At 35.8% G+C, this 144,179-nt stretch overlaps 6 protein-coding genes and 1 long non-coding RNA gene across 7 annotated transcripts in view; all 7 read right to left on the bottom strand.

The window, feature by feature from the left end:
* LOC136821527 (uncharacterized) overlaps positions 1–2,679 on the bottom strand; it is a 10,296-nt gene extending 7,617 nt beyond the window's left edge. The window contains exons 1-2 of the long non-coding RNA XR_010848759.1: positions 2,584–2,679; positions 164–215 (exon numbers count right to left, since the gene is read on the bottom strand). This is a non-coding gene — a long non-coding RNA (uncharacterized lncRNA). The remainder of the gene's footprint in view (positions 1–163; positions 216–2,583) is intronic.
* A 2,729-nt stretch (positions 2,680–5,408) lies between these two features.
* Positions 5,409–43,772, bottom strand: LOC136821583 (origin recognition complex subunit 1-like). The gene is made up of 16 exons (XM_067077808.1): positions 43,628–43,772; positions 42,434–42,639; positions 41,058–41,138; positions 40,208–40,280; positions 38,872–38,945; positions 38,344–38,562; positions 37,536–38,005; positions 36,094–36,297; positions 14,498–14,715; positions 13,542–13,643; positions 11,886–12,057; positions 10,495–10,602; positions 9,040–9,309; positions 8,340–8,681; positions 7,863–7,899; positions 5,409–5,666 (listed from the first exon to the last, which is right to left on the bottom strand). The coding sequence occupies exons 1-16, from the start codon at positions 43,732–43,734 to the stop codon at positions 5,494–5,496; spliced, it is 2,856 nt and encodes a 951-aa protein (XP_066933909.1). The 5' UTR covers positions 43,735–43,772; the 3' UTR covers positions 5,409–5,493.
* LOC136821536 (putative protein tag-278) lies at positions 15,979–17,507 on the bottom strand. Its single transcript, XM_067077758.1, has one exon. It carries the CDS (start codon positions 17,422–17,424, stop codon positions 16,222–16,224), a length of 1,203 nt encoding a protein of 400 aa, XP_066933859.1. The 5' UTR covers positions 17,425–17,507; the 3' UTR covers positions 15,979–16,221.
* LOC136821547 (putative protein tag-278) lies at positions 20,408–21,956 on the bottom strand. The gene has a single exon (XM_067077771.1). It carries the CDS (start codon positions 21,813–21,815, stop codon positions 20,646–20,648), a length of 1,170 nt encoding a protein of 389 aa, XP_066933872.1. The 5' UTR covers positions 21,816–21,956; the 3' UTR covers positions 20,408–20,645.
* A 19,825-nt stretch (positions 43,773–63,597) lies between the features above and the next one.
* Positions 63,598–96,460, bottom strand: LOC136821548 (receptor-type tyrosine-protein phosphatase F-like). Its single transcript, XM_067077773.1, has 27 exons — positions 96,239–96,460; positions 85,518–85,692; positions 84,548–84,690; positions 83,921–84,168; positions 83,416–83,518; positions 82,985–83,157; positions 82,574–82,667; positions 82,028–82,360; positions 81,633–81,735; positions 81,097–81,311; positions 80,398–80,700; positions 79,585–79,763; positions 79,138–79,252; positions 78,599–78,801; positions 77,354–78,082; positions 73,260–73,587; positions 72,061–72,163; positions 71,248–71,560; positions 70,667–70,727; positions 70,268–70,406; positions 69,771–69,928; positions 69,019–69,258; positions 68,311–68,408; positions 66,970–67,842; positions 66,306–66,431; positions 65,473–65,627; positions 63,598–64,743 (listed from the first exon to the last, which is right to left on the bottom strand). The coding sequence occupies exons 1-27, from the start codon at positions 96,306–96,308 to the stop codon at positions 64,542–64,544; spliced, it is 5,982 nt and encodes a 1,993-aa protein (XP_066933874.1). The 5' UTR covers positions 96,309–96,460; the 3' UTR covers positions 63,598–64,541.
* Positions 96,461–102,875: 6,415 nt separating this feature from the next.
* LOC136821557 (cell death-inducing p53-target protein 1 homolog) lies at positions 102,876–106,419 on the bottom strand. Its single transcript, XM_067077783.1, has 4 exons — positions 106,372–106,419; positions 104,688–104,932; positions 103,714–103,890; positions 102,876–103,049 (listed from the first exon to the last, which is right to left on the bottom strand). The coding sequence occupies exons 1-4, from the start codon at positions 106,382–106,384 to the stop codon at positions 102,876–102,878; spliced, it is 609 nt and encodes a 202-aa protein (XP_066933884.1). The 5' UTR covers positions 106,385–106,419.
* An 8,323-nt stretch (positions 106,420–114,742) lies between these two features.
* Positions 114,743–133,228, bottom strand: LOC136821556 (uncharacterized). Its single transcript, XM_067077782.1, has 8 exons — positions 133,071–133,228; positions 130,255–131,063; positions 128,516–129,202; positions 122,647–127,988; positions 120,944–121,579; positions 119,623–119,752; positions 116,655–117,002; positions 114,743–115,522 (listed from the first exon to the last, which is right to left on the bottom strand). The coding sequence occupies exons 2-8, from the start codon at positions 131,036–131,038 to the stop codon at positions 115,518–115,520; spliced, it is 7,932 nt and encodes a 2,643-aa protein (XP_066933883.1). The 5' UTR covers positions 131,039–131,063; positions 133,071–133,228; the 3' UTR covers positions 114,743–115,517.
* Between the last annotated feature and the right edge of the window lie 10,951 nt (positions 133,229–144,179).

Raw genomic sequence — 144,179 nt, 5'->3', positions numbered from 1 at the left:
GTAAATGTCGTGAATTTCGCGATTTTTCGACCTCGCGAAAGTTTCTGTTCGCGAAAGTTTCTACGCCTAAAGTAATGCGAGCCTGATGTAGGGGCAGACATATGCTTATAAAAAGAAAAACATGTATTTAGTCCATGATTGTAAACTAATTTTCTAAACTAACCTTCATCATCGTAGAAAGTCAAAGGTTTGACTCCATGGTAATTCACCGGTACCTGAAAATAAAACAAGACCCTGAAATTTGCCGACCGGTCTACCGTTGAAAGGAGATATGAGTTTTAAAATTGTGTTCAATAATTCCTTAGTAACATACCTTAAGGGAACTTGGCCTGCGTCCGAGATTCAGAAAAGACCTTAAAACAGGTTTTGGTAGCGCTCCACTTAGATTATGGCAAATATTTGATATTATGCCCCTAATAGGATGTAGAAATGACAAAAAAAATTTGCCCTTTGGATTTCCTGTAGTTTTCGATTGAATCGATTTTTACTGAATCGATAGAACTTATCGCTTCACTAACGGTTTCTTCGAGGTCTGAAAATCAAATATCTGATGCTACCAACGGATTCAGCGTGAAAAATAGATAAAGAAAATGGGGTTATTTGTTAAGTTTCGACCACCTGATGCCAAGAAATGGCTTTTTTAAGGCAAAAAAATCGACGTTTTGGGCGTTTTCCGATGACGTCAGAATTTTAATGGGAGAATTTTCAGAAAAACATGTGCCGCGCTTAAGGGTGGGGTTTTTCAGCATCCCAAAATGCACTGTAAGGGTCGAAGGTGTTTCTGTGAGATTGCACTGCAAGGGTCGAATTTTAAAACAAATTCAAAATAATTGATAAAACGAAAGGTTTTTACTTCTCGTTTGTTTGAAAAAGTTCCTATTGTCTGATAATTACAGCTGACAAGAATAATTTTCTCAGTTTTTCTTTGAAACAGAAAATTTCCCAAGCTTCTCTTTTCACGCAGATTTACAGCTGAAAAATATAGTGCACTACTTTAATGGGATAAACTTTCGCGGGGATTAAATTTCGCGGGGACTTAATTTCGCGGGTGGCACTATTGGGTGGCAATATTTTCACGATTTTGTGACTTTTACTGTCAAATCAGTTGGTTGTTGAAATACACATTATTTGCGCCTCTTTGATGCAAGTAAACATTCAAATAGTATTTATTTGACATATTTTGAGTTTTGTTTAGAAATATTTCGCGGATCAGGCCCTTCCAAATTTCCATTGGGACTTAATTTCGCGGATTTTCGCGGATGACACCCAAATCCACGAAATTTAATCCCCGCGAAATTCTATCCCATTAAAGTATAAGGGTTGGGTAAATCATGAGAAGATGCACTGAAAGGGTACCTTTTCATCCATATTGAACTGCACTGTCAGGGTACGATTTTGAAAAGCAGATTTTGCGCGGCACATACCGTCGTTTCGAAATCGAGTGCCCCCCCCCCGGGAATACACTACGATTGGGTTAAATCTTTTTAAACATTGTTAGACGAAAATCAAGTGGTTTAAACCCAAAGGAGAATAGAATTCAAAAAGTTTACAATAGTTCCAAGAGGAAGGAATGTGACAAAAGGTTTTGACATCTTCTACAGGGGAAATATGGGTTTCCTGAGGGGTTGAAAAATTCAAAAACGGGTGAATAATTTTCTGGGAGGCTGAACGTTTTCTTCAGGGGGATATGGGTTATCTAGGGAGGTTGGAGATCTTCAACAGCCATTGAAATGTGTAAGTGTGCTTCATTTTGGTACAGTCTATTGACAATTGACCAGCAAAGATAAAAATATACGAGGATTGAAGCGCTTACTTCTTTTAAAATGATTTGAGATTGCTAATTACACCCCTGTGTCAAAGACCCACTGGGACCCCATACCCACTGGAAAATTTGGCAAAAATTTGGTCCCCGGTGGGAAAATACCCTGGAATTTCAGCCCCACTGGGAAATTGACTTTGATTTCATCCCCACTCGAAAATCAATGTCTAAAGATTGCACTCCAAAACCATCCCCACTGGATTTTTTAACCTTGGAACAATTAAATTTCTATCCCCACTGGGAATTTCGATAGAGATTTTTATCCCCACTGAAGAAAAAAGTTCCACCGGGGCTGTGAGACTGGTGTCTAATTGTATTGGAAATGGTTTCTTTTTCTACAGCAATGGCGATAAGTGTTCAGACCACAGGGCTAGATTTGGGCTAGATTTGCGGCCTTTATCGAAAAGTGAAGCAAGTTTTGGTAGGATTTCCTACCAAAGAAATCACGTGACAACAAGCAATTTCACTGGTTTGAGAGATGCGAAATAGCGTTTGCCGCCTAATTTTTTTTGATCTCGCGCTCTGAAAACAATTAAAATGCTAGATCCTATCCATCGGCACGAAATTAAAAAAGTCAAATTTTTGCTTCACTTTTTTTTGCTGGAGAAAGCTTAAAGTTGCCTATCTAGCCCTTACAGATATCTGTGGTTCAGACCTGTTCTCAAATAAGGAGCCCCCTCCCCCCAGTGGTAGAGAAAAGCTATTGTCGATTTTCTCATTCCCTCAGAATATTTTGTCAATTGAAAAAAAGTACACAAATTTACCGTATGTTTACAATTTTTACAATGGCCACCAGAAAATAATGAAATTAAAGTGACGAGTAGAAAAACAATTTTCAGATCCATTTCTCTCTTACAAGCGTATCTAAGATTGTAAAACTTTTCGATTACCTTAAAGGAAGAAATTTTGGCGGGAATTTAATTTGGCGGTTGCCCGAAAAAGTTTTTTAGATGGAATTTAATTTGGCGGATGGACGAAAAAACTAAATTTGGCGGGAATTTAATTTGGCGTTTGCTGAAAATTTTATCCTTAAAATGGCGTAAAAACAGCAAAAAAAATGCAAAAACACCTTAAAAGAGATCATATTTTCAAAAAGTTTAATTTGGCGGGAATTTAATTTGGCGGATGGCGGAAAAAAGAAATTTTGGCGGGAACTTAATTTGGCGGATTCTAGCCAAGTCCGCCAAATCCGCCAAATTTTCTTTCCGCCAAAATTTCTTCCTTTAAGTTACTCAAAGAAAACGTTAGGATAATTCCGAAACTTATGAAAACAATCCACACAAAATATATATCTCTATGGAATCTTGATTAAGATGAACCTATGAACCTAAACCGTTCAAAGGCAAATTTCTTCTTTTGCTAATGAACCTTAGCAAAAGATTTTCTCGTATATAATAAGAATTGAAAGAAATTGTCACCCTATAGTGGGAGGTCCTCCACCTTTGGAAATAACTGTTTTGACACCCCTGTAGTTTTGATTTAGTTTCGTTACATTTAAAATCAAATCATTAATGACCTTTTTTTGAAAAGGCAGAGAAAGACTAATTTCAAGCGTGAAGAAGCATCTGTTTCACCCTCTCACTGAGGGAAAACATTTTTTAAGATAACATTTGGCTGTTCCATTAAAAAACCATATGTACAGGGGGTGGACAAACCTTTTCAAGTCAAAGAAAAATTGTTGAAAATGTGTCGATACCCCCTGGAAAATGGCGAAGTTTACAAAATTACCCTTGGAATGATTCTTTTCCTACCTTAAAGTGAAGGTGGACAAACTAAAATCAGTCTTTTATCCCGTGGAAATTTTAGAATAACTTTTTACCCCCTTGGAAAAATGAAAAAAGACCCCCTGGAATTCTTTTTCGGATTACCCTCTGGAAATGTTCGTCCACCCCCATTTATGGAAATAAAATAGAATGGCCCATTTCATCAAAATTAAAGTATAGTAATGACTAAAATATATTATTTTCAATTATATCTAAAGGCCCCCCTCGCCCCTCTAAAGAAAGCGCGCCTCGCAGAGCAGAATAAACAAATTTTTTTTTCAAAACATATATATTAGAGTAGAGTTTTTCTTTAACTCAAACCTCTATAACTCGAATATTTCCTTAACTGAAAAAGCCCTCCATAACTCGAAATTTTCTTAATTCCATCAAATTTGTGTTTCCCGTGCAGGTTTGAGTTATGGAGACTTCAATGTACTTCCAATCCAGCATCTGTTTGAGAATCACGTGGTTCGCGCAACTTAGGTGGGGAATAAATGGCTACAAAATCTTACTTGGGCTAGATCTTGTCGCGCACGACCAGTGAAGGTTGATTTTCTTGCAAATCCAACACACGGGCATTTCGTATTTTCGTCTTTTATGTTTGTAGATTGTTGTTTAAATTTTGCTTCTTCTTTTTCTTTGAATGGGACAAAGAGTTACATCAAAGTGCTCTGCCTTGGGTTTCTGTTTGACAACATTACCTTTTCTCATATCCAACTACAGGTACCAACTTTAGAATTGTTCAAAAATCTTTAGTTTCATTTAATTTATATCTAGTCTATGAGAGAAAAAAACAAAGGTTAAATTATTAAATTAAATATAACTTTTTTCGAAATATTCTTCAGGACACTTTTTATTTTTTGTTGCAAAAAGCCAGCCATCGTTACATATTGACGGGTCGAAATTGGAACAAATCAGACTATATCAAGGAAATGAAATGGTTTCCTTCACTTGCTCGAAAATTGATCTTGTAATCGATTCGATGTTTAAAGCACTAATTTCGGTTAATGTTGCAGTTGAGAATCTGATTTTCAAAATGTGTTTCAAAATATTTTAAAATTTCCCTATCCAGAATCTTTATTTACAAGTCTAGGAATATGTATAATATATTCTACATTTATAAAATTGATAAAATTTTTGCTATTTTAAATAATTAAATTTCTAAATATGTATAAAAACTGAAATATTACTGGAAATTTAAAGCAGTTCGCTCCTTATGGTAAAAAGTATACCAATACCTTATCGGCCAAAACTTAGTCGGCCTTAATTTTAGTCGGCCTTAATTTTAGTCGGTCTTAATTATTAGTCGGCCCTAATTTTAGTCAACTCGTCAAAGTTTAGTATTTAGTCACTTAGGGCCGACTAAGCGGTTCTATTTACAGTTAATTTGGCCCAAATTTTTAGTCGGCCCTTAATCCCTTAATCACCAAGCCAAAATTTCGTCATTTAGGGCCGACTAAGTTTTGGCCGATAAGGTACATTAAAATCCAATTTGTAGCTACAAGTGAGGCCTTACAACGCAAATGGTTGGCTTCTAATTAATGCAGCTTAAGAAGCTACAAGCTGATCTCATAATGCGATAACTAAGCACCAGAGACAGCAGAAAAAGAAATCACGAAATTTAATCTCGTGAAAGTTAATTCGATTAAATTATCTATCCATAAGGCCTCAATCTTTGAAGAATATCTTTGAGGATAAGTATTAAGGAGATCTGTGACAAGGTAGGTTCGAAACTCCTTTATGACTCACTCATACCATTCATGCTACGTTGTACACGATTTAGCTTTAAAAGAAAACATGACGTCACCAATTGACATATTCAGCCTCGGTCTCTAAAAACATCCTTTTGAAGATAAGTATTGCTAATTGGCATCTGTAGCACTCAAAGGTAGGATCGAAGCTCTTTTATGTTTACGTTATGCTCGATTTAGCTTTGAAAGCAAACATGACGTCATCAATTGACACATTGAGTCTCACTCTTTGAAGAATATCTTTGATTCCGTTTTCGATAAGGAGAAGACGGAACGAGCCCAAATAATTACAAATGGTGAATGCTTCTGATGTGTTGGGTGGTTCAAAACCTCCTGAAAAAAGATATATTTTAGGTTGTACAGTACACGCTTTTTTATAAGATATACACTTTATAAGAATGTCCATGATTGAAATGGCCAAAAAATTAAGAATATAAATGCTAAGAACATCACCATCATGGAATTTTGCTACTCAAGCTAAGAATGCCATTTTTAGAGCATTTTCAATCGTAAATTGTCAATTACCCCCAAGTAAGACTCACTCCTTTCACAAAAATGCCATTTTATGCTTGAGACGTATGCACCAATGTTAAATCTAAAGTCTAACTTTTGAAGGAATTCCTCAATCTTTATAAATTTGGTATTGTTGGAAAGATATTAGTGAGTGGAACAATTTGAAATAAAAAAGTCTTTAAAAAAATTCTAAAAACGAAGATGAAAATAAAGAAGAAAACAATGAAGATCTTGTAGAAAATTGCTATAACTTTCATATTCACTTGAGAAATTCTTTGATCTTAGGAGGTCATCACTGTGAAAAAATTTCACTAAAATATTTATTCAATATAAAATTATGATACAAAGTTAATAAGTGATTGACCCCAAAAAACAGCAGAAGACAGCAGAAAACAGCGTTTTCAGACATCAGCTTATAACTTTGTTTGATATCTTTTGACTGAATGATTATTTTTGAGAAATTTTTTCACAGTGATGACGTTCGATAATGAAGGATTCACTTCAGTAAAAATGATAGTTATAGCACTTTTCTACAAGATCTTCATTTTTTTCTTCTTTATTTTCATCTTCATTTTTAGAATTTTTTTATAGATTTTTTTATTCCAAATTGTTCCAATCGCTAACATCTTTCCAACAACACCAAATTTATGAAGATTATAAAAGAAACCCTTCAAAAGTTATAGCTAAAAGAAAAAAGAGTGCACACTTATCGTGAATAGACTTTAGGATCCTAACCTAAGAATGATGTAAGAATATTTTAGGATGATTTTCCCCAAAAGGTTAAAAATATTCATGATAAAATGGATTTACACCATTCTTATAAAAAAATACCCCTCTATATAACTTGAATGTCTTCCGAACTCGAACAAGTTTTATGGTCCCTTCATTCAACAATGGGCTCTTCCAGAACAAATTTTTACATGGGGGATGGAGGATATTTTGTCCGGGGGGTAGCAAAAAATCATCAAAATTTGCCTTGTCCGGGGGTAAATTTGCTCTGTCCGGGGGTAATTTGGGGTGTCCGGGGTGGTCAGCAGATGCTTGTCCGGGGGGTAAAACCTATTGTCCGGGGGTAAAACCTATTGTCCGGGGGGGGGCCGAAAGTCACCCTGTTCTCCACCCCCCCCATGTACAATTTTTTTCTGGAAGAGCCCAATGCCTGATAAACATAACTAGCCCCATAACTCGAAATTCTCTTAAAGCTCAAACAAATCTGCGTTCCCCATGCATGCTCAATTTATGAAGACTTCGCCGTAGTAGATCCGGACAACTTTCTGGCGCAGCGGCAGATCTATTCATGACCAACATTATCATAGTTCAGAAAACGTTCTTTAGGGGCTTCTGTAATTTAGGTTTGATCGCAAACACGATTTTAGATTTCAGAATATTGGAACTTGCTTTGGACGTCATATGGACGTCACTACAACATCGCGTGAACACTGTAGTCTAGAAACCACAATTAATTTAGTCTTCACTTTCGAAATCAACCTTAACTGCTGTTCAGTTTTAATATAGGTTTTTTTACGATTAAGGGTAAAAGTCTATTTTTGTTTGTTATCTGTTTATCTTATCACTCTAATATGGCTTGACGGATGGATGTTAAAAACGTGGTAAAGAGCCATAACCACACAACTTTTCTTCTCACTAAAATATAAACCTAATCTAAGTTGACCTATTAACTTCAGCCACTTAAAGGGTTTTTTTTTGCATAAGTGTTCCCGTTTCATACCAGACACATATTTCATATCAAGACAGTGTTATTTCATATCATGACAGTCTTCCTATTGTTATATTATGCTGATATAAGCAAAAAAAATGTTTTTCTTTTCCTCTTTCTGACCAATCTTGCTCCACATCCGTGTCAATCGAATGTGAAAAAGCTTATGAATTAAAATTGATGAGCAAGCAAACGATATCACTCTTATTAAAAAACAAAACCTTTAAAACATACAAATCACATCATGGTAAGGAATATGAGAATGTGATTGGAGGATGTAAAGAAAAGAAAAATGTTACCTTCTGCGCGACAATGACTTTGAAATTGATCGTAAATCTGAAAGAGAAAGTAAACACATGGCCTCACTATTATTTTTGAGCATAATCATTAAGTGATCAGTGAGTTAAGAGGCTTTCCACGTGTATCTTAACAAAAAGCGGGGCATTTCTTTACAATGGACTGGTCCAGTCTGGTCCGTAACTTGAAGAAGTTAGGTACACAGAACATTCAAACTAAAAGATTCAACATTTAATTTCTTTAAATCTCGACACAAGAACAAGGTTACAAAAGAACAAGGTTACAAAAGAACAAGGTTACACAAGAACAAGGTTACAAAAGAACAAGGTTACACAAGAACAAGGTTACAAAAGAACAAGGTTACAAAAGAACAAGGTTACACAAGAACAAGGTTCTTACCGCAATAGAATCGAAAAGAAGAACTGTATTCCCTGTAAACCCCTAAAAAAGTCCCAAACCAAAAACTGAAAATAACTTACATCAGTAAATTGCGCTTCTTCGAGCCCAGACCTCCTGAATTCACTGATGATGGCTTTCATGAACATTTCTTCCATCAGTGACAAACTCTGAAGCGCAAGGATCTTCGGTGACGAAAACATCTCTTTTAATGCTACTTCGACATGTCGCATACCAACAAGTCCGTCGTCGTCTTTTGTTCCTTTCTTTGTTGGACTTTTATTACCATTGACTGCTGATTTCCGTCGTTTATCGGTATTCTTTGTCGTTGTTTTTTGCTGTTGTTGCTGCTGCTCTTCAGCGATTTCAACAGCACGGCGACAAATATCGAGACAGCGACGAGCGTCACCAGAGAGAGCTGCAACCTGATAAAGTATTGAAAATATTCAATGATTCAGTATGTCTTTTGTTCGTGTAAACAAGATTAACGAAAAACAAAAACTAGTGCGCAAAATTCATATTTCAGACACATCTCTTAAACAAAAGATTTGCTCAAAATTTTTGCTCGTGCAGCGTGGGTGGCGTGGAAAGTTGTATTTCTTTTGTTTAAAAATGTCATTCGAGCAAATGGTAGCTTAAACGTTACACCTTCAATGATTGGCCAACTTCATTTGATTTTCAAATTAGTGACTTGCGTCAAGATTTCTAACAGGAATACAGGTGACCACGCCTAAGGTTTTTTAAGAATGGACGCTCCATTAATTCCTAGTGTTTAGAACGTACCTTACGGGCCACTAATTCAAGAGCGTCCTCTTCAAAAGCATTCATTCCTCTTAGCCTCGATACGACAATCTCTTGTAACTGTCGAAAGGTGTATGGTTGGAAAGTTAATCGAGTCAAACCGAGACGTGACGAAACACGATTCATCATGATGCGTTCAGGAAGGTCCATGGTATTGGCGATGGCAAGCACGATGAGTCGCGAATGGCGCCTGGTGGGCCAGTCGAAGAGATTGTACATGACATTTTGTTTGCGTGTCCATAATAAATCCAACTAAAGCAAAATATGGATTACAAGTATAAAAAGGATGGATCAACAGCGGGTCTTCACAAAAATCTAGAATCGTAAGCGTGGTCAACCAATTCTTGATATTCATGATGCAATCTTTACTACGCGTAAACAAAAGATGTGACGTAAAACTTGCCGGCCATTATTGATGGCAGAAGATCAGACAAGGTAACAGATTTTTTTTTAAACCAATGGTGTACAAAAAAGAAAGCACAATTAATAACTTAAGGCGTGATACAGTTAAGTCTCCCTAACTCGAACACGGACGGGGAACACAAATTTGTTCGAGTGATTTTTTCGGGGGTCCGAGCTTGACAAACATTACAGTGCGCAAATATCATCTATAATGGCGGCCTAATGTTTTGAATCGATGTGATAATCAATAATAGAAAAAAAAATTTCAACTAGTGCTCAAGAACGTCAAAAATTTAACTTTTTGGTGGTGCGTACGTTATGAATAATGGCGGTACAGTTACAGCCAGTAAATTCAGGGTTCTGACAGAAATCGAGACATACAACTGAAAAAACTTTTGAGCAAAATGTTCGGCAGTAAATGCAACATAAAAGTCTTGTCAAAAACTGGGCGACCCACGAAATAGTTGGGTTTGTTCGCTTACTGTGTCTGTAATAATGCAAATTTTCACAATACTATTTTTATTGTGAAATTGAAAAGCTTAAAGTTGACACTGTTTAACTCAATCGCATTTCCATCGAAAGTATCAAATAGTATCGGATTAGAGGGCGTCAAATGTTTATATCAAATTTTAAGTTTGATAGTTTGAGTTGGTTTTGTAAAAATTCGCACTATTACGAACCCTAACGAGCAACCAAACCCTTTGCATGGGTCACGCAGTACAACGTCAAGTAAGAGGAAGTTCCTGTGGGTTAAAGGGACATAAAAGTGGTAAAATGTCATTAAAGAGAACAATTAAAATCGCGTGTCCAAAACAAACTTGTAAAACAATTGAAACAATCAAAATCAGCCATATTTGTTTTGATTTTGTATCCCGCTGCATACGGTTTGCTTACTAATTTTGTCACTACTTTTATGTCCCTCCCTTTAAACAGTTTCCCAGCTGGCACACAACGTTGTTTTAACGTTCATCTAACGTTATGTGGACGTTGTGAACGTTGAATAAACGTTGAAACAATGTTGTGTGCCAGCATTACCTCATCAACTAAGAGAACAGTATTTTCTTTCCTGGGCGCAGGTTGGCTAAACCTTCTCTCCAAGATGCTAGCAGCGTGATCTGGTGTGGCTTTCTGACCTGTCAAATCCTGAAGAAGGAAACATTGGTTTGAATTTGTTAAGGCGTTCAACATGACAATCGAAATTCATGATATGCACCACTGCAATGACTTCACGAAATTATGCAACTTTTCTGTTTTTGTTCCACCCAATACATACGTCACTTTTTCTATATTGTTTAATTGACGTTTTGGGAGGAAAATTTTTCAGAAGACTTTCCAGTGGTGCATATCGTGAATAGCATTAGACTCATCATTATCATTTAACTTCGTATACACCTTTCCAGATATCGATTGCGCAATACTCAAACACGGGAAACTCAACATGAAAGCGAGACTGGGTTGGTTAGAATGTAAACATTACAGGTCAGAGCAGTGGTAGATGAGTGGAAATGCTCCAATATTCAGCTTTTTTTAAAGAAAATCAATAGGAAATGGAATTGAAGAAATTTACCAAATTGCTCAGGTTTTCACTTGATTTACTGTTTTTGACCATGTTCAGACGTTACGGTTCCGTTCCGAAACGGTTCTAAAACAAGTGTGAACGTCAAAATTCGAAACGTCAAAAAAGAAGACGTTACAAAGCAAAACAGATGGAAACGGTTTCGCTCCACTTTTTTCATCGGAGCGGAACTGCTCCGTTTTCTTGCTCCGAAACGTTCCGAAACTAATATGAACACACTCGAGCCGTAACGAAAATCATACCGGAACGAAACGGAACAGTAACGTGTGAACATGGTCTAAATTTCGTGGAATCATCTTCGAATTTGCTTCCAATGATCATTAAAAAAACAATAGGTTGAAACTTTAAAATCCACAGGATAGCTTACATAATGAGTTTTCCGTTATGATGTGTCATCGTACCTCAAATTCACCTTTCTAAGTCTCAGTGGAAAGTCAAAAGAAACATTTTATACATTTGAAGTATTTCTCTAGGGTATTTATTTTGAAGCTGTAATCAGTGCTAGTATTATAATGCTGATTAGATCAATCCCCCTGTTCTAAATATCGTGTAAAGTTTGAAAGCCAAGCCTTTTAGCTACCTTGTGTTTCATTTCTTCCCATAAAAACTAACAAGAATCTCATAAATCTCACTAAACTTTCCGGATTTTAGCATTAAGCAATCGATATCGGGAAATGTGTATTAGCTTTGAAAAGTTGGCCAATCTTTTCCTCTCTCTGATTTCGCCGTTGACAAATCAAAAGGCCCAATCTCAAAATTCAACTCCAGATACATAATCTCGCTATTAAAACGACTCTTCATGTTGTTTAAAAATCAATCAAACAAAGCAAAACAAAATCTTTAAACCCACCTTAAGTATTTTGCAGAACGTTTGATTAGGGTCTGTCAGCCGCATACCGTTCACCTCGATAAATTTAAATTGCGGAACGATGGATTCGTCTGAGAAATTCTGTAATGTCCGGATGATTTCGTGGACGGTGGCAGTTTTTCCGGTTCCCGGAACTCCGGAAATATACATACAACTGAAAAGGTGAACATTAAAAACACAGTTGTGTATGCGACGTTTCGACGGTTGTCTTTAATCAAGTTGAATATAAGCGTAGAAAAATGGATGTAATACACGTTTTTTTTAAGAAACACTTTTAAGAAACATGAGGCTCAGAATGAGAAAATAACATTTTTAATTCGTTTTTTTTAAGTACCTTCCAATAAAAACATATGTTTATTTCTTTGCATAAAAAATAGGCTGATTATGTCAAAAAGTTTAGAAACATTTAAGGCTCTTAAGAAACATTGAGGCTGCTTGGTAAAACTAGTTTCTTAAAAAAAACGTGTATGTAACAACTGAAAAATATATTAATCTTTTACTGAAAACTTGTTCATCGTAATCTTCCTGGTAACAAAAATACAAGGAAATCCTTTGCGACGACGGTATCGAAAACACATTTTTAGGAGAGGATTGTCAAATATGAAAGATTCCCTTGCATTGAAGTGATAAAGTAAGGTCGATATCCTTATTGGGCTATTCGAATACTTAAAAAAATTGCACTACACCGAAGAGGCTCAGGGAGACATCTCTCATATGAAGTTATGGCGGGAATTCGCTTGGTTTGTTTTAGAGGCAGTCTCTAGAGCATATTTCCTTGTAAACTCGTTATCAGTCCCCTAAAAATCCAGTACATTGTTTTTGGTAATTAATTGGTAATTAAAACGTAATTAACGAAGAAAACTTGGAAACGTAATTAAACTAAAATGCGAGACTCGCCGTGGGGTAAACAGGGACAGGGGATAAGAGTTAAAGATCAATCAATGAGTATCATTGAGTATCAACCATAGATTTATAAAGCCCGAAGGGCTAGATGTCGTGCTTTGGCTGAAAAGTGTACTGAGGTTAGGTCACATGGCATTACAATATAATTTCAGCGCTTAACCAATAAGAAGCCTCGCAGGTTTTCGAAAACAATAGCAGGAATATTTTTTGCGATAGTCACTTTTTTGTTTCGAAGAGCTTAAAGCACGACATCTAGCCCTTCGGGCTTTACAGAAATCTGTGGTATCAACGTCTAACAAATTACGAATTACGAATGCAATATTAAAAGTTGAGAGAGCCGATTCACGTATGCACAAGATAAATCATTTTTTGAAATCTAGTAAAGAATTTCTCTTTGTACATACGCTGCATAATGAAATATCAAGTACTCTTAAGAGTGGTGTAGAGCATCGTACTTTAATCGGTTAATCTAAATAAGCTTGCGTTTATCGACCCAGTGATATTCATATTGGAATATTTATCGTGGCTTGGATCGCGAGATTAACGTTTGGCTACGTTTCGAGAGATTCTTCTCCCATCATCGGGCAATGTGGTACTTTAATTGGATCAAATTTTGCGAGCGAAAAAAATTTAATTGGATTTAATTCTGCGAGTCAGGGAAAACGCGAAATTTAATCTTGCGAAAGTTAATCCGATTAAAATAATTTTACATCTAAAGGAACTCGCCCAACTTACCCTCCAGTGCCTTCTTGCAGACACTCTTGGACGAAAGTATAAATCTCGTCGTATTCGTCTTCGCGGCATGGAAGCGCATCGGGAACGGCCGAAACGTGCAACCTTTAAGGAAAACAGGTAAAGGAAAACAGGTAAAGGAAACAGGTGAGTCTATCATTCGAATGTCTCCTAAACTTGAACAAGTTTTCTGGTCCCTTCGGTTAACAATGTCTTTTGCATAATGCATGTTGCTCAATGAAATTCCATAATTCGAACAGATTTGTGATCCCCTCGCGATTTCGAATTATGGCGACTCCACTGTAATAGCAAAACCCAGGAATCCCAGGTATTTCTCCACAGATTACTTATTACCAAACTACTCTTTGCTAAGGGAATGAGGTGAAGTACGTTATCAAACAAAATAATTACCCGTGGATGGGCTGATACAGGCTACTGGCGTATAGCATCTTCCAGAAGGAATTATTCATCAGCGGTATACATAGTGATCTAGTAGTTTTTTTGTCAGTAGAGAAATATTTCATCAAACAAAATATTTTCATTAGGTAAAAATAAAAAAATGTAGTGTTTCCGGAAACCGGCCGTGTGAAAAAAACGCTGACCCGGCCGCAGACTATGGGTTCATCTATATGGTTCATCATAAAGAAAATTAAGTTGGACGTTCAAGCTATCAAACGTCGTTTGGTTAGATATTTCCGCTTGTAAATTAAGTTTTGTTCGTTAATAGTTGATACGCTAGTATTCAGGGCTTACTTCATACTGTTTGTAGTACAAAAAAGTTATCTTTCTATTTCAATGATCTATCAAAAGTTATCAAAAATAGCAGAAACATTTTTTTCCCGGCCGGCCGCATGAGAGCTTTTTTCCTTCACCCGCATTCCAATGGTAAGGGGAGAAGGCCAACAACCTCTAAGGTTAGAATGTTTGAGGAGTTTTTACATTCACAAACCTCAACATACCTTTTCCTAGCAAACTCAAGTGGACTTGTTGCTTCAGCGCGCGGTAACGTACGATCGTGTAATCCAGGAGTCATTGTTTTTGATGCTCTAGATGAAGATGTTTTGGCTTTCGTTTTAGTTTTGGTGGAAGCAGCTGAGCGTGGCATACAAATACGTTTCCGTTTGGTTTTTGATTTCTTCCGAGTTGATTTGGATTTCGTATAAGAAACATCATTATCCTAAGGAAATAAAAATATTTTGTTTCCTGAGGGTAAACAGCATATCTTATTTATTGATTGGTAACCAGTTGGTAACTGTCGATTTTTGGCGGTTACTAAGATTACAAAAGTCCGACCTCCTAAGTCTAAGGGTCAGGCTTAGAGAGACAAATTGAATGAAAGAGTGACTCTTAGAGATATAATTAAAAAATCGAAATTAGAGAGACTTATTTGGATGTTTTTGTTTCTGTAGACTGAGAGATGAATGCAGATAATTTAAAGCATTTTTCCCGTTCGGGTCTTAAAGCTTTTAATTTCAAGTGTTCCCGCTTATATGAGACAGATGTTTCAAATCAGGACAGTGTCTCCCTATTGTCCTATTGCGCTGAATGAACAAAATATTGTTTTTGCTTCCCTCTTTCTGACCAATCTTGCTTCATATCCGTGTCAATCCATGTGAAAAAAGCTCGCGAATTAAAATTGACGAGTAAGCAAACGATGTCACTCTTACTTAAAAACAAAACACTCAAAGATGTTTAGTCAAACTTTTTTTCTTAGAAACATACGGGAAAATTGAGCCTACGCTCAGCATGCTTAGCAAAATCTGATTTTCAGCCTTAATTTATGCTTATTTATATGCTTAGACTTCATTTTGTTGATTTTCTTTGGGTTCATTGAAATTTCGAATTTTCAAGTCGGAACATTATTGATTCGGCTCAACATAATAACAATTTTTTTGTAACTTGACGCCGCATGCGAAAATCTTGCTAAAACAGCTTTAAAAGTAACCCTAAAAAGGTCAGCATTTTAGAAAAGCTGCACAAGTTTTTTTGCAATTCAGCTTGGAAGTATGCTTAGCATTATGCTTATTTTTTTACCGAGTTTGAGCCTAAGTATGCTTACAAAAAAAAGAGTGTAATGCGATAAAATTTCCAAATTTTTGTTATCTTCACAGCTTTTCGGCATTTGGAATGTTTTCCTGGTAGAACCTGATTTGGTATTTTTTCTTTTTCGACAAACAAACATTTTACGAATCAACTCGTCCTCTGTACGAGAGGAAATAAGGAAAGATAGAAAAACACAATTCTCTTTACGGTATTTCATGCCTTATAAAGGAGGGTAGGAAAACTTTCAAATTGTGTCTTCTTAATTACCAGGAGTTTAAAAATATCATGCTAAAATATCTTTTGTCAATGTTAACATATTACGAGTTTTGATCTGAATAATAGCGAGATAAAATGAATAATAGCGAGATAAAATGAATAATAGCAAGATAAAATGAATAATAGCGAGATAAAATGAATAATAGCGAGATAAAATGAATAATAGCGAGATAAAATGAATAATAGCGAGATAAAATGAATAATAGCGAGATAAAATGAAAAATTAATATAACATTCTTAAAGATACAAAAATTGATGGTAGTTTTCTGGATAAAACTTCATAATATTTTACTCTCTGTTATTCGACATTGTCATCAAAATTTCAAATTGTCCGTTTGCTTATATACCATACAAGGCCAAAACTTTATTTGGTCATTTCAAACTTAAGTAACATTATGATTGATCGTTTCTCTCCGAAGTAGTAGGCATTGGTAACGTTTTTAAATTCCCACACCTCGTAATTATCACGAGTGTACATTTTACCATGCTCAATACACATTCCCCGATCAGCTGGATGTAATAAAAACACTTTTGCATTCTTCAATTGTTGTTTATTCGGAACAACAAGATCTAGAATATGTGCATCTTCCCCACGACTCTCGTTCTTTCTCTTAGTTGCGAGAAACAAAAGATTATGCATTCGAGACATCTCTTTCTTAACGAAATAATAACTCGATGATCCATGTAAAACGAGTTCTGGTCTTTTGTTGACCAGAGACCTTGCAATATCTTCAAACCAATTTTTGTAAGAAGTAAAAGGATGAGGCTGACCAGAAAAAAAGTTAACAATACCGTCGACAAGGCTTTGCATTTTCGGTTCCAGATGATTTTGTTGCGCATTTCTCGTAATCGCTTGTCCCTTCTTTTCTTCAGTTGCGTTCTCATTTGTGGATTTCTTTTTCGATTTCATTATTTCATTTTCGTGACGCAGCGCTTGAATCTCTAACTCCTTTTCTTTCTCCAAATCCTTGACTTTAAGTTTGAACTCATTTTCTTTAGCAGCAATTTGGTTCCTCATTTCAGCAACCTTTGTTTGGTACTCGTGCTCTTTTGCCAGAGTTGCTTTCTCCTTTTCATTGATTTTCGTTTTGCACTCGTTTTCCTTGGCAGCAATCTCCTTGTCTTTTGCGACCAGCTCCTTGTCTTTATCGGCCAGTTTGTTTTGAAATTCGTTTTCCCTGGCAGCCATCTTTTTGTCTTTCTCAGCCAGTTTATTCTGAAACTCTTTCTGCTGTTTCAGCATTTCTTTCTCCATTTCGCGATCAACCACACCGCCCTTAGCCTCCATCTCATGGGCGGTCTTCAACTTGACCAGCTCCAGTTCATGTGTTAACGATTGATTGTCCTTTTCAAGCTGCAAAATCTTCATCTTCTGCTCTTTGTCCTGTTTGGTCATTTCATTCTCCAGCTCCAGGGTTTTGATACGATTTTCAAATGTCAATTTTTGAATCTGTTTTTCATAATCTTCTTTGAGTTTTGCAATTTCTACACTGTCAGCTTTGTTGGTGACATTTCTACCAGCAGCACTGTGTGCCAAGTTGCGTTCATCGCGATGTGCAGAATCCATTTTAAGTTTTTGATAAAAAGACGCACAAATGAGATACTCTAATAAGATTAACAGTAGAAAAAAGTACTTCTTTTAGAATGTGTATTTACTTCAACCTCGAAAATTTGTTTTGCTTTCGTATCAAATTCGCTCAAAGTATGTTTGTTTAAATGGTGTAAATATGAAGTTGCATGAAATGACTTTTCGTGTATCAATCAAAAGCAAAAATCAACAAAAAGTATCCAATTACTCTTCTAGTCTACTCTTCTATGGTTTTTTTATTAAAACGTCGTGATTTGGGCTTAGCCTGGATATTTTGATAAATTTGAACCTTCAATGGGGTTTTTTGAAATTAATTCATTTAAATGTATAAAAATTGGTGCACAAGTCAACTTTTCTGCTCTAATTTAAAGTTGGGAAGTAAAAAGGTTACTGCCAGATAGATTTAAGAGAATTAATAGAAAGGAAACTATTTTAAAAAGTTCAAATAAGGGTGGTCTTCTTCTTACTAATGTTCTTATTTTCCCGAATTTCAGTCTGAAGTTCTTACATAAATAGTCCGGTGGCAAAATGACTATTTTTGCTTCAACCTTTAGAATTTGTGTACCGTATTACGATCAAAAACCCCTTCGAGCAAAAGGGCGTTTATTTCAAACAGGTAGCTGTAAAGAAGTATAGTATGAGGAGGAAAACTTAGAAACACGATTTGTGTCCTTTTAGTATTCAAAATGATTTTGACCCGCTTCTACAGCTCTAAATTGATATATTTGTACTCAAATAATAATGAGAAGACAAAATAAGGTTCCGATCAAACTTTTAAAGTGACCTCGGTTATAGATTATATAATTACTCTTAGGTTCCAAATAAACAGGGGGCCTAACTGCAGGGGGGATGGAAATTGTAATTACGAAATCCCAAAAATAAGATAAATATAGGCTAAAATCAGGCTATTTAGAGCAGAATAAGGGACCTTGTCTTTGAAAGTTGAAAAAAATTAAAAAAATAATAAACGGGGGGGGGGTCCTAATAAGGTCCGGGGGGGGGGGGGTTGTAAAATTTTCGAAAAATTAACAAGCAGGGAAGGGGCGTTTATTTGGAACCTAAGAGTATTGCATATGGGCTTGCACCTCATTAGATAAATAGATAAAAAGAAAAAGAATCCCGAGAACTACGAGTAGTCACTCTTTCTCTTTGCGCTTCGTAGTTTTTAGAAAATGTTTTTTAAGACACAACATAAGTGTGTCTGAAAACATTTTGTTGAACGAGTTATATATGGCTGCTTGACAAAAAGGTATAATCAAAAAAATGGGATGGAATAGAAAAAGTGCTTCTCTGATTACCCGAAGTGTTCTGATCATGTCTATTGAAAACTCCTTTGCTTTAGCTTTAATTTGGTCGTTACAAAAAGCTCAGAAACGGCTCACCATGCGAAGAGGGCTGGTTTGTATATGCTGTGTTTATAAAAGTGGTTTTAGGTTTTTCGTTTTTGATCCATTACTTTTTAAACTTTCAGTATCCAGTAACAAATTTTACACTAACTTGTAGTCTGAAAAATTCTCATCACAATGATACCAAGTTATTTCTAAAAAATTTGATCGAAATTCATCAAAGACAGATTTGATTTGTTATTTTCGTACACTTTAGCTTTTAATCTAATTATGCGGTCATGATGCCGTTATATCATTAGAATCGATGAAAATTTTGCAGCTTGAAAAAGACAATCAATTGTTGAGTCATGAACTTGAGCTGGTGAAGTTCAAGACCGCTCATGAGGCTGACAAAGATATGGGTAACGGAGCGAAAAAAGACTTGCTGAAACAACAAAACGAGTTTCAAAACAAACTGGTTTGAGAAAGACAAATAATGGCTGAAAAAGGACAAGAAACTGGCTGAGAAAGAAAAAGAGATGACTGCTAAGGAAAACGAGTCATATCTTAAAATGAAAGAATTGGAGATTGCAAAAGACAAGAAAATTGCTGCCAAGGAAAATGAACGCAAAACAAAAATTATTGAAATGGAGAAAGCAACTCTGGCCAAAGGGCATAAGCACCAAACTAAGCTCCTTGATATGACAAGCCAAATATTGCTGCCAAAGAAAGGGAATTCAAGCATAAAGTTAAGGACACGTTTTTTTTTTTTATAAGGAACACGTTTATAAGGAACTCGAGGCTGAAAATGGTTCAAAAAATAAGGAATTGTTAAGGAACTGCTCAGGCTGAGAATAAGTGGATTTGAAAATAATGTACCTTATCGGGACTAATTTGACCAAATTTTGATCTTTCAAGGGGCAAAAAGTTCAAAATTTCCTATGTAGTAAGGAACTCGATAAGGAACTTTGAGACTGAAATTCTCTGTAAAAATAAGGAACTCCAAGCTCAGAGCAAAGTTAAGGTTCCTTATAAAAAAAAACGTGTACTTGGAATATAACAATAAAAAATATACCTAAGACTTTTCAAGGTGTTCAAGAAAATGTGTAGCACTTTTAAGCAAAATTAAATTTCCTCTTTTTCGTTTAATTTAATTTTCTTTATTTTTTCATATCACAAATTCTAACCTACCCGGGATATACCCTAAAAGCTCTACTGCTTCTTAACTTTTCTGGGAAAACACTTGAACTGAAAATGCTAAGATTTTCCAGTCCTCTTTTAAGCATCGTTGACAATTTAAAGTGTCTTTTTAACAAGCTAAAATCTATCAAATTATGACTCTAGAACAAAACTTAACTTGAAAAAATGAAAACAATAATGCCATTTTGATGTTTTAAAAGTTGTAAGATATGAAGATGAAAGCGCGATGTACTTTCGTTTTTCATTCCATACACGGAAATTTTGTTACCAAAATCTGTGAACAATGAAAGATTGAAAGTAAGTTAGCGAAATAGTCATAAAGCCATCTTCAATGAAAATATAAATGTATAATTTTTACAGGGGATAGGAAATTGAATTTCAAACTTCATTAAAAATTACGTATGTTTTTGTTTGATAGAAAAATGAACGACAAAAATTGAAAAATAGGGGCGTTTTTTAAAACACACCCGGTATCTTTTGTCAATGTTAAAATATTACGAATTTTGATCTGAATAATAAAATAAAATTAAAAAATTAATATGAAATTCTTAAAGATACAAAAATTGATGAAAGTTTTCTGGTTAAAACTTCATAATGTTTTACTCTCTGTTTATTCGACATTTTCATCAAAATTTCAAATTGTCAGTTTGCTTTATACCATACAAGGCAAAAACTTTATTTGGTCATTTCAAACTTAAGCAACATTATAATTGATAGTTTCTCTCCGAAGTAGGTATTGTTAACATTTAGAAATTCCCACATCTCGTGGTTATCATTAGTGTACATTTTACCATGCTCAATACACATTTTCCGGTTAACTGGATGTAATAAAAACACTTTTGCATTCTTCAATTGTTGTTTATTCGGAACAACAAGATCTAGAACATTTACACCTTCCCCACGACTCTCGTTCTTTCTCTTAGTTGCGAGATACAAACAATTATGTATTTGACACATCTCTTTCTTAACGAAATAACAACTCGATGATCCATGTAAAACGAATTCTGGTTTTTTATTGACCAAAGACCTTGAAATATCTTCATACCAATTTTTGTAAGAAGCAGAAGGAAGAGGCTGACCAGAAAAAAAGTTAACAATACCGTCGACAAGGCTTTGCATTTTCGGTTCCAGATGATTTTGTTGCGCATTTCTCGTAATCACTTGTCCCTTCTTTTCTTCAGTTGCGTTCTCATTTGTGGATTTCTTTTTCGATTTCATTATTTCATTTTCGTGACGCAGCGCTTGAATCTCTAACTCCTTTTCTTTCTCCAAATCCTTGACTTTCAAATTGAATTCGTTTTCTTTGGCAGCAAGTTTGGTTTGGTACTCGTGCTCTTTTGCCAGAGTTACTTTTTCCATTTCATTGATTTTTGTTTTGCGTTCGTTTTCCTTGGCAGCAATCTCCTTGTCTTTTGAAATCTCTAAGTCCTTCATTTTAAGATTGAACTCGTTTTCCTTGGCAGCAATCTCCTTGTCTTTCTCAGCCAGTTTGTTCTGAAACTCTTTCTGCTGTTCCAGCATTTCTTTCTCCATTTCGCGATCAACCACACCGCCCTTAGCCTCCATCTCATGGGCGGTCTTCAACTTGACAAGCTCAAGTTCATGTATTAACGATTGATTGTCCTTTTCAAGCTGCAAAATCTTCATCTTCTGCTCATTATCCTGTTTGGTCATTTCTTTCTCCAGCTCCAGGGTTTTGATACGATTTTCAAATGTCAATTTTCGAATCTGCTTCTCATAATCTTCTTTAAGTTTTGAGATTTCTACACTGTCAGCTTTGTTGGTGATATTTCTACCAGTAGCACTATGTGTCAAGTTGCGTTCATCGCGATGTGCAAAATCCATTTTAAGTTTCTGATAGAAAGACGCACAAATGAGAAACTCGTGTAAAATAACAAATACTTCTATTGGAATCTGTAATCGCTTAAACTTAAAAACCTTGTTTTGTTTTGATATCAATGATGTTTATGTAGTTGTATGAAATGACTTTTTCGCATCAATAAAAAGCAATCAGTCAATATAATAATAAGTCTCTATGCAAACGTAACATCTCTTAATAGCAATATGTAAAAATCCTTAGCAACGGGTTTTAATAACGGTTGTTATAAGAAACAACATGTATTTAATCATGAAAGGTAAAAAGGAGCTACTGATTGCTAGTCTACACAATAGACAGATCCAGGCTTTTATAGGCACTGCTATAGGCGGCCACTAGTGACCCCCACCGGGAATTGCTTATTAATAGGTTTAAACATAATAGACAACATTCACAAAAGATGTTTATCAATAGAAATTTTAAATAAAAGAATGTTTAAACACAGCTGATTGGCTTAGGTTTCGAAACTCTCTATTGTTTCATTAAAACCTCAGTGCGCATGCGATTTATCTGGAGAATTTCAATATTCAAAACAAGAGCAGTGCTCATAGCCCGAAGAGTAGGAGTTTTACGCTCGAAACGAAGGAAGATTAGTCTGATTCGCAGACCTATACTTCCTATAGGTCTGCTTAATAGTGTATGGATTGGTTTCCCGCTACGGTGGCTCTTATGGTGGCCGACTCGTGCTATTTGGCGAGTTGCTAAGTTTTATGGAAACTCGAATGCGAGTTAAAAGATAAACAAAAGAAATCAAAGTGAAGACATTCCAGTGTCAGACGGATTCCATTTTGCCACAGGCACGCCTTTTCGAATGTTTCTTTTATTTTCGAATGATTTTTTTCTATTTTCGAATGTTTTTTTATTTTCGAATGTTTTGATATTAGAGCTTTGAGTCAACGAATTTGAATTTCTCAAAAACTTTGAAAGAAAATTTCACTATAACTATTTGTTTATAAAGAACCTCTTCAGGTTAGTTAAATGAGACATATTGGGTTTCATCAATAAAACTGATTCCAACATTCTTCCCGTCCCTGTCAAAGTTTAACAAAACAAAGAATAACAGAATCTGCTGCTACACTATTTCAAACAACTTTAAGTAGACACAAAGTAAAGGGCCAGTAAAAGGGAAGAAGGCTCTCTGGAAAGAGATTAAGCCACAAAATGATATTACTATTGGATACTTACAACAACAATCTTTCCCTATCATAAGCTTCTAAAATAACCACATACCTGTCAAGACCTGTTACTGTATCTTTTCTACATTCGTTCAAAACGAATAAAATGTCCACCAAAACAAATCAAAATTCCACATTATAAGCTTGATAACAAATGTTCTAGACCATAATTTTTTTCTTGGTACACATATTATATACTCTAAAACTTGTAATTGTATTAACAAAACTTCTTTTGCCTTAAACAAACTACCCAAATCAAAAACAAGTACTCGAGCTTGACGAAAACCACTTCCCGCTTCGACGGCCATCTTGAATTTGAACAGTGAAAGCTATGCTACTTCGTAACAGGTAGAGTACCTTTGCAAATTAATCATCATAAGCACTCGCCAGCAAAAATAGCCTTCTCGCCGAATTTCGGCGAGAAGCGGCATTTTGTGGGAAAGAAGATTTACCGAGTATTAAGCAGCCTCTATAAGAAACTTTTTTCGCTAGAGGATGAGCAGAAGCCTAAAGGAAGATATGACGTAGCCTACTGATTGCCTTTGCTTTTAATATCCAACTTCAAATGGTGTTTCGATACAGACTTTGAACAAAATAATAACATAAGTCAAGATTACGTATCACTTGTTGAGGGTTGATATACATTCGTAGGAGAATTGTAGATAAGTTTAGATGAATGGAAAGAAATTCTTTCTTACAAGAAAATTCATCAAAAGAATTCCAAGAATTACGAGTGGTTGCGGTCTTCTCTTTTTTGCATTCAGACATACTGTTCAATCTTTCTACATTACATATTAAAAGCTTAGTTATTATTTTGATGTTTTTTGTGTTGTGTGTTGAAAGAATTGCTGCTTGATAAAAAAGTTTAGTATACGTGTACAAAGTTTGAAATTTTCCTGAACATTTTGTATAAAGCAAAGAAGAGGGTATTACTTGAGAAGATATGGATTGACAAGGGGTCTTTTTAGCCAGGTCAAGATTGGGTACCATTCCACTTTGTCATCGTATCTTCCTAATCTGATTGTCATGGGAATTTAAACATGTTATATTGAATACAAGGAACTTAAAACTTGAAATGCACCATGGGGGATGGACATTTTTAAAGGAAATAAAATCAGACCCAAGGCGTGATGGCTTTAAATTATGGTTAGGTGAAAGAATTTTCTTGCTTGACAAAAAGGTATAATCTGTGTAAAAGGTGTGGAAATTTCCTGAGCATTTTGTATAAAGCAAAGAAGAGAGCATTGCTTGAGAAGATGTGGATTGACAAGGGGTTTTATTTTCTGGAGTCTGATTGTCTACTATTCTGTTTTGTAATCCAATTTTCATACGAGGTGTGCCAGAAATTGGTTACCCTCTTTAATGTAAAAGTTCTATCAATTTTTAAAGAATCTTTAACCTTTTTCAAAACACCCCTGTGTCACAGAACCGCTAGGACCCCAGCCCCATTCGGCAAAATTTTTTCCCTGGTGAGAAAATACCCTGGAAATGCAGCCACACTAGGAGATTAACTTTAACCTCATCCCCATTCGAAATTCAAAGTTTAAAAATTGCACTCCAAAACGATCCCACTGAATTTTTTAATCTTGGAACAACAGAATTTCAATCCCCATTGGTATTTCAATAGGTATTTTTATCCTCACTGAAGAAAAATGTTCCACCGGGGCTGTGAGACAGGTAACTTTTCGAAAGGTTAACTTACTCTAGAGATTAAGTTAGGTCTCGTATGCGCATCGGCGTATAGTCATTTTTTCTTTTGATCATGAAAGTATAGTCCTTGAAGAGTCAGAAAACGTGTGTGGCGTTATTTGGATCAGGCACAAATTTCCATAATGGCGGATTTTAGATTTTCAACCCTTTTTAGCCTTAGTTATCAAGAGATACGAAGTACTTACGTTTTCTAAGTTTTGAAAACGAAAGTACTTCATAGCTCGAGATATCAAAATTTTCAGACCATGGTTCTGACCTTTTTCTTAATCAGCATAAAATTTCTGATCGATTGGTATATAGTATGCAGGCTTTTAAGCTCAAAAAAATAATTTTCTTAGGCTAGCGGAGCCTAAGAGCCCATGTGACGAAAGAAAGTTTTGAATCCGCCATTATGGATATCGAAATTCATGTAGAAAAATAAATTTTCCTGAATTTTATTATTTGAACGGTAGGCAAGACCCTCCGAAAATTTCAAGTAAATCAAGTAAGCCAATCAAATGTTACAGCCACGCAAATTTGGAACCAAAAGTAGTCATTTCAAAAAATCAAAATCGAAAGTGCTTCATATCTCCAGATAACGAAATTTTCAGACCATGGTTCTGACATTTTTCTTAATCAGCATAAAATTTGTGATCGATTGGTATATAATATGTCTATGTATAAAGTTTAAAAAAATTTTTTTTCAAGCAAGAGGGCTAAAAAGGGTTGAAAATCTAAAATCCCCCATTATGGAAATTTGTGCCTGATCCAAATAACGCCACACACGTTTTCTGACTCTTCAAGGACTATACTTTCATGATCAAAAGAAAAAATGACTATACGCCGATGTGTATACGAGAACTAACTCAGCCCCTAGAGTAACTTAAAAGTTTGATAGGTCATTTTTCGAATTTCATTCATTGAATCAAAGGATTTTGAACTGAAAAAAAAAATCAATTTCTAAACTGATCAAGAATGTGAAAAACTTAGGTGAAAGCATCTTCTTTTCATTTCTTTTCCGTAATAAGGTCAAAACAAAAATAAAATGGATTCTGCACATGGCGATGAACGCAACTTGGCACACAGTGCTGCTGGAAGAAATGTCGCCAGGAATACTGATAGTATCGAGATTGAAAAACTTAAAGAGGAACACGAGAAGCAGATTCAAAAATTGACATTTGAAAATCGTATCAAAACCCTGGAGCTGGAGAAAGAAATGTCCAAACAGGATAAAGAGCAGAAGATGAAGATTTTGCAGCTTGAAAAAGACAATCAATCGTTAAGTCATGAACTTGAGCTGGTCAAGTTGAAGACCGCCCATGAGATGGAGGCTAAGGGCGGTGTGGTTGATCGCGAAATGGAGAAAGAAATGCTGAAAAAGCACAAAGAGTTTCAAAACAAACTGGCTGAGAAAGACAAAAAGATGGCTGCCAGGGAAAACGAGTTCAACCTTAAAATGAAGGACTTAGAGATTTTAAAAGACAAGGACATTACTGCCAAGGATAAAACGAATGCAAAACCAAAATCAATGAAATGGAGAAAGTAACTCTGGCAAAAGAGCACGAGTACCAGACCAAACTTGCTGCCAAAGAAAACGAATTCAAGCTGAAAGCCAAGGATTTGGAGAATACCAATAAGATCAAACTCGAACAGATGGAACGAGAGAAAGAACTGGCGATCCAAGCACTTCGTCACGAAATTGAAATTTTGAAAAGCAATAACGCAACGCAATCTCAAAATGATTTCAAACCAGAAAATACGGCAGGGGCGATGAAACAGACAGAAAAATCAATTGTTGCTACAAAGGAAGATAAAATGATTTGGGGTGTCAATGAATTTTTCTTTGCCAAAAAATATGTTTCAAATCTTGACACATCTTATCAGAAGTGGCATGAAGCTATCTATGATTTGTTAGAAAATAATGTACAAGAAAACATGAATTCAGAAGGAAAGAAATTAATTTTCATAAAGAAGGAAATGCCTGCGACAAATTACGCCACTCTTGTTCTTCTTACCAAAAGGAGAAACGTTGATTGTGGCGACGGACCTCAAACTCTCATTGTGAATCATGATAATAAAGGAGAATTGAAAAATGCAAAATCGTTTTTGTTACACCCGAAACAAAAAGAAATGTGTATTGAGAATAATGGTAACTATACTGAAGAATACGAAATGTTCGAACTATGGGGTTATCCTGGTGTTGCCAAAAATCATTATTTTGGTGAAAAAAGATCGATCATCATGTTTCTTATTTTCAAGAATGAATAATAAGATTTTTGTATAGTTTATTAATTGGGGCCATGAAACAGGACACGTGACAGAAAGAATTAAATGAAATATACACCAGTTGGAGTTTTGAAAAGCTATCGGTGGAAATTTTAATTTAATTAAGTGGAATATAATTAACTCATTTTTTGATTTTCTTTTGCACATACAAGCAAGTTTAGGTTATTTGTGTTTGTCGTTTAACTTGAAGTTTTGATAATTTATGTACTTTTTATTTCATACTTTCAACACTATTTAAGCTAGATCTCATAATCTTTTGTTAAACCATAAGCATATGATTGAACGATCCCCGGCCGGCATTATTGATGCATCGATAAATATTATAAAATTTTCATATAAAAAGTGATTTGTCTGAATAGATTACTCAATAATTTTGAATTATTTTCAAAAACGAAATTTTCTATTTTTTTTTTTTTTTTGCTGCTTTTCATATTTTAAGAAAAAAGTAAGGGAGTTTCTAAACGTCGACCAGAAATGACGACCACGACCGGCCACCACGACCAACGATCAGATAAATTTAGGTTATCGAGTTTTTTCCCTTTCTCCGACGTAGAGTGTCTCTCCTAATCATAATATAATATATATCATATTGAAGAGTAAGCTCAACCCTGTCTCATTTATTTAAAGCCACGTGCAAAATACGTAAAACAACCATTTCGACGCTCTTGGATCTTGATTATGCTCTTGGAGCTTGATTATGATGTCAATTTCTATCCTTTTTATTCTTTCTATCAGCATCACAATAATTAGTGGCACAAAATCTTTTGAAAATGGTTTGAGAAGCTTTGTATTTCATCATCAGATTGTTATTTCTGTCGAAATTAGATTCATATCTCTAAAGCTGACCTTCCCAATTTATTTCTACTGACAAGTCTTATATATTCATACTAAAGGCATCTCATTCAGCATAATTAAAATATTTGGTGCAAGAAAGCTTACAAACATCATACTTAATGAGTATAATGACCCTGTCTGACTCAGCATGGAGGTGCCACCCTTTCTGTCGCTTCTACCCCAAAAATTATCTTTAAGAATATTCATAATGAAATGGAAAAACATCATTCTTATAAAAAAAAGCGTGTAGTCTCAAAAAGCAATGACAAGAAAAGTTCTAAACAGTATAAAAATAATTTGAGAGAGACATAGTCCTTCCAAATGGAATGGAACAAGCCCTATTTTTAGCTATTTTCTTTCTTTTTGACCGAAAACTGATAATTCTAATGTGTTAAAAACTCAAAATGGCGCCGAAATTAGTAATCAGAGACCCTTTTTTCTTCTCTTGCATTTCGGCGCCCTTCCCCCAAAAAAAGTCGGCCGCCGGAGAGGGGGACGCAATTGGCAGTTATATAGGTAGTAGAGTAATCTCCGCAAAATTGGAAAAGGGGGAGCGACTCTTTTTCTTGTAAGAATACACTTTATAAGAATACACTTTATAAGAATATTTGTGATAAAATTGGCCAAAAAAGAATATCACCATCATGGAATTGGCAATTGAAGCTAAGAATGCCATTTTTAGAGCATTATCATGCAATTATAAATTGCCAATTGCCCTCAAGTAAGGCTCACTACCTTCCCAAAGATGCCATTTTATGTTTGAGACCTATGTACTAAATATGTTAAATCTAGTCTGAATTAGGATCTTAACCTAAGAATGCTGTAAAAATATTTTCCCCAAAAAATAAAAAAAATATCCATCATGAAATAAAAAATACCATTCTTATACAAAAGCGTGTATGTATACTAAGCTGGCAGTTAAAATATAATTGTTCCTTTGCTTTTTAATTTTTTCGTTCCACTTTTTAATGATTTCTCAATATAATGTTTTTATTTTCACTTTTTGACAATATTTTTGTCCAATCCCATAGTGGGCAGAGGGGTATCAAGTCCCCCCCCCCCTCTTTTAGCTCAACCCTAAGAAATTAGGTATTTTAGAGTCCGACAAGAAACATTTTGGCCATTGAAGCCTTATTTTTTTCGAATCATAGTGTCGACACAAATTCATTGGTGCGTCTTCTCAGAGAAAAAAACAACTTGAAAACAATCAAATAAATCAAAGCTCCATTTCAAAAATCATGCAGCAAGTGAGTTATCATTGGTGTAAATGTTTGAGAAACATTGTTAAAGTTTTGAGGACAACCAATGGTGAAAAGGAGAGGACCCTTGTGATGAGGTCGCCCATCTTCGTCTAGTGAAAATGTTGATAATGTCACTGGCGAAAGAGGGGTAAAACTTATATGATGTTGTTTGTTTCACCAGTGGTGGATATAATGGGGGAATACAATGGTGGGGAAATATAATGTGGGGGATATAATGTGGGGAATACAATGTGGGGAATATAATGGGGGATGGGGGAACTACATGTGGGGAATATACTGGGGGATAATGTGGGGATACAATGTGGGGAATATAATGTGGGAATACCTGTGGGGAATATAATGTGGGGGATATAGTGGGGAATACAATGGGGGATGTGGGGCTCTAATGTGGGGAATAATGTGGGGACTCATATGTGGGGAATACATGGGAGGCATGTCCTGTGGGGGAATTAAGGGAATATAATGTGGGGAATATAATGTGGGGAATATAATGTGGGGAATATAATGTGGGGAATATAATGTGGGGAATATAATGTGGGGAATATAATGTGGGGAATATGGGGATACCCTGTGGGGCTGTGGGGACTATGGGGAATATGTGGGGATACAATGTGGGGATATAATGTGGGGAATATGTGGGAAATCTATGTGGGGAATATAATGTGGGGAATATAATGTGGGGAATATAATGTGGGGAATATAATGTGGGGTTCAAAATTCATAGCTGAGTGTTACTTTTAGAAATACTCCTTACACGCCATTTTTCTATAAGAATATACTTTTAAAAGAATGTTCATGACAGAATGGGCCTTAAAATTAAGAATATGCTAAGAATATCACAATCATGGAATTTGGCAACTAAAGCTAAAGAATGCCATTTTTAGAGCATTTTTCAATTTTAAATTGCCAGTTACCCTCAAGTAAGGCTCACTACTTCCACAAAAATGAAGACAAATGGTAAAGCTAATTTGAATTAGGGTCCTAACCTAAGAGTGCTGTGAGAATACTTTAGGACGATTTTCCCTAAAAAGTTAAGAATATTTATCATGAAATGAAAAAACACCATTCTTATAAAAAAAAACGTGTATAAGGGATTAAGACTCTCCGTGTAATAAATTTTAAGCCCCCTTGGATCCACGACTTTATACATAAGGTCAAGCACCTGTTGCGGATCCTAAGGTTAGTTCAAAATGAATGGACGGATAGGGTTTTGTACTCCTTATAACTTCTTCAGATCCACAACTGCTCGCTGTTTTTCACGTCCATGGCCCCCTTTTACTTTAAAAAATCTTACATATACCGTTAAGAGGAGTGAAATAAGGGTGAAAAGTCCAAAATTTTCTTCGTCATATTTTTTGGCCCCCCTCAATTCGATTCAAACGACGGGGGCCATGCCGTCCGGAATCGTAACAGTCTAATAGTCTATTTCATACAGGTTAAAAAATAAACTAGATTATGGCTTCGATCACTCCAACCAGATTCAGTGGAAGACTTAAGCTGAAGAAAAAAGAGATTGCAGATCGTGAAATACGGAAACAGACGGAAACATTAATTTTCGGGAATCTTGTCAATTCAATCAATTTGGAACGAGAAACATCTAAAGGTGATAATGATGTATCTGAAGTGAAGGAATTACATCTTGAAAATGATTGTGAGGAATTGGTAAAGAAACTTGAACAGATTAAATTGGAGAGGAGATCTGATCGCGTGAAGAAAAAGAATGAGGTGGATAAATACAAGATGCAAATAAAGCGATGCAAAGAAATGAATGCAAAATACAAAAGACAGTATCTCGACGTAACGCCTGAAAAATATTTCCAGATGATGTTTAATGCTAAAATAACATGGATAGGCGATGACACATGGTTTCGAATTGACGATAAGACTTTCAATATTAGTATTAAACCGAAAGAAGAAGAAGAAAATGAAGAAGTGGAGCCAGAAATCGCACTGATGAGAGACATAGAACGAAAACATGCCAGCAAAGATGATAACCTTGTATGGGGTATTGAGAGATTCGCATACAAAACAGAATCTCATCTATTCCACTCTTACCAAGAATGGTATCGAAACATCTCTGGTTATTTACCAAATAAGACGTTTCGAAAGGTCATCCGCAAACCGAATGATTATTACTTCTTAAGAGTAGAGCTTCATGAAAAATACGATCACCTGCACTTGATCACTAAACGAAAAACGACTCCAACCCCAGCGATGGTCATGCCCAATCATTTGCTAATGGAGATTGGTGGAGATGTTTTTGAACAAATGTACTCGTTCCTTTTACATCCAACAAAAATAGAGGGGATCCGAATGTCTCGTGTTAAAAGCGCTGATTGGTTTGAAAAACGTTTATATCGCGAGCTGGAAGATAGTCATTATTTTGGCGAAAATAATTCAGTCATTATACTGTTCCATGAACTCACTGTTTTTAAGAAAAACTAGAGGACACATTAGGATTTTTGGATAAGCAGAATAAACTTTAGAGTTTAAGTTTTAGACAAAGTGTATTTTACAGAACGATATACGTGAACGCACGAACGAGCTTTACTGACTAGTTTTATACAAAGTGTATTTTACAGAACGATATACGTGAACGCACGAACGAGCTTTACTGACTGGTTTTAGACAAGTGTATTTTACAGAATGATATACGTGAACGCACGAACGAGCTTTACTGACTAGTTTTAGACAAAGTGTATTTTACAGAACGATATACGTGAACGCACGAAAGAGCTTTACTGACTGGTTTTATACAAAGTGTATTTTACAGAATGATATACGTGAACGCACGAACGAGCTTTACTGACTGGTTTTATACAAAGTGTATTTTACAGAATGATATACGTGAACGCACGAATGAGCTTTACTGACTGGTTTTATACAAAGTGTATTTTACAGAATGATATACGTGAACGCACGATTTTTGACAACTGTAAGGTGCACATAAATGATCGTAATAAGCATATAGACTGTTGTTAACTTTAATTCTCCACCCAAGTCAAACTCTTTGGTCTCGCGAGGTATTTTGTTAGACCTGGATGCAAGGTTATGATTAAACCTATGTGACGAGATCTTCTAGATGTGACTAGTCATGCCCTGGTCTAAGCTCAGCCATTTTTTGAAATTTTTAGTTCCCCTTATCCTCCAAGGATTATCCAACACCGTTTCCGTAAATTTAAGATTGAGTTTCTAATGTAATTATGCCCGAAGGTATCTGATAAACAAAGATGTATCGATTGATTAAACTGAGGGTGCTTTAAGTCCCCAAGTGGAGATCCAGAAGGCAAAGCTCCCGAAAAATTTGGATACGTAGTTAATATTAATTACTTTTGCTTGTAAACAACAAAAAAAAAATTATTTGCCTTGTCTTATATTAAATTCGTTACCATATTTTGTCAAAGTCAAGTATTTAGATACTTAATTAGCTTTTTTTTCTGACATCGCCTGATCACACCTCTCACATATAGTAGCTCCCATAATAATAATAATAATTTATTTACAACCACCCATTACTGGGTAAGGTTGGACATAGAGTCATGACTCTCGCCCATGAGGCCTATTCACTTCAGAGAGTTACGACTCTATGTCGAGCTATCAAAAAAGAAAAAAAACTTCAAAATTATTTTTTCTTGCTTAAGGCAAGAGTAAAATATTGGTTTAATGAAACATTTTTAAACTCCATAGCTTGGTCAAGTAACGATTTCGTTGGCCGACCTCTTTTAGTGTAGTGATCGTTATTGAAAGTTAGTAATTTGACAGTTCGTGTTACTGGCATACGAATGATATGACTAACGTAATGATGTTGCTGAGATTTTATAAAGAAGCTAACATCAGATGTTCCACATATATTATGAAGTTGATTGTTGTTAATTGCATATCGATAGTCATTAGCATCCGGATTCACAAAATCTGAATCCACCACGAATCATTCGACGGAGGAGTTTTCGATACACAACATCCAAACGGTCAAATTTGTTTTTGGTCAGATTCCAGTTCTGACAGGCGTATACTAGCCTACTTCGCACAAAGCTGTTCAGGAAAAGTATGCGAGTTTTCAGATTAATTCGAAAATTCTGAATTAAATTTGACATTTGTTGAAATTTAGTGTTAGCAAGCTGGATGCGGTGGTTTATCTCCTTTTCACCAGTGTTCGGCTAGTTACAATCGAGATAGGCTCCCAGGTATTTGAATTCAGAAACATTGGCTATATGGCATTCGTTTAATTCGACAATTGAGTTTGGATATGGAGAATCTACTGGATAATTGAGAATCATCGTCTCTGTCTTTTGAGCATTGACAGATAGACCGAACTTGACGAAAACATTATCAAGAAGAATTGTTGCAATTTGTAAACTCTCGTGATCTTTCAAGAATAAGACTAAATCGTCGGCGTAACCGCTCCAGGGTAATATTGATAAGTTTGAGAGATTAATGTTCTTTTTTTTACGAGTCGATAATCTCTCTGCTCGCGAAAGAGAGCTAGTGCTGATTTGGTATTTGTGATCAAAGAACTTGATATCATCATTTAAGTGTGATTTCTCGAGTATCAGACGCATGACGAAATCGAGATATAAGTTGAACAAAAACGGGCTTTCTGGCCCACCCTGACGGACTCCAGAAGATGTTTGGAATAATTCTCCTTCATAGGTTAGAGAGGTGTGTTGATAAAGTTTTTCCAATATCTTGATCATAATCGGTGACTTTTTGTCGGTGAAACGAAGACAAATTGTATCAAACAGCCATTTACGGGGTATATGATCGAAGGCGGCTGAGAGATCGACAAATAATAGATACAACGGCTGTTGTTTTCGATGACTGATTTGGTGTATTCTCTTTACTGTGTAAATCCCATCAGTAGTGCCACGGTTTGGACGGAACCCGTTCTGTTCGTCGGTTAGTTGACATTCGTACCAGTCGCGGAGTCGGAATAAGATGATATTGACAACGAGCTTACAGATAGTAGATCCGATACTAAGACCCCGATACTTTGATGCGTCCTTTTTTGAGCCTTTTCCTTTCCAGAGTGTTCTCAGATGGGAGTTACCCCAAGCGTTCGGTAAATCTAGATTTTCCCACAAGTTGTTGGTGATTCTTTGGATTACTTGAATCATTATCGGATGTGAACATTTCTTCAGTAGCTCTGCTTCAACGTCATTGCTTGCTTTATTATTTTTGAGGAGACGGATGTGTTTTTCTATTTCATCGGCTGTAGGTGGGAGGTCGTTGATGACAGTACTGTCAGAAATTTTTCGAAGTTCCTTAACAAATATTGGAAGTGTCTGATTTATTTCCTCAGGTGACGTATCAATTGATGGGTCAGTAGGGTTGAAATGTTTCTTAAAGTGTTCTAAGAGTTTATCGGTTGGGCAAGCATTGTTTGTTGGTTTGAGGGTAGTTTCCTGTCTTTTGGCACGATGGAATAGCTTTTCGATCTGCTTGTTAATAACAAAAGTGTTCATTTTCTCAGCTTCAAGCCTGAAGTGTTCGTTTTTGAGATGACGAGCTCGTAGTCGAATCTTTTTACGGATTCGCTTGATATCCTCAGGATTAACATTTTTAGATGAAAGCTCAGATTTTGTTTGGAAAAGTTCTTGGAGTTTGGCATCTGTTTTCCATGGAGGTGGTTGAGATTCAGATGTCATTGTAGGAAAGTAGATATTGGCAGATTCTTTGATCGTGTTTACAAGTTTTTCGTTTAGAAAATCGTTCGACTCTGAGTTAAGAACGTCATTAGAGTTAAGCTTTCGTGAGACATCATCTTTGAAAAGTCCAGTCATTGCTGGGGTGACTGCTTCGAAATCGATTCTCTTTTGACGTTTGGTATGGGTTCGGTTGATGTATCTTGCTTTCTTTGATGTTGGTGTACAAAGGTGTGCAACAACAAGACGGTGGTCGCTATCAAAGTCGAAAGAGTTAAACACGCGACAGTTTGTAACATATTTACGTAACCAACTTGCACAGAGGATAAAATCGTATACCTTTTTCGTCTTTCCATCTGGGGAGTGCCACGTAATTCGTCTGCAATTTTTATGCGTAAACCAAGTATTCAATACAGACAATTTATTCAGTTCAAAGAATTCGTGGAATCGTTCTCCATTGTCATTAACAATCAAATCGTTAATTATACTTCCTTCTCGTAACGAAGTGTTCGACCAAGCGGCAGATGTAGAAGCGTTGAAATGTCCAATGCAAATCAGTTTTTGGTTCTTTTTCAATGATTTAATTTGTTTATTCAATGTTCTATAAAACAAATTCTTTGACGACTCGGTGCTTTCCTCTGTAGGAGCGTAACAGTTTATTATTTTCAATGAGCAGCTACGGACGATTGCATCAACAACAATAATTCGAGCATCTACTGGTATTACTTCAACAATTTCTATCGACGAGTCTACTTTAATAACAATACCAACACCATGGGTTCGTTTGTTACTATGTCCCGACCAATGTACCTCGTATTTTTTGCCAGAGTTCGATTTAATCAGAGCTGTTCCTTTGTTTAGACGTCGAACTTCCTGTAACCCACATATCGAGAGATCGGCTTTATCAATTTCGTCAACTACACGTTCGAGCTTTTCATCATCTTTCCCTGTTCTAATGTTTATTGTTCCAATTTTCCAGTTGTGAAAGATCATTTCGTAAGTTTTGATAGTTTTGATAGTTTTTCAACCACATTTAAGGGTGTGCGTGGTTAGTTCATCACCCCGAGACAAACAAAAATCATCATATCATCATCAGTGACTGTTGTTGTTGATGTTTAGGTGTGGTGGCTCACCCCCATTTAATTGAGGAGGATTTTCTTTCCACCACCACACCTTTCTTTTTTTTTATTGATCTTTGACTCAAATTTGGAGTTATGGTGTTTCTTTTTATTTGTTTTCAAATAAAATCGCTTGTAGCTGAACGCGGACAACCAGATCACACTTACTCAATTAAGTCTAATGAGTGCATTTAGCATAATTAAGACAATAGGAAAATATTTTAAAATTTTAATCCCTTACCTCAAAATCAGAATTACTGATGTCTCCGTCACTTTCACTTTCGATTTCAGCTTCTTCACCTGACGACTCACCACTTTCATTTACAAAATCATCATCTTCCTTGTTATGACTTCGTGTAGACAATTCTCGTTTTGAGACATTCGAGTTCGTGGTCTTCGCTTTCCGACCAGATCGTGTGACAAAGGATATCGGCGCCTTGTCCTCCTAAAAAAAAGCCATTTCGCGTTAAAGTATTTGGTCACAGGATAAAATTCGGCTAAGGTTAATCTTTGAGATTGGGGGACAGAAAAATATGACAGCCTGTGACCGTCACAGGGTTGAAATAAATATGACGGTTTTTTCTTTCCGAGGTCTTTAAGGGATTTTCTCAAAATTATAACCAAATTTCGGCTCAATCCTTTCATTCGAAACGCTTCGGCAAAAAAAAGTTTAACGAATTCGGTTAAAAAATTTTTGATTTTGGCTAACAAGTTTTTTCGGTAATTCCGTACAAAATCTTTTTTTCATATATTATTGGCATAAAGTTTCTCTACTGTCCAAAACCCATAACTACTCATACCGTTAGCTCTTCAACAGGAAAACATGATGTTTCAAAGCTATATTATCAAACGTTCAAAAGGTGAAATATACCCTAAGTACATCAAAAAAACAGTGCAATCCTCTTCAGGCACGTGTCGCACCGGGCAAGGTTATTGGGACCGCTATCCCGAGTTTCAGCTAAACAGCATAAAATTTGTAGCATCATTGGTAAGATTTATTAATTTTCCTCGTTTGTAAGACCAGATCTAAAACCTTCCCTCGTCTCCTACTCAGAAAATGACAGAAGGTTTGGTATAAGTAAGTAAGTCTGCAACCGCAGTCGAGGGCGACCCGAAGGCTGTCTACCCGAAGGTAGGGGAGGGCGCCACTCCTTTCCCTGGATTTTTTCACATACCCTCGGTCCGTCTCTTTAATTGCTGAGCATCAAGCAGAGAGGCATCAAGTACCATTATAGGAATCTTTGGTATGACCCGGCTGGGGATAGAACCCACAATCTTGCAAACCGTAGCTGGATGCTAACTTTCCTCGTTATTTTAAGACCAGCTCTAAAACCTTCCCTCGTCTCTGCTCTTTTACTTTTCTCCTACTCAGAAAATGACAGAAGGTTTGGTATAATTAAGTATGTCTGAAACCACAGTCGAGGGCGACCCGAAGGCTCCCTTTTATCTAGCTGTCTACCCGAAGGTAGGGGAGGGCGCATCTACTTTCCCTGGATTTCTCCACTTACCCTTAGTCCGTCTCTTTAATTGATGAGTATCAAGCAGAGAGGCATCAAGAACCGTTTTAAGAATCTTTGGTATGACCCGGCTGGGGATCGAACCCACAACCTTGCACACCGTAGCTGGATGCTCTACCTTCATGCTACGGCCGATGTAGGTTTGTTATTAAAAAGTTTGACTGACCTGTTCATCATTATCAAAATCGAAGACATCTGAATTCAATCGTGATTTTTCATCCACCAGATTCATTTGTTCAATTTTCACCATCACTTCATGACTTGTTAAATTCTTGTTACGTTTCTTAGTCTGTTTTGAAGTAGACTTCGGCGTAGGCTGCAGTTTAATAGCTGAACGTGTCACTCTAGCCACTGCAGGTGGTTGTTTTGCTTCAAAGGCTGGCATACAGCTTTTTCGTCTAGTGGCAATGGTTGAATTTTCTGTTCTGATGTTTTCTTCTTTATTTTTGATCTTGGTTGTTGTAACGGATTGAGTTTTCTTCGAACGTTTTGAGCTTTTCGAAGATGCGTTGGAACGACCGCTTGCGTTTGATTTGACACTAGACTGTGTACTGATTGAAGATTTTGAGCTGTCAGACAGGCTACCTAGATCCTCGTCGTCTGAGTCTAAAAGTTTGTTGACTGCTTGTTGAGTACCTGGGAAGGAAAAAGAGGGTAACAACGTAAAAAAAGGGACACAAAAAGAGTTACTAGATTAGTTTGAAAACAACTTAAAACTTGAGAACTTTTTTCAATTGAGGATAAGTTTTGATCTAATGAACCAAATTTAATAAAATGACCCCTTCAAAATTTAAGTTAATCTTTCATCTTTTCAATAAAAAAAGAATTTGTTCTTTCAAAATGTTTAGATCTCGAGAAAATTCACTTGAAAGCCTTTTATGTGGCGCACCAGGTATAAATAACACTAGAATCTTATTATAGCCTCTTGTAAAATTTATCTTCTGAACCATAAAATAATTAGTCAACAAACTTACTGAAACGTCGATGCATCGCTTGACTTGATGGTGTCGATACAGAAGATTTGTTACGTTTCTTCACTTTATCGGGAGGTGCTGAACATTCTTTATATACACTATCGCTTCCTTTACGCTTCGGTGAACCATTCAGAGGATTGTTCTCCAATGCTTCCAATGGTTTACGGTTTGGCATTAGGGACCTTCTGGCTTTGGGTGGCTCACTTTTACTCGATTTGGCTAAAATATATATTAAAGGTGAAACCGGTGAACAGAAATTTATTCATTTTCAAGATTCGGTTTTTGAGAAAGTGAAAAAGGGACATTACAGGGAGTTCCGCTCTCAGTAAGAAGAAAAGATGCTTCAACTTTTTTTAACTCACAGCAAAAAAAATTTTCAATCGTCAGAGTTCCTTAAAAATAAAATGAGACATAATTTGAATGCTTCTCTTTCAAATGTTATTCAGGAGGAAAGAAATGTTTAAAATTTACTGTTAATCCCTTTTAGGCAAAACTTTAGGAAGAACATTAAAAGAAGGTGAGCCTTACAAATCTTTGTTGGTGCCTTTGGTGTCCTTTCTTCTTTGAAACATTTGATGCCAAGACCTGCTCCAAAACAATATCTGAAAACCAAATAAAATTTTTATTATAATTGCAACAAGTATTGAAAACCCACAGTCCTCTTTCATCATACTTTAAAGTCTCTATTTTACATAAGTGTTCCCGTTTCATATCAGACACATAGTTCATATCAGACACATGTTTCATATCAGGACAGTGTCTGCCTATTGTTATAATTGTGCTGATATATGCAAAAAAAAATTTTTCTTTTCCTCTTTCTGACCAAGCTTGCCCCACATCCGTGTCAATTCAATGTGAAAAGCTTGTAAATTAAAATTAATGAATAAGCAAAATATATCACTCTTATTTAAAAACAAAACCTTTAAAAGGGCATGAAAGCGTTAAAAAGTAAACAAAAAAACTATAAAACCGTTTGCCATATAATAAAACAACTAGAAATGACGTGCCAAATCAACCTTATTAATTAATTACCCTGAATTACTCATACTTATTTTGGTTTGCACCTTGCCAAGGTCCTTGGAATATGTGATATCTATTTTGATTTTGTATCCCACTGTTTCAATCAGCGCCGAAATATACTCGCAAATTTGGGTATTTTAGCGTTTTTCGGAATTTAAAGCTTGGGCGCGGATTACTATTTCTGCATTTTGCTCCGTTGGATTTTTTCGATTTGGGAGGGCTTAAGTGGATTCCAGGCTGTATTCTCAGCCATATTAGAATATATTTTAGCCTCAGATCCTGAGATCCTAAGGTCTCAAGTCTGAAGTCTAATGTTAAAGCTCAGAGTTAAGACTTTACTTTCCAACCGTACTTTAAAGCACTTAAAAATCGCTTGCGGTTTTAAAGTTTGGTTGGAATTTCCCTTTTGTGTCAAATGTTATAGTGGTGTTTGTCGCAATTTACTTAATCGCAAGTACTTAATTAAAACGCCCACTTTAAGTTCCTATGTTTCTAGGCTAGTCACTCATGCAGCAAGCTCTGTATATTATCGCTGTCATCAAGGCAAAAGGTCCAATCTCAAAATTAGTATCTGAGGAAACTAAGAATTTTTCCATTTTGCTAACTTTAAATCTTGAGATTGACCCTTTTTCATGAAGATGGGACCCCCCTCACTATGAAAAAGGGCCAAGCGGAAAATGTCTTAAGATGCCCAAATACATTATACCCTCTACTGGCATGTTTTTTTTTACACTTTTCGAAAAGCGAGTGGGTCAGATTTGAAAATTTATACCTCAAACTTTAGGTTAGGTTGTCTAATTTTCACAACAAAATATATAACAACAAAAATGATGGAAGTTTTTACCTTGTGAAAAAGTCACTTTCGCCAATGCATTTGGGGAGCTTTTTATCAAAACATTTGTGAACGTTACAATTGCCTGTGGAAACAAAAAGAAAGTAATGGGGAAAATTTATTTCGGGTACTGATAGTTTTTTTATACAAACATTAATTTAGGCGGAAATCTAAAACCTAAAAATTATATCCTAAATTGTCAAGTAAAAGTGTGATTTATTGTCAATTCGAAAGATTTTACGAAGATCATATCGTAATAATAAGAGTGCCTTATGTCCATTTTTGACATTTTGAGGAAATAGCATTTTAAGAATTCTCATGTTTGTAGTATTGGACATAAGGCACTCTTATTTTACAGCGACGTCATCGCTGTAAAATAAGAGTGCCTTATGTTCAATACTACAAACATGAGAATTCTTAAAATGCTATTTCCTCAAAATGTCAAAAATGGACATAAGGCACTCTTATTTTACAGCGACGATATGCTATGCCTCCTCTTTTTGATGGGGGAGTCCATTCAAAAACGTAAGAATACTTCAGATGGTGATAAAGGAATGAAATCTGGTGCAGATTATACTTAGAGGGTCCAAAACCAAGTTTCGAGTAGTAGTAAAGGGTGTTGGGTGGGTGGTAAAAAAAATTTTTATGGGAAAATAGTTTTAAATCTGATGGTATAAAAAGATGACTTGAAAAAGTTCCTATCAAAAGATATTTCATGACATCATCAAACTTTAAATCAAAATTGAATTAAATGCATTAAATCTAGCAAATTTTGTTGTTTAGACCAAACCATCAGAAAAAACGTTAAAAGCTGAAATAGTGTGGAAAGGAAACGTTAAAAACATGTTTAAGTTTAACATACCAATGATGGTTTCAGCGTCAATATCTTCAACACCACCATGTGAATCATCCAAAGACGTGTACACTTCCTGTTCTTCCGGTTCTGAAAGAGAAAAGGAAAAGGACAGTAGCGTGGTGACAGGGGTGGCAGGGGTGCAGTTCCCCCAGCGGTTAATTATTTGGGGGGCGTCGAAATGCAAAAGGCGCAAAAAGACACCTCTGATTACTAATTTTAACGCCTCTTGTTCTATTTACTCCTCAGAAATAGCAGCTTTTGGTAAAAAATATACTCACAAATTACTAATTTTTACAAAGATTACTTTTGATAAGGATACCAAAATCAAATTTTTCCACAATTGCCTACCCAATTTGCCTGAAATTTTGTCGACCCACCACGCAACTGGAGAAGAAAAATACTTAACTGAACCACTGACATTTTCTTACTAAGAAATGGAAAATTCAATCAAAATGTACATACAGTACTGTAAATTTAAAAAAAAATCATATTTTTTTAATATTAATCAGACACAAGCCATTATGTGATGCTACACTTAATTCAATCACTTAATCCTAGGCTGGAAGAAACAGCAACAACATCTTGGATATCCTCAACGTGGGGGGTACGGATTTTAACTGGAAAAGCCCAATCCTAGGCTGGAAGAAACAGCAACAAAACTTTGCTTAAATCAGCTAGCTCACTTTTTCATACACTTGTTAATGAGCTCTAGTTAAGACGGACTACTTTTCGCCCTGTCTATTCTAATAGTATATTAAAGAGGTAAAAAAATGGCTGCCTGAAGTCAATACATTATTATTTCAAAAAAAGATTTTTAAGTGTCAACTTTCTACCCACTTTTTTGCCTACTCTAACAATAAGACTGCAGAGAGCAGTGAAGAAAGTCAGCCTTCTTAACTAGAGCTTACTTACTGTCTGAAGTCATTACCTTATTCTTTCAAGAAAATATTTTTAAGTGTCAACTTTTTGCCCACTTACCTTATTGGAACTAATTTTCGCGGGTTTTAATTTTAGCGTTTTTCGCGGTTTTTCGTCAAAATCGCGAAAATTTGATCCCGCAAAAAATTTTGAGAGTTGAAAACCGCGAAAATTAATTCCCGCGAAATACAATTTTTTCTAATTTTATCAAAACATCTGAAAAATCCCTAGCAAAATGAAAGAATTTGTCCAAAAAAGGGCAAAACCGCGAAAATTAAAACCCGCGAAAATTCCAGAATGGAAAAAACCGCGAAAATTAACACCCGCGAAATGCAATTTTCCGGATATTTTTTTTAGACCGCGAAAATTACTTCCCGCGAAAATTAGTTCCAATAAGGTATATGTGCCTAGACTCCAACAATAAGAGTGCAGAAAGTCGCCCTTCTAAACTAGAGCTTACTTACTGACAAGTGATCTGAAGGATTTTGGCATCTCATGGTGATAGAAATACCATCGAACTTTGGCTCTGTTTGGATCATTGCCAATGCTTTCATACAGCTCCAAGAGTTGACCAAGAGCAGGTTGTTTATCTTCATCATCATCGTCATCCCCTTGTTTAATGAGAACATTGTCGTTCAGTGTGACCACTATACCATTCACTCTGCATGATCTAGATGAAAAAGAAGGTCAAAAACATGAAGGAATCTTTTAAGGTTTACTATAGGACTGCCTGGTTTGATGAGAACATTGTCGTTCAGTGTGACCACTACACCATTCACTCTGAATGATCTAGATGAAAAATGATACAAAGAAGATGAACGAATCTATCCTTATCTGTCCTTATTGTTTTTTGTATGTTTAGGTTTACTTGCAAAGAACAATATAATTTTGTGGGACCAGTCAGTTCACTAAACCATTCACTGTGTATGATCTACAAAAGAATTTTCTGATAGATAATTCTAATCCATTCTAAGAGATCGATTGACAAGAATTAAAGCCATAAGATCAGTTAAGACATGAAAGTCACTTTAACTTTCACAAAATTACAGATCAAACTCGATTAAGTTAACTGGGTCGCTTCAGCCAATTTCAGCTCTAGAACCTGAGTTTTTCTTAATCAAAATTGTGAAATAAGCTAGGAAATGTGAATTCAGTAAAAACTGGACAGAGAAGCTGTATGTAGCCTCATAGCTATTACTCAAATTTTTTCAGAAATTTTGCTAGGTCATTTCAGCCATTTCTCTAGCTATGTCTCTCGGCTTCATATTATCTCTAAATAAAGGGCGTCCGGAAAGATAAGCAGTCATTGAATGAAGGTCAAGTAATAATAATTGAGCTCAGTAATAATATGATCCTGATTTTACTAGGGCGGAGAGGTCAAAAGGCAAGGGTGTTTGTAAGTCACTCAGGCAGGGCGATATAAGTTGGGCAGTATTAGATAGGTTCTCGGATTATCAAAGTAAAAGGTAAAGTAAAACTGCGGAGATAAAGTTTAATCTAAGTTTTAACTGCCATACGCATAAAATTTAAGTGGATACAAGACAGTTTTTCATATTTTTCATATTTTTTAATTTCTAGGAACTTTCTCGATCTCCAGATAGGAGACGGTTGGGCAGAAACAATTTTTTGTACACAAAATAATAAATAATGTGCCTTACCGATATTGCCACATACGTTTCACTTTACATCCTTCACCAATCCACTGGAAATCAGAATCTCCATTCTTCTTTTCATCTTCTAAATTTTTTCTTGTGTTTCGAACCATGTTAAAAATATTTCTTTATTATTCTAAGAAACTAAAATCATACTTTTCACTAAATAAAGCAGGGTTCAATCCATTCAACATGCCTCATGCCTTTATAAAAAGAATTTGATAAAGAAAGCGATACTAAAAGTAAAAAATTGCAAACGCAAATAATAATCCTAATCTTTGAAATAGGAAAACAATCTGAGCTTCAGTTCAATTAAGTTATTAATTTTTAACCCTAGAAATTCCTAAGCTTGAAAATTTAGAAAAAATAAAAAGTTAAAATGTGTTAATGTTCTTAAAATTAGTGTAAACAGTTCCATAATAAGGACAGGTAAAGATCTAATATTCAGTAACACTAAAAATTATCGAAATTTCCATCAAAACAACTAGCTGTGCTAATATGGATCCATTATGTAGAGTTAACCCTGAACTCCAAAAAAATGGGTGTGCCCTATCTAGTCTCAGTTTTAGAGTTTGGTGCTAGGTCAGTTTGCCTGTGACTATCTTCTTAAAGAAATTCAAAGATATATAAAATGTATTTCACTTAAGAAAAGTAAAATTATCGAAGAATCTTAGATGATCTCGGGTGAAAATTTCATTATATTTTCAATCATTACTTTTGAGAAATTCAATTTTAAGTTTTACAGCATCCTCAATTGTGATCTCAAAAACAAGTTTTTTATTTCTCCAAAAAGAAAAAAAAATGATTTTATTGACGCTCCTTTGTTGTATAAATAATAATGCAAGGCCCCAGTTTTAGCACTAAAGCATTTATAGCATTCTTGAACATGTCATGAGTTACACGAGTTCAAAAAGGGTGGTCATTGTTAAACAAGTCCAGAGTCACAGGGAGCTTGTAAGTATGATTTGTTGTTTTCTAAACAAATATCCCATCAATTCCCTTTGTTTATTTTATTTTGATGGGCGATTTCAATGTCAATTATGAAAATGATAATGACTCTCGCTCACACCTATTTTAAAAACATTATGTCTTTGCATGGTTTCAAACAAATTATCTCAACACCAACCCGTATCACAAAAGACACAGCAACTTTAATCGAACATGACCGTGTATCCCCAAAAAAATTGTGGAAAACAATTAAATCAATTTTTCCAGCAAAGTCCAAACACTCTACTTCATCTGGCACCATTCAACCCACTGACCGTGCTAAAAACTTTTCAAACTACTTTTCTAATGAAGTCAATTAGCTTTCCACTCCGAAACTGTACGTGGAGCTACTGCCGGAAACATCCCTTGCGAACTAAAAGTATCTTCAAGTTCTTGTTCATTACTCCTGGCTATATCTTAAAACATTTAAACAAATTAAAACGTATCAAAGCAACTGAGGTGGTGTCGTCCCAAGTTAGAGCAGTTTTGACGGTATTCCACTTTGCGAGACTTTATCGAAAGTTTGGAGCCCAGGTTTTTGGACTTTGAACATTATATTTTTCTAATGTCATTTTAAACTTTCAAAACTACTGTAGAAGCAAAAAAAAATCGAATTTGCGTCAATACTTGAAAAGAAGAAAAGGCTTCTCTGTTCTGAACTTGGGGTCTCATCATATGACATGTCATGCACCTGTGGTATAGTGGTAGTCGACCTTGGCTTCTGTGCAGGAGGCCAGGGTTTGATTCCCACTCACGGCCAGACGTTACTAATAAAATCGATTATCGATCAAAATCGATAGCTAAATAATCGGCGCCTAAAAAATTGTGAGTATCGATTATATCAATCAGATATAAGATATCCATTATATCAATTAGAGATAATCGATTAAAAATCGATAGGGTCGAGGTATCGATTATATCAATCACAAGTGTTTCAACCGGTATTCCAACGAAGCCATATTTTGGTTTGTACAGAAATTTCGCCCGCTCAAATCAAAACAACAAATTGGTCAATCTCAATAAAGCAAAACATTGCCGCCACGGCATTTCCCTGGATAAAAATTCTGGTCACGTGACCATCCGTGATTTTAGACCAATGAGAATGCTTCATTTCCCCGGATTAAAGTTGTGTCTACACTATACTAACACGCTGAAAATAGCTAGAAAAATAGAGAAAAAACCGGGGGTCAAATTAAATTTCTCTCCCTTCTTGCGGCAAACATAAAAGACTTTAAAGAGGCCATTTATTTAAGAAAGGGGTGTTATATCATAAATAAATTATGTAAGTAAGTGATATTTTATTCACTCTGCATGATCTAGATGAAAAAGAAGGTCAAAAACATGAAGGAATCTTTTAAGGTTTACTATAGGACTGCCTGGTTTGATGAGAACATTGTCGTTCAGTGTGACCACTACACCATTCACTCTGAATGATCTAGATGAAAAATGATACAAAGAAGATGAACGAATCTATCCTTATCTGTCCTTATTGTTTTTTGTATGTTTAGGTTTACTTGCAAAGAACAATATAATTTTGTGGGACCAGTCAGTTCACTAAACCATTCACTGTGTATGATCTACAAAAGAATTTTCTGATAGATAATTCTAATCCATTCTAAGAGATCGATTGACAAGAATTAAAGCCATAAGATCAGTTAAGACATGAAAGTCACTTTAACTTTCACAAAATTACAGATCAAACTCGATTAAGTTAACTGGGTCGCTTCAGCCAATTTCAGCTCTAGAACCTGAGTTTTTCTTAATCAAAATTGTGAAATAAGCTAGGAAATGTGAATTCAGTAAAAACTGGACAGAGAAGCTGTATGTAGCCTCATAGCTATTACTCAAATTTTTTCAGAAATTTTGCTAGGTCATTTCAGCCATTTCTCTAGCTATGTCTCTCGGCTTCATATTATCTCTAAATAAAGGGCGTCCGGAAAGATAAGCAGTCATTGAATGAAGGTCAAGTAATAATAATTGAGCTCAGTAATAATATGATCCTGATTTTACTAGGGCGGAGAGGTCAAAAGGCAAGGGTGTTTGTAAGTCACTCAGGCAGGGCGATATAAGTTGGGCAGTATTAGATAGGTTCTCGGATTATCAAAGTAAAAGGTAAAGTAAAACTGCGGAGATAAAGTTTTAAAACGCATAAAATTTTGGATACACAGTTTTTCATATTTTTTAATTTCTAGGAACTTTCTCGATCTCCAGATAGGAGACGGTTGGGCAGAAACAATTTTTTGTACACAAAATAATAAATAATGTGCCTTACCGATATTGCCACATACGTTTCACTTTACATCCTTCACCAATCCACTGGAAATCAGAATCTCCATTCTTCTTTTCATCTTCTAAATTTTTTCTTGTGTTTCGAACCATGTTAAAAATATTTCTTTATTATTCTAAGAAACTAAAATCATACTTTTCACTAAATAAAGCAGGGTTCAATCCATTCAACATGCCTTTATAAAAACAATTTGATAAAGAAAGCGATACTAAAAAATGGCAAACGCAAATAATAATCCTAATCTTTGAAATAGGAAAACAATCTGAGCTTCAGTTCAATTAAGTTATTAATTTTTAACCCTAGAAATTCCTAAGCTTGAAAATTTAGAAAAAATAAAAAGTTAAAATGTGTTAATGTTCTTAAAATTAGTGTAAACAGTTCCATAATAAGGACAGGTAAAGATCTAATATTCAGTAACACTAAAAATTATCGAAATTTCCATCAAAACAACTAGCTGTGCTAATATGGATCCATTATGTAGAGTTAACCCTGAACTCCAAAAAAATGGGTGTGCCCTATCTAGTCTCAGTTTTAGAGTTTGGTGCTAGGTCAGTTTGCCTGTGACTATCTTCTTAAAGAAATTCAAAGATATATAAAATATTATGTATTTCACTTAAGAAAAGTAATATTGAATTTCGGGTGAAAATTTTATATATATTTTATTATATTTTCAATCATTACTTTTTGAGAAATTCAATTTAAAGTTTTACAGCATCCTCAATAATAAGTTTTTTATTTCTCCAAAAAGAAAAAAAAATTGATTTTATCGACGCTTCTTTGTTGTATAAATGACAATGCCTAAGGCCCCAGTTTTAGCACTAAAGCATTTATAGCATTCTTGAACATGTCATGAGTTACACGAGTTCAAAAAGGGTTGTCATTGTTAAACAAGTCCAGAGTCACAGGGAGCTTGTAAGTATGATTTGTTGTTTTCTAAACAAATATCCCATCAATTCCCTGTTTATTTTATTTTGATGGGCGATTTCAATGTCAATTATGAAAATGATAATGAGTCTCGTTCACACTTTGATTTTAAAAACATTATGTCCTTGCATGGTTTCAAACAAATTATCTCAACACCGACCTGTATCACAAAAGACACAGCAACTTTTAATCGATCATTATGTTAACCATCGTCTCACAATGTTAACATCTTCAGTGATCAATTTTGACTATTAACAGTTACCGCACATCAAATGCAGAGACTACAGAGCATAATAATCCAGTTAATCTATGCAATGGCGTTCAATCAATCGACTGGTTGCCAATCTTCAGTAACATCTCTGATCCGAACAAAGCTGCTGAATATTTATCATCTGAATTGAAAAGTACTTTAAACTGACATGCACCTCTCGTCAAAAAACGTATCAAAGGGAAACCATGTGAATGGTTAAATGATAATATAAAATTGGAGATGAACATTCGTGACAAACGTGAGCGTAAAGCAAGAGGCTATAAATCAGCTCACTGGGCAGAATACAAACGTCAAAAGAATCGCTGCATCAATCTTATTCGTCGAGCAAAGTCAGCCCATTATCGAAATAAATTGAACGAACATGACCGTGTATCCCCAAAAAAGTTGTGGAAAACAATTAAATCAATTTTTCCAGCAAAGTCCAAACACTCTACTTCATCTGGCACCATTCAATCCACTGACCGTTCTAAAAACTTTTCTAACTACTTTTCTAATAATGAAGTCAATTAGCTTTCCACTCAGAAACTGTACGTGGAGCTACTGCCGGAAACATTCCTTGCGAACTAAAAGTATCTTCAAGTTCTTGTTCATTACTCCTGGCTATATCTTAAAACGTAACAAAGCAACTGAGGTGGTGTCGTCCCAAGTTAGAGCAGTTTTGACGGTATTCCACTTTGCGAACTTTATCGAAAGTTTGGAGCCCAGGTTTTTGGACTTTGAACATTATATTTTTCTAATGTCATTTTAAACTTTCAAAACTACTGTAGAAGCAAAAAAAAATTAAATTTGCGTCAATACTTGAAAAGAAGAAAAGGCTTCTCTGTTCTGAACTTTGGGTCTCATCATATGACATGTCATGCACCCGTGGTATAGTGGTAGTTGACCTTGGCTTCTGTGCAGGAGGTCAGGGTTCAATTCCCACTCACGGCCAGATGTTACTAATCGATAAAATCGATTATCGACCAAAATCGATTATCGACCAAAATCGATAGCTAATCGATAATTAATCGATTGACTAAATATCGATTAAAAACGATAATCGATAAATAATCGGCGCCTAAAAAATGGTGAGTATCGATTATATTGATCAGATAATATAAGATATCGATTATATTGATCACAAGTGTTTCAACCGGTATTCCAACGAAGCCATATTTTGGTTTGTACAGAAATTTCACCCGCTCAAATCAAAACAGCAAATAGGTCAATCTCGCTAAAGCAAAACATTGCCGCCACGGCATTGCCCTGGATAAAAATTCTCATGACCATCCGTAATTTTAGACCAATGAGAACGCTTCATTTGTGTCTACACTAACACGCGGGAAATAGCTAGAAAAAGAGAGAAAAACCGGGGGTCAAATTAAATTTTTCTCCCTTCTTGCGGCAAACATAAAAGACTTTAAGAGGCCATTTATTTAAGAAAGGGGTGTTATATCATAAATAAATTATGTAAGTAAGTGATATTTTAAGTAACAAGTTCATTAACAATTTTATTTTGAAGTTTGTTTTTAAAAACAAAACCCCCGTGCTAGATGATAATTTCATTTTCTTAACTAATGGACCCATTTGGAAGTATTTCTAATACAGATCATTTGGCAGTGTAGTTGCAGCCTATACAAGAATTGGAATCTAAAGTCTGAAGTCGTAAGTCCTTGCCAGTGACCCCGCAGAGAAATTTTTAGTTGGCAGACACTGACTTTAGGTTGGTTTGGAAACCATTTTATTTTGAAATATAATCTTCACTTTAGATGAATACCTTTATTTATTTGGATTCATGAAAGGTTCAAAGTTTGTTTACTTTTTATTTCAAATTATTTCATTGATTTATTGAGCTGCAATATGAAAAACAAAGAATTTTGATAGTTATCATCAGCGTGGGCTTGGCCGCCATTTTGAATTTCGATTTTTTTTCTCCTGTACTCTGCAATTTAGAGGTTATTCGTAATACGTGATTTGGCTTACGCATAACACTTGTGCGATGTTAATCGATATTATCAATTATTAACACTGTAATCGATATTATCGATTAAAAATCTATGGTGATATTACCGTCAACTGCTCTAACTTGGGTCCATCTGACACAACATGGGACGGCAATTCGGCCACCATTTCACTGAACCTCCAAAGTCATTTGATTTGACTTAAAATGAACGGCGTATTAAAAACTACACGAAAACAAATTTGTTGTCAAAGAGATTTTTAACAGTATGTAAGTGAAAATACAGACCAGATATCAACCAGTCCCATTTTTCGACCAATCGTCCCAAAGTTAGAGCAGTTGACGGTAGCTATCGATTATCGTTTTTTATCGATATTTAATCAATCGATTAATTATTTTAATTGATAATCAGTTTTATCCATTAGTAACACGTCTGGCAGTCTGAACTTAAACTCCTATATCAGGATTAGAAACTAGGCTAGTCTTGTCGATATTGTTACTAACATATTTTATCTTTTGTTCTTATAGAGTAGATTAAGAGAGAGGGCTTGGTCCCCAAAATATATATTATACGAAAGCTAAAAGTATATGTGTCAACTTCATCAATGGTAGCAGAATGGCTATGAAGATTAAGACACCAGAGTACAAAAGTGGTTACTATGAGAGATATCGGATTGAACTCGAAGCGTGGCGAGAAATTACCGACCTAGAAGCAGAGAAACAGGGCATAGCTATAGCCCTCACACTCCCAGAAGATGATGAAAGTGGAATTTGAGAGAAAGTTTTTGATGAGCTGTCTATAACTGACTTTAAAAGGACAAGATGGTTTGGACAAATTACTGAGATTTATGGATAAAAAGTTAACGAAAGAAGACGATCTTGCTGACAGCTGGGAGAAATTCAGCACTTTTGAAGAATACGAGAAAAAGGAACAGTCTATTACTGAATACATCTCCAAATTCGATCAGAACTATAACAAAATGTCGAAAAAAGGAATGACCCTCCCTTCAGAAATACTTGCATTCAAGCTGTTGAAACAAGCCAATTTGGGCAATGAAGAGAGACTTCTAGTGTTAACTGGAATGGATTACAAAAACAAGAAAGAACTTTATGAACAAGCGAAACTTTCTTTGAAAAAGTTTAAAGGGGACCAAGTCTCTGAAATTTCCAATGGTGTGAAAGCAGCAAATCTTAAACTGTTTGCTTAACGGAAGATGAAGTCTTGTATACAAATCACCGACAACAAAACAACACCGGAAGACGTGGCCGTGGCAGTTATCGTGGAGGTACTCATCGTGGAGGTGCTAATCGAGGTGCTTATCGAGGAGGTGCTCGTTCCAGACCACAACAAAATTGGCAGCAGCAAGAATCTGATTCTACACGTCCTTCCAGAAAGATTAATCCAAAGAACTCTGAAGGGAAACTATTGACATGTGCAAGCTGTGGTTCATATAGACACTTACTTCCTGAATGTCCAGACAGCTGGGAAAATCTTGTTAAAACCAACAAAAACAATTCGCAAGAATTCTGTCTCTATACTGGAGCAGATACATCCAAACCAGATAATGCACTTCTTCGCTCAGAAGCTGCATTTTGTGCCGTGCTTGACTGTGCTTGTTCGAACATCCTGGTTTCAGAACTATACTCAAATGCTCAATGAAGAGGAGAAGAAGAAAATCAAGCAGTTCACTGGAGGCAGACTGTTCAAGTTTGGCGGTGGTGAAGTTCTTTCCTCGATTGCCTGTTACGAAATCCCTGCGTATCTTGCTGGGAAAGAGATAACAATCGTTACTGACGTTGTCGATTCTGACATCCCTCTTCTGCTGTCCATCAAAGCAATGAAGAAAGCAGGTATCATCCTCGATCTGGTCAACAACTCAGCTGAGATCTTTGGCAAAGTTGTATCCTTAAATCATACATCATCAGGACACTACTGCGTCTCAATTGCCAAAGAATTTGATGTTTCTCAAGTGTTTGCAGTCAAAATTGCAGAACTGGAAGATAGTGACAGATACAAAGTTTTACTGAAGCTGCACAGACAATTTGCGCATCCATCGATGGTGAAGCTGATATCCCTTCTCAAAGATTCCAACAGTTGGTCAGACGAATTTAAACCCCTGCTTCTGGAAATCCACCAAAGATGTGAGCTGTGCAAGATGTATCCTACAACCCCTCCACGACCAGCCGTTGCATTGCCATTAGCAGCCCAATTCAATGACAAAGTTGCCCTCGACTTAAAGAAGTGGGGAGATAAATGGATTCTCCACATAATAGACATGTGGTCTCGTCTCACAGTGTCAAAGTTTATCTCTCGTAAGAAGCCAACAGAAGTCATCGACAACATCATGCTGCACTGGTGTGGTGCAGGATATGGCATTATGTCAAGTATCGTTACAGACAATGGAGGTGAATTCAATGCTGATGAAATCAGAGAAGTGTCTAGCATCTTGAACATCCAAACAATTACAACAGCTGCAGAGAGTCCATTTCAAAATGGTTTGTGTAAAAGGAATCATGCAATTACTGACATCATGCTTCTCAAGTTGAAAGAAAAATGTCCACAAACACCAATTTACGTTCTTCTAGCATGGGCAAACACATCACGAAACAGTTTGCAAATGTGGCATGATGGATTCAGCAGTTACCAGCTTGTCTTTGGCAAGAATCCCAACGTACCAAATGTTATGACAGACAACATTGCGGCTTTGCAAGGCACAACATCTGAAACCCTTGCTACTCACCTAAATGCTTTACATGCATCAAGAAAAGCATTTATTGAATCTGAATCCAGTGAGCGTATTCGACGTGCTCTCTACAGCAAGATCCGAGTATCTGAGCAGATCTTCAACAATGGCGATTGAGTGTTCTACATGCGTGAAGGTTCAAAGAAATGGCTTGGCCCAGCCAAAGTGGTGTTTCAAGATAGCAAAGTGATATTTATTCGTCACGGAGGAATAACGGTTCGTGTTTCTCCAAATCGTCTCATAAAAGCACCAGAGGATCCAACACTTACACCAATGGAAAACAATGCCAAATCGCGTGGAGAAGAATTTGAGCAGCCAATACAGACACCAATCAATCATAAACCCTTGGTTGGAGTTTTGTCAAAACATGATGGATCCAGATCAAAAACATTCACTGAGGGAAATGTTAGTATCAATAAAAGAACCGCCAGAGGTGATAACGATCCACCAAATCCAGACAAATCAAAAAGACCAGCAACACCAACAACAAGACAGGGACAGTCATTATCTGTGTCTCCAACAGTTAATGATGCAATCTCAGTTCAATCATCATTCCAGAAAGAAGCCACATCATCTCCACAAACGCCTATCATCTCTTCCAAAGCTTCACCTAAAGATTCTACATCCAAACGTTCATCGAGAAATTCATCAATAACAGCTCCATCACCAAAAGATTCAACACGTCAAACTGTGAAATTTAAAGACTCATCCTTAGAAACATCCACATCAAGAACAAAACAGACAGCAAAGAACCAGACGTTTCCAAAGAAGGGTGAAACCATCTCAATCAAGCAATCCTCAGAGTGGCAGTCTGCAAAGGTAATAAGTCGTGCTGGTAAAGCTAATGGGAAGTTCAAAAGCTGGTTCAACCTGGAAAGCTCAGAAGACCAATCTCCGATGGCTATTGATTTAGAAAAATGTGAGTGGAAGCAAATTCCTGATGCTCCTGAAGAAGTCAATATTGTTATAATACCAAAGAATCAACAACAAACACCTGACTGTGAACGAGCAAAGCTGGAGGAGATTGAGAAGCTCAAACAATTCAATACCTTTTCAGTAGTTAAAGACAAAGGTCAATTTCGTATATCAACAACATGGGTGTTATGGGAGAAGAATGGTGGTGTCCGAGCACGTCTTGTTGCAAGAGGCTATGAGGAATCATTCAAAGAAAGGACAGACTCACCCACAGTTTCAAAGAATGTCCTGCGAACATTTCTGGCAATTGCGCCAAACACGTATTGGGATGTCAAGACAACTGATATCAAATCTGCATTTTTGCAAGGAAAAACAATCTCAAGGGAAATACATGTGTCTCCTCCAAAAGAAACTAAGTTGAAAGGAAAACTTTGGAAACTACAGAAGTGTCTCTATGGGTTAAACGACGCAGCCCGACAATTCTACGCAAGTGTTGCAGATGAGTTAACAAAGCAAGGATGTGTACAATCAATTTTGGATCCAGCAGTCTTCTACTGCAAGTTAAACGATTCTCTCCAAGGATTCATTGTGTGCCATGTTGATGATTTTCTCCATGCTGGAAACAATCGATTTGAGACAGACATTATCAAACCACTTCACCAAAGATTTCATGCTGGAAGATGTGAAGAAGAAACATTCAACTATGTTGGTTTTCACCTGACTCAAACATCAGATGGCATCACTATCTCCCAAAATGATTATGTTCAAAGTTTACCAGATGTTGAAATATCACCAGAACGAATGTCTCAAAAATGTGAAAAGTTAACTCCTGAAGAAACAACAACATTCAGAGCTTTGGTTGGCAAACTTAATTGGGCTGTTCAAGGATCAAGACCAGACTTCGCCTTCCACGTTGTCTATTTCAGTACAAAATTTAATGATGCAACAGTCAACGATCTAATACAACTAAAGAAATGTATCAGAAAACTGAAAGAGATTTCCTGTGAAGTGATGTTTCCAACCCTTGGTCACCCAGGATCCTGGGGTATCACAGTGTTTTCAGATGCTGTACATGCTAACCTCAATGGTGTGAACAGTACGTCTGGTCATATTATTGTCTTTCTCACTGGAGAAAACCGACGTTGTGCATCGCTCTCGTGGAGTTGCAACAAGATCAAACGTGTGGTACGTTCTTCCTTGGCAGCAGAAGCATTGAGCTTACAAGAAGGACTCGAGGATGGTTTATATCACCAATCTATGATACAGGAGCTATTTGGCAAAAATTGTGTAACCAACATCAAGGCTTACACCGACAGTAAAAGCCTCATTGAAGCCATAAACTCCACAAAGCTAGTTGATGACAAGAGATTACGTATTGATATTGGTGCCATCAAGGAATCTATTCAAAAGCATGAAGCCGACGTTCGCTGGTGTCCAGGATCAAAACAGCTGGCAAACTGCTTGACGAAAAAAGGTGCCCAATCGAATGACCTTCTCCATGTTATCCAAACAGGTCGCCTGGATTGAATGATGAGACTTTATACACAAAATGTTGTTATTCTTATTGGTGATGATTTTTTAGTGACAGCGAATGTTCGAATTCTCACTATTTTCTATTAACATTGTGACATTTTCTTTACAACGAATGTTGAAATTCTCGTTGTCCATTAACATTGTTGATCTTGTTGATCGTGATACAATAAAAGACCTTAACTCATGTTGATTAAACATGTCTCACGTAACAGTTGTTACATCACCATAGACATTGATCATTTTATTACATGGTCATGATTCATTTTGAACATTAAAAAAAAAAAAGGAAGATCCTTCAATGGTTGGGATCATGCCTTTACTTTTATAGTTTTTGTTAGTTTTTATTTTTCACATTTTTATCCTACTGTTTACATTTCTTTTTATTTTCTAGTTTTTAGAGTTAGTATTTTTTATATCAAACATTCAAGAAACTAGTATGAATGTCGATATTGTTACAAACATATTTTATCTTTTGTTCTTATAGAGTAGATTAAGAGAGAGGGCTTGGTCCCCAAAATATATATTATACGAAAGCTAAAAGTATATGTGTCAACTTCATCAAGTCTTACCTCTTTTATCTTTTCCTTTACAACAATACAATGCTGACAAGTTGACACAACACATGTGTACAACACAACACATGTGTACATGTACATTGACAAGTAATCCCTGAGAGAAGTTTATATCGAAATCTACGACAAAAACGAAAGTGGTCTCTTCTACTGATTGCTTCCCAGCGCTCCTTCACAGCTGTTTATCAAATTTCCACCAATGAGGTTGCCGATGGCATTCAAAAATTGCGTGAGGTTTTCAAAAACACCAAAAAAAAAGAAATTTGAATATCCTTTTTAAAAATTACTCTTTTCAAACGAAACTTCACAATATTGGTTCTAAAGGTGATATAAGTAGGTTGAAAAAAAAATTTGTAAAATGGGCCAAAACTGCGGCACAAATCAAGAAAAACACTATGTTGATAAAACAGCAGCCACAAATTTGTTCAATGAGTAAAAATAATTTTTTTCAGATGAAACTCGTAGCAAAAGGGTTTATCCACAAAATATAAAAAATGGAACCAAAATCATTGGGTCATTGGGCTAGAATTGCGGCTCAAAGTTGACGATTTTTTCATATATGCTTTGATTGAAGCCACATTTTAAGCCCATTGAAAACCCTGCAGCCACAAATTAAACCCATAAGTATCTTTATAAGACATTAAACTACCAAATTCAAGAAAAATGGTCAAAAAATATTGAAGTCTTAAAGCAGGACAGCACATAAGCCAACCCTAAAAATGCCAACTAATACTTATATGTAACAGCTCAGAAGGTTTTATGTACAAAAAATGGTATTTGCAGCCATAAAATGTACACTTTTTCTTAAAATAACACTGTATTGTGTCAGATTGTGTTTGTTTTGCGTCAGGCTTTGCAAATATTCATATTTCGAAAACAAAACCCAACCTGGAATTTGTAAATTGATAAATTAGTGATTGAAGCCACATTTTAAGCTGTTTTAAGCCCATTAAAAACCCTGCAGCCACAAATTAAACCCATAAGTATCTTTATCAGACCTCAAACTACCAATTCCAAGAAAAACGGTTAAAAAATATTGAAGTCTTAAAGCAGGACAGCACATATAAGCCAACCCGTTGAGTGAGCCACATGACATACAGCCACAAAACCTGCCCTCACTTTGCCATCTTATATTTCAAGACTGAATCACTCAACTTCAAAGGGAGCCACATTTTTGGAAAGCTCATCAATTTCCTTATTTTATAGAATTTTGTACTACACAGCAGCCACAAGAATTTCAACGCTGTGGGCTAAAAAGTGGCTGTGATTGAAAACCTCACTTTTTGGGGTTCTATTTTTGAATGCAATCTGCCGCATTTCAAACAGCCCTTCTTTTTGGCACCCATGGCCTCTCAGTGCCCTGCATGACGGGCGGCTGTAAAATAGACCTTTTTTCAAAGAGGCCACCCTGTTGAATAATTATGTAGTCCAGCAGAAAAACAATGATACACCCATGCATAATTATTACAATATGCATGAAACAGTAATTTATGCTTTGCTGTATCATTGTTTGTATGGCTGGACTACATAATTATTCAACAGGGTTGCCTCTTTGAAAAAAGGTCTATCCCACCCTTCATATATTTGTTTCAATCCGTGATCCGTAGCTTAGGGGCCACTCACAAATCGATTTTAGGTTAGAAGAACGTCAATTGACGTATATGGGTGGGTGGGTTAAAGGTTGTTGATGACGTTTTTCAGAAACATCGATTTTTCATTCTATGCTCAAATAAATATTACTTCTCGCCATGTTTCTGTTTGATCGCTTGGTTTGTTTTGAAAACCAAAACAAACGGCCCGATGTATATGTCTTTTCTTTGTTTGACGGCCCGAACGGCCCTTAAATTTTTGCAGGTGGCCGTTCTTTCTGTCGCTACATACTACAGAGATAATTGATTACGGGAATTTTGTAAACAAGTTTAGAAATTATCTCTGTTTCTTTTTTTTTTTCAAATATAAACCATGCAAGCCGTAGTGAAAATCAAGATGGCTGACGAAACAGCGATGAAGGCAGTTTTTATCGATTTTCGGGAATATCAAGGTGTTTGACGTTTTTGGGAATAGGTGGGTGGGTCAGCTTTTAAAACGTCAATTAACGTTCTTCTAACCTAAAATTGATTTGTGAGTGACCCCTTAGGTTTTGTCTCATCTTCAATTAACTGAAGAAAGCGAATGTTTACAAATCAGAAAGCAATGCAATGTCTTCATGAAAAGTTGAAAATTAAAAGAATAACAAAACCTAAATACATCGAAAAAACATACCAAACTAACTCAGAAATTCAGTTTTAAAAAAGTGTTGCGGAAAGGACATTAGTGTTGCGGAAAGGACATCACGTTTGAACCTTGATTACTTGTGGACAACACAACATTCAGAAACCAAACTTATAAAAATAATTTCTTTGTAAGAATGCTAGCAAACTGAATAAAGAGTTCAAGCCCCGACACCCCATGGAAAAAAATTGTGTACAAATGTTTAGCGTTGCGGAAAGGACATATTTTGGGACCATGGCTTATTGACTTCCAAAGATGTATGAATTCTAGATCAAGTACAGCATCCTTTTAAAATTAAAAAAGATTCTGTTAATGCTAGATAGAAGAGCTTTAAAAAAAACCTGTTTTGGGTTGAATAGCAACAGTAGAAACAATTTTCTGACTCAAACAACAAAAGTGTTGCGGAAAGGACAAAATTTGGAGCCATAAATGAAACCTGAAGTAAATACCGTATGATTTTATAACAAGCAAAGAAAGAAAAAAATCATATAAAAATTTACCTTCCCCATATACCTTTAGAGTATGAAATAAACAGTGCGTCACAAACAGCCATATAAACAAAACTCAACATTCTCACAAAAGTTGTCTTTTTGATTTCCCAAACATTCGTCTCAAGCGTTCCCTTCCACTATAATTTATGTAATTGCAATTGCGGTCAGTCCACAGTCGGCTTCAACATATACACTTGTTTTTATTTACGTGACCGAAGTGCCTACTAAAACAATCCGGGGGTAAATAGCGAAGCAACACAGTAGATTATTCGTAAGTATCTTTTGGCATTGACAATCAAATACAATATATTATACTATATTTTCTTAATTCAAAAATCAAAAATTCATTTTTCATTCGCGAAAAATAAAAATAAAAGAATAATGAATTAATATTACATACTAAGACGCCCCCGTCTTTTACTCTCATTTAATTTCCAATCTCGGCACGTGCAAAACGCCCGTCCGCCCAATATCCACCCAATCAGCTTAAATTCACTTTAATTGTCCTTTGACATTCAAAAAAATAGTATTTAAAAATTATGAATTTATAATAATTACAAAAAACAAAAAGTTTGATACTTCATTAGTGAAATATTCAATAAATTCCTGGTTTCAATTTTCAGTGGGCGTTCTTCTAGGGCTTCGTTTATCGCGCAATTTTTGCGTCACACAAACTTTCTCGGCCGCTCGTAATAATTATACATTGCCAAATTTGGTTCTCCATTGTCGAGTCAGGATCGATGGTGACGTCACCTAAGCATAAAAAAGAAAGGATTTCGTCAGTTTTATGCATATATTAATTTGCGAGATATTCTATTCGCCGCGCGAGCGCACTTTTTTCGACTAGTCGGAGTCGGAGTACTTTCTTTTACTCGCGGGATTGATGGTAACTTTTCATCTTCGTTATTTTAAAAATGAAGCACAACCGAAAAAAAACGAAACTTCAGAAAGTTGCGTATTTCCAGTGAGTAAACGACTCTGACAATTAACAAAATTGATGATGATGATTTTTTTTCGGTCAGGCCAATGTCTCGTATTGGGGGTTCTAGTCTTGAGCCCAAAGCCTACGCAGGATTGCAGCGTTTGGGTAAACGAGACAAAACTCTAAAAAAGCTGGTGTTTTGACGCGCTTCCGTGCTCTCGAAATATCGCGGTTTGAGACGCACTGATAAAGTCACTGTAATGATAGAACCCTTTATAAATGGTACTTTTCAGTCTCAGTTCAAAGGGCACTTTTTTGAAAAAATGCCAAAATTTGGCTTTTTTCAACTTTGGACTCAAATTTTTGAAAATGACGGTCCAGGTGCCAACTTAAACTGAATTTCCCATGGGGGCACATGTAAAGTAGAAGCTTTAAGCCAATAAAACCCCTGCCAGATCGTCTCCTTGAATAGCTATATCAAAAACTGTTGCGGAAAAGACAATGTACAACTTTGAGTAGAATCGCCCTGGCGTGATTAAAAAAAACCCGGGAATGTTTTTGACCGCCCGTCCGCCCGCATGCATTTTTAACACCCGTTGCGACGCGAACAGAGCATTTTTTCGATGACCGCCTAATTGGTCATTTAAAGTGATAGAGATGACGCGTTCTTTAGAAAAAGTAATAAGATTCTTTTATTACATCTTAACGACCAACCAAATCAAATAAGAGCTTGTAAAAACTCCAGCTTGTCCCGTAACAATGGGCGAGCACCCCGTTGCTAAGATGTTGGCTTGAAATCGAAAATGAAACCACTCAAAACGAAAGTAAAATCGGCCCGTACTCGAAAATCCCGTGATCTTGATATACGAGTTTAAGTCTTGGTCATGGCAGTTCACTTTTGGCAAGTGAACATTCCTTCGCACAGGTCAACCCATGCCATGTGAGGAGAATTGGGTAGCGTACGTTGGTCTAATCTTGACATACGTCTTTCAATCTCGACGCTGGATCTGTAAAATAATCCAGCCTCCATCCTGCAATAACTCAACCAAAATAGAAATAGAAACCCACATACAAACAAGAGACACAAGGTATAAACAGACCATAGTTGATCAACACTAAGGTTTCGGATCGGGAAGAGGAACAGCCCATGGCATTTTCATAACAAAGGTATTCAGCAAAAGCTCATTGAACTGTTGAAAAAAAAACCTTTTCCTGGAGCTCCAAAAACCCTTTCGTTGTTTGTCAGGAAAATGATGCACGCTTCTTAGGCTACAATCTTGAATTGATTTTCGCGCGTTATTTTTCAATATTTTTATACGGCATCCGAAATCAATATTTTAGGTCGCTTTGTTGGGGGGGGGGTTGGTGGTGGATGAGGGTTTTAAATTGAAAAATTCGAAATTTGGCTGCTTCTTTATTCGTTATTCTACATTATTTTCCAGCACCAAAGATTTCGCTTGAATAGAAAATACTTTCAGTGAAAAGATAAGACAATATGATAGAGGATTACTCTGAGCGTAGTAACGGCAATGAATTTTGAAATTAGCCGTAGATATCGGGTTTACAGCGCGCGATTCTGTATAAAGGTGATATAGCGTTTTTCGGTGCTTTAATGATTTTTTTATATCCGTGAAATTTAAGTTAGCGCTTAACTTGTGGCGTATGTTAGTCTAGCAAGCTAGACGACTAATTTATACATAGTAGAAATAAAGCAAAAAGTAATGAATGGAACAATTTTAGTCGTCTAGAAACCTTTGTGCACTAACTCCAAACAAAAGAAAAGTGTCAATATTGCAATTATAACTTTTTCCTGCTCAAAATAATTCTTGAGAAAAAAATATGTGTGGATTTGTGTATTGAAAGTTTTTCATTTGAGTTGATTTCGTTTTGAGAGTTTGTTGTTGCTTGATAAATTGTTTTCTCGCTACGCAAGTTTCTGTGTAGCTAGCCGGGGTATATATAAGGCTGGAACACCGGATTCTTCCAGTCGTTTATACAAACTAAATCCCGTATTATTATTATTAGTATTGGTATTATTAGTATTACACGCATTATAAACGACTCTAGGCGTATGTGTGAAATCAACAAAGATCACGAGTTTTGGATGGGAAATAAGTGGTTTCTTTCCCCATTCAAGAGTTTCGAGGCTTTGAGAAACCAAAGACTGACACGAATAAACAATTTCATGTTTTTGAGCGAATTCAACAAGCAACAAAAAGTGGAATAAGAAGATGATTTCGAGTTTGAAATTCAAGGATATTTTGGAAAATTCATTTCTAAACTGGGTTGATAAATTGATTGATTGCATCGATTAGTGGCAGTCGATAAAATACTTTATACTTCTCTCCTCTACATAGGGCTGACAATGCAAAAAAGAAAGGATTAAAACAAACTGGTAAAGTTTAGCACATTATAGACTAGAGTCTACTTTTAGCTGAACTTTGCTTTTTGATAATTTCTTATGACGCTGAGTCCAGTGAAGTAGACTAGGACGCTGAGTAGTCCAGTGAAGTAGACTAGGAGCATTCGGCAAAGTCGCCATTTTGAAAAAAAATATTAAAAATCCAAATAACAATAAAACTACTTGGTGTTGAAAGATATAATCAAAAATGAGAAACAAACACGATTAACAGATTTGCAATCCCTTATTCTCAAATAAAAATATTGCTTCATACTGTTTTTACCTTCCAAAAACAACTAAAATCTGGCGGACTGTTTTACAGTCCGCCTAAGCAAAAGCATATTACCATATACTACCGGGCCACTTAATCGCGCCATCCAGTCTATAAAAAAAGCTTTAAGTGGACCCCGGGCTAAGCACATTATTACTTTTTTTTGGGGGGAGAAGGGAGCAAAACAACAAGCTAGAACAACAAATTTCATTTCTTTCGCGCCTTCGGCATTCTTTTGTTTATGAACAAGTCTCTTTAGTTACAAAAATAAAATAAAAACAGACAAACAAACAAGTAGAAACAATAAAACAAACAATGGTAATTAACATAATGTAATTATTTTACAAATCACTTTAAACTTTAAGCAACAGAATACACCTTTTCATAAATTACGTCACGAACATCACTTGCCTCGTATTCAAACAATTACCATGGTGATGATGTCCCTTGAGATATTAAATGATTTTTTTATAAATAGAAAGTAGTTTTAATAAAATCCGCTGGGAGTCAATCACCTTGGCAATAATTTCAAAACAAGGCAAGTGATGTTCGTGAAGTTATTTATGAAAAGATGTATACAGTCCAAAAAGTTTAGATGAAGGCACCGCGTACTAAATAATCTAAACTTTCGCTTGGTTTTGACTGGTTTTTCTTACCGTGGCGATTTGTAAAATATTTACAGGAAACAAAGTAAACAAGTAATTAAAAAAATCAAACATATATCGTTTTGAGAAGTTTGAAAAAAATATTGAAAATGGGTAAAAAAATAAAAATTTTGGCATGATGAATTCACAATAAAGCTAATTCGTTAAAGGAATCAACGGTTTTATGTTAGATTTAACTTTTTTTGAAAAATCCGACGCGAGATTTAACACTGACGTAAAAAAATCGAACTTCATCGATTATAAATTAAACGCGATGGGGTCTAGAAGAAAAAAATGTTATAAATTTCTAGACGTTAATGTTAAAATGTCATCAATTCCAGCATTATAAAACAATGCATTTTTGAGAAATGTCAAGTCCTACACCTACTTTTAAAAAAAACTATGCACATATTATATACCTTTAAAGAATGATAAAATTGTTCAAAGTAGTAGTCATCATTGAGTCTAAAGCCCAAAGGGCTAGAGTGGAAAAGTGCCGCTTTTAGGTTGACAGGTCGAATCGAATTACTTTCTTTGTTTTCACGCAGCATCAATTTTAAACGATAAACATTATTTTCAATCCAGCGTTTGTGTGAAAACACGCGGGTAACGTGTTTTAGATTTGATGGAAATAAGTGGCTTGATTTCCAATCCAAAAGTTTTAAACCTGACACCTTCAGGGCTTTAAACTCAATTCAATCGTCATATCCCAGGATGAAGTTTTGGTCACAACGTGAAATAACACATCCGACCAGAAGATATAGAGAAGAAGGAACAAGAACTGAAAATACGGAAAAATTCCTCACAAGAAAATACCTGGATTTTTACTAAATCATTGATCTAAATTTTCCTAAATTTGAAAGAAAGATTTATGAGGAAATAAGTTATAAAACAGAATATTTAAAACAATAAAACTTTTAACGACAACAAAGTCAAAATAATTTTTAAAAATATTGAATATTAAAAAAAAAAAGAAAAATTTTACGCAAATTCAAAATAATACGTTTTAAAAATATTAAAAGAAAACTTTTAAGTGAAAATTTGTGTGAAAATGCGTAAGAAAAATAATAAAATCTAAAATTTCTGACAATTAGGGATAAAATCCTCTAAGTTGTCTAGAAAATGTGAAGCAGGTCTATACACTAAGTTAATTATTAAAAGTATCACTTTTTAAAAAAATATTCTGGAGAATTTAAGTCTGATGTTAAAAAAGTCATTTCTTTGAGAAGTTTCTTTGAAACTTCATTTTATTCCAATAAGGGAATCTGTTAATTTAACGTCTTTTTCATGTAGACGACTTAGTAAAATGGCGCTCTACAAATTACTTTTGGTATCATTAAAACATTCCAACCATAACCGTCACGCAGCTTCCCTGAACTCTCTACAATCCAGCATAATGAAGATGTATTAAAACTTAAAAACGAATTGTAAACGAATAATTGTCTTTTCAACGGAACTTGAACTTTCAAACAAAAACATTATCAGGAACTGGACAACGTGCGTTTTTAAAGGTTGATTTCAACGACTTCCCTATAGGAAAAGTACAGGCAACTATTTGGAAACATATCCCCATTAACGTGAAGAATGAACTCCATCGACTGCAACGGATGATTTTCGCCGTGTGGTACTCACCGAGACGAGGGAATCTCCTTAAATCCAACCGAGTCAGCGAGGGAATCTATCCGTAGACCACCATGGAGGAACCTCCAAACTTATTGAATTCGAATCTGCCGACCTTAAGATTTCCTTCAAACAACGAAGTCGAAATTCTTTAAGAAATCACACGCGACACGGTAGCAATATTCGTACTGTTCTAAGGTCTGCACCATGTATGGTCGTTCGTGACGTAATGTTTTCACGATTTGATATATGTCAACAATTCGTTCAGACCGTAGACTTTCTAATGCGATACTGAGGGCGATGTAGACTCCTGTACGACCAGCTCCAGTGCTACAAAAAGAAATTGAGATTCAAAATCAGAAAATAACGATGACAAGAATCGTAATGAATAGATCTTAAATCGGAGTTTTTGATTTTTCTAAAAAAGCGATGCATTGTGGGATTGTTTCGGGGTATTACAATAGAAATCTCTTAGGAATTCCTCGAGGGAATTCTATTGTAATACCCCCGAAACAATCCCACAATGCATCACTGTTTTAGAAAAATCAAAAACTCCGATAAGGTCTATTTTTTAATTTCTAACAAATAGCTCCATGTTAAAAGGCTAAAAGGTTTAAAGTCCTGTACGACCAGCTCCAGTGCTAAAAACGGAGAAAAAGCGCTTCAGATGTACACTACGCCCAAGACGACTTGGTATAGTAAAGGCTTAAAACTTATGGTAACTTTTTGATCGGGTATACTTCTTTTGACATTACAAGTAGCAAGCATTGCAACATAAGGGTCCAGTGTCACTATCCCAAGTAATATTTCAGATGATAATAAGACCTTTTCATAAATTACGTCACAAACATCACTTGCCTCGTATTCAAACAATTACGATGGTGATTATGTCCCTTGAGACATTAAACAGTTCAAATAGTTTTAATAGAATCCGCTGGGAGTTTATCACCTTGGCAATAATTTCAAAACGAGGCAAGTGATGTTCGTGACGTAATTTATGAGAAGGTCTATTGAAAACAAAACATGCACATCAACTAAAAATTCCTAATTAATATATACCTTCCGTGTACAACAACAGGTCCATGTGTATCACTTTTAGATTGTGCTTTCTGGACTTGGCCGATCAGTTCCAAGAGACCTTCACAGGATGTGGGAGATGTGCTCGGATTCCAATTGTGGTAATGGTAGAGTCGGATCACTCGGAATGATGAATCCTTAAATGATAAAAACAAGGAAACATGAAAAATGAGTTCAATAAATATATCAATAATCAACAGTAAAGAGCAATGCCTGTAGAATTTTTACTTCCATAAGCCTGAACTTTCAGAAGAATAACTAGACTCGTTTTTTAAGCACGATATGAATCTTGGCAATTTTCACCTTCGAAAACTACTCTTTGCAATAGATTGAGTTGATTTTCCTTCAAGTTCTTGTACCGTCATTCTTCTACTTTTCATCATTTACCCTTCACATTTTTTTCTTCAAAACATTGAGTTTGAAAACTCCAGGGCTGTTTAAAACTTGTAACGTTATATGAACGTTGAAAGGCCGAAGATAGATATGTGCTACCCACTGACCTTTATAAACCTTTGACAAAGAAAGCTATATCCGCCATCTTTGATCGTAGTTTTTTGAAAGTGGTACCCGCAAAGAAGCCATCGCAGTGTTAAACTTTGCCTAACATTCAATGGTGCTTTATCACAAGTAAATCTAGCGCTCTCGATGCATTAGACCACAATGGAGTAGTGCTAACATTAGGGTAACGCCTAATAGATAGCCAATAGATAAGCTACTCAAGAGGCTACTCAATAGACAACAGAGAAATGACAATGACTAAATAAAGTTCAACTTGTCGGGTTACAGTATGCTAAAAGGTTTAAATAGATGCTTACCCTAGCGTCAGTGATCTTGAATTCGCGCACAACAAAGTTAGCGAATCGCTTTTCTTGTACAGGATCAATGACGTAATAATAATGACGTGATGTTTTGGTGCTTGGCCAATATTGTACTGAATGTTCCTGTGTGGAAAAGAAAAGGTATTGGATTAAAACTTAATTTAAAATTTATTTTTTAATGAAAGGAACTATAACTGCTCAATGTTCACATATTTCTGAAAATATGTCCAGTTAGACTAGTTGGCCATGTTCTTATCTATCTTATGTTATGCTAAATTTTCGAACGTTTTAATTTCAAAGTAAACAATGAAAACAATGACGGACAAGTCGAATGAACATCCTTCCGTAATAATGGATCCATGCATTTAGTTAGAAATTAGTGGTCGGGACAGGTATTAAAGGGATATTTCTATGAACTTTTAATAAAAAGTTAATAAATGGGTGTGCAAAAAGCTTTTCATAAATTGTCATTCTGTTCGGTTGAAAGGGATAAAAGTTCAAGAAGATGGGCCTGTATTACAGGGTAATATTACCTTCCATAAATCCATCAAAACTTTACAGTATGCTCGGCAAAGCTGTTTAAAGTTACGAGAGAGAAACTTTTTAAAACGCTTTTAAACAATAAATTGATAGTACAAGCCAAAAGATTTCCGAAAGTTACCTTTGTCTTTTCATCGGCGTTTGCTAACATCACAATGATGCTCGAATTCTGTTCCATGATCATCCGCCAAAAGTCAGCTGTGGTATTTTCCATCGGACATTGAGTTGCTATGAACGAATTCTTCTGATAGAATCCGTCAATATAAGAAGCGTTTATATAATCGGAATTCTCTTGCCTATAAATCGGCTGTAATAAAACCCGATTGTGATCGAACGGGACAATCGTACGGCACCGGTTTTTGGAATCGTTGACCGGCAAATGAGCATTTGAAAATACAGTCTGATCGTAATAATTCAACGCACTGTTCAAACTATTAAATTGGATTTCCATAAGTGGTTCCCGACCGTTGGGCCGGAGTTCCGTTAATGTTTTGTATACGGCCGCAAGGTCGGAAGAGGCTATTTCCGTATCACCGTGTTGTATGGCTTCAACTAAAACGTCGTAAATGAAAATATATTGTTCGTCTGTTTGCACCATGAAATTACGTTGCGTTCGCATCATGGTGACGTATCCATAAATGTCAATCATCGAATCGTGTTTCAAGCGTTCCAACATGGCGTCAATAGCTATGAAGCAGGCGCTACGCCCAACGCCCGCGCTACAATGAACAACTGTCGGTCCACAGCCAGGCGGGTCGAACGCACGTACGCGACGTATGAAGGCTAACACAGGGCCGTAATGTAATGGAACGCCAGGATCAGGCCATTGTAGATATTGAAAGTGTTTAACTATACGTGTATCGTTTGTAAGGTTTGAACAGACTTCAAAAGCACGAATGCAATAATGGCAATACATTTTCTCTTCTTTGATGGTAACTTTAATGGTACCATAAACTTCGGAACCTCCTGACGGCCAATATTGTTCACATTTGCTCTGCAGACAAAAAAATACAAGATGGAAAACTCAATGATATTTCATTACAAGATCAGAAAAGATAGCAAAAGCTAATTCAGTCTCCTCAGAAGAAAGCAAGTTGACGAATCAAAACCTGATTAAAATTTATGTAAGAAATATTTCCTTAAGGTAAATAGACCACAAATTGATCTCTTAACATTTCCATCTCCAACCCGTACAAGCGAAAGGTCTATTGCAGAAAATGCAATTTTCACGGTATTGGTTATAACTTACAGATGGGATGGAGTTTTTATAACATACTTCAATAACTGGTCATTTGAAGTAATTAAAATGATGCGTTCTTTAGAAAAATTAACAAAATTGTTTTATTACTGGTTAACGACCAATAACCAAATCAAATAAGAGCTTATAAAATCTCCATCTCGTCCCATAACTTAAAAATTGATTTTAGGAAAAACTACATTTGAATTGAAAAATTAATCTTACCCGTCCACGTTCTTCCAGTCTAGTCATCATGACAATGGTTTGAACATTATTTTCCCAACATAATCTCCAGAAATCTTCTACTGTTGCTTTCAACGGTCCTGTATGAAAAGGTGGAGGCCTTCAGCTTAGCATAGGGGATTTCAACATATTGAATTAATAGTGAGTTTAAGTATACCGGGATAATCACGACGACGGACGAAAAATGTAATAGGCTAGTGGAAATACGAAATTTGATTGGTTGAAACTCACTAGCCTGTTAAATTTTCGTTCCTCGTCGTGATTTTACCGATTTACTTAACCTCACTATTATTAAGATACAAGTACAAGTTCATTGGTAACGAGGCTAGTTTTCTGCAACTTTGGAAGCGGCGGGGTGCACTACGAGTAATAGTATATGAGATTATACCCACACAAAGATTTTTTCTTAGGTTATGTTCATGTCAGTAAATTATGTAAATATATACAGTAACTAGTCGAAAGGGCTGTTCGCATGAGTCCGGCTGGCCCTGCTAGGTGAGGTTGGATAGAATTTCGAACGTCACGTGATCCATTTCAAGCCATTTGATTTGTCAAAAACTGCAAAGTAACGTTCGAAAATCCATATCCACCTCACCTAGCTGGACTACCCCGCCTACATATAAACAGCCTCTAATCACTTATAGATTGACAAAAAATTGACAAGATCTCGATAGACAAACAATCACCAACCTTGTGTGCTGATGTAGGCTTTTTCTTTACAGTAACCATCAATGAAATTTCCATTAATATAATCAGAACATAAAACGCCAGTATGATCCAGTTTCACTCGTGTGGTGTCGTACGCCAAGACGTTCGGATAGCGGTTCTTCATCTTGTTTTGAGGTAGCAAGGAAGCCTCACTTAATTCTCTCTCTGGATTGATGGAATCGAACTCCTTCAGTAGCTTAGCACCGTTGTTCGTACGCAAGCCTATTGTGAAAGAAAGCAAAATATAAGTCAGCATTATGGCTTTCAAACAACTATCTTAGGCAGAATGGTAAAAGGTAATAGCGCTTCGTCATGCAAACGTCATGATAATTACTTCATTCATTTGACCGAAATTCAATCCCACAATCCTTTTCGTCTTTATTCAAAAGTCGTGAAAGTTATTACTTGTTCTTTGTAATTGAGTGTTGTTTGCATGCAAGCGTAATAAACGCAAAGGGTTATGGGATTGAATTTCAGCCAAACATAAAAATCAATGTCTATTATTAGGTTCACGACGGTATGCTATTCAATTCTTTAATTTCACAGCCTTACGATTCTAATGAAAAGAATTCTTACAAAAAAATGTAATTTTCCCAAATCCAATGCTTTGTGTCAAAACTTTGATAAAGATGGGCTTTAAGGGTTAAAAAATTAAGGAAAAATTGCGTTGCAGTTGTTTTAGGAAATCACAACCAAAGAAATGAATAGATATGACTATCAAAGTAACGGCATACCTTCAACGTATTGCGCGAGGAAATCGATGGGTATCGGGGGATGTTGAGCCATTTCCGGTGCATTCGAGTGTAATCGATGTAAATCGGTTGGATCGCACGATCCTTTGCGTTTCTTCGATAACAATCGGTCCGTTTCGGAGCCATATCTCTTACGTTTTCTGAAGGAGGAAAAAGGGAAGAGTATTTTAAGCGCATGGCGTAAAAACATCTTTAGGTTCGGGTGTAGAATCTGGGAATAGGTGTTAACTGGGATTTTAGCTTTAGCATTATAAAAAGACCCCACCAGACATGAGTGCTAAACTTTTGCAACTTTTCGTACGTTTTTTCATATGTTAAACTTTCAAGAAAACGCTTATTTGTACGTATTTGTTTTTTGAGCCAGTTGACAGACGCACAGACGCACGCCTATAACGTTAGGTGAATGTTGCAACGACGTGGCAGCTGCAAATGTAAACAAGATACCTTAAAAAGAGATTGATTAGTGAAATGAAATGTACCTGACAAAGACAAGTATAACAACCACCACGATCACCACAAGAAGACCGGCAACAGCAGCAATTATAATCGTCATCATACCACCGGCTCCACCGGCGTCCGGCCCCGTCGTCGCTTCTGGTCCACTGATACTTGAAGCCGCTAAAGAATTGCAAATGGTAATTATTTTGATAGAACGTTTCATAAATGACTTTTACTCTTTGGTTTGGAAATTTGAAAATCTTGTCGGGGAGAAACTGCCGGGATATATCTCAGAAATTTAAGTCACATCCCTGTAATGTTTTAATATCCTCTCAAATTAACAGTGGACGTTTTAGTCGGGTGAAATTGTAGCAACTAACCTCAAAATACCAAATCTCGAAAAAGAGCTGTGGAACGTAATACAAACATTATCAACTTACTGAATAAAATTGGTTTCGAGAAATTGGAATCAGCTGATATGTAATGACTTTGATCTTCACTCTGAAAGGGATTAAATTTTAAGAAAACACGTTTTAATCAACGAGGTAAAAAAGCTGCTCCATTTTGGGGTTCCAACGAGAATTAGTTTTTCTTCGCACCTTGTTTTGTCTTCTTGGAAAGCAAGAGCGCGTTGATGTTTGGCAATGCCAATTTTCACTCGGACGAAAATAAAACATTGAAGAAAAGCTTTCCCCAGCGTTCTTTCAACGTTTATCTAACGTTCACAACGTCCATATAACGTTAAATGAACGTTGAAACAACGTTGTGTGCCAGCTGGGTCATTGGTTTATGTTAATCATAAGCGGAGTGTTCAGGTCGGTTGCACTTTCTCCACTTGGAAGTATCAAATACCAGCTCTACTGACGGACGAGCAAAATGCTCAATCTTTTGAGACAGTTCAGGAAAGTTTACAGAATAAAACGAACGATGGTATTTAGTTCAAATGTTATAGCATGGGAGCCTACAGTTAGTTAGATTGTCATTTTCAATAGGTATCAAAAGTCCTAATAAGGATACATACCGGCCTGACGAAAGCACGAACGAAAGTAGTGTAATATTTCCCATCCTTCAACGGCTGATTCACAATGTTTCCATGCTGACTTCCATTACCGAGTTGAAAAACGGTTGGTAGTTCCGTATTCTTGAAGAAACCGGCTATGTAAGAATCTGGTAATTGTGAGTTCGGATCTGACGGCGCGACAACGTCGTCGTTTGAGTCAATTTCACGACGCCGGCGTTTGCTGACGGCAGCTTGGTTGTGTAAGAAGCGAGCGGTGTCGAGATTGTCGGGGATTTGTGGGGAATCAAGCACGATAACGAATAAGTAGCAATGGCTGTAAAAATAAAAGGGTGAATCATTGAAAAATTGTTTCTGATTCAATATACACGTTTCTTATAAGAAGAAACTATAAAATTACATATAAGGCTTTGATCGCCAAAATAGCAGCGAGTTATTAGTTAATAGTATTTGCTCTTTTGAGGACGATAGAGTGGCTGAAGCGATGAGGAATAACCCGCACTTCTGACCCGTAAAATTGAGGACGGAAAAAGTGCTGATTTACCATCGTCCTCAGCTGGTCAAGATCTAGTCAAATTAGAACCTTACCGCCTCCGTCACAGAAAATCACACATACACAAACTCGGTAACAAATGAGCTGTTCAGTCATCATTGCAGTTGGTGATATCTTGAGTTATTTGAGATTTGTAGAGAAATGAGTATAAATTGTCGAATATCATTCAGGAAGGCTGGAGTTAAAATCTTAACTTTCCAGAACACTGTCGCTGTTGTATTAAAAGAAGAAAAAAAAATACAAGGGAGAAACGTCGAACTTACTTTACAGCACCAAATTCTTCGGAGACAGCTGGAATACTTATTGGGATGTGTTTTCCCTTGTCTTTAGCTTCTACGATCGAAGGTGTGACAACGGCTTTCGGTTCTATGGATAATCAATGAAAATAAATTTAGCTGTAAGTCACTGTCTAATTGTCCGTTCGAAGGCGAGTTAACAGTATAGTCGAAAAACGCCACCAATATAAATTCGTAGGAGTAAATGCTTACAACAGCTTATTGGGTCAAGGGAGTTAGGTATTTCTTATTTTTTCATATTTCTAAACAAACTTTAGACTGGAGGCGAGTTTATAATGCGTGTAATACAGGCGTTATATGATAATACAATTATTGTTACGGGATTTAGTTTGTATAAACTAAAAATTGTTCCCTCCATTACTTTTTGCTTTATTTCTACTGTCCGAATTTGTCGTCTAGCTTGCTAAAGTCTATTCACGATAAGTGTGCACTCTTTTTTCTTTTACTTATAACTTTTGAAGGAATTCTTCAATCTTTATAAATTTGGTATCATTGGAAAGATATCAGTGAGTGGAACAATTTGAAATAAAAATATCTTTGAAAAAATTCTAAAAATGAAGATGAAAATGAAGAAGAAAAAAATGAAGATCTTGTAGAAAGGTGCTATAACTATCATTTTCACTGAAGTGAATTCTTGATTATCGAACGTCATCACTGTGAAAAAAATTCTCAAAAATAATCATTCAGTCAAAAGATATCAAACAAAGTTATAACGTGATTGACGTCTAAAAACGCTGTTTTCTGCAGTTTTTTGCTGTTTTTTGGGGTCAATCACTTATTAACTTTGTATCATAACTTTATAGTGAATAAATATTTTAATAAAGTTTCTTCACAGTGATGATCTCCAAAGATCAAGGAATCTCTCCAGTGAAAATGAAAGTTATAGCACTTTTCTACAAGATCTTCCTTTTTTTCTTCTTCATTTTCATCTTCATTTTTAGAATCTTTTTAAAGATTTTTTTATTTCAAATTATTCCACTCACTAATATCTTTCCAATGATACCAAATTTATAAAGATTGGAGAATTCCTTCAAAAGTTATAGGCAAAAGAAAAAAGAGTGCACACTTATCGTGAATAGACTTTAGACTAAACAAATTTCAACACTTCCGTTTAGTATCAACAATGAAATTTGGCTCGAAATTGAAGAAAAAATCGGGAAACTTACTTTCCGATTTTGTTGTGAAGGTAAACCAAACGGGATCACCGATTCCGGCGTCTTGCAAATCGACTTTAACGTTGACTTTGTATGTAGTGCCGGGGGTTAGGTCATCTAAATAGTATTCGGTAGTCAGGTGAGTTGGGAAGGTTCTATTAGACGTTTTGTAATCTACTTGACCCCCGGTTGAGCGGAACGATTGATTGGTTGCGATACTGATGATGTATTTGAGAGTGAATTCTCGGAAATTGCCAGCATTTCTGGGTTTGTCCCAACGTAGGAGAGTGTTGTACGCTTCGATCTCCTCCACACGTAGACGATGGACAGTAGGTAGTACCTGTTGATAAAAAAAACACTTTTTAAGTTAACAAGAAATTCTTAAAAACTCAATGTTCTTACTAACCAGAGGGAAGTTGAAAATCAATAGAGAGTGAAGTCTCCATAACACAAGGGGAACACAAATTTTAAGTTAAGGAAAGGAGCTAGTTAGGAAATTTCGGAGTTGTGGGGTAAGGTTTATAAGGCATTATTAATTGAAGGGACCATAAAACCTGTTCGAGTTAAGGAGACATTCGAGCTATGAGAGGTTCGAGTTAAAGCGATTCCAATATATAATATTCGGTGATTTCATAATCTGATGCTCATCGTGACATGTTTGGCGTAGGAGAAACTTAAAAAACCACGAAGCTCAACTTCGGCCAAAACCCAAGAGCCAACTAAGACCGAATCCAGCCTCAGATTTCAGTAATCATAAAAAATGTTTATTTCAAAACCCACTTTTAAGAGCCAGTTTTTTTAAGAATGGGGCAGTTTGGGGCAGTTCCAATAGTTTGAAACTTAGATTTTTTTCATTTTTGGATACGTTGTTAAGTACAATGAACTGAGTAAAATCCCAAAATATTTTGGTCTGAAAATCCATAATGGCGGATTTATGCCAATTTGAAGTTTTTGACATTTTTGGGCATTGCACTTAAAAAGTTTTTTGATATAGAACCATGCTTTCTCAAATCAAAATGAGGAATTGATTTTGGGTGATTCTGAAACTATGGCCAGTAAACTATACAATTTTCCAAAAAAATCAAAATTTTCAAAATGGTAGCTGGAGTTATGACGTCACAAAAACACTACAAATTTGATTTTAGGGGTATTTTAGAGCCATCTGACCTGTCCCAGGGGAGTTTCTTACTGCTCAAAATAATATTTTCTGGTAGTTTAGTCCCTGGTCTATCCATTTGAAGTGATTGCAATAAAAAATTCCGGCCCTACTGGCCCCTAGAGGCCCGAAAAGCCAATAAGGTCCCAAAAAAGTACCAACTTTAGCCCAATTTTCCTAGAAATCCCAACATTGCCTGACCTCCAACTCTTCTGTTCCTGAAAGACAACCGCCTGGTCTCTTAGGATCAAAAGAGAAACCTATGTGACCTCCTACCATTAATTTTTTATCTTGATTTAAAATTTTTCTTAACATCGCTCGAAAAATGACTAAAATTCGGGATATTTTGGCCCATTGGCAAATTTCAAAGGGGTCTAGGTCACTGAATTTGTTATAATATAAGGGCTATGATTAATCTTTTATATAAAAACAATGAAACTAGGTGAAAAAAGTTGTCAAATGTGCTTTTTTGGGCCAAAAAGGCTTATTTTTCAACTTTTTGACTAGAGCTGAGGTCATTCTATTGCAGCCAGTAATTGGCAGTTATAAAGTAAATTTTATCTGAAAATCATGATTCATCATCACATTCCAGAAAGGTTTCTAGGAAAATCAAATATGGTACTTTTCGAAAGCTTATAGAGGCTGAATTTACACTCAAAGGCGGCTTCTAACTCCCCTGACCCCCTTAATTTTGTAAAATTGACTTAAAAGTACATTTTTGGCTGAAATTTTTGCCCAAAATGAGTACCCATTGCAACTTGATTCTTGATTTTGTGAAAGCATCCTATAGATAGTTCAAGAATTTATCAGAAGTTGGAACCTTTTCTTTTCTTTTAAAGATTAGGGCTAGCTCAAAGTCAGTTTTAACTCTAAAATCCCAAAATCTTGACAATGTTGCTCAAAACAACAATTTTTGTTCAAGATTGAACAGAAAATGAGCCCACTCAGATAATAAAATCTTGGTTTTTGGAAAGTTTCATGGGGATAGTACTAACATTCATCAAGATCTTTACCTCCTGATCTACCATTTAAGGATCAAGTCTGTCAAAATGTGCATCCAAACTCTCAATTCTTCAAAGGTGAACTTTACCAACCCCATAAAACAATTTTGCCATCGACCTTTCTGCCCTTAAATACTTAGAGATCAGTCCAAAAGTACAAAATATTCCTAGACTTTTCCTTCTCTTTGGATAATTTGAACTTTGGGCTCATTAACTGCATTTAATAGCAAACAGGCTGATAGCAAAATTGTGTTATGGGGTTGGTAAAGTCCACCTCTAAAGATTTGAGAGTTCAGAAGCATATTTTGACAGACTTGATCCTTAAATGGTAGATCAGGAGGTAAAGATCTTGATGAATGTTTGTACTATCCCCATGAAACTTTCCAAAAACCAAGATTTTATTATCTGAGTGGGCTCATTTTCTGTTCAATCTTGAACAAAAATTGTTGTTTTGAGCAACATTGTCAAGATTTTGAGGATTTTAGAGTTAAAACTGACTTTGAGCTAGCCCTAATCTTTAAAAGAAAAGAAAAGGTTCCAACTTCTGATAAATTCTTGAACTATCTATAGGATGCTTTCACAAAATCAAGAATCAAGTTGCAATGGGTACTCATTTTGGGCAAAAATTTCAGCCAAAAATGTACTTTTAAGTCAATTTTACAAAATTAAGGGGGTCAGGGGAGTTAGAAGCCGCCTTTGAGTGAAAATTCAGCCTCTATAAGCTTTCGAAAAGTACCATATTTGATTTTCCTAGAAACCTTTCTGGAATGTGATGAGGAATCATGATTTTCAGATAAAATTTACTTTATAACTGCCAATTACTGGCTGCAATAGAATGACCTCAGCTCTAGTCAAAAAGTTGAAAAATAAGCCTTTTTGGCCCAAAAAAGCACATTTGACAACTTTTTTCACCTAGTTTCATTGTTTTTTATATAAAGATTAATCATAGCCCTTATATTTATAACAAATTCAGTGACCTAGACCGCTTTGAAATTTGCCAATGGGCCAAAAATATCCCGAATTTTAGTCATTTTTCGAGCGAGCGATGTTAAGAAAATTTTAAATCAAGATAAAAAATTAATGGTAGGAGGTCACATAGGTTTCTCTTTTGATCCTAAGAGACCAGGCGGTTGTCTTTCAGGAACAGAAGAGTTGGAGGTCAGGCAATGTTGGGATTTCTAGGAAAATTGGGCTAAAGTTGGTACTTTTTTGAGACCTTATTGGCTTTTCGGGCCTCTAGGGGCCAGTAGGGCCGGATTTTTTTATTGCAATCACTTCAGATGGATAGACCAGGGACTAAACTACCAGAAAATATTATTTTGAGCAGTAAGAAACTCCCCTGGGACAGGTCAGATGGCTCTAAAATACCCCTAAAATCAAATTTGTAGTGTTTTAGTGACGTCATAACTCCAGCTACCATTTTGAAAATTTTGATTTTTTTGGAAAATTGTATAGTTTACTGGCCATAGTTTCAGAATCACCCAAAGTCAATTCCTCATTTTGATTTGAGAAAGCATGGTTCTATATCAAAAAACTTTTTAAGTGCAATGCCCAAAAATGTCAAAAACTTCAAATTGGCATAAATCCGCCATTATGGATTTTCAGACCAAAATATTTTGGGATTTTACTCAGTTCATTGTACTTAACAACATATCCAAAAATGAAAAAAATCTAAGTTTCAAACTATTGGACCTGCCCCGCTCTTAAAAAAACTGGCTCTTAAACTGGTATTCAATAAAGCAACCATAAAAAAAAACACTTCAAGAATATTTGTAAGTCTAAAGCAAAATCAAGAAAAAAAGAGCAAACAAGCCCGACTAAAATTCAACGGTTCCTAAATGGAAGTGCGTTTCTTGTCATTTTTCAAAAAAAAGCTAATCAATTTTCAAAAAAAGCAAACGACTTTCAGTTTCATGGAAGTATGAAAGTGGAAAAAGACAAAAAATTACCTCGCGATTTGTGCGTGCAATCAATATTTTAGTTCCAGTTCCCGAGCCAACGATGGTTCTAGCTTTGATTTGAATTTGATAATCCGTATTCGATTTCAAATCTTGTAGTAAATACACAATGATGTCTTCTTCGCCTCGTAATCCGTATCTTTTACGAGACCAATCAATGTCCTTTTTATCACGTTTGTAGCGAATCTCGTAACCGACAATTTCTCCGTTACGTAGCCACGCATCCGGCTGCTCCCATTTGAGTTTGATCGACGATGATGATTCGGTCGTCACCGTAAAGTAAAGTGGAGGTCCGCGAGGTAGCCCATCCGATGTTTTTAACCAGTGGGTATTAGGCGCCGTCAGGCCACCGTTGTCGGCTAAGATACCGTATAAACGGAACGAGTAGTAGACGCCGGCGTCAAGGTCGTCGAAAACCGACAATCGAACTTGCGCATCGACTTTCTTTGTTTTGACGTTAATAAGAGAATCGAATTTGTTCAAAGTTTTTCCGTATGTGATTTGGTAGCCAACGATTTTTCCGGGCGGCTGCCACCATTTCAAAGTGACGATATTGTCTGTTTGGTCTGTACTGACAGTCATTCGAGGAGCGGTTGGGCGTTTGACAGGTGTTTTGATACAGAGGGAAAGTGATTCAACGCCCGTGCCAACACTAGTAAGGGCGGCAACTCGGACTTTGTAGTTTGTATTGGGGAAGATTTCTTTTTGGATAACGGCATCCTGAAGATTTAAAAAGAAAAAAAATCTAATAATGTTCATTATTTATCGTTGCGGAGATTTTAAATTATTACTCAAATTAAGTAATTGGAATTACTTAGTGGATGGTAGCTAAAGTGAAGTTTACGATAGACGTGACATTTTAACGAAACTCTTTGTCGTGGGATTTTGGCTTATTTCTGATATCTTTTACTTCCTTACTTAAGGCCGGTCTCCACTTGCGCGCGCTTCGATCGCATTTTATCGAGAAAAGCTTCCACGCTATTGATCAAAAGAAAAATGAAACTCCATTGGCACGATCTGATGTAACCGTTGAAAAAAGTTGAAATGTGTTCAACTATTTTTTCGAGCGCGCACTACATTTTTATGACGCCCAGCAAAAAGGATTGAAGCCAAAAGGTGCGATCGCAGCGCGCGCAAGTAGAGACCGGCCTTTACTATCTCTCGAACCTGAACAGGGATTGAACCCACAACCTTGCGTATCCAAATGCTCTACCTCTGCACTACGGTTCGACTTACCCTGGCACCAGATCCACGAATGGTGAAATCGAACTTGATCTCGTAGCTATCGTCCCCTTCGCAATTCTCCCATTCTGAATAAATAACTTTGTAACCGATTATCCGACCGTTTTGTAGAACGTTCTTGGGCGGTAACCAGGTCACGCCAATGGTGGATTCGTTCAACGCTTGACCTTGAACTGAACGTGGTGCACCTTCCGGTACTAAAAAAACAATGAGAATTTAAAAACATTAATTATTGTAAAAAGCATTTACAACAACAAGTTTATCTCTGAACGCAAATTCCATCTGCCATAGACTATAGAGAAATAAATAAACTTAAAGTGAAGAAAATGAAGTTTAAATGCCCGGTTTGACAGTAGTATAATGGTTCAAGCTTAAATGTGAAAGCCAATTGAAATGCAGAGAGATTCGAATCACAAAAATACATTCTGACGGTTTCTACTCAAATAATTACGAATCATATAAAGAATCGAGTTGAATTAGTGATTGTAAAATTGTGTAAACTCAGAAAAACTTAAGATCATCAGTTGTCATACCATCTTCCTTAGTGACAATCTCGTATTCAGGACTAGGAGGACTCTTTCCCAATTTGTTGTGCGCTACCATCCAGATCTTATACTTCTTGAATTTACCTAACCCTTGGAGTTGTACCTAAAAAACGGTAAAAACAATAAATAATGACATTCTCAAGTCAAACTCGGCTGGGAATATAACAAAATTTGAGTCTCTCAAACCAAAAAGACTCCAAAATTTGGCCCTCTGAGACCAAAAATATTCAGTCAAGCTAAGTTACTTTTATGGATAGTAGAGTTTTAGTAGAGTTTTATAAATAAAAGTAATTGATAAATCTTATAAGGAAGATAAAGCAACATAGCTTTTGAGACCTTTTCAAATTTGGTCTCTTAGGGTAGTCTCAAGTTAAAAGAAAAAAGCTTTTTTGAAGTTAGAAATCCCTTTTCAAACAAGAACACGAAGAAAATTACCTGTCGATCGTTCTTGCCGATCTCTTTTGTTGAAGGATCACGGTCGTGGAAGCTGTAATACAACGTGTATCCGGTGATGGGTGAGTTTTGATGGTCCACAGGTGGAGGGTCCCATGAGATGACGAGTGTTTGTGAATGTTTAGCTGTTCCACGCACGTTCTGAGGTGGTGCACTGGGAGCTGAACGTCAAACAAAATCATATGTTACTTTTTGTACTACTGTCTTTTCGCTTTTAGTTTCCCACCCTCCTGGTGGAGTCATCTAGCTATTTTTCTAACACAGAGAAGTTCTTTATTACATGACTAAAGGTTCAATCAATCTCAAAATGAGTGTCTTGGAAAATTGGAATCTTACAATTCTGTTCTGCCTTTGAGATTGGCCTTTTTGTCATATGAAAACATTGACTATTCCTCTACATGAAAAAAAGGCAATCTCAAAGATGACCATCACAGTAAAACTTTAAATTTCGTAAGGTACTAAATTGGAGATTTAATCTTTAGTCATGTGAGTGACGTTATGTTCTACCAACATTCATGAGTAAAAAAGAAATCATTGTTTCAGTATGAGCTAGCAAAACGAAGGCTCTCGTAGATCATACCTGAAAGTAACTTACGTATAACAGAGCAGTAAATTTTGGAATTTCCGTATATGTCAAGGAGAAACATGGTGAATGAAAATCGAAAACCCGTTTCGAAATGGAAATCTCAAATCTGCACAAAACAAAGATACGTTTTGGTAAAAGCAGGAATCTGAAGTTTCCAATTAGAAATAAAGTATTCGTTAAAGTGGATAGAATGAAAACAACCCTTATACCATCTTCGATTGTTTTAGTCTTGACGATCTCTGAAGGCACACCCTGCGATTCTTTCGTCCGCGCGTAAATCTTGAATTCGTACGGACGGTTTGGTAACAGATTAGAAACAACCACTTTATTTTCTTTGGGGTCTTTTAGCGTGTGTATGTTCCAAAGACGTTCGATCTTCGGTATATCGGCCCGGTTGAATAAGATGTCGTGTCCAGTGATTCCGCTACCTTTGTTTTCGGCAGGCGTCCAGCTAACTTCGATGGTGCGAGAAGTTAACACCTTCAATTTGACATTGGTGACAAATCCAGGAGCTAAAGAAGTAATGGGACGTGTCAGTTTTGTTTTGTAAAGACACTACTATTTGAAGGTGAATCTTGTGATTTAAGCGGGTTTTAAGATTCATCCACATTTCTAATTGAAGAGATTCTTTCGCGATATTTTTTATATGTATAACAGTCAACTTTCTCTATATCTCTCTTATTCGAAATATTCATAATGAAAAGTATCCCCCCTTGCATTTCAACAGTCACCAGTACAGTTCAGGTATCTTAGGGAATTTTTCCGGTTTAAAACACAAAAAAATATTACAATTCGCTGCACTGGGATTGCTAGGAATTCGCCGGCTTAGAATCTAGAATTCACTGGGGTTAATTTTCCTATCAAAAACAAAGCAAAACCCCTGAGTTGTTGAGTTCATCAGTGTTTACCTCCTGGGAGACATTTGAATGCTTTCGTTTCAGAGAAAGGTCCTTCATTCACGAAACCCACCAATCGCACTTTCCAGTATAAGACAGGGGCGACTTCCGTATACCGTGGGTTGTCCGTCCAGTTTACCGCATAATGTTGGTCTGTAGGGTCTACACCGTGCATGATCCAATTTTTGATGTCGGCGTTGGGTCGTGTTGTGTAGTAGAATTCGTATCTGGAAAAGCACAAAATATTTACCCCGTGTTTCAAAAAAATTATTACAATCTCAATTTTCTTGAAACTTTTAGTATGAAAAGAGAAGAGACGAATGTAAAATTTGAGCTAATGTACAGCTACTGTAGATTTGCTTCATCCGTTCACCCCGGTGAAAAGGTACACAGAAATTCAAGAGGAAGAAGACGGGCAATCATACTTTTTGAATTTAAAACTTCATCGTGCTGTTACTTAAAGAAATTACGTGAAACCGTTGTGAAAATTTCCTTTGTGGAAATTGTTAGCAGAATACTTTATAATAACATGGGAAAAAAATAAATACCTGGTCAAGGGTCCATTGGTTTTTGGGGGATCCTCCCATTGTACTCTGAATGATTTTGGAGACAGTGGTGTCGCCTTCAAATTACGAACAGGCTCTGTGATAGCTGGATAAGAAGATAATAATTTGTCAGTAAATAGATTTTAAAGAAAATTTGTAAAATTGGTTGGTAGAACTAGAAACAGTGTATAGTGAGTAAAAAGCAGGATGAGAATAAAAAAGATATGGAAAAAGTCACAGCGTAAAGTCTTATAAAATGAAAAGGGGCATTGAGAACATAGATAATTATTCAAAGAATCCATATTTAAAGAAACGTGAAGATATCGCCGCAAAAAAGTTAAATGACAAAGTGTTAAGATGTTATTGAATCTCAAGGGGTAAGAAAAAGGGATCTTTACCTCCCCAATCGGTTTGTCCATGATACCATTCTGACACATTTGAAACGCCATATTTATTAACCAACTTCACTCGGAAATCGATATAAATCCATGGTTCCAAACCGTCAAAAGTATATCTCCAAGGGGCAGGTTTTCCGCCCGTTTTGAATTTGGTAACATTGAAGGCGGTTTCAACAGGCTGGTTAAAAACATACGGCCGGTGTTGAATAATGATCTCGTTAACGGGGATGTCCGGATGCCATTCCGCTTCCCGGTAATTGGGTGTGATTTCGATAGTGATGTGTTTGACACTGGTTCCGGCGATCTTGATAGGGTTTGGTCTGTATGGTAAAGCTTCAATGGAGAAAAACAAAAAGAATTTGGAAACTACGTCGATGTTCAAAATGGGTAATAACTTCATTAAATTATGGAACCTAAAAGAGAGCACAAAGGAAACTAAAAATGTAAACAAGTCAAAAGGAAAATATATTACTAAGCTTAGGTTATTTCAATAGGCCAATGATATGGTATCTTGCAAAAATGTCACAAGGAGACCGGTCTACTTACGAGTAACAGTGAGGTAAGCAGTAGCGTTGGTTGAACCATATTTGTTCCAAGGGTGACACATAATACTTCCTGAACGCATGGCTACAACCGATACCTAAAATCAAAGAGAATTATATTTTATGGGAAAATCTGTTGAGTGTCATCAACCTTTCTCTTCCCTGCTCTTCCATGTAACTTTATTGTTGTTTAAAGATGATAGGTGTAGAAGACAGCTAAATGACGCATCGTTTTACCGAAGAATCAAAGAACATTAGGTCACGAAAAGGAGTCAAATAATACGAGCGATCAAGATTATGTCATTTCTATCCAATAGGATTGCTCCATTTGGTTTCGGAACAGAATGGAACCGTGATGGACTGGAAAACTGGGTTCCAACCTCACAAACGTCAAAGGAAGAAAGTAAATCAGTACCTTTCCAGTTTCGGCACCAGCTTGCACCACCAGACCATCATGGTACCACCAATATAATGGTGTTGGGTGGCCGACAGCCGCGCAATCAAACTCAACCCATTGTTCTGGTCCACCTACAGACACGTTTTGGGGTCGGACCGTCAGGCGAGGAACCATTGGTGGGATGGCAGGAGCTGGAAGAAAGGAGAAACGAACCAGGTAAACCAAGAAGTATTCTGAGAAGTTGATAGTAGTCATTATACACAAATACTTTAACATTGAGGCTTTTTATTATGTCACATCAGAGGGAAAATGATCCTCCTTAGCATAAATGGCCAAGAAAAAACTCAGCTTGCCATAAAAATACTGAATAGATTGACAAAAAGCAACAACAGCTAGAAAAGCACTATCTGTAAGCTGAAAGTAGGTACTAAATGCTTTATGAAACGTACTTGGTTTGGGCATTGTGGCAACACTGAACATCAGAGCATTCAATAAACCAACGTTGTTGGAGACCATACATTGAAAGTTAATCGCTTCTTGTTGAGGTGTTTCCTGTTAAAGATGGTAAATAAAAAAATATATCATCGGGTATTATCCGATCCCCTAACTGTTAGACCATGTTCACACGTGACGGTCCCGTTTCGCTCCGAAACGGAATGAAGCCATTCTATTTGTTAGAAGTGACGTAACACTTGAATGTAACCAATAGAATGGCTTCATTTCATTTCGGAGCGAAACGGAACCGTCACGTGCGAACATGGGCTTAGACTGTTAGACCGAGGGTATTTCTTAAACCGAGAAGTAAGTCTAAAAGGCTTTGCTTGTGATAGCTTGTGTCAGTACAGGTCTTCCTTTCTAAAAAAAACATTTAGCAAACTCAGCAAAAAATTGAAGATTATTGGTAAGGTTTTGAAACAACCCTGTGGACGAATAAAGTTAAAATCAATGCATTACCTGAATATTAAAGATGTTCAAGATTCGACGATCGGCGCTCAATTTGTAATCCAAGCGGACCGCTCGACTTCGTTTGGCATCAATCTTGCCTAACGGAAGGCGATTGTAAAACCATTGGTAATCGAGATTCGTCCCTCCCTTCGCATCGCAATAGAAGGTGAGGTTTGAGCCGTAGAAAACTTTCTCAGGATATTTCTCTTGCTTTGCATTGTCTACTTTCTTGGGATAATCTGCTGGCAATTTATGAGCTGAAAAGAAAAAAACAAGAAATATAAAATTTCAAATGGAGAAGTCCGGTAACTTGTATTGTAAATACATTTTAGGGAGCGGATCTTTCGCCCAAGATGAAGAAATAATTAGAAATACGTAATCACATAAAATTCAAAAGTACAGCAAGAACCACCAAAACCTAACAAGATTTATATTTCATATTCATTTAATGATAATGGACTTGAGTACCAAATATAAAGGTTTTTTGTGTTGCTCTGCAAGAAAAGCAGGAAAAGCTGGAGGACCTCTTTTTCAGAGATATCAGGAAAGGGGCTAAGGAGTGACATTGACTACGGAAGATGAGCGTAGTGTGCTGCAAAGACGCTCTTCGAAAAGTATCAAAGAGTAATTGCTTACCATCTAAGGGAGTAAATTTGACTTTCTTGCTGACGGGCGGATCAACGCCATTGGTCGCCCTGCATTCAAAGACTGCTGGATCTTTCAAGAAATCTTTGTGGTACGGCCATTGCCATAGCGTGCCTCCTGAACCATCTTTGAATCTGATTAGAATGAAAAGCAATCGAAATTGAAGATTTTCAGTTGACATTGTACATATAATGAGTTTTTTCTTGTGTAAGAAAGTTTGACTGTTGGGCAATAAATAAGCATAAACAAAGAGATTTGAGTAAAGGTCCATTTTCAAAATAGTCTATCCTAAAGACCTGACAAAAGATGTCAATCTGAAATCAAGTTTTTATATGGTTGATTTTGTCATGTCCTTAATGCTAAGTCGGACGTTAGGAGTCTCTGACCGCGATCTCATTGCATAGTTCTAGTCACTATATTAAAGATAAGCTCTAGTTTCGACGACCGACTTTCTAATTGTTAGAGTAGGCAAAAAGTGAGACGAAAATTGGCAGCTAAAAATCCTTGCTTGAAAAAGATTGAAAAGTCATCGCATTGACATCAAAGGAGGGTATTGCATTGACGTTAGACAGCTAACTTTTCGCACGCTTTAATTTAAAATTAGAATTGATAGGGCGAAAAGAGCGCCGTCTAAACTAGAGCTAATAAAGTGGTCCAAGACACTATAAACTTCCAATATGAATATCACTGGGTCGAACTCAAACTTATTTAGATTCGAGCTAAAGGTCGGTCTCCACTCACGCGAAATGAGCGAAAACCTTTTGACGTTTTTGTAAGGTCATTGGTCGGTTGAAAAATGAAGCAATTCCATTGGTCGAAATTGACGTAACGGATGAAAAAAGTAGAACTTCTTTCAACTTTTTTTTTGTTCACGCGAAGCTTTATCATGACGTAATCTTTTCTTCAGACAAAAAAAGTTAAGAAAGTGGAGACCGGCCTTATAAATGGTTGGTATACTTACTTGAAACCCCACAAAGGGAACTTGATGGTGCTAAAGTCCAATTCTTTTCCATCTTTATACCATTTGAGTTGAAAGGAGCGGTCTGAATCCACGTCGCATCTGAGGAGAGTTTGTCCACTAACGAAGACGGTGTTGTAAGATTCTCCTTTCGGCCAGTAGTTCAGTGTAAGTTTTCCTGTACAAAGAAAATAAGAAGATGTGGATGAAATGCATATTCTTTGAAAAATTAATATTTTCATATGATGTAGAAAGGAGGCGCGCCTTCTTTTAGTTGCTGAAAAAGCAAAATTAACGGCGGCCAAAGAAAAGCTTTTTGTCTCAGGTGGAAATGAACTTTTATTTAAACTTAAATAAATTAAGCAAGATTATGCAACTTTTGTAGAATTTCATTGATTTGGAGGCAGAAAAGCCTCCGTTCAGAGACGCATCAATAAAGATACACGTGAACTGACCTTACCCCCTGGCACACAACAAAGTGGATCATTATCAATCTACAATGACACGCGCGCGTGAAATAATGAAACAGTACAAACGTCTGTATAATGAATAGAGAACAGTTTTGTAGGAGGCGTGTCTTTCACATATAATTGCTATTATAAGCCTCATTTTTTAAGGTAACGGTTCTGTGTTGAAACGACAAGAGCTACACATTCCATAATGTCCTATTACAAAAAACTAACTCCTTTGATGAGGTCATTTTATGGAAGGTCCCACCTTTTTTGCAATATTTTAGGCATCCACTTGCATTTTTGTTTAAAGTTCAGAGATTTTCCTGAATTTCTACCTATTTTGAATAGGTGCCTTGGATTTTTCAAGAAACTCACTAACTGCCCTGGATTTTTGGACCTCCCTGGACGGAAAATATGACCTCCTCAAAATGCTGGGTGATTGTTTCTTTCTAGAAAAGCCTTCTTTCCATGTAATTACGAGTCTTTTTGCAAGGAAAAATTTAAAAAACGAAAAAGCAACTAAAAAACTTGGTCGCAATCACGAAAACAGATGCCATGGTATCGGGTGGAATATTTCTCGTTCTGTATTCGCCGTAATAATTTATTGGCGACAAAAAATAGTCATAATTAAAAACACATTTGTTAGACAAGGAAATATAAAATCAAACATCTCATAACATCTTATAACTGTGAAATATACAATACAGTATTACAAAGTATTACAAAAAGAGGCGGGATAGGAGGAGTTGGGCGGTTCTTTTTAATATTCTACTTCGTATGACTGTGAACGATTTGATGAATGAATCGATGGAGGTAAAGGCGTCTCGTAGACGAGTTGTCATCATGAGGAAGTATTCAGGACTATCGCTTGCCTATATCAAAATTATACACGAGTAAACTTATGGGGTAGATTCATAACACCATTTTAATCCCTTGGTAATTGTTATAGTCAATCGCAGTATTATGAGGGCCGATAGTCTGAAGACTTCTACAAAACCGCAAGTAGTATAGTAGTATAAGTATATCTATAACGAGCACGAGTCCGTTGGTGGATGCCAGAAGCCTAGAGGCCAATGATTTAAAAGGCAAGAGATATTGCCGGTAATCCTTTATTGTAAAGGATGAAGGAAGATAATCGTTAAAAAGATTTAGATTATCTTACTTACTCCCCACTGTACACTGGATTCAAAAGAAAGAAGCCAAAGGTGGAAAGATAGCGAGCACCTCACCAAAAACCGGGATTTTTCATCCCGTTACTGTGTAGAAAAAGCCGTGACGTCTAGTATAGGCTAGTGGAAAGAGGACTTTCAGTGGGAGGGGTAGTGAATATTCTGCAAAACATTGATTTTAATTCAAGAATTTGTCATGCACGTTTTTTTTATAAGACAAGTTGTATAAGACATAAGACTTCGATAGCCAAAATAAAACAAGTTAAGACATTGTAAGCTAAAGAATCTAAATACCATTTCCTAGAAAAAGGTCAAAAATACACACAAAATATGGAAAATAAGAACATGTTAAGAATATATTTCTAGGCATAAAACTCAAAAAGGTAAGAAAAATGTTTATATAAAAAAACGTGTATGACAGATCTTAGAATATCATTAATCAATGGAAGAGGACTATTTAGAGGCGGTACATAGATACAGACAGACACTAATCATCCCTCGAACAAGGGATTAGCCAAAATTGACAGAACGATGATTGAGACGTTAAGTGTAACACAGCGGGAAAGTGGTGGCGAAAACGGAAATGAATTCTAGTCATGGTGCATTACCAAGTCAAATTCTTGAGAATTAGGGAGAAAGAACCGAGATAAAAATGTCATAACGACTCATTCACGTTTTGAAGTTGCAGTCTTTTGACAACAGTCAAGGATAATACGCTGGGGAAATTTAACCACCGTCTTTTAAAATACATTTTTCTCTGACTCCCTTTGTTGTGTTCGAGATCTCCCCTAATGGGACAGGCCAGTAAAGAAGTGTATATTAGACCTTCTATCTACTTGAAGAGCAAGTGAGGAAACTGTTAAAAATGACGATATTCTTAGTGAGACTTTGGCTGTTGCAATGGGATTCTGTTTCCTTAACACCGAATACTGTTAATAGCAACATATTGAAACATTTCGTAAATTCGAGTTTTGCATTTAATTCCCAGCCCGAATGTTTAGCATTCCATCAAAATTACTGGCTTGGCTCGAAACGCATCATTATAATTAGTTGAAAAATAATTAAAATGATGATGGTATAGAGTATCAACGGTAATTAGTTTTCCGGTATTACTACTCCTCCCCGTTATTTGTTAGCGAAAATACAAAATAGAGGCCGTCAAAGGAATTGCACTTTTAATTTCCTTCCTGCGCTCTATGCTACTTCTTGGAGATTTTCAGAGATCGGTAGTAAAACCTCAAACTTATTCTTATTCATGATATTCATGACGTACTGTAATGTTTTCTACGGAAATACTCAATACTAATATTCAATGGCAAAAAGTTGTATATAAAATTTGCCACTACTGGCAAAAACCGGGGTGTTTCCATAGAAAACATCACGTCATGAATATCATTAATTACAGAGCAGTTCTAAATTTCGAAGGTTTTTGACTAGAATCGTGCTTTAGTTTGCTTCCAAGTTCTAGGTTTCTGTAAATTTGAACTTAAGCGTCAAAACCACGAAGTCTTATTGAGAAAAATTGTTATTGAATATTCGCGTGATGACGGGCTCTCGAATTTAAGAGTTTAATAAAAAGTATCAAAAGATAAAACGTTATAATAACTGTGGTATGGGAGAAAAGATTTCTGAAAATCACAACAAATCTTTAATATGAGAGTTTCGTCGTCAAAAAAGTCCTACACGCAACACGCACGCTGTTTTTATCGGTTGTTCGCGTGATAAGTGTTTCTTCAAGAGGATGCTGGGTAAAAGGTACAGAGTACAGAGGCTTTGTTACCGGTGGCCTGGCCTGAACTGATCAAGAGGATTCTGGGTAAAAGGTGAACTATTAGTACAGAGTACAGAGGCTTTGTTACTGATGGCTTCTTCTTATACTGATGTTATTGTGTGAATGAGAGACATTTGAAAGCCACCCAGTAATCAATATTAAAAAAATGAACTATATTAGGTTCGGTATAAGGCCTCTCCGTTTCTAAGCTTTGAAGTTGTGAAGAGAAACCTCTTTAGAATCGATTTACAATGCCGGTCTTGTCGATACACCATCAACAAAGATTCAGACTTCAGGTGTCTTCTAAATAGTGGCTTTTACTACAATACGGCCGACAGAATAGAAAATATCAAATTAAAGAGCCAGCAATTATGAGAAAATATCTCCCCGAGAATAGTTCCCGTGTGAAAAAGCACAGAATAAAGATCATGAGATCTTTTCAAGAATGGCAATAGCTAATTAATTAGCTTTTGTTTATCATACGATGTCATACACGGATTATAAAAGATCTCTAAATAGAAAACTTCTTTAAGGATACTACAAATTGATTAAAATCTATTGACTATTCATTTCTGAGGTATAGAATACAATAGGTTTAAACATCTATATTAATCAAGGGGAGCATTGATAATTGGCAAAAATATCAGGAGGAAAAAGATCAGGAGGAAAAAGTCCAATTGCATCGATTGACGTCAAAAGAAGTAACGTCATGAATGATAACAAGCCAAACATACGTGATGACCTTCAAAGTATTTATTTTAAATTCTATATACTATATACTACTTTCTTTTAAACCAAAAATTTAAGTAAAGATGACATTAGCGTGGGTTAAAATTTACTTTACAGCCCTGTCACTGATTTTAAAGAAAAACCTTTCCTTTTTTGAAAGCTTGAGGTGAAATTAAAATTCCTGTTAGTATTTTGAGTTGTTTTTTTTTGGAAAAAGTGAATCTTAAGTTTAAGAAACATTTAATTTTCCAGACCCCGTCATTGGCCTAATTGCCTTAATTTGGATAAAGTAGTAAGTTGGACTCGTTACAAACTTTTCATTGATTACGATGTTTGAAAAGAGACAATGATGCGATTTCACACAGGTCTAACCCAATTAAAGAAATGTTACAAAAAAAAAGTTAATGAAAATATTTTGTTCACAAAAAGACTTCATGTTGGTATACTACTACAGAGTCTGTTGCAATCACTGCAAAATCATCTTGTTAACATTTTTGAGGTCAATTTACGTAAGCCCGAAAGTTGTTTGTCACTTTTGAACAAAACAACCGTCTCGTTCGAATTCAAGCTAAGATAAGAATCTCTCTCATTTCGAAGATGATTCCGTTCCCAAATTTTAAACAAGGGTTCCTTAAACGTTTAAACGAGGTTAAAATACTTCTGACATTCTATACGATTCTTATAAGAATGAACTATATAAAAACAGCAAAATATCAAGAGCAAGCTAAGAACATTTCAAGGCTTTGTGGACTCTAAAACAACCGATTTTCTTAGGTTTCACACAACAAAACTATTTGAAACTGTTTGAAATGGTAGAGATGATTTAAACAGATTTGGTCCAATTGAGTTAATCTTCCTTTGAAGATTCATTTTAATTGCTCTCCATCATTATCATCAGCGTATTATTAAGCTCCCTCATGATATTAGTGTGCCCAAATTGCCATAAAGAGGTTCTTTTGGGTAACCATCAGGTTCCGTAAGCTATGTCCACATATCGCTGCCATTGTGGCAAAAGATCAAATCTCAAAATAAGTTTTTTTACTATGCTAAATTAAAATTTTGAGTTTAATTCCCCTTTTTTTCTCTTGTAGATAGGAAAAAAGGCCAATCTGAGAATTTTAATTAAGGAAAGCAAAAAAGTCTAAGTTTTCTCGACACTAATCTTGATATTGGACCTTTAGTCTCTATGGCAGCGATATCACACATCTAAGTCTCCTTCAAAGTCGATTCCTGAAGCATCTTTCAACAGGATTTTGTTATCTTGTAAAATTTGGTAAACGACATTGTTGCAACGTCCATCAAACGTTATACATGGACGTTAAATGGACATCAAATCGACACGGTGTACCGGCCACGTTGTTAAAAAAGGTAGGATAATATTGTTTGGTAAGATGACCTTAATTCGATTGGCTAAGGATAAGCCTTGTCAAGGGAAAATTTTTCCTTCATTTTCTCCTGAAGTATAGCTTGAATATCTTAGGTTAGAACTAACCAACGTTATATAAACATTGAGCTTCTTTCCTTCTAACTTATTTCAAAGGCTTTCTACAGGTCGAAGGAAAGTAAATATCATAAAAGAGGATTTCAAATTGATCTAACTGTCTAATCTGACAGTCAATAAATTCCCCCAAAGTAGGAGTGTTTTAAACGGTTTTAAGTGCTTCAAATATGTGGAAAGTGTACTCCATCGTAGGTTTATTTTTCGGTTGGGTTTTAAAAGGGTAAATAATAACAATGATTTTTGCGAAATAAAAGCAAACAAAACAGTTTGGAGTTATTAATGATTCATGTCAAGATCCCCCTTTTTAATCCGCTAATTGTGTGTTTTCATGTAAGCAAGTGCACCAAAACTTCATTGAATAACTGAAAGGGAAGTTTAGGCCTTTATGATGAACAAAAAGTAATTTTTGGAAGGGGGGCATAATATTGCCAATAATTTGAAATTGCTTCAGAAAAGAAAAAATAACATTTTCAAACTGAACCATATAAATGATTAATCAAGATCAAAATCAAAACGAATAACTTGATGTTTTTATAGAATGTATATTTTTCTTTGCTTTTTCATAATTATGATCGCTGATAAAAATCTTATCAACATAATACTTATACATCCATCGATTTTATTTATAATTCCCTCGTAAAATGAATCAGAAAAAAATGGCGTATTAGTGTCAAAAGATTTAGATTCTTTACGGTGATAAATTTCATAGATCAACTTTGATGAGCAAAATAAAAAAAGACAAGCAGCAGAGGAGATTCAAAGTTTTTATAGGATATAAATATCTACAATCTGTGACTAAATATTGTGGCAAGAATTCCCTTAACCCTCTAGTATCAATGTATCAACTCCTTACTTGTCACTGATTGTAGTTAAATGCTTGATTTGGTCGGCCCTGGTAAAATTCTCAGGGTATTAGAAAAAGGCACTGTCGGATAAAAACACTTTTACAAACGATCCCCATAAGAAGCAATTCTGCTCAAAAAGAACTGTAGAGGTTCGAAGAAATTGACAAAACAGAAAAAATCCTGTCAATGTTTGTCAATGTATGTAAGAAAACCATAGAGGGAAATTATACAAAGTGACTTGTAAAAACAAATGATTTTTTTTTAAATGATTTGATGTCAATCCTTTGTACTTTCAATGTAAATCGATTCATTCCCAAATAGAAGATTAATATAGGGAGTCAACTCTGCAATGCAAACACTTAAAAAAAATCATGTTAAGACTTGAAAGGAAACAGTGTTGCATTAATTTGTATGAACAGAAAGGGAATAACGGTGTGAAAGTGATGGTTATCAAAACAAACACAAAATGACAGGAAATTGCAAAGTGCAAAAACAAGAAATTGGAAGCACACAGAGTAGAGTACACCACTATGGGCTAAAAATAGACCATGGATTTCGTCACTAAATGAAATGAAACTTGTAAATAGAATGATACAGTTCCAAAAAATAATTTTTGAAATCCATTACTAGCAGTATTTGAATACACTTTTTTTTAATAAGAATAAACTATATAAGAACATAAGGCTTCGATGGCCAAAATGTTAAAGAACAAGTTAAGTAAGAACATTTTAAGGCTTCGCAGACTGGAAAACAGCCAATTTATTAGGAAAATGGACAAAAAAAGATAAAAAGTGGGGAAAATAAGAACATGTTAAGAACATTTTTAGGCTTGAAATCCAAAAAGTTATAAGAACATCATTCTGTAGGCTTCAAAATTTTTTAATGTTCTTATTAAAAAAACGTGTATCAAAAGCTGAATTGTATACGCTCACTGTGTCTAGGTCTTTTTTTCACAATTTAAGAGATACAATTCAATAAGGAGTGTATGATAGCAACATACCACTCTAGGATACAAAGTAAACACAAATTTGTGATAAAACAACTACATTTATAACTGGTTTAAGGAGAAAGTGTTTTTGATGCGCCCAGTTCGGAAGGGGGTCACTACCCCCCTACCCTAGAGCTACCCCCCCTACCCTAGGTTCTTCCCCCTTTTAAAATTTGATGCTACCCCCCTCAAAATTTTAAAATCCTACCATAATTCTACCGGTGAAAAAGCAAGAAAATAGAACACACTGCATTGCGAAAAAAATAGAATCATTTTGAATCGAATGTTTCAAACATACTAAACAATTAATAAAGAAGACGTTGCATTGTAAATTAAAAATAAAACTTCTAATTTGGGAAAACACAAAAAAAACATACCACTGACATCTACCCCCCCTTTCTAGATGAACCCCCCCCTTGTGAAACTCCCCTTTCTAGAAAAAATTCTTACCCCCCCCCTTTCTGAGATTTTCTGAACATCGTTACCCCCCCCCCCTTCATAAAGGGGGGGGGTGCGAACTATGTGATGGGCAATAAAGATAATATTTTGAGTTAAAAATAGATACAACCACTTGACTAATTTGGGTGATAAAAGTATCTCAATTAAATTTATGCATTTTGAATCGACATGCTAATTGAACATTTTTAGATTCAAATTACTATCGAAAAATGACCTAATACTATGGTTTTAACATTACTTTAAAGTCATTCCAAACTATTATACATAATGGAAAAAATAATTTGGAAATTTCCAGATGTAATTTGAGTCTCAATAATTTCTACTATGGTAATAAAGTGATACAATTTTAATGTATTTTTGAAACAATGAAAACTAAATGAAGTGCTAAATAAAGGGTAGAATTGCAATTTATTGAAATGCTATCAGAAAACAACTTACAGTACTCAAATTTATTATAATATAGACTGAGATGAGACACCCTGTTGATAATAGTTATGAATATCTCTACCACCTTTAAAACTAATTTTGGCAGTTTCAAGTTTATCAAATGTCACATAAACACAAAACTTATATATATTTATTTTTGCAAAAAAAAAGACAATCCTAAATCCTAAATATAGAAGCACTTGAGAGGCCTGAAAATTAACATATTCGAACAGATTTTCATTGCTCAGTTAACAGCAATTCCAAAAAGAATTAACAATAGAGTTATTCAGTTTCAAGGTTAAGTGGTTTGTCAGATTTGTCAGTTTCAAGGATTGTTGAGACCTTTTTGAAATCTTATGCTGGTAAAGATTGTGCAAATTACTTTCCTGGTAACTTTAAAAAAGTGACATGTTAATAGATCAATTTAGCTCCCTCTCCTACATTTGGTTTTGAAAATTAACATTTTTAAAATGTATCAAAGATTGGAATTTTTGGTGCAAAAGGGATTTTAAATTTGTAATGGGTATATAAACAAGAAGGGTACTCTTCAAAATAATGTCTTTATGATTGATGATATTTTTTGAGGGACAATTATTCCTGTGAGATTATTAAAAGTAAAAACATCATCAAAATGTAGAATCAGTTAAACTGACATATAAATGTTAATCATAAAAAAACTAGAAATCTCAAGAAATCTTTTAATGATAAAAATCTCATTTCCACTGTCTTATCTTTTTATGACACTTTCTATGATTTAAAAACATAGAGATTATAAAAGTAAATTCCAAAAACCACACAAAGTTTTTTAAAGAATAAGCTTATCAGGAATAGTAAGATCAAAAAGAATGTAAGGATATTGGATTTCAAATGTGTGGGTTTTGGGGCTTCTAGTTTTCATTTACAGAAACCTGATGAATTCACACTTTTGGTTTTTCTATCAAAATATTACTGGAAAGAGAATTTGGGAATGGTCTCAAAATTCACTTTAAAGTAAGATCAATCTAAAGAAAAGATATAATTGACTTAGTGTTAAACATATTTAGGGAGAGCTAAAGACACAACAAAATAGGCCTTATGACTTCGTGAAAGTTTTGAACTGTTCATTGAAATATATCATCTTTACCTTTTATTTTATCAAAAAAATATTTTAAAGGCACAGTTTCTCACAGTGAGTTAACACAGTTCTATTATTTTCAAGTATAGCTCATGAATAATACATAAAAAGCACAGCTTCATAGGTGAAATATATACTTCTAATGTGGTTTGACTTTTACAAATATAAAACGACAAAAAAAGTTATTAAACACAAGAAACAGTATATAGACAGCAAGACTTTATTTACAATTCAAAAATTTAACAGAGATTATGTACAGGTGAACTGTGAATGAAAATTTCATAAAAAAAGCCTTGACTGCCATTTACACTCTTCTTAACTTTTTTTACTACATTTTTAACAAAAATCCTACGAAAAATACCCATCAAACAAAAGGGTAGAAAAATTTTGATCCCATCAAATCAAAAGTCTTTACACTAAAGTGTTTTCAGGAAACAGCCAAAACTTTCAAATTGACTATCAATTCCCAACAACATGTAACAACTTGCAAGCAAAAAAATACTAACATATCTTCAGTATATAGTATTTTTTAATACGCTAAAAGGCTGCACACTCTGGAAAATTAAAGTTTCTAGAAAAATGTGATAAACCCTCTTTGGAAACACGGGAAAACACCTGAAAGATTTATATCATGATATCAAACAAAAATGAAAGGAAAGAAGGAAAATGTAAGGATTAGAGTAGATACCCCTCAAACTGACCAACCAACCAACAAAAAAAACAAAATTAGCAGAGTTTAATTGTTGTGAATATCCACACTCAGTTTTAGTTTCTGGCAGCCTTTAAAAATTAAATAAAAGAAAAATAGACCCTGATTTTAGGAGCTTTGCTTGGGATCTTTTGAATTTGGTGATAATGATGTATTGAAAATAAATACACAAATTTGAAATATACAAGAAAATCTAAAAGCTTATATACTGTGAAGTGGGATATAAACTTGCATCAGTGGACGGAAACTTGCATAGCCATCAAATTTTGGAAATCCTGCTCTTGCAAATTTACTCCACTTTCACGTAATTAAACTTAGTGAAACCAGGGAAATTTTATAAAATAAAGACAAAGAAGGAAAATTTAAACATAATTTTAACAACACAAAAAATAGTTTTAAGGTTCAGGGGCATAGCTACAACACATCATCAAAAAGTATATATTGCCTCTGGGGGTGGGATAGCTTTAAGCTGCACCTGCAAGAAGCCAAAACTGCAACAGTAATTACTGCAACTCTCGTGAATGGTGACACCGCAGACAGAAATTTTTAGGAAAATCTTACCATGTGAGTTTCCAATCAAAAGTGAGCAGCCAACAACCAGCAAAATCAAAACTTCTGAATCCATATTCATAGCTCAACGATGGTAACCAGTTTGTACAGTCTCTCTTGATTCAATAATCATAAATTTGCCATCGTGGATTTTAAAGTTTGCGTGAATTCAAGTGTCAGTCTGTCAGTGTCTTTGGCTGGACAAAATTATATATATATACAGTGTTTTTTTATCCTAAAAAATCGAAATTGTGTCAACAGTGAGAGGATCATAGCTTATATGAAAGCTTTAACCAAAAATGCTTATATCACTCAAACTAAAACAAACTTTCGTTTCGACCATTTTTGTATAGCATAAAAATCACATAAAAAATGGACAAACTTTTTTCTTTCAAAAAAAAATCCCAACCACAACAAACTTCATTCCAGAGTCACAAGGCAAGTGCACTTTCATGTAATAAAATATCTCAATTATACAGCCATAAATGTAACAAAACACTGCATGATTTTATAGAAAACCCCATACAAATTCTAGTAGTAAAACTTGTAAACATAAAATTCCCCAGACTGCCAGACGATCAAAAAAGACATTCGATGAAAATGTCGAAAAAACAAAACACTGACCATTGACCGATCAACTTCAGAGTCAACCCAGAGTTCATGGTTACACTTACCCAAAGGAAAAGCGGGAACAAAAAGGTACCGAGACCGTATATTTTCTTTTAGAAAACTTGACCACGAATGCGTAATTAATTGACTGATTGACAACGTGATCCGGGGGTAAATGAGTTCTTTTAATTACGATGTTGACAATAAAAAACGGTTCATTGTTCTAAAAGAATTATAACATCATTGAAAAAAGTAATATAAAGCTCCTGTGTAAAGCTTATAAGAAGTTGTGAACGACGGTAAACCCTTTAGCTTATCGCTCTGTGTGAAAAACGGTAGGTTGATAGCTTCAAACAGCGTTTTACAAAAAAAGTCAAAAAAAAACTTAAGCACGCTGAGCTACAAGTTTATATTGTAATGTAGCATCCATTATTTTACCTACCATATTTTATCGCAAAATAAAAAGTCAAGTTTGCCTTTTCGAGGAGGCTTCTTTTTCCCTATTATTTGGCTCTCTGTTTCATTTTGTTTCTTTTGGCAAATAAACCAATAAACAAGCCAAGAAAAAGATGGAAGAAGAATCATAAAAGAAAGCGCAGATGTGTGAAACAAACTGTTTTTCATTCAGTGTGATAAAAAGAAATACTTCATAAAATATATTGTATTCTTTTTACTAATATGTGAATTGCGAACAATAAATTTTCTTTTCAAACAAAAGCTGATGTCTTTTTATTTGACTCATTTGAAATAGACCGATAGATTTCTTTATTTGTCTATATATTTCTTCCCTTTTTCATCTTCACTTTTTACAGTGTACAGTAGTCAGTTAAACTCATTGGGAAGTTTTTGTAAAATTGTATGAACTTTTTTGCGCAAAATTTGATAAAATTTTACACGCGAGAGGGGGATCACAAAAATAACTCTCGCCAGGTTTTTTTTTATAAGAGCAAACTATATAAGAACATAATAAGGCTTCGATGGCCAAAATGTTAAGGACAAGTTAAGAGCATTTTAAGGCTTCGCGGACTCAAAAACACCCGATTTCTTAGGAGCATAGACAAAAATACTCAAAAAATGGCGAAAAATAAGAACATGCATGTTAAAAACATTTTTCATCCCAAGGCTTCAAAAATTTTGGATGCTCTTATGAAAAAAATGTATACACTTTTCTTACGGTCAAAAGTTTCCAAAAGACAAACCACAATTTTTGTTTTTAAATCGAGTGCCACGATCCCGCCCTCCTTCTGGAAGTAATAGAGGATAGATTTTTTTTATTCTGTGAAGATTTGACCTGACCTATGCTTCGTTTCACAATAAGCATCCGACTTACTTATCTTACTTACTACTACTGCTACTACTATCTTTATCAAAATATATCGATGTACAAGAAGACGCGGCCCCATGAGCAAAACATATGTGGTAAAGTCAAAGTGCTTGTTAAATGGAAATGTTATATATAAAGATCTATGGAAGGTGTCAAATATTAGGACGTCACCACCCAAAAATACAAATTCATTTGTCCTACTCAAATCTTTCACACTTTCTAAATTACTGTAAGGGGCAAATACCATTCCATCTACGTCTACAGCTTGACACCTTGACAATAGAGCTTGATGATATGGAAAACTAAACAATGTAAACTACCCCTATTTGCTTAGCTAAAGGACATACCCCTTAAAGGCGCAAATCATAGACGTCTCTTGATTCTAACCACCCTCCTCACATTTTATTCAAACCGTAGTGGAAAGTTACACGCTTTGTTTATAAGAATACACTTTATAAGAATGTCCATGATGAATATGGCCAGAAAATTAAGAATAATGCTAAGAATATCACCATCCATGGAATTTTGCTACTCAAGCTAAGAATGCCATTTTTAGAGCATTTTTATTATAAATTGTCAATTAACCCCAATTATAAGGCTCACGCACTCCTTTCACAAAAATGCCATTTTATGCTCGAGACGTATGTATACTAAATGTTAAATCTAGTCTGAATTAGAATCCTAACCTAAGAATGCTGTAAGAATACTTTAGGATGATTTCCCCATTAAAGTTAAGAATACCCATGATGAAATGTATTTACACCATTGTTTTAAAAAAGGCGTGTACCAGCTATTTATTTAGCTAAAGGACATACCCCTTGAGGCCCAAATCAGATCAGACGTCTCTTGTTTCTACCCTACATTCTATCCATGCCGTAGTGGAGAGGTCGTGGGTTCGATCCCCAGCTGGGTCGTACTAATGATCCCCATAAAGCTTATCACTGCTTGATGTCTCTCTGCTTGATGCTGTGCTCAACAACTAAAGAGACGGATCAAGGGTATATGGAGAAATCCAGGGAAAGGAGTGGCACCCTCCCTTCGGGTAAATCCTTGATCGGGTGGTCACACAATCCCTCCAAAATAGTACTGGATGCCTTTCTGCTTAATGTTTAGCAGTTAAAGATAATGATCAAGGGTAGGTAGAGAAATGCAGAGTTGTGTCCTACCATACCTCTTGGGAAATTGCTATCGAAAGAGGAGCCTCGGACTTTGGAAGCAAGACTTATTTACTTTACTTACAGTGCGATGGTGCCTGATATTTAATTGACACAAGGTATAAATGGGTATTACTCTCGGGTACCTTATAAACGGGGGGGCTTGGAATAAGCGGGGTAGATGGAAAAATTCTCAAAACTACTTAATAAGCAGGGGGGGTTGGAATAAAGATCTTGGAAGGAATTTTTTTTGAAAAAGAGGCTAATACAGCAGCATTGAGCAAAGAAGGGAACTTTCAAAATATTGTCCAAAAAATATATACCTTATTAGGTATCCGAGAGTACTTAACCTCTATGGTGATTTTTAGAAGAGCCCTAAAAATTAGTAATAAAGTAAGTCTAAATAAGTCATTCAAGAACCCTGAACTAAATTTCATAAAATTGAATATTGATTATTTACTGCCCGAAGGAGGTACTAGGTTTGTAAGGTGACGGGTATGTCCCAGCCAAAAATCGAAAATCGACCCTTAGAGAGAGGAAAAATTGGCGTTTTTGGAACCCTTAGAGAGACTTCTTTCAAAATTTTTATCAATTTTCACTAGATTTTTGTCCAAATTTAAGAAAATCACGACCCTTTGAGAGAGGAAATTTTGAAATTCGTGATTTAAGTACCCTTTGAGAGACTTTAGAGGGTGTGAGAAAGGAACCCTGATGACTAGCACATATCCGGCACCCATTTTGCCTAAGTACCTCCCCCTCCCCCGGGTTTACTACACTTTTTACACAAGAACCAATAAATTTTGTTAAGGCTCGGCTCTTCTTCTACTTTTGCACTTCAAGCCTAAAATTACTCTTACATGTTTTTTTTTAAGGACTTAAGGATTTAGAATGTTTTTATAAAAAATGTGTATGCTTTTTTATTTTTAGGGACAAAATTGACGTATTTTAGGCTTTTTAGCAGGTTTTCATTACTTAATTTCGTCAAATACAGCTATATTAGTTCTTCAATGGGGATTTTTTAGGAATACAGTTTTTGACTTGAGGATGACATCAAGAAAAACAATTCTACGAATATAGCATAATGATTTTTAGTAAGGATTGATTTATCTAATTATTTTCAGCGGGGACAAAAATTGGAGGCTAGTTTTCCACCGGGGATGATATTTTGGTCAAATCTGTCTAGTGGGAAAACGTCCCAGTGGGTCTGTGAGAAGGGGGTGTATTTCTAATCCAGCGACCACACATGGTTTATCGAGATCAGGGTACTTTATGGTATAGCAAAATAGCATGAAACATTTTTATCTACAAAAAATACCGAAACACTGAAAAACTTTGACTATGAAATCTTTTTCTACACTGATGACGAAATATCCATCCATTTCAGTTTTATAATTTTTCAAAATCCAAAAAAATTTATACTCCACAACGACAACCCAAACGTCAAATTGATTTAAGCCATTCTAGCCGCCAAGAGCAGTCTAACTGTTATTCTATCTATATCTTGAAAATATAATTTATTAAAAGAACTACAGTTTTTATTTAAAGAAATTTGTTATAAATTTTGTAAGAATCTATCATAGTGAGACCTTTTTTTCACATTGAATAGGGGGTGAGACTCTTGCCATAATAGAATGAATGAAAATCCAATTTTTCTTGATGAATTATTCAGGTGTATAAAACACTTGCGGTTTGAGACAATAAATATAATTCTAAATTTTCCTTCGTACTTATCATTTTCTTCAGAACGACTATATTTCTTCATTTTCATTTTCATTTTTCGTCAAATCCAATTTTAAAGGAATTATGGAGCGGCAAATAATTTAATCCGCTCAGATTTATAGATTTATCGTATATTGCAGTCAGTTGGAGGCAATTTCAAGTGAAAAGTAAACCTGGTCTGGTTTTAATACCTCATTTAAAACAAATTCGGTTTAGTCTTTTTTTATATAAATATCATATCATAGCCAAGCTAAAGCCAAGCAAAACACTCTGTTTCAATCTCCGTATGATTTCACTCAGTGTGGATGAAATTATCCATCAATATGATAATATTAATATATTTTCTTGAGCACAAAAGAATCCAGCGGGGATAGTTTTGGAGGGAAATTTTTAATGAGCCCTAATCACACCATCACCCTTCGCATTCTTTTCCCATAATGCATCATGCCAAAATCTTGATCACAATATTACACTCCCTTCTCACAAACCCACTGGGAACCCTCTCCACTGGAAAAAATTGGCCAAAATATCGCCCCCAGTGAAAAATTATACACTGATTTTTGTCCCCGCTGAAAATATTCAGATAAGCAATAATCCTCAATGTGCCAGTTTTTTCATCCCCACTGAATTTTCTTGCTCGAAAACAATGAAATTCGAATCACCAGCCATAAAAAAACATCGGGACATCGATCCCGTCGAGTTTTGCTCCGTTCTTTTTACCCCCACTGACTCCTAAAACCCCACCGGGTCTGTGAGAAGGGGGTGTAATGGGGCTCTCCCAGGGGCTGGCGTGACACGTGAATTAGTCTTTTTTCTACCGTGAATACGTGAATTGGATTTTTTCAGCGCGTGAATACGCGAATTGAGATGTCAGCGTGAACGTGAAAATAAGATTTTCCCTGCGTTAATTTGTGAATCCAGATTTTTAGCGTCGAGGGTGCATTTTTGACTGAGTTTACCTAGATGATGAAACTGGGCTATGTCAATGGTCAATTTATAAGATTAACAGGTTTAAGATTTCCCTTTTATCTTTGGTTGTTCTGTTATCTGATATTCCAATGGCGGATAAGTGGCCGCCTACGTTAAAGCTCTAAAGGTGTGAGTCAATTTCACACCGAGAAGAAAGGTAGTCGGCTTTTGATTTTCCTCATCCCCAGTCGGTTTAAACTACCCTTTAGACATGAACCCGAAAATTTTGGTTGGACCGAACAGTTCCCGGAGATGGGACATGGTACAGGCATCCTGCTGCGAATTCCGTGACACGGTTTGCTGAAATTCCGTAATCCAAACCTTTTTTCCAAATTTCCAGACCTTTTAGCGTGTCTGAGAAAGTTTTCTTCATCCGTACAAGATATGTTTTCCCCAGGTTTATCTAGAGCCTTTAGAAGAAGACTAATTTATGTAAAAACAATATTTTTCTTTTGTACGAAATTTCTTTCATAAAAAATAACAACAAAAAGCAAATCTTTAATACTTAAAATTATCCCAAAAACTAAGTGTTTAAAATATTTACAAGTGAAATCCACTTTTATAAGCAGTTAAAATAGTAGCAGATTTTTATGGTAAAAAAAATTATCCTTGATTATATCAAAACAAAAAAGGAACCAATTATGCTTACAGTGAGCAATTCTTTAAGAAAAGTGACAGGAAAAATGACGAATACGATTAAAATACAATTGAAACCACTTTGACGCTTTCGATTGAAAACGAGGATAGAGAAATTTAAAGTTCTCTCTTTAATTACAAGAAATTCAAAGATGCTCTATTATGCTCTAATGTATATATCATTAATAAACTATAAATGATTTTTATATACTCCATATAAAAACACCAAGTATCGTCCTCATTGTTTGCTATAGTAGCTCGAAGAAGTCGACTTCACGATAACAGTGAAATGTATCACAATGATACCAATAATGATAATTCCACAGACCAGACCAGCTATTCCCAGACCCTTTGCTCGTGATGATTGACTTTGTGCTTCAGCATAGTTGCCAACTGCTACGGCCGAATCAACCTGTAAAACAACAGAAATGACTTTTGATATTTTGAAGCATTTTCAATTTGACACTCATGTGTCCCAGGGGTGCGCCCCACCGGAAAAATTAGCAGAAATTCCGTTCTCGGTGAGACAAATACCCTACAATTTCAGCCCTATTAGCAGTATTTCCATCCCTATTTGAAATTCAATATAAAAAAAAAACATGTAGAGAATTTTCGATTAGGGACAATAAAATGTCTAGATCCTGTCTAGGTGGCTGTGAGACATGTGATGATGTAATTTACCATCCCTGTTTACAACACCCATCGTTTGACGTTTTAAAGATCTTAACTTGGGGATCCTAATTTTTGCCAGTGACATAACGTCAGAACTGAGTGAAAATAAAGAACCATGGTTTAAATCATTAAGGATAAATTGCGTCTGCTTAGTGGATGAAATGATTTAGTGAGTCAACCCATAATGCATTTCATTAGCTTAATAGGTACATTGCATGATTTTCCGTGACCGGGAATAAAATTGCGACACGTTCGGCAAAACTTTTTGAAGCCATCATTGGTCGAGTTTATATATTTTTTTTGTTTTTTACATAGGGTTTAGCAAAAAGCTTTTCATCATCAGAAGCTAGGCTTTCATTAGTTTTCATCAATTAACAAACAGTAAACTACAGTCTTTAACTTACCCCGGAGGAAGCCATAATGGCGGCGATACCAATTGGCCAACAAAAGAACAGACAGACAATCCATGATAAAGCCATGTAATTTGGTGGTGCCGCTTGGTGCACAATTTGCGGTTGTGGAGCCATACCGCCAGCCATGATGACGGTGGTTGAATTTGTAGTCATACTACTCTGTTGATGCTAGAGAGAAAAAGGATTATCAAATTTTAAACCAGAAAAAAAAACCCAGCTGGTACACAACGTTGTTTGAACGTTTCTTAGACTTTCTATGGACGGTGTGAACATCAAAATCTTAGTGGCCAAATATTCCTTTCCTGGGAAAAGAAGTAAATTATCAATGTTGAGTAATCCCAGCTGACACACGTTTCAACGTTCATCAGGGACCTCAGCTGGATATTTTAACGACGTTCTCTGTGCACTGTGGCAGCTGAGATTTGGTTTATGTAGTCGGAGATGAATTCAATGCTAAAAAACCTTGCTACTTGTCTAGATTAGTAGGACTAGACAAAGGCGCTAAAAAAGGAAGGTGAGATAATTTATAGAGTTTTTCTTATAACTATCTGTTCAGAAACTTGTGTCTCTCCTTTGGAATAGTTGAGCTTTTATGTTAATTTAGTAAACGGCTATCTGCCATGTTAATTGCCTGATTGCAGTCATGATTATAAGTACAGCGTTGAAAGTGACGAAAAAAAATGATAGATGGATATTGAAAAGATCCTTACTCCAGGCCCGGCGGAACAACGGTAAGATTGGGGAGACTGAAGGCTCAAAATGAGAAATTTGCTAGGAATTTGATAAAAAATCTCATTTTCTTAAAAGTGAGGAGGCTGAAGTCTCCCCAGGCTCCCCGCTTCCGCCGGGCCTGTACTCCGGCTTCAACCCCTTCTAACTTATTATCTAGCCCTAGGAAAAAGAAAAATGAAGCCCTTCAGTAGAGAACACTACACAACCAAAAATAATAAAAAGTTTCTACTTACATGTTGTTGAGGCATGGGTTGTTGAGCAGTATACCCTGGTGGAGGCTCGGGGTATTTTCCACTGGGTGGTGGTTGCTGGTTTTGTGGGTACCCATATCCTGGTTGAGAGGTAGGTGGGTACTGCGGTTGAGAAGTGGGTGGGTAGTAGGGTTGAGAGGTTGGTGCATATTGAGGCTGAGAGGTTGGTGGGTAGGGTTGTGAGGTGGGTGGGTACTGTGGTGCTGATGCAGGGTTGTATGGTGGTGCTAAAAGAAGAAGATAATGTTTTTTAGGGAATGGTTAGGTGTGGGCCGACGGGGTTCTGAGGGAAAAGATCTTGCATAAAGTAAAAATTCTCAATTTCATAGAAAAAAATACTTCTTTATTCAATAGAATTCCCAGGGGGTCCAAAAAATGCTAACCCACGTGGGACTCGTTTTTTGGGAAAATTTTTCCAAAATTTCCGAACCTGAATGGGACTGAAATTCCAAAGTTTTCTTAAGTTTAACTCTATTTTCTAAATTTTCCCCAAAAAGGCAGCCTACGACGGGCTACTTTTTTCTATTTTGTCGTTTTTGCGACCCTACCTTGGACTCATGGAGGTGAAAATGGTACACTGACCAGCGGCACATCTCCGTAACCCTTTTTGCCCGGGCCTCTGAGAAAATTCCAGTTCCTACTTTGCTTTGTTCAAATACATCATAAAAAGTAACAAAATTATTATGGATTTTTATTGATAAATTCTCTGTCGATTTCCGGACACATTGTAGCAGAATGTACAAAATACAGGTGACTTGTGTTAACTCGAACTCGGGCGGGGAATCTTATTTCATCAATTTACAGAGAGATTCGAATTGTAGAAAGTATTTTAAGAGGGTTTTCTCCTTGACAAGGACTGGGAATAATAGAAAGATTTAAATGATAGAAGTTTGAATTCCCAGACGGCACACAACGTCAAAACAACGTCCATGTGACATTCACAACGTCCAAATAACGTTATTTGGACATTAAAACAACGTTGTGTGCCAGCCGGGTAAGTGAGAGTTTACTGTACAAAGAAAACGCCTTTAATTATTTCCAATTAACGTTACAGAGGTGATTACTTTGCATTTAAAATTCTACGAATATTGCTAAGGCAATGTTTGCTCCCTCACGCGATCTGAAAATTTAGCGCATGTGTGATTTGTTTAAAGTGCTGAAAAAGTTTAACAAAACTTGAGTAAGTTTAAGCGAAAAAGGTGCGATTTCTTGTATTATTTATTTTAAGCTAAAAATTGTCAGATTTTCCCAAAGTTTGCCAAAAAATTTTTATTTTTCTTATCTCTCATTTCAACCCTTGATGAAGAGCACTTTCGAACGTCGCTTATCTTGAGTGCCCGGCCGGCTGTTTGTTGTATATTTTATTGACTTGATAATGATAAGTTAAAATAAGCATTAGATTATGGAGATTATGGAGAATCAGCTGTATTCATCCCTCTTGTAATATTTTTTTCGGTAATTCTTAAAACCCTCACTTAATTTACGAGCTATGTTAAACTGCATGATTTGAAATCCATTGACGTTATAGCGTTAAAACAGAGAGATGTTATAACAAGCAATCTTATGTCCCCATTGCATTGGTATCAAATCTAACATTCGACCCCACTAAAAAAATCACCGGGTCATTGAGACAGGGGTGTTCGTTAAATAAGTATAAACATTTTACCTTGACTACCCATACTTCTTCTTTATATCTCTTTCTTTGCCAACAAACAAACCAAACTATTTTTCTTCTTGGATTTTTCTTCTTCTTTAGTAATACACGTTTTTTTTTTTTTTAGAACACCTAAAATTTGGCTGAGCCTGGATGTGCTTATTTTTTTTAGCAATTTTCAGCCTAAAATGTTCTTAAATGCGTTCTTATTTTTTCAGACTACTCTAAATCGACAATATGATACAAAATAAAGGGCACTTAAATTTGGCAAAATTTGGACAATATTTGACTCTCCGTCAACGCATACGTCATAATTATTACTTTTCACTTTTTTTCACATTTGTACGAGTTGCGATCCCACAATTCAACGCGGCTCAATTAAAGATACGTGCAAGCTGTTATATATCTTTTGTCAAACGATGCAATTAACGTGCAAAAGAGATTACACGTTTTTTTTTTTATTAGAACACTTAAAATTAGGCTGAGCCTGGATGTGCTTATTTTTTTAGCAATTTTCAGCCTTAAATGTTCTTAAATGCGTTCTTAATTTTACTAATAATTTTTACTCTAAATCGACAATATCATGCAAAATAAAGAGCATATAAAATTAGTACCATTTGGACAATATTTGACTATCGATTTTAGAAAATCCATGCCTAAGTTGGGTTAAAACTGCTTGAAAAGAAGAAAAATTATAGTTTCTTGTCATTTTTTTCCAAACTGAGGCTTGGCATGTTCTTACGATGTTCTTAATTTTTCGACGAATTTCAGCCTAAATGTTCTTATTAACTGGGTTCTAATAAAAAAAAAAAAACGTGTAGCGCAAAGGTTGATGGGATTGGAACTCGTACAAACACATCGAGAGTAATGATTATGTCAAAAATAAAATCTATTTTTAGATTCAGCACGGTGCGCTATTCGGTTAAAACTGCATAAAAAGAGGAAAAAATTGTAGTTTATTGTCATTTTTTCCAAACTGAGGCTGGGCATGTTCTTAAGATGTTCTTAATTTTTCGACGAATTTTGGCCTATATGTTTTTATAAACCCTAATAAAAAAAAAACGTGTAGTTTAAAGAAATATTTCTCAAAAAAATCTTTTGTTTAAAAAATTCGTTCGTTTTGAATTTTACGAAATCTCAGTTGAAAAATAAATCACAGACTAACGACGTTGTAAAAGTGAAACTATTCTACCTCCCTTTAAACTACACGTTTTTTTTCAACTGGGCGCGTAAGGCGCGTGGGCGCGTCAATAAATGGAAGGCGCGTGGGCGCGTAAGCCGCGTCATTTAACAGACTCTTTTCATTTTCATTTTTCTATGTAAAAGCTAAAATCATAGCCCAGCTAAAGCAAAGCAAAACACTCCTTTTTCAATGTTCGTATGATCTATTTCACTCATTGCGGATGAAATTATCTAAATTCCAATGATTATATCAATATATTTTCTTAAGCACAAAAATCCAGCGGGGATAGTTTTGGAGGGCAATCCTTAATGATCCTTAATCACACCATCACCTTCGATTCTTTTCCCATAATGCATCATGCCAGAATCTTGATCACAATTTTACACTCCCTTCTCACAAACCCACTGGGAACCTTTTCCACTGGAAAAATTGGCCTAAATATCGTCCCCAGTGGAAAATTATACACTGATTTTTGTCCCCACTGAAAATAATCAGATAAGTAATAATCCTCATTGTGCCAGTTTTTTCATCCCCACTGATTTTTTTTGCTCGAAAACAATGAAATTCGAATCACCAACCATAAAAAAAACATCGGGACATCGATCCCGTCGAGTTTTGCTCCGTTCTTTTTACCCCCACCGACTCTTAAAACCCCACCGGGTCTGTGAGAAGGGGGTGTAATGGGGCTCGCTCCCAGGGGCTGGAGTGACACGTGAATTAGTCTTTTTTCTACCGTGAATACGTGAATTGGTTTTTTCAGCGCGTCAATACGCGAATTGAGATATCAGCGTGAACGTGAAAATAAGATTTTCCCTGCGTGAATTTGTGAATCCAGATTTTTAGCGTGAACGGTGAAACTAATTTATTGTCTAGAACACAAAGAAAATTTGATAAACTGATAAATTATGTCTTAAATCTTTTAAATTTTTAAGGTGTAGTATTTTTATATAGCCTGTTTCAAAAGAATTTAATACATGCTTTTTGGGACGGGTAACTAACCAAAACAGTCAATTTTAATTACTACAATAAGATTTCTCGCTTACTAAGGATCTACTAAACCTGACACAATAACCAGAGTTGCTTTTACAATTTTCCTTCGAAGTATTGTTCAATGTTAACCAGTATTCAATTTAATTCAAAAATTCTCGATAGTGAGGCCAACTCTTCCCTACAACGTACTAACCAAGTAATCCAGCTGGCACACAACGTCAAAACAACGTCCATTTGATGTTCAGAACGTCCAAATAACGTTAATTGAACGTTGAAACAACGTTGTGTGCCAGCTGGGAACCAACCAACTAATCAATCAATCAGCCACTATTGATTTTAGAGCTCGAGTTGTTATTTGTTATTTCGTATCTGCATATTGGGAGTTAAATTTTTAGTATTAACTCCAGTTTTAGTTCCTGTTATGATCGCACGAGTTCCCAATCTGCTTAGACTAGCTAGCGTCTGTCTTTCCTTGGACACAGGAACGCGGGAATAGTGCTTATAATAAATAAAGAGTTCTTGTAAAAAATAGAAATTGCCGCGGGAGAGTGGATTGGAAAGATTGTATTCAGTGAACATATATAGAAAAATAGATCCTATCGCAAGTTTAATCTGCAGCGAAATACAACGACGTGGTTTACTAGTCTACAATCTGCTACACTGGCTCCGATACGTTTTCCTGTTATGTTCGTTCAAAAAGCTTTCAATCTGTTTTTTGTTATTTCGTATCTACATATTGGGAGTTAAATTTTTAGTATTAACTCCAGTTTTTGTTCCTGTTATGATCGTACGAGTTCTCAATCTGCTACACTGGCTCTGATACGTTTTCCTGTTATAAGAATAATAATAATAATGCTATACAAGTTCGCAGGCCACCGTGCGAGCACATGGTCCTCTATGAACCGCTCTTTGTTCGGTTTACAATTTTCTTAAGATAGAGTTTTTTCCTACAATTTAAAGTTTGCATCCTTTAGTGACGTGTTCATTTCTTGGGCTTTCACCACTCTTTGATTGTCTTCCTTTCACTTTTCGTAAGATCTTCTGTCACACGGAAGGGCAATCTTTCTCCTTTAGTGATTGCTCTTAACACTGTATTATGTTCGTTCAAAAAGCTTTCAATCTGGTTCATATTAGCTCCAGTCAGATTTTCTGTTTTGGTCGTTTTCATTGTGCGTTTTGATCGTACTCGAATTTAGCTCTATATCTATATATAATTTTAACTTTTTTTGTGCGAACACTGCATCTAAGGAGAGCGTTTTTAATGACAAAATCTTAGTTCTAAATGAGAACAGTCACGAGTCCTTATTAATTTGTACACTATTGTACGGGGTTTCCCAGCTGGCACACAACGTTTTTTTGACGTTTATCTAACGTTCACGACGTCCATATAACGTTAGATGAACGTTGAAACAACGTCGTGTGCCAGCTGGGTTTGGAAAATCTTAGAATGCTACCAGATCTAAACAGGACCCGCGCCACCCTTGGAGGGGGTAAAGGGCCAAAGACCCCTCACTTTTTGCAAAGAAAAAAAGTATTTCTATTTCCCATGATTCCTTTCTGTAATTTGCCTCAAAGTCTGTCAAATTTAAGCAATTTAGGGGATAAAATCGAAAAAACTTTCCCGTCGGTGCAAACTATGGTTCCCCTCCACTATATTTGGCCACTTTTCAAAGCGTGGACCCTACTTTTCCAAGACTGTATTATATTAACTTGGAGCAAAGACTTAGCTTGGAGACAGAAAGGTTTTAGAAAAAATTAATAGTCAAAGCAGTAGTAGGTAGTTCTGTAATTTATCCTCAATTTATCCTCTCAATTGGTCTTCGAGGAAGGGATTTTTTAGTGCTAAGGCTTATTTGGAGTTTCATTTACTTCCCCTCTAACTGACAAACAGGGACATGTTTATACCACCGCCCGAGGGATACAGTAGTAATTTCAACACGACGCCAGGACTAAAATTTCGCTCAATGAAAACCGAAATAGCTAAAACCCCGGGGGGGGGGGGGGGTACTAGGGCAAGATGGGTTACGGGGATGCTTTGTCAGGGTACCTTTTTTAACCTCCACGAGCCCCAGGTAGGGTCGCAAAAACACCAAAATAGAAAAATCAGTCCCTCGTAGGGTGCCTATTTTTGGAAAATTTGGGGAAAAAGTAGAAAATTTGAGAAAATTTTGGAATTTCAGTCCCATTCAGGGTCACTTTTTTCGCAAATTTTGAGTCCCACGTAGGGTCCATTTTTCGAACCTCAGCGGAGCACCCCCGTCGGTCGACAAGGGTAGTACCCCCTCCGGGGCTAAAACAGCCTTAAAAAGGTCGAAAATGGCGAGAATAAGGTCACAAAACTGCATGCAACTTCAAGAAAAGGTAAAATATAGAGGTAATAAAAGGTCAAGCACGGGTTTAACCACAGAATTTAAAACAAAAGCAAAATTAGCGCGTGAATGTGAATTGGCAAAAATTTGTGCGTGAATGCGTGAATTGGCAAAAATTTGTGCGTGAATACGTGAATTGAGGGTCGACTGGGGGATCTGTAATATTACACCAAAACATTCACAGTTCACAAAAACAATCAGGCGATCGGGTGAACCGCTGGGGGAACTCTCAAATAATTCAATTACCACGACTATTTTTTTTCATCCTAGAAAAAACAGTCGAACATATTCGAAATTGCGAAATTCAAATAAAGAACGATTGTTTTGTAAGGATCAGTACAGTAAGTAAATTTTGGCTGTTGTCCCGGGGGGGGGGGGTGGGGGGGTACTACCCTTGTCGACCGACGGGGGTGCTCCGCTGAGGTTCGAAAAATGGACCCTACGTGGGACTCGAAATTTGCGAAAAAAGTGACCCTGAATGGGACTGAAATTCCAAAATTTTCTCAAATATTCTACTTTTTCCCCAAATTTCCAAAAAAAGGCACCCTACGAGGGACTGATTTTTCTATTTTGGTGTTTTTGCGACCCTACCTGGGACTCGTGGAGGTTAAAAAAGGTACCCTGACCAGCGGAGCATCCCCGTAACCCATCTTGCCCTAGTACCCCCCCCCCCCCGGGGCTGTTGTCATTGAAATCTGAAGTTGGAATTTCTTCCATTATTTGCTTTTATGTATTTGCCATAAAGCTAACGTTCTTACAAAATCATACTTTCGTACCTGAAGCCACTTGCACCACTTACAATATAATCTTTTGTACAGCGCTAAGTATCAGAACCACTAAAGAGTGAATCAAGGGACTAGGAACGAGTTCTACAAAATTTGTTCTTATAAAGAAAAATGTGAAATCTTGTTGAGGTCACCGGAAATAACTAACAAACTACCTGACATATTGTTTGACATTGGAACAGCAGTTGCATGGTCGACTTCACGCCAACATCTCATCCCACTCCATCAATAATGCAAATTGTATGAATCTTCAACTGTGTGACATGTTGAATGGGATTTAGAGTGAAAAAATCTGTTAACTTTAGGTCTACAAACTTTCGCAAAAAAACTCACTAAAACGAAAACTCACTATTTTCGCGATTTTCGTGTGAAAATTTTAATTCTTGAGTCTTGATTTGCGAAAGTTTATGCTCGCAAAATTTTTTTTTGTCAAAATCGCGAGAGAAAATGTCGTAAATTTCGCGATAAAGTTAGTACTTTTAAAAACCAATTGATGATATTTGGTAAAAAGGGAATTTCACAAATTAAATTTAATTTTTGATTAACAAAGTAGACTTTTAACATGAGACTTTATACTTAAGGCCTTAGGATCTCAGAGAATTCAAATGCATATAGAAGCCACTAAATCCCTTTAAAATCGGTATATTCAACGAAGTATAGTGAAAGTACTTAAGTTGCAAATCGAAATTCTAAAAATCGTTAGTATACCAAAAATGCTCAATACATTCTAAACTTGATAGTAAATTGAAGTCCAGCAAAGGGGGTAGAACCGACGAATTTTCACTAAAATAGCTTAAAAACGCTTAAAGAGTTCTAATAAAGCGTTTTTAAGCAAAAAAACGTAAAAATGAACCTCGAACCAAGCATCTCTGTGCCTGTTTTCAAATTTGTGTATGCTTATAAAAAAGCATGTATTCCCGTGTACGATTAAAGAAATTGCTGCGTTGAAATTGATTTTTACATCTAAAAAAGTCACCCGAAAAACAGGGCAAAATGTTACAGTCGAGGTTTATATTTATGGTTACACATGATCTCACATCCTCATACAGCTAGATATCAGAAAGATAATTGTAAGACAATCTAAGCAAATTTATGTCATTTGACTTATAATAAGATCAATTTTTAGCTCACTCTCTAAAAAATGTCATGTCCAAATGGAAATAATGTCACGATTTCATCTACAAGACGGCGGAACACCTTAGGCTGTGCATATCCGCAGAATTTATTTTGATATAGTGGATGCGTGTCGTGTATGAAATTCCCGTCCGAGAGATACCCCAAATTTGGGGTGACCATAAAAGTTACATTATTTCGTCACATCCAATCAAAGAAAAAAGAAAATGAAGTCGTTAAGTTTGTTGCTCTCATAATTATAAATTTTCATTCGTTGAACAACTACGAATTCGGTCGAGCATTGATTTAAAAGTTACATTTGGAATCGTTTAAGATTCGAGGTTCACTCGCACCGTAAAAAAGTTAAGTAAATAAGTTTCGACTTTTTGCTTTTGTGTCCAAAGAGTTAAAGGAGTTATACATTCAGGCAGTAGCCTGCTGAATTGACCAAAACTGTGGTGGCAAATTTGAGAAAGTAGGATTTTACCGTACCTTTTAAATAGGGATGGATTCTTTTTGTAAAAGTGCGCAAAATCTTTTACATGATTTTCCCGCTTCTTAAGCTTATGAAACATATAAGTGAGTTATTTTTGATAAAAATTTTGAATTTCTGTCTGGTCTGTAAATTACATTTTGAATGTTGAATAATATTTATCCTGAACTAAAACATTCAAAATATACCTAGCTTGATATTTAGATAAAGTATGCTGGGCTTAGATCTCAATAAGCTACTGATGAAGGAAAATATTTTTTGCAATTTCAAGAATAATAGGATCATGGCCTGTAAAATACCAAGGACATAAACAAAATGATTTGTTTATAATACCAGATCCTCAATGATTTGAGGATCAGAGTATACGAGAACTGTCAAAAGCTGGGGAAATATTGCGTTCTTTAAGAAAAAATCCGAATATTCTGGTCAGTTAAATAGACAATTTTGATCCAGAGACCTAAAATCATTGATTAAACACTCCTGGTATAGTGGAACAAGATTTGGGAAGGTTTGGTGGGGGATCACTTGTCTGAATGGTTAGTTAGAAAGAAAATTATTTGAAAATTTAACCCGAGTTTTACAGTTTTTTTACCATTTTTTTCGGAAACTATGGTCTGTAAAATACCATCAAGTCATCCAACAATCACAAAAACTTCCACAATATCGCATATGACCCTATTCTTAACAATAAAGTGGTTTTCAAATTTGTTCGATGGGCTTTTGACCCTGTGAAAAAAACGACATTTTGATAATTAGGTCTCTGAAATACACATTTTTAAAAGCTACTATCTTGAAATTTTGTACATACAATCTTTGACGTCTTATCTAACACACTGCCAAGTTTCAATAGGTTTGCATAAATATTTCTTGAAATATGGCTTAAACAAGTGCCCTACCTTAGGCAAAGCTACTAGAAAAAGCGTTCCCAGGTGCCCTCAAAACACCCCCTCTGGAATGTTCGTGATAGACAAGTTAGCCTGAAAACCATCGTGATTCTCAAAATATAGATGTGTGGGATCCCAAAAACAGTTGAAGACTTCGTTCACCGGCAAGGTATGGTAAGTGCCCCATATTGCCTGGACTATTCTATAAAAATTGCCGCCATTATTGTGGGATCTACAAAGGCAAATTTATAGGAAATTCAGGTGATAGGCTGAGAGAAACTCATTAGATTATATTTTCCAGATTCTTTCCTTATAATAACAGAAAAGGTTGTATTTTGTTGGGGTCTGGATTAACTGAATCTCAAGATTTCCTCCCTTCAGAATTGACCAACAGCCCAAATAAAATATCGATCGTTTTACTATTTTCATTTCAAATAAAAATTATTTGTCGCTCTTAAATGAAATAGAAAATCCTAGAAATACAAATGTGAAAATTGACAATACTTTTAAAAACTTAAATGGAAAGAATTAAAAAAATAATTAATGTAAAAAACAAAATTCAACAATTCATTTATGGTTTGCATGAATACGTGAAAATTCAGATCTAGTTGCGTGGATACGTGGGGTTTAAAATTTGACGTGAGAGTGAAATCGATTTTTTTGATTGCGCATGATTGCGTGAAGAGTCTTGCTAACTTTTCGTGTGTGATTGTGGAAAATGTCTCTTATCCGTTCATGTTAAAGGTTTCCTTTTTACATAAGCATTCCCGTTTCATATCAGACACATATTTCATATCAGTCTCCCTATTGTTATATTGTGCTGATATAAACAAAAAATGTCTTTCTTTTCCTTTTTCTGACCAGTCTTGCTCCACATCCATGTCAATTCAATATCAAAAAGCTTGTAAATCAAAATTGATGAGCAAAGCAAACGATATCACTCTTATTTAAAAACAAAACCTTTAATCTAATATCCACTATTTTCCTCAAAATTTCCAAAATTTTTAAAAAACTCAAACTTGAATTGCATCATGCTTTAATCTTGAAAAAAAACTATGTGAAAAGAACATTTTGGACTAAGAGTTCAGAATGAACAAGAACATTCGAAGGCTTCAAAGACTTGAAAAATTTTACATGTTCTTATAATCTCAACACATTCTCACACTTATTTCTACCCTATGTGTAGATATGTAAACATCCGGAAATCTATCATATGTGTAGATATTGTAAATCTACCATATGTGCAGATATGTAAAAATCCATAAATCTACCATATTAGTAGAAACATCTTGTTCATTCGCTGCAAAGACAGCTTTTGATATAAGCCTTCATTTAGTTGCTTCACTCTGCAAGGTGTAAGAAAAAAAAATTTAATAAGATTTTGTGTTTAAGTTACTTAAATGGGATAAAATTTCGCGTTTTTCGCGGATTTTGGATGTCATACCAGAAATTAAGTCTCAATGGAAATTTGGACAGGCATATCCGCGAGACATTTTTGAACTATGTTACTGCAGTGCCGTAGGAAGCATTTTCGTATTGGGGGGCTGAAGTTTAGTGACACCGCGAGGACCAACCATGGTTTGGCCCGAGGGAGGGAATTTTGAAAATTTGAGCTCTAGATTGCTTAAAAATACACTCAAAACATGCACATAAAAGACAATTATGACAAATTAAAAAAGAAAAACTTTGCATTTTGCAAAATAACCATTTTTGAAACAATTTTTTTGGGGGGCATAGCCCCCCTTGCCCCCCCCCCCCCCAGTTGCTACGGCACTGTACTGGCATTAAAGAAGCGCTAATAATGCGTATTTCAGCAACCGACATGCATAATTTGACAGTAATAGGCACAAGATCGTGAAAATAATGTCTCCTTAGTGCCATCTGCGAAATCCCCGGGAAATCTTTAAATTTCGCGGACGAGCTCATACACGAAATTTAATCCCTACGAAAGTTTATCCCATTAAAAGTATTAACAGTTGAGTGCTGAAGTCCATTCGATATAAATGTACCATGATATTCTGTCTTACCCCTTTTCAGCAAAAGTTTCAATTCTGAAAAATTAAATACCGTTGAAAAGATATTTCAGAGCACTCTAATTTCGGAAAAAATGAAGATAATGAAGAAAGTACCTTATCGGCCAAAACTTAGTCTGCCCTAAAGTGACTATAGTGAATTATCATTAAAAGGTGTCTATTTTCCATATGCATGTAAATTTAGAAATTGCCCAAATTTTTAGTCGGTCTTAATTATTAGTCGGCCCTTAGCGACTAAATTTTGACGAGGTGACTAAAATTAGGGCCGACTAATAATTAAGGCCGACTAAAATTAAGACCGACTAAGTTTTGGCCGATAAGGTAATGAGCTTTTCATTCTTTTGGGACTAGAAACTTTATTTTTAGGTTACAGGTACTTTGAAGCCTCCTAATTTCACCTATAGTTTTTTTCCCACAACGAGAACGTATTCTGTTCAATACTTACCACATCTTTCTACTGCATCGTTCCAACAGGACCTGTGTTGTTCGAAATCAATTTCATTATTGCTCATCACACGTCTTTTACAAACACTGCACGACATAAGACGACATTTATCGTTCCAGCAACGGAAGATTCCTTTATCGGCGACGTCGTAAATAAAGATACTTTTACATTCTCTGCAGATATCGAATCTTTCTCGGTTTCTTCCATTCTTTTGTCGAGCTCGAAGGTAATTGGTAAAGATCTTTCTACAGATTTTTTCTTTGAGGTAGTTTGGTAGTATGTTGAGATCTTTAATCATAAGGACCTTGTTACACTTTGGACAGTGGATTGGTTCGTGTATCTTTTGAACTATAAATTGAAGGAAAAGGAAATCAGAATATTTCAAAGAAGTTTTTTTTTGGTGAGCACAATGCTTATAAACATACCCAATCTTAAATCTTTGAACAAACTGTGCATAGCTTACTAAGCATTATCACATTATAGATCTCATCGGAGTTTTTTATTTTTCTAAAAAAAGCGATGCATTGTGGGATTGTTTCGGGAGTATTACAATAGAAATCTCTTAGGGATTCCTCGAGGGAATTCTATTGTAATACCCCCGAAACAATCCCATAATGCATCTCTTTTTTAGAAAAATCAAAAGCTCCGATAAGATCTAATGAATTAACCTGTAACCAGTTTCTCAACACCCCTGTGTCAAAGACTTGATGGGAGCCCAGCCTCATAGTGGAAAATTTGGCAAAAATTTCGTCCCGGTTGGAAAAATACTTTACAATTTCAGACCCACTGGGAAATAGACTTTCAATTTCCATTTGAAATTGAATGTAAAAAAAATTACACTCCAAAATCACCCGTGTACTGGATTTTTATAAGCTGGGAGCAATAGAATTTCTGATCCCAAATGGTATTTCGATAGAAAGTTTTATCGCCGCTGTGGGGAAAGTTTCTCCGAGGCTGTGAGACAAGGGTGTGTTGTCAAAAAGTCGCGAAATTTAACGAATTTAAGTTTCGTGAATTATGGTTTTAGCCGAAATTTCACAGATAGAACTTTTGCGAATTCATATAACACCCCTGTCTCTGTGCCCCAGTGGGTGTGAAAGAAACATCCAGTGGGGTGGGATGTGAAAAATCTGAAATCCACTGGGGTACAAGATATATTTCCCAAAAAATTGAGTAGGGTGACCAATTTTTGCTCGGTTATCACTGGGGTGAAGAAAATCTTTCTGAAAGTTTATTCTGAGGTAGAGTAGATGGCATTGCTAGTCAAATGTTAAATTATAAAATGTAGTGCGGAGTCGTTGTTACACTTTCACAGAATTGTGAATGTACTGAGGCTACTGATAGGGAATATATTATTCAACTGCGTTGAAACGGTGAGGTATAAGACTTTTAATCATATAAACACGAAACATCATCCATTACTAACAATAAGGCAATATACTTCGATCGGAAGACGCATCCCGTTTGGGAGACGTCTCCCAAAGGAGAGACGATTTTGCAAGAGCGACATTCATTCAACGTCTATACAACGTCAACCTTGAAGTAAAAAAGGGGGAAATTGGGGCAAAAGGGGAAGCTAAAAATGAATCAATGGAAAGATAAATGCATTTATCAACTTTTAACCGAATGATTTTAAAATTGACCGACAAAACTTAATTTTAAAAAGATGTAGTGACAAAGGTGGCGCAACCATGGTTTGCACCGACGGGAAAAATATTTGATTTTTGATTCTCTTGTTTAGGCTAAAATCACTCCTTTATTTCGAATTTTGCAATTTTGAAAAATTAAAAAAACAAAAACAATTTCAACTAATTTATTTATGTCCATCAAAGTTTTCATGCTTCATTTTTATTTAACCGAGCAACTTGCATCTTCATCAATTTTTCTCTAGTCATCAAGACTACCTGAAAGTCATCATTATTTTCGCTTCTGATTCACGAACTTGAATGATCGACCCACGACCGACCTATCTTTTGAGTGATCTTTCATTGGAACTTTTGCAAAATCGGGATTATTTTGGCTAATATCCCTTGTATCTCCTTAAGTAGTGCTCATAAGGAGATGAAATTTGGTATATAAAGTATCCTTATAGCAATGTAAAAGTAGGAAAAAAAGTTTTTTGATACATAAAATTATTCACCAGTTATTGGGCACTTTCGTTTTCGAGAGATCCCTCTATCCCGTCCTCATCCCGCTTGAGATCCCTCTAAATTGGAATCAAGATAATTCCGGATAGGAAAGTGCTAGAGACTTGAAATTTTCACAGAATGTACTTATATTTGTCCTCTAAAGGATAAAAGAAAAAGAAAGCATTTCTTCTCAGTTAATTTCCTAAAAGTTGACTAAAACAAGGAAAATTGAATCCGATTAATCCGATCAAAGATCTTGAAGCTTGACTGAAAAACGGAAAAACACGAGTCATTTTGCTCTTGCCTTTTTATTAAAGATAAGGACTTTCATACATAGTGGATATACTCTAGACCATCTTTTTAGATCATAACTTGCTACTACTTTTGACGACGCGGTGATATGAACAATTATGCAATTTTGATTGCGAGCGAAGCAAGCAAAGAAATTGAGCCTTTTTATGCATTTTCGTTAATTTAAAAAGTGGATTTCATAAGAGAAGGGGAGATTCTAGTGGGGTGACCCTTTTGATGTGAGAATTCTACTGGGGTAAGTCAAAATCATAAAATTTTGAGTGGGGTATGTGCGGATTCTTCGTATCTTTCAATGGGGTCATTTTCAGTTACAGTATTCCAGTGGGGTGAGTGATTTATCTAATGGGGTGAAAAAATGGGCGATTTTTGGAAATATTTTTCACTGGGGTGACGAGTGGGGTGGATCCCACTGGGTCACAGAGGCAAGGGTGTCATATAAAATTTACCTTTTTGCTAACAAAAACTCATAAAACACGTAACACGAAAGTTTTTGCCCTTAAAGTACTACTGTATATCCTATTACATACCTTCTTGGTTTTCCAATGTTCCATTGATATACCATTTCAAGCATTCCACACAAAAGGTACACCCACATAAAAGCAATCGAACTCCAACGTCACCAACAACTATTGCTTCATTCTCGACAATCTTGCCATCCTTAAAGAAATGTGATTTTTGTTATTTTAGTACAATTGAGTCTCCAAACCTCTATAACTCGATTGTCTTTTTAACTCAAGCGAGATTTCTCGTCCCTTCAGTTAACAAGGCCTTATAGACTTAACTCTATAACTCGAAATTTCCTTAACTCGAACAAATTTGTGTTCCCCTTGCGTGTTCGAATTATGGAGACTCCACTGTATAATGAGTCTGCTAAATCGCGTGCCACGCATGCCAGCGTGCCTATGTGCCTGCATGCTAACGCGCCTTGGCGTGCCAACGTGCCAGCGTACCAACGTGCTTTAGCGTGCCAACGTGCCAGCGTGCCATCCAAATTTGGCGTGCCATTAAAATTTCGGCGTGCCATCCGAATTTTGGCGTGCCATCCGAATTTTGGCGTGCCATCCGAATTTCGGCATGCCATCCGGCGTGCTCGCATGGCACGCTGACACATGCACGCTTAAAAACCGATGGCACGCTGGCACGCGTGGCACGTGATTTAGCAGACTCCTGTATAATTGAGTCTCCATAACTCAACCACACACGGAGAACTTGTTTGAGTTACGAGAATTTCGAGTTATGGTGTAAGATTAATAACTAAAGAGACAAGAAAACTTGTTCGAGTTACCTAAGAAGACAGTCCGTCGAGTAAAAGATATATACTGTAATCGCATCCAAGTACTGTAGGCTGTGACTTCAGAATGATTTTATACAAGGCTTTAGAAATAAAGATATAAAGTAAACATTTAGCATTAAAAATTTTTGTGGACAAGCTTTTGGAATTAATTTTGGCCAATATGAGGAACCAAAACATGAATGAACCAAACAGCCCTTAAAATCTGGGGTCTAGAATCGTGAAAAATGTCTTTATTTTTCTACACCCCTGTCTCACAGCCCATCTGGAACTTTTTTCCTCAGTGGGAATAAAAATTCCTATTGAAATCCCGATGAGGATAATTCTATTGTTCCAAGGTTAATGATCCAGTGGGGATGGTTTTGGAGTACAATTTTTAAACATGGAATTTCGAGTGGGGATGAAATCAAAGTTATTTTCCCACCGGGGACGAAATTTTTGCCAAATTTACCAGTGGGGCTGGGGTCCCAGTGGGTCTGTGGCACAGGGTTCTTTTTCTATATTTCCCATTTGGATTTCGATTTTACCCAATGTAGGGTTATTAAAAAGATACACACCTTTTGTTTCTTCTCCATATCCGATTGTTCATCCGATTCTTGTTTATTCTCTCCCACAGCTTGATTCACCTTCCTTGGTGGCCTGGCATTATCAAAGGCGATTGTCTTTCGACAAAAATGACACAGAACGCTATCGCTATCATTGCCTGAAGGCTTTTCACAACACATTAATTGATTGATATACTGTTTAGCATCTTGTAACAGCTGTTTATCATCACAAACCAAAGTCATTATTGGTAATTCTCCACCTTTTCCCACATTTTGACCAAAACGAAGATCGATTTTAACAGCTTTATTTTTGCTCTGTATCTCCTTCATGTTTTGAAGTATCACACTAAGGTTATTGATGCTTCGAACACGGATTTGAGCATTGTATTCTCGACTTTGATCACGTAGACACATCCGATAGGTATCAATATGAGCCTGTATCCTCTTACCCATTTCTTCACGTTTTGCATGCTCACCGAATATCTCAAAGGCCAATAAAGACAGATTTTGGGTCTTCCAAACTACAACACCAAATTTTTCTTTTGTACTCTTCATTTTCCATAATTCTTCAGGACACTTATATTGCATGAAATATTCTCGTTCACCATAAGATAAATCTGTGATCTCAATCCGCTTACAACCAAATGTCTAAAAAAATGAAGAAATGTTAAAATTGGGCTTTTCCGTAAAAAAACCGTATACCCCCTGTTGAGGAGGTCCATTTCCGTTCCAAGGGGGGTAATATTTGATATGTGGCGGAATTCCAGAGGGAGATACAAAAATCTGTCAAAGAATAACTGGAATTCCATGGGGGTAGCTTTTTAAATCCTACTATAATTCAGAATTCCAGAGGGGTTTAAACCTGAAATTGCCTGGAATTCCAGAGGGTTACTCATTTCCAGCCAGAGAGGGATGGACGGTATACGGTTTTTTTCTGGAAAAGCCCATTACCAAAAACAAGAATAATCAGATGGTGTTGATATCTTTGGCCTGTAGATTCCTGATTATGGTCCTAAAGCAAAAACTCCAAATTCTTCCCAAACTGCTTAAGTCGAGAAATGACAATTTGAAATCTTTTCATTGGGTTCTTACATGATTCCAATATTTCAACACCCCCTTCTCACAGACCCACTGGGACCCTTCCCACTGAAAAATATTACCCTCTCTACCTCAATAGAGATTTGTATTTTTGTCCCCGCTGAAAATAATCAGATAAGCAAATCCTTACTGCAAAATATTGTGTTATTTTTTCCATCCCCACTGAATTTCCTGGCTCGAAAAATCCCCAGCCATAAAAAGCATGGGAATATCAATCCTCGTCGAGTTTTGCTCCATTATTTTTACCCCCATTGGCTGAAAAAATTCTACCGGGTCTGTGAGAAGGGAATGTATTTACATTCGACGGTTTCCTTGCTAAGAGTCAAAAATGAAATCACCAACAAAGGCCTCTTTGAAAGAAACTAATCACAGAAACATTCAAACGTAAGCGATACCTGAATGGTTGCTATGGTTACTATTGTTCTCGTTGAATGTGCACTAAATAGAATTACGATCTGTCATCACAGTGTATGTACGCTATGATATTTTCGAAGCAACCCAGCTGGCACACAACGTTTTTTCGACGTTTATCTAATGTTCCTAACGTCCATATAACGTTATATGAACGTTGAAACAACGTTGTGTGCCAGCTGGGAAAAGCAAAAAGTGGAACTAACCTTATTTAGTTGTAGTCTTTCAACAATTTGATCAAGGCTGCTCTGGAAATCAGCCAGATTCTTTTCCATTCCAATTTCTTGGTTTTCAGCTTTGTTTCGCATTTTGATACAGAACATTTTCGTCTCCTTCTTGATGACCAATTTGGTGGAAGTATAACAATTCATCAACTTCTCTATTGAAGGATAAATCCCCGTATCTATCACACTCCATTCAATTTCTTGATCAATATAAACTCTGGTGTTTGCAGAGAAATATTTGCCCATCCTTTTCTGGTGTCGCAGCATATATTCATACTTCACAGCTAAATCGTTTTCGTCGAATCGAATTTTAGCAAAAGTACCACCATCAATGTTAATATTTGGTTCACAAAATTTCTCATCTTTGCAAACTGGTTTTAGTTCTTCCAACATCTTTAAAATTCCTGCCTTCGTTAGTTTGCCATCTCTATCTTCCAATACTAAACGTCTGTGATGCCATTTATTGAATTCCTGAGATAAGGAAGGACGTGGAATCTTTGGTTGTCCTTTCACAATAAGACCAGTTTCAACTTCACATAATCTCTCTGTTGTTTCTTGAGTAGGATAGTTCCTTGTCTGGTCTGAAGCCAACACCTCATAATGATAATGCGTCACCATTCTGGAAACTTCCAGGTAACATTCATCAATTTCCTTGGTTGAACCATAAATCCTGATCTCGGTTGGATAGAAGGTCTTGATTGCTGCATTACTCTTCTTTTCAATATAAGCCAATCTCCGAATCTTTTTCTTCTCGACTTCACACTCAATCTCATCTTTTTTGATTCTGGAAAGAACAGGGTTACCAATGAATTGCAGCTTTCTGCACTGGACAATATTTTTGATCTTTTCAATATCATTGATGGTACGTTCCTTCCATCGCTTACTGGCAGCTTCAATGATCCAATCATTATGAACACGACTTGATGTTGTAGTCACAACGAAACCATTCCTCGGTTCAAACAATTTATAAAAAATAATGGTGGAATTTTTCACAATATCACCTGGCTCGTTGAGATGTGAATTTTTATTCAGCATCACTTTCAGCAAATGAACGCCTTGATGCTCCTCACCTTCATTGGCGATTGGTGTTATCATTGAATAACCAGCTATCATAAATTCAGGATCGTTACATACACAAATATTATGAAAGTATCCAGCTATGACGATTTTCATCAGGGTTTTTGGATCACTGACCAAATTGGTGATCTCCTTCTTTGCAAGGTGTTTAGTTCTCTCTTTCGAACGTTGTCTTAAAGTTGTTTCTTCTTTCTTGACCAACGATCCAATGGAGCAACTGCTGTCAGCTTTTATCGTTTTATACACTTGATCGATGGATTTCGATATCTGCTTAAGACTGTTAAAATCCAACCCCATTGTCTCGCACCAGCTTTCCACAGTTTCCAGATTCGCAGACTTCAGCTTTTGCTCAAATTTCTTGTACAAATTAAGAATGGTTAAATGATCTCCAAGATTATTGGTATATTTTGCGCGTTCGATATTGGTTTCTTCATCGGTATATATATTCCCTTCGAGAAGAACTGCCAGAGTGATAGTATCGCACACTCTACCATATGGTTGAGCTGCTAGAACCATTTTCGCGCCTTCTAAAGAGACATCTCCCATCAACGATAATGCAAATTTACCATCTGGAGAAATATCAACTTCTTGTTTGAAAAAGCTTTGATTTTTCTTGCACAGGAAACCGAGATTCAAAAGACGTTCTTTGGCATTTTGAATCGATTCTGGATCAGGTTGTGCGTCTTTCATTAAATGAATATTCTCAAATCCTCTAGAGACGTCCATTGCATACAGATACAACTCATCAATGGGCTTTTGCTTCATTGCTGGTTCGTCGAAAGCTTCCATTGTTTCTTCGTGGTGCTCTTCGCTATATAATCGATAACATTGTCCTGGTTGAACACGCCCAGCACGTCCTTTCCTCTGTTTAGCAGATGCTTGTGAGATGTCTACCATTTTGAGAGTGGCCAAACGTAGCTTGTTGTTGTAAAGCATCTTTTTCGCTTTCCCAGAATCCAACACATACGTCACTCCTGGGATGGTTAAAGAAGTTTCTGCAATGTTGGTGCAACAAACCACCTTCTTTGTATTAAATTTGCGTTGGGTAGCAAAATTTCTGCTCTTTCTTTTCTTCTGGGGTCTTTTTTCTTTTCCTTCATGAATTTTGTTGACTTCCTTCAGTTCCTCTAAAGCACGTTTATTGATCTCTTCAACACATTTGAAGATCTCAGATTGACCTGGTAGAAACACAAGTACATCACCATCAGCTGTGGCACGTTGGATTGGTGCTCCTTCGACAGTTTCGGTCACAACATCATCAAAAATGATATTAACAACGTGTTTAATGAGTGAATCCACTGCTGTTGTTCCTTTCTTTTTGCCTTTGCTCCTACCCTTCACGATTCTCTTCTTATTAGCATTTACAAACTCTTCAATACTTTGGTCTACATCATCAGCATCATGATTCAATAAAGGTTTGTACATTAACGAAACATCATGCATTTTACCTTCACAATTCACGATTGGGCAATTGTTGAAAAACATTGAAAATGCTTGAGCATTTATGGATGCTGACATGATAACTATTTTCAGATTCTCTCCATTATTAGCTTTATTGTTATTGTTGACAATGTCACGTAGATGCGCCAGTAGAAGATCAGTATCACTTCCTCGTTCGTGTGCTTCATCAAGGATTATACAATCATATGAAGATTGCATATTGGCTCTTTTCAACTTCTGCAATAACAATCCTTCTGTTACGAAACAGATTCTTGTATCTTTAGAAATCTTTTTTGATTGCTTCTTCTCATCGCCAGGTTTCCCCTTTGAACCAACATGAAAACCAACCCATCCTCCAATGTCACCAAACTTTCCTTTCAAATCAGAATATCTTTCCTGTGTAGATTCTTGTCTGTGATCATTCTCCGATCTGTCTTCTTTCTTCTTGTAATCTCGATCATAACCAACCCTATCATCAGTGTCCAATGCACGTTCTTGGTCTGTCATAGTCAACTTTGCAAAAAGTGGGTATGCAACCACTCTTCGATCACCATATACTTTTGAAGATGTTGATGCTGATTGTAAACTTCGTGGTATCGGAACAGCTCCAGAATATTCCTTCGCGACCCGTTCCGCGATCCTCATGCATGCAACACGTCTTGGTTGAGTGCACGCAATCTTTGGGAACTTGTCCTTTAGATTCAAAACGTTGTGAAAATCATCTGCCAAATATTGTGGAACTTGAGTGCTCTTCCCGCTCCCAGTATGAGCAACAATAATGACAGCATCGTGAGTGATCAAAGATGATAAGATCTCTTCTCGTTTCCGAAAAACTGGTAAGTTGAACTTCGTGGTGTCCCGTTTACATCGGATTACCTCACGCCGAAACGATAAGTTCAATGCCTTGGTATTGTAGATCCGCTTATCACGAGTGACTTTCTCTATTTTGAAAAGGATTTCGATTTCGTTTTCTAAAGAGCTTAACGCTAACCCAAAACCAGCTAGTTGTTCTTCGTTGATGGTTTTGTTATATTCTTCAAATAGTAGGTCATGTTCTTGTGCGTTGTAAATTGGTCTGGAAATTTCTTCCAGTTCAGCCAAATCAAGTTTAATCCTCTCGATTTCATTGCCAAACCGCAACACGTTCTTTTCCAACACACCTCTTTTATCAACAATGTTTTTGCACCGGTGGTGTGCTTCTATGGTAGCTTGACTGATTTTTTTAATTTCATATCTTACATTCTGTTGGAAACTTTGATATCGTGGATTTGAAGGTTGAACATGTGTTACTGATACAAAATAATTGATAAATCTTTCTTTAGTTGTTTCGAATTCATTACTCCATAGCTTCGTCTCAAACAACGCATCGACGATGTTTGCTATATCTTCAGAAACAAGCAAACCTGATAATCGTTTCTCCATCTTTTCCTTTTCCATCAGCTTCGTCTCCAAGGTATGCTGTTCGTGTTTGCATGTCTCAATTTCTTGATGACATTCTATTTGCTTTTGCTTTAGCTTGCTCAACTGCTTTGCAGATTCAGATCTGCTAAGTACAGTAGACTTGTGTATATTGCCATGGTTGGTTCGTTCTTTCACTGGGTAACTGTCCTTTAATTTTTGAAAATAGATACCAAAAAACTGGCTTATCGTTAAGACCAACTGATTAACAAAAGCGGGAAGATCGGCAGTCCCAAGCCTCTCAATGGAAGGAAAATCCACTTCGTTTTGATCAAAGATTTTTGCCATTTCTTGTATTTTCTTTTTGATGCCATAACAAAACTTCATCAAAAGCATCTCCTGTTGTTCAACTTTCTTGCTTATCTCACTGTATCTTCCTGGCTTGTTCAATCGTTCAGAGTGTAACTTTTCCAGGTTAGTTTTATGCTCCAGTAAAGAAAATATATCATTTGCACAATTCTGCAAAAGCTCTTTATTTTCATAAAACTTTCGAAGTCTTTGTGCAAAATGACGTTTGGCTGTTTGATCTTTTTCCACCATTTGTTCTCTCAACATCTCATAGTGTTGCAACTTCTGCTCCAGTTGATCCCTTTGATCTTTAAACGGTTGAATAAATTTGCCAAGATCTTGGTTCAATCTCATCAACCATTGTTCCTTATGATATTCAGGTGAAGTGCTGTGAGTATTTTTGCATTCATCATCGTAGCAATCAAATCTGCATTGGACATCGTGACCATCAACTGCAGGACCAGGATCTGTATACCTCTTGTTATCACATTTCTTTAGAATCTGTTTCCACCTTTCTATTGATTGATCTATCCATCTATGTGTGTCACCCAAACAATCTTTAATGAAAGGTGAGTTGGTAAATCTTTCCAGAACATCCATTTCAATGTATACCATACTTTCGTGTAATCGATTCCAGTCGCCAAGTGAAGGTTTTCCTTTTTTGTTGATATGATTGAAAAGGACACTGGTTTCATTTGTCATTTGGCTCCACACAGACTGCTCATCATCATGAATATCATCTTTCCTTGCAGAAATTTGTTTCAATCTTTTAACATCATCTGGTATATTATCAACAGCTCTTGAGAAGATTTGACAAAGCTCTTTACACTCTTTTGATTTGACACCGAACTCGTCTGCAATCTTGTAAAAACAGCTATCAATTTGACCAAGGACTGAGTTATCCCAATGAGCAACATAGGTGATCCAATCTTGCTCCGGTTGATGAGAGCGACATTTAGGAGCATCATCAAAATCCATTGCAACTTCACTTTTGATGACATCAGAATATTTGAGAAGGGTCTCGTCCCAGACCACAAGGTATAAGTCACCATCCAAATCGCCTATAAGGGGAAAAGCAGACAATATGAAGATAATAGACAAAGTATTATATAAACATATAACCTGTAAGCATAGACAACAACAAAAGAAAACAGCTCAAAGAAGTGAAGAGCTCCCAGTCAATATTTGACTAATCAGTTTGTAAAATAGGAAATATTCTGACCAAAATATTAGGACAATTGAAGACGAAATTTGGCTGAAAAGAAAGAAAAAATAGTACAAATTTAAGTTTTTTTCAAGCAAATTCCACAATATTAATATCGTTTGGTTTCATTTTCTAAGATGAATATAGAGTTGAAAGTCCCATAGTTTATGCGACGAAGACATTTACGAAAGCCGATACCCTTAGAGTGAATGATTTTTGCTGAAGAGGTGACCCTTACACAGATAGACTTTAAGACAGGACCTTATATTCAAAAATTAGTTGACAATACAACTTGACCATTAAGTCTTTCAGGCGAAAAATCTCCAATTGAATTAGAATATCAATTTTAAAAGATATTCAATGTGTAATTAAGGTTGACCATACCTCCACTCATCTTGTCAGCCACAGGACGATCACCTTGCGTTGAAAACAAAATCACATTCTTCATCTGTATTGGAAAGCCTTCTGGTGGTTGAACTGCATTGAGAATCTGAATATCTCCTGGTGAATAGGATGGACTTCTACTAACAATCACATCACCATCGTGAAAACCGGTCTCCGTGGCAACAATACACTGGCCATCTTGTAAGTATCGATGCAAATATTCAGGAAGAGCAGCACCGAACAGTAACCGAGACGCAGCTAATGGTATCTGTATCCTGCACTTAACATCTGTCATATTCTTCTTGGACAACTTTTTGAATTCTCCTTCAATTTGAGACATAAGATGAGTGTACGCGGTAGGCTTGCTTGGGTTTTTCTTAATCAAACGGTTGAAAGTGGATTCTTTTTGCAGTAATAACGAAGCTTTAAATGCTTTCATGGCGTCATGCCTACAATTGGTGACAAGATCCAGATAGTTTTTCTGGATACTTAGCAAATCATCCTTGTTTACAGTCTGGCTCATCAGTGTAACAAATTGCTTGTTTAGTTTGCCAAATCTTGCATTGATACTGGTGTCCACTATTCCAAGGTATGGACCATGTCGTTCACTGACTTTGATTTTCATCATTGATCTTCTGACTGTGATTGTTGAATGTGTTTTCTCGTTGCAATCAACCACAAAGACACCTGGAAATATAGGATGGGGTTGTTATTCGCAAGGTACATAAGAATAATTTCAAACTCTTTACTTGATATGCACCACTGGAGAGTCTTCTGAGAACTTTTAAGATTTTCCACCCAATACGTCACTTAAAAAAATATTTTAATTTGAACCTCTATTGTTAAAATCTTTCTGTAATTCGAACTAAGATATTGCCTCCTCGCTCCTCCTTAGCTGGAAAGTTGTTTAAACTATTTGTTTGGTTGAAAATGGTGAATATTTAAAATTTACTTTGAATAATACAAGGACACTGACCTTCATATAGACCCTGGACCAAGTTTCTCAATCCCGACCAAGCAAAATCGGAATTTTTCTGAAAGTGGCTTCTTTGCGGGTACCACTTTCAAAAAACTCCGATAAAAAATGGCTGACATAGCTTTATCCAGGGTTTATAAAGGTCAGTCGCTAGTGTACAATAAGGGACTTTTAGTCCTAAAATCAGTGAGAAACATATTTCTTTGAAAGCTTACAAACTTTTTTAAAATCAAAGGGTAAATTTTCGAAAATTGTGTAACTTGAAGTACATATTTAATGACAGTGAAAACATAAAAAAACAATCAATAATGTGGAATGGAGTTGTCTCTGATTTCATTTCTAGTAAATTTTGAAATTACAGTAGATTTAATTTTTGAGATTGCGCAAACTGAGGCTTAGCACATGCTTAGCCAATGCTTCAAGACTTAAGTCTGGATATACTTTATAACCGTTTTCCATATAAGAAATGTATTTTAGCCAAAAGTACGCGATCAACTTCTCATCAGGGGTGTAAAAAGAAAAGAAATGCCACAAAACTAGTGATCTGCCAATTAAAGCACCCCTTGCCTTTCCGTACCGTCTAAGAAGCAGCCGCTAAGGGCAGTCCACATTTATGTATTCAACCTCTTTATTCTACTAGCTTGAAAACCTCTCATTGAGTTACTAAAACAGGAACCAGGGGATCAATATATAAAAAAAATCAGGAAATCTGTACTGTTTGTCATGATTCCCCTTTCTCGGATTAAATAAAAAAACATTATACCTTTACACAACCAAAATCCAGAATCACCGATATTACCATAGAAACGAATTTGCCAAACTGATGGAATTTCATCTTTCCAATCCTCCTTGAGAACCGGATTGCATTGAACAAGTTCTTTTGCAAGTTTCAACGAAATCATTCCACAACCATCTGTAAAATCGTATTTTTCATTCTTAGCACTTCCAGCTTCTTGGACTTGAAATTTGTGTGGTAAGTTGAGAATATATTTACATCCTGTAAACAACAAACCAACATATTTGACCCTCTTTGCAATTCCTTTCTTCCTGGCTATTTCATCAACGGCTGGTACAATATCCTTGATTTGGGCATCACATTGTTTTCTGGAATCGTTCATAAAAACAAAGGATTTATTCCGAACTTGTGAGTTACTGCAACCAACAATATTGTATTTCTTTCCTTTGAAAGTTACTCCCTTTTCTAACAACGCTTCGATCGTTCGATCACGGTTCATCTGAGATTCTTCATCCAGCATTTCAGCGATCTTGACAATAATGAAATGAGGAGATATAATCTCTTTTTTCTTGAAAATCTCGAAGAAAATTGAATTTGGTTTTTTCTCTGATTCTTTATCATCTTCCACAGTGAAGCTCTCGTTCGGTACATCATATACGAAAATTGGGATTGAGTTTTCATCCACGTATTCTTTGTCTTTACCTCCTACCTTCAGAAAACCACCAGGGATACAAAAATCATCTCTCGTCTTGTAGACTGAACAGGCTTTAAGTATGCTGAAAACATTTTCGCGCTCATCTGACTCAGCCATTATGGATCATTCGTAACAGCATGACCTGCAAATAAAATGAATTAGCAATGAAATATAGAAGAATTGGGCTGTTCCAGTAAAAATCCACACAGGGGGGTTAAACGAATACCTAATCAAGTCAAAAAAATTCTTGAAAATGTGTGGATACCCCCTGGAAAATGGCAAAATTAGCAAAGAAATCCTTGGAAAAGATCTTTTCATATCTTGAATGTGATGGCGGACGAACTAAAATCAGTCAGTTACCCACTAGAGATTTTAGAATAACTTTTTACCCCTCCGAGAAATATTTCTTCAAACAACTTAGATATTCTTCTAAGATTGTCCCTGGCATTCTTTGTCCAGCTCCTGTATATGAATATGGAATGGAATGCCCTATTTCACAACCGATTTTTTATAATAATCTCAAATATAACTGTTACTTGAATTTTCAAATTAACCCTTAGAAGCCAGAATACGTATATATACGTTTTGAAAAGGCCATTTTACCGATACACAGTCTTTTGGTCATAACTCCTGACCACTTGAGACTCAGAGAAAAAAAATCCGCTATTTTTTGTAGCTGAGAGAAAGAGCTTTCCAACGATACCAAAGTTGATACCTGAATCGTTTTTCCTGGTCGAGAAATTGCCTTTGAAAGAATAAATTTCCAGAAAAAAATGATGAACTTTTCGGTCTTTTTCAAAAAAGTAAGCGGCTTTGAAAAGGTTAATAGTTAGGATTAGTAATTTTTTAGCTTCTCCTGCTGCAAAGAAAAAATTAGATTAGGGTATACTTGAGGGCTCTGACCATAGTGACTTTTTAATATTTGCCTTTAACAAAATATAAATTTCTGTCTGATGTAACCATACTATGTTCAGGCGAGAAAGTCGCTTTTGGACTATTATTTGTTAAATTTAATTGAATTTTTCAATTCGGGAGGGGTGTGTAGACTTCCAGGATATATTCTGAGCCCTGACCCTTCCATTCTTGAACTTTTGGAATCCTAAGGTCGTAATGTTAAAACTCATAGTAAGTAGGGGGAAATTTGTAAAATCGCTCGATTTTTTTAGTCAAAGCACTTGTTATACATTTTTGGAAAGCTAAGGGGAAGGGGAATCAAAATAACTTGGGTGCCAATTTTCTTTCGGACACTTTGGTGTGATTTTCGGACAAATACGGCGGTCTCAGGCAAAAATCATAGGGTGAAAAATTAATGAAAATTTTAGCTTGATAAAACGGAGACTTGTTGTATATTTTTGGAAAGCTCTCAAAAAATTAAGATTAGTGATATATTGTGAGTATAGGCGATTTCAGTACCTAACTCGAGATATTGAGCTTCCGAAAGTGCAAAAACTGGACAAAACAGCTGTTTCTGGCTGAAAAACACTAAAAAACACTGTTTTTAAGGATTAATATCTCGAGTTAGGTAAGGTTAATTTTCACCCTAAGATTTTTGCCTGAGACCGCCGTATTTGTCCGAAAATCACACCAAAGTGTCCGAAAAACACGATTCCGTATCGAGAAGGAGAGAGTGAGATGGAAGACGTTGATCACGACGTTGAGCATGTTGACCGTAAAAATTCAGGACTGAAAAGACAACGAAAAGCGCCACGTTATCTTGATGACTACGAGTTATAAAGTAGTCATTAATGTATATAAAATCTATGCCTTGGACTGAGAACCGCCAATAGCGAAGGCACTGTACATATGTAAATACCCAGAGGAAAGGAGAGGTGTAGTGACCTACCTTGATAGGTTTATGTTGAGCGAGGCAAAAGCCTCTTAGTTGCAAGCTTGGCAGAGAGTGCAGACGTCTTTCATGAAGAAGAAGAAATAGTTGTAAGAACTGAAGTTTACCTTGTCAATTATTTGTGTCACTCCCTGTTTGTTGACCCCCAAGCCATTCGACTAAGTGGGTACTACAATATCTTTAAAACTCAAGCGAAAAAAAGATGTTTTAAACCCCTTATTTTGATTGAGTAGTGTGCATCAACAGAGATGAAAAAGTAACTCTGATCCAAAATATGAAATGCTGTCCAAAAAGATTGCTTACCTTCTTTGTCAGTCTTTAAGATTATGATATATTGTTTTCCTCGTCGTTTTTCTACACTGCTTAGAATTGTAAACTTTAAATGCTACACCTACTACACTTGTCCCATGCCATCGATAAATTTCATCTTAACCACTGTACCACCTAACTACTTTCAGTTTTATTCAACCCGGTGAGTTCCAAGAATTTCACATTCTATGATGTCATGATTTTACCTTATTTGGTAAGATTACGTAATTTTTATAGCATTACCCGTAGTTTCTAAGTCACCGGGTATGCTAATCTACGGGAGAGGTTTGAACGTGTCAACAAATGAGCAGCGAACGCCAGCGCCCAAAATCAAGTTAAGCGTCTCCATCTTCAGATTTAGTCAAATCACATCAGCAACTAAACTTTAGAATAATTGTGTTGGAAACTGCAGGTTAATTATGATATTCTTATGTCTCTATATATGTGGCTTATTCGTAACGTCCATAACTGGAACTGATTCAATCGAAATTGTTCGAGGTGTCAGCTTACAAGGTAAATTTTTCTTCATTCAGAAGTTTTTCACTCAGGTAACTTAATGCATGTCCCAAATTATTCAAAATTTACTTTTCGTTTTCACCCCCAACTCCAGCTCTTAAACCATACCAAATTATTCATTTTTGGAAGCGTATTTGGATATAGAATGTTGGATAGACCTTTTTTTAAAAAAGAGGCAACCCTGTTGCAATCATACCTCCAATGGTGAGTACTTATACCTTCAGACAAGTGACACAAGTTGGTCCTGCCAAAAGTGTACTCTATCTAACATTCCTTTTACCACCACAACAAGAAACTCACTGGAACTGTTAAACCAAGGTAAGAGATCACTTTTTATTGAATCATTTGCCCCAGATGCTAATGTCAACATTGATTTCTTCAGAGACATAAAAGACACCCTCTCTGATGAGATAATTGATGATAATATCAACACTGAACTGACTCAATGTCCATACTTATCTCTAACTGAACTCAATGAAAAAAACAATATCAACAAAGCCACTAATTTTAGCACTCTGCATCTGAATATAAATTCTCTAAAACTTCACCACTCAGAACTTGATACGTTACTAAAAAACTGTAACATAAATTTGATGTAGTTGGAATTTCAGAAACTGGTCTCAATGAACTAAACAACAACGAAAACACAAATTTAGATGGCTACCATGATCCTGAGGATACATTTTCCACACGTTCAAAAGGGGGCACCCGTCTTTATGTCTCTGAAGATCTAAATCACATACCACGTAAGGACTTACAAATTTATAAAAAAGGTCTGCTTGAGTCAACATGTATCGAAATATTAAACAAAAACAAACAAAACATTATTGTTGCATGTATTTACAGACACCCTGATATGAACCTAAGTGAATTCAATATACTCTATGATGAACTTCTATCGAAAATCAGGTTTGAAAACAAAAACATTTTTTTGCTAGGGGATTTCAACATTGACCTCCTTAAAACAGAAAATCACATAGAATCTGATACATTTCTAAACAACAACCTCTCTTCTTGTATGAGACCTCTCATTATCAGACCAACACGAATTACAGCCCACTCTAAAACTCTCATAGACAATATTTTTACAAATAACTTGGAGGATGACATTATTTCTGGAAATCTGATCTGCTCAATCTCAGACCATCTACCTCAGTATGCTATTATCAATGATGCAATGACTCCCAATATCACAAACAAACAAAAACGAAAAACCTTTAAAAATTACAACAAATTTAATTTACAGAATTTTCTTGCTGAATTTAGAAATCTAGACTGGGATCAATTGCATACAAGACGACTAGAAGTCGAAAATTTCGCCTTAAATAAGACAAGAAAAGAACATTGAAATTGAGAACAATACACATAATAATTAAAAATTGAAGAGGAATGTGGAAAATTAATAAGATAAACCTATTTTGAGTGCGTTATAAGAGCGAAAGGTAAGGTAAAATTTTACGTCATTTCCGGTCGAAAATATCCAATATTTTGAATTCGAAAAGACAAAATTCAAGATTCCAAGCAATCCGTAGGAAAGTTTTCTTTCATTCTAGCCGAAAATCTGCTTTCGTTTTTTAATGAGCAGGAAAATACAGGTTGGTACAGGGGCAAAAACGGGTAACTTGAGTCTCGATCTTATGAATCTAAAAATTATATTTCCAAGTATTCGTTATTCCTAAATTCGATAGTTCATAGTTTATAGAAAATAGCAAGCAATTTACAAAACTACAAGTATTGTGCAAATTTGGCTTTTTTCACATCCGGTGGATTTCCGGCTTCCAAAATAATAAAAATTAGTTTTCAGTGTTTCGTTTACATAAATGTCAAATTTCGAGTAATCAAACCATACAAAGTTTACATACCAAATCGTTTTTTTTTTTCCAACAGGAACAAATCACCAGACAGTTCGAAGATTGAGGTCAAGTCTGGATATGCACGTCGAAGAAGTCACAGTGGAATCATGGAAATCGCGATAAGAATTGTTATTTTTGTATTATCAATGGTCGGTTGGCGGGCCGAGCGCGACAGTTGATTTGCTATAGGAATGCTGAAAATCATAAAATTTTATGTTTCCGATAAGCAAATACAGCATATTGTGAAAATCGGATGAAACGATAATATGATACAATGACTATAAGCACATATTATGCAGTATCGATGTTGGCGATTGTATCGAATGTTGGTGATTGTAATGAAAATTTTCGAAGCCATTCGACTCTTTGTTAATAAAGACTGAAAAATGACGACCATTTAGGATATTTTGAGATTCAATGAATTCAAGCTGCATTAGGATAAGCGATTACATCAATTGTAATAATTCCAAAATAGAAATATATATCCAATTATACCACTATTCAACGTTTCAATAATTATCCTTATGATATCAACCAAAATGCATACATATATAGATGAATCAATTCACTTGCAATGTACTTCCATATTTTTTCATTCCATATTTTTCCATATTGTCTATTTTTAAAACTCTGTGACAGTCTTTTTTATTTTTGAGTAGGCAAATGAATAACAAAAAGAATGTACAAGAAAATAATAAAACAATTAACAAAAACCTATTAAAAAATGGTAGAAATATTACTTTGTTTTGAATATAATAATTTAAAAAAGTCTATTAATTATGAAAAACAGAAGAAAAATGATAAAAATAGGAATAAATAATACAATAAATAAAATAATACATTAAATGCCAAATCCATAGGTATGTAAGTTTCCTGACGAGATGAATTAATGAAAGGCATCTTTAAACTAATTGTCCTTTGTCTATAGATTTTTTTCCTACCATAGACCATCCATAAAAGACACTCACATATTTGACCCATTTCTCACTCTCCCCAACTTCATCTGCAAATGTCAAATTCAACAGAGCCCTCCTTTTGGTTAATGCAGAAAAAAAGCCTTCCTCTCCAAAGAATAAATGTCTTTTAAGAATAGTCTTTAAACGTCAGAAAACTTACATAAGAATGGACGGGGTGGTGGGATGACCTTAATTGCATATTTCCAACAGAGTTAAGCTTCAATCCTTAATTAAAAAGTTCATTTTATATCCAGAATCAAACCTGTACTGATATCATATTAACAGATTTTCGATAACATCATTGCGTTAAAGAGTATTCCTAGTTTACTCAGTCTATTGCAAAAAATTCAAACTGTTCATAAAGAAGCACCTATGACAACATAAGCAAATGTATCTGAATCGTTGGCTAATTTTCTGATGATTAATTTTTAAGTTAGGTAGAATTTGCTATAGGAGAAAAGGGATATTATACCCTTTTTATTTGAGATAATTTTTTTTACTTCCTGCAATTTTGACCACTCAAAACTAATCATCAGAAAGTTGAGATCATCCACCACCCCAGTTTCCAACCCCCCCCCCTTGTCCCGCCGGGAATCGCCTCTGACGGGTATTCTAAGCTAGCAAAGTCAGCGATAATTTGATTCCATCATGATCGGATAAGTTCACACATTTACGAATAACTTCAATACCATACTCGTGCACCAATTCCTTATGTGTCCAAATTTGATCAAGCATTTTCCCATCGATATGTGTTGGAAAGTTCGGAACTAAATCATAATCTTGGAGAATGTCAGCCAACAATTGATCATGCTCCATTTCAAAGCCGTCCATGTTGAAGTCTCCTAAAATGATATCAATTGTGTATCTTTCAATAAATTGAGCAAGATTGTAACAGAACACATCGCGTTGAATTCTTGAACTTTTATAGAGAACCAAAACACAAAATTCCTTTTCAGTAAATTCAGCTTTTTTAAATTTTACAAGAGAAAAGCATGATGAATGATCATACTCATCAATATCAATAAAAGAAGGAGAATGACAAACAGTAATACTGTTGAATTTATGCTGGTCAATATTATGACTAAGAATATAATAAGGAAGCTTTTCATGAATACTTTGTTTGTCTTCCTCAGAATGCTCATAACTCATCTGTGTCTCTGTTAGACATAACAATCATTTTCATACAAAAATCTGTCCTTTTGAATGTCAACTGCATGTCGTTTTAAAGATCTTACATTCAATAGGCAAACATTTAAATTAGAACTGCACCTCATAATATCTGAAACTCTTTCAACTTGCTCTGACGCAATCGTGTGTATTCTTCAATAACTTTATCACTACAGACAAAAGCACTACGTCGATATTGACCAGTAAAGTACAAACCATTTAAATTTTTCACTCGGCTCATTGCAACATACATTTGACCAGCATTGAACTTTCTTTGCCTTGCAAGGTCAAAACTAACGACTACAGAATCCAAAGTCAATCCTTGAACTTTGTGCACTGTACAAGCATAAGCTAGCTTAAGAGGAAATTGTGTCCGAGAAATAATAGGTGAAGTGTATGGATTTTTTTTGTCAAAGGGAAAATTTACCTCACTCTTTTCAATGGGAACAGTTTCAGTGGACTTAGCATATTGGTCTTTACTTTGAGCTTTTATTCCAGCCGTCTTATCGTCTAGTTTAACATAAATCAGCTCTGCTTTATTGTTTTCTGAATTTTACGTCAGTGACGGTTCCAAGTTGACCATTGATCAACCTATCCTCTATATCAATATTACTAATAAGCATTACTCTTGCCCCTATTTTCAAATCAAATAGAACTGATTAAGCCACCTGTATCGTTAAGTGGCAGGTTCTTAACCTTGGTAATTTTGAGATTCAGTAAAATCCCTTGGATAAACGTCCATAGCTTCTACATGTATTGTTTCCGAGGGCAGAGTATCTAATCTTTGAATATTGTGAAGATGGACTGAAGCATTTTCTGCAAACAAATGCAATGATTCTATTGGATAATCAGGGTGTTCTCGTGTTATCAGTCTAGATTTAATCATACTTTCATCATTACTATTCAATTCACCTACTCTTACATTGTTCAAGAGATCAATGAAGTCAGAGTCATCCTTTTGACGCATAATCTCATCTAATTCAGCTAGTTTGAATAGGTGCCATAATTTGAATGCACCAATAATAGGTCCCTCAGTTGAAAATACTGGACTTTGAAAAATTGGAGGTAATTGAAAGAGGTCTCCACAAACAATGATACTTTTCCCTGCAAATGGTGAGTTGTCATTTACACCAAAAATTTCACATAATCTTGTATGGATGTTCAAAAGCTGTTGCGACGAAATCATAGATATTTCATCAATTATTATCAACTTTACATGATGTAATTTATTTCTAATGGCAGTCCTTTGTTTTGTCAGCCATATTTCTGAATTTTCCAACTGGAATACTCAATCCTGTGTGTACTGTGGTGCCAGATATATTGATAGCTGCTATACCAGTTGGGGCCAATTTAATAATACGTGGCTTCTCTAGCTCATCACTTTTATATGCTAAGACTTTTGACAAACAATTGTAGATACATTTAATTAAGTGAGATTTTCCTACGCCCGCACCACCTGTTAAAAATATTCTCAATGGTTCTAGTAGTACAGGATTATTGGACTTGGAATTTTGCACATACATCTTTTTCCCCAATTTAGTACTATATCAAAAATATCTCTTTGCTTAGAATTTAAAGATCTTATATGGGTATTGATTTGGTCATCAGTTTGCAAGCCATGAACTGTTTGAGTAAATGGTGCAAAATTTTGTTCGATTTCATGACTTCCATCATCATTTTCACTGTCTGATGAGTTGCTCATTAGGTCTTGCACTTCATCATTTTCTTGTTGAGCAAAGGCATCTTGATTATGCATAAGGTCATTACGATAGTTTTGAAGTACTAAATCAACAAGATGACCATCAGGTTCAAAGATTTGCTTGTTCTCGTTAACAACTGCATTGACTTCATCTAAATTGAGCTTCTGCACATATGAACCATCAAGTTTCAAATCATTCTCTTCTGATCTAAATGGGTAAAACAACATTAGAATATGGTGGGAAAATTTTTCTGGATGTTTGTTTTTTTGTTAGGAGTGTAGTACCCTCAAAACTTTTGGAACTTTACGAAGCTTAAGTTTTTCCTTACTGTTGAGTAATTTGGCTGATTTTGGAAGTGTTTGGGGTTTCTTGATGATTCACTGCACTTGTTGAATCATCTAGTAAAGTAGGCTGCCAATCATTTTTCATCATTTGTATTTTTTTTTTGTGTCCTAATGTATAGTTTGCACAGAACGTGGCATAACACATAGCATTGAATTGCCCTGTGTTTGGGCGGTCAATATATCTGTTTAATATATTTCGTTTGAAAAGATCATCAGAATCCTCAGGCAATTCCTCAATTTCTTCTTTTGACTTGAAAATCCTGTACCTTTGATCAGGTAAGTTAGTGTTAACAATGAAATAGCAGGAAAGCATTTTTCTAAGCCACAGTTCAGGCATTGTTAAGTAAACTGCTTCCTGGATTGAGCATTCTCTATTAGAGTTGTAAACTTTGGCAATTTTAGACATTTTCTCAAACTGACTGTCATTTGAATCTTTGGCCTGTTTTAATGCTTCTTGCATTGCAGTTGAACACTTATCTTCACTTTTTGAAAAATAGGCACACATGTATGTAACTGCCTTGTATGCATTAAAAACTGGCTGAATATCGATATTGGCCTCCCATGCTAGGAGGCCTTCTGCAAAATAATTGTTGACAAAACAAGAATATGGGTCACGTTTTAGAAACAAATGCTGATCTTTGTCTGGTGAGATTGATAAGTAATATTCATATGTTTCATAATTTAACCCTAAAGAATCCAAAATTGTATCAATAGATCCAATTTCAATATACTCAGGCTTATCAGGATCCAGAATGTTTCTCTTTTTAGGATGCAAATTTGTATCTATATACTCTTGAACAGTTTGGATCACATTATTTCTAGCAACCAAAATATCATGTTTTTTTTTTTCAGTTTCAGGTAACCCTTCAGGAAGCGGTTCAACAAAATAGTACGCTTGCAGAAAAGTTTTCCAAATTGAAATCGGCATTCAGTTTTTGCGATATTTACTACAAGTTCTTGAATGGGAGTGTATTTGATACTTAGTGACTAAATTCCATAATTCAGGACTTTCTTCCCTATCAGGAACATTAGCAGAAATAACACTATCTATGTGTTCAATATACTTTTCTTTTCCATCTTCAAGTTTTGGGACATCTTTAGCCCAAAGCAAACAATGATCATGTGGACTACCCCTGAAAGTAAATTCTACTCTGAGAGCATAGTATGTAATTTTTCCAAGTTGGCCATCCATTATTATCTCTTTGAAAAACAACTCTTTTCTATATTGATATTGACGCACAAGCACAATAGGATTGCTATTAAGTAGGGCACATCTAGATTGGTAATCAAGAAGTCATGATCAGTATCAGCATCCCCGCTTAATTGTCTGATAATGGTAACAAATTCCTCCCACCGTAAATCTGCACAAGAGAGAGTCATAAAGTATGTTGGGAACACCAAGTTGTTTAACCATGCAAGAACACAGATAACATATGTTGCCAGTATGCAGGGGTCCTTTAATAGTACTCATAAACTTGTATGCATTATCAGATGCTACACAATTTGATTGTATCATTAAAATTATTTGCTAATAATCCCGCAGCAAGTTGGAATTTGAAATTCTCATTGCGATATGATCTTACTTCTAAGGTTAAGCTTAGTAAAATTTTTGTGAGCAAAAAAATGTAATCTGAATCCGAAGCAAAACTTTTGAGTGTAATTTAAAAGACGCTGATTAAAGTACTTTGTTGGCGACAATTTTATATCTCGCTCTACGTTATAACCAATTTCCCCGTAGGAAAAAGATGAGGATGGGAGCTCTTCACAGAACTCATCTTGTGTTAATGAATTGGGGTTTGACCTTTCACCTGAGCTAAAATTGCATTTTCATCATCTAAAATAATGTTTGGCACTTCTGATACAATAACTGTTTCACATGTTGGTGTTCGATACGCACTGAGTGGATCATCAGAATCAAATTCATTCTCTAATTGCTCTTCAAAAGGCTTAATTAAAGTAACTGTTGTATCATCCTACAAATCTTATATCATTGGAAAAGCGCTTGATACAGAATCATTATTTGATAAAACCCTTTCAACATATTCATCATTAGTTACTGGTCGATGATTGACATATCAATATGTATATCATGATACAAAGGATTATTATTCACTAAAAAGTCCAAAGTTTCAAAAACTTTCTGTCGTCTTACTTGCTGCGAAATAACAGGGTTTTTGTAGGATATTTTTCTTTTTAATTCAACATTATTACCCCACTACTATCACTTCCTCTAGGAGTACTTTGCATACACCTGGTGTTTCAATGGGAACATTGCATATTGCACCTTGTAATTTAGGAATTCTCCTTTACGCATTATCATGACTTTAGAAAATAAATTCTTTGAGCCACTAAAATTCTTTCCAGTTTTCGTATATCATTTAGATTATCTGGGAGATCAAAAATTTGAAGTTTGTTAGAAACAGACTGGCATGGGTTTCTCCCTTCATTAATTTTCTATGACAGGTTTGCATAACGTAGAAATTACCATCAACGAGGTTACAGGATAAAATTTTCTATTTCTTCAAAGTTGACCAATGAAACTTTGTTCATCAAAACCAAACACAGATTTTTTAAACATACGCGGTTACACATTACACAGATGTAAGAAGGACCCTCCTGTTTTTTCTGCTTGAAGTTCTCAACCCTTTTTCCTGAATTAAGTTTTTTGTTGTTAATGTAAGAGGATTTTGCAACTTGCCGCATCTTTTCTTTTTGCTGTTCATGTTTTTCTGACCCTTTATTCAATTCACGTAAAGATTTTGTAACTTGCCGCATCTTTTCTTTTTGCTGTTCATGTTTTTTCTGATCCTTTATTCAATTCACGTAAAGGATCTTTATTCATTCACGTAAAGATTTGCAGCTTTGCACATCTTTTTTTTTGTTGTCATGTTTTTCTGATCCTTTATTCAATTCACGTAAGATTTTGCAGCTTTGCACATCTTTTCTTTTTGCTGTTTGTTTTTTCTGATCCTTTATTCAATTCACGTAAAGATTTTGCAGCTTTCCGCATCTTTTTTTTGGTGTTCATTTTTTCACTACCTTTAAGTTCTTCAAACCTTCTTTACGCGAAGCTTTTTTTTGCCAACATAATACCTCTTTCGAAATCACTCTTTTGGTATTTTCGTATGCGTGAAAATTGGTTTTCAAATAAATGACATTAAACAAATTTGCCCTATACTCAATCTTATGTAATTCTTTATTTCAACTAATATTTCCAAACTGCAAAAGTACTGAAGTACCAATTTCACCAGGAACTTGATGACCCTTTACATCTCTACTATGGGAATCAAAAACAAAATATTTTTCATTGTAATGGAGCACACCTAAACAATTTCCAGCTATTACTAAGACAGCACCAGAATGTTGCAACAAAAGTTCTTCATTGACAAAATTCACTGAAATACCTTCATTCTCGAAATATCCTTCAACAATATGGAAATCTAGTAACAATACTATTTCCAACTGCAAACTTTCGGAATTCTTCATTAACGTGATTGTCTTAGTGATGCCAAGATTTTAATTTAAGTCCCCTTGATTTAAAACATAATCCAAATCAAGAGTCTTCCAAAGTGATAATTTTCTAAGCTGTGCATAGCAAATGGCAAAAAACAATTGGACGAACATTGTATACCGCAGTCTCGCCAAACTTTTGAATTTCCTTGATGAAAAGAACCTGAATACTTTTTATCTTTTCCTGTGGTGGCCTGGATTAAGTTCTATATCACCTGACAATAGTAATGTATAGTTTACTTTAAAAGTAAAAAGAACTGGCTCTGGAAATTATACCCTAGATTTGGATACTGAACAAACATCCATTCTTTGAAAAATGCATAAGATCAGAGGTGTTTGAATTTCGACCGTTTCGTAAGACTTAGGGATGCAAAGACTAAAAGTGTAAAAAAGTGCTATGATCTAACGGGTTTCAATAATCGAGAAAAGCATTTTTAGAAAATTTGGAGCCGATAAAAATGGACTTAGATTGACTTCACATTTCTCTGAGCTGTGTAGGCAAAGCCTCTATCACGCACGGTGGATTCAATGATATCATTTCAAAAATAAAAAAATATATGTAAATCTCTGAGACTCAAATATTTTCTAGTATATAAATAAGAATTTGTAAAAGCGACAATGCAGCTTGGTATTGTATCACTGACAATGCAATGATTTAACTTTAAAGCTGGTCGATACGTACACAGCTGATGCCTCACAATTCAGTGGCCCGTAGTGCATGAACCTGAAGGAAAAAAGGCCTCAATCAAATTAGTGGCCCGTAGTGCATAAATCCGAAGGGCAAAAAAAAAGCAAAAAGAAAAAAAAAGCCACAATCAAATTCAGTGCAGTTAATGAATGAATATGAAGTGGCAAAACAGGCTTTGAAACAGTTCTGAGGAGCCGACTGCTAGGCAAATATGAAAGTAATACTTACTATTTCTTCTTTAATTTAAAGTAATTTTGATTAAGTTGATCTCACGTTAACAGCTATGGACACGACTGGACTGGCAGTATATTGACTGGAAGATTTAAATGTCAGTAGCTTTGAGCTACCATATTTGGCACATTTGATAAA

Source organism: Clytia hemisphaerica, unplaced genomic scaffold (assembly GCF_902728285.1).
Source record: "Clytia hemisphaerica strain Z4C2 unplaced genomic scaffold, Clytia hemisphaerica genome assembly, whole genome shotgun sequence".
Taxonomy (NCBI): domain Eukaryota; kingdom Metazoa; phylum Cnidaria; class Hydrozoa; order Leptothecata; family Clytiidae; genus Clytia; species Clytia hemisphaerica.
The sequence above is the reverse complement of the archived record's forward strand: the minus strand, read 5'-3'. Positions and strand labels throughout refer to the sequence as shown.

Bases quoted from the DNA above. Each gene is read 5' to 3' on its own strand.
- LOC136821583 (XM_067077808.1), bottom strand. From the start codon at position 43,734: ATGGTTCGAAACACAAGAAAAAATTTAGAAGATGAAAAGAAGAATGGA. The intron at 38,946-40,207 runs GTAAAAACTTCC...TTTGGTTTTCAG, and splicing joins GAAAGTGACTTTTTCACAAG to ATATTGTTTTGGAGCAGGTC. The intron at 36,298-37,535 runs GTCAGTCAAACT...GCTTTTTTTTAG, and splicing joins ATTTTGATAATGATGAACAG to GAGGACAAGGCGCCGATATC.
- LOC136821547 (XM_067077771.1), bottom strand. From the start codon at position 21,815: ATGGATTTTGCACATCGCGATGAACGCAACTTGACACATAGTGCTACT.
- LOC136821548 (XM_067077773.1), bottom strand. From the start codon at position 96,308: ATGAATATGGATTCAGAAGTTTTGATTTTGCTGGTTGTTGGCTGCTCA. The intron at 82,668-82,984 runs GTACTGATTTAC...CTTTGATTTTAG, and splicing joins CTGGTGCCGAAACTGGAAAG to GTATCGGTTGTAGCCATGCG. The intron at 82,361-82,573 runs GTAAGTAGACCG...TCTCCATTGAAG, and splicing joins TGCTTACCTCACTGTTACTC to CTTTACCATACAGACCAAAC.
- LOC136821557 (XM_067077783.1), bottom strand. The intron at 103,891-104,687 runs GTAAGTAGAAAC...TTTTCTCTCTAG, and splicing joins AACCCATGCCTCAACAACAT to CATCAACAGAGTAGTATGAC. The intron at 103,050-103,713 runs GTAAGTTAAAGA...GTTGTTTTACAG, and splicing joins CCATTATGGCTTCCTCCGGG to GTTGATTCGGCCGTAGCAGT.
- LOC136821556 (XM_067077782.1), bottom strand. From the start codon at position 131,038: ATGGCTGAGTCAGATGAGCGCGAAAATGTTTTCAGCATACTTAAAGCC. The intron at 127,989-128,515 runs GTATGGTCAACC...TTCCCCTTATAG, and splicing joins GGCTGACAAGATGAGTGGAG to GCGATTTGGATGGTGACTTA. The intron at 117,003-119,622 runs GTATGTAATAGG...TTCAATTTATAG, and splicing joins AACATTGGAAAACCAAGAAG to TTCAAAAGATACACGAACCA.
- LOC136821536 (XM_067077758.1), bottom strand. From the start codon at position 17,424: ATGGATTCTGCACATCGCGATGAACGCAACTTGGCACACAGTGCTGCT.